The sequence below is a fragment of the Canis lupus genome, chromosome 22 (assembly GCF_003254725.2).
Source record: "Canis lupus dingo isolate Sandy chromosome 22, ASM325472v2, whole genome shotgun sequence".
NCBI lineage: Eukaryota > Metazoa > Chordata > Mammalia > Carnivora > Canidae > Canis > Canis lupus.
Genome location: NC_064264.1, coordinates 13,795,913 through 13,940,091, shown reverse-complemented (window position 1 = coordinate 13,940,091; position 144,179 = coordinate 13,795,913). Strand labels below are relative to the sequence as shown.

Genomic DNA, 144,179 nt, shown 5'->3' with positions numbered 1-144,179 from the left:
CCTTTGCTCTAAATATTTCTCTATTCTGCTTTCTATCTAGCCATGAATATCTAGCTTCTACATATCCAGCTTCAACAGGATTTAAGTCAGATGGAATACTGTAATATTTCCCTTATGTATAGGTGTGTGCATCAGAACACCTGGCTGTTCCCTTATGAATGCTTTGTGGGAACCAATTCAAGAACCTTTGAAGATAACAACTGGAAATAAGCCACATTCTTTTTTTCTGTATGAAGTTTTTGTTTAATATTGGACATTATGTGTGAGTTTTCCATTAGAGGAATTAAGAATACATGGGTGAAACCAAAATTGCAGTATTTGCTAATTATTGCTACAAGGTCTTAAATTTCCAATACAGCGTCCAGTGGTTTGAATCACATTACAAGTCCAGGATTTCCTGATTGAAAAGTGACCCTATGTCACTGCCCCATTACTTATAACTGAAAGAAAGAGGTCATTGGTTAAAACTATCTTCCACACATCCTGGCAATGTTTGTTTGTTCTTCCTGCCAGTTCTCAACCCAGATTCCATCAAAATATTTCTATGCAATTTATGCCATAATTTTTAAGATCATACAAGAGGTGACAGCAGTGTTATTCAATATATTGATACCACTCTATGTAAAGATGAACATAAAAATGTAAAAATCAAAGTATATTTTGATCTGGGTTTTTGGCACAATTAATGGTACCAACTTTTTTTTTTTAGGTTTTAAAATTTTTAATTCTAGAATTTTTCTTCATATTCTGTTACTCTATTGCAACCCTGGTCAGCCAGTTCTCTGAACTGACCCTGGATAGATATTCTTTGAAAACTGAGAGATTTAAAGAAAGGTCAAAGACTAGAATTTCAAAAAGACGTCAGAGAAATGACATGCTTCTAAGTAGTGTTGAATCTCATGCTTGCATTTCTCCTGGCCCTTTATACTAGTTTTTTATTCCTTGACTTTTGATGCAGTCTCCTCTCTCTCTTCTCTATTTCTCTCTTACCTGCTATCAGTCCATATTGATTACAGATGTAAGTTTCAATCCATTTTCCTGGTGTTGACATTTCTCATGGTGAATCATGTTAAGCTTCCTACTGACCAGTCTTCTGCTACAGGACCCTTCTCTCCTCTGTACACACGCCAGTCATCTGTTCTGATCTAAGAGGACCCAAAAGAGAATATTCAGGAATGGCTACAAGAAAGGAGCAGGAAAGTATCTTGTGTATGGTTGTGATACACAGGCACAATATACATCTTGCTCATGTCTTGACTTTGTTCATGTTTCCACATCTTTACAAAAACGTTAGGATCCATTAAAAGCAAGAGGGAAGAAGTGAGACCATTAGGATGAACCTAATGTCACATAGATGTCACATAGGTGACAGCAATCTTCAACTTTGAATTATTTTATAGCTAAAACTTCAATGAAAACCTAGGATGACATCAAAAGACTGCCTAGAATGTCAGTTGAGTGTTTTACTGTACATTGATGTTTGGGGACTTTATACCATTTAATAGATATAAACCCAAAACAGCCTTTGGCTAGAAAAGAAATTAAATGTGAAAAATTGTATTTGCAAGCTGAAAAAAAAATTAAATATTCTTTCTTCTTTATTTGCAGAGAAACCCTGGTATAAATATATACTAGAGATTACCTTCTGTTTTGTATTTTTTCTTACATGATCTTTCAGCCTCGGTTGTATAATGTGGTAATTTTTACTAAGGTAATTCAACTGTTGGAATGTGCAATCTGGGGGCTTGTTTGTTTTTCTTTCAGTGGTTTAAATAACCCTATGTAGGCAATAGAATTACCTTCACCATCTCCTTACTAGTTTGAAACCAAAAAAAAAAAAAAAAAAGGAATTTTAAGCCATAATGGTAAAATGTGGTAAAGAAACCGAAGCAAAAAGCCAAATAAGTTCTAACATGTGCCAAAAATACAAAAATATAATATTTTTCAAGCCAATGCAACCCAAGCAGACCATAATAACCTGTTGGGGTTAGAAAAGTTCATGCCAAAAACGGATGATTTCCCTAGAGCCAATCAAAATGATGGAAACATTGGTGCAAAATCACAGCTGAGCAGGTTTAGTCCTCTCTTCACTAGCTACAGATGGCATGTAATTTAGGAATGCCCATTTGGTGAAATTTACCAGTTCCTCTAGAGATCACACATATGGGTTTGCATTTAAAAAGCAATTGCACCACGAATAGCTTTTTAAACAACAGATGTAAGTATTGACAGTAAAAGGATGTCCAAAAAGCAAAGTATGTCCACATAAGAAAAAAGAGAGCTTATGTTATACTTTACAGCACTTTAAACTTTAGTTTAGAAAAACTGTAAGTGGCCTTTTAACTTAAAAAAAAAACAGATAGAAAATAATTATGAAATCAATGCATATAATGTTTGCCAACCCATGAATTAGATATGAGACTCTGTCTTCACACTATGTTACTTTCTGGTGCTTTATTTTTTTTTTTTCTACCTTCAGATATTACAATCCACTCTTAAATCTCCAATGAATACACAAGTACTTTCAGAGGAGTTTGAAACCTCTGAGTCAGTCTGAGCTCTCCGCTTTTCACAACACTATTTTATTGTTTCTGTTGCTTGTTTATGTGTTTGTTTTCTGGGAAGTTCACAATGAATCTTTGAAAACCCCATCGTCATTCAAAAATTGAATGGAGGAGTGTAAGCATACAGAAAGAAGGGTATTTGCATTTGCAGATGTGAACACTAGTTAGGAAAGGATGCTCATTATAAGTTGTAGGGTTTCCAATTGCCTGTCCTTTATAGCTTCCTTTAAAGAAAGAAATTAATTGTGTGAAATTGCCTTGCTGGTAAAGTGATAGCAGATTGCAATGGCAGCATTGACCTAATCTAGCAGTAAAGCAGGCAATCACATCCTCAGTGAACACTCATAGAAATATTTGATTTCCGGAGTGTGCAGGACCAAAGCTTCCCTGGAGAAACACTCACATAATTTCTTTTCTTGTATTCAAAGGTGGTTCTGTTGTGGATTTCTCCTGTACAGTGCAAGGTCTCTTTGTTTTTATTGAAGGATAAGCTTTTGTACCTCACAGTACAATCCCAAATGGAAGAAAGCCATAATTAAAAGGTTAGGTTTGGACATCAGGTTTTTGACACTGATTGTTTCTTGATTGAATAAAATATGATGTTACTTTTTCTCTCATCCTGTGATGCAATGGTGCAGTGGAATACTAATAGCTATGCAAATGGTGACATTAACAGGAAGGTTTCATTTTTCTGGCTGCTTCTGACTAGCATCAGGTGAAAAATTGTGGGAGATTGGATTGGTTTGTTTGGAGGTGCAAAGATGGGCAATTGGTACTATCCCAGGAAGCAAAGGAAAATGAAATTGATTATACGAAGGGATGAACACATTCAGAGTAGTACTCAAATATTTATGACAATGGGTACAGTGAGAATGCGGGAATGGAATGCCCATAAAGCACATATTCAAATAAGAGAACTGCTGTCACCATGTATCTTCCTCCATATTTAGCTTCATATTTGTACTGGACACTTACAAAGTAACTACAACATTGCCCAAGCTGTATTAAATTTGCATATTAAATTAATTCAAGTGTTTTCATATTTCACAGAACAAGGATATTAGAAGTATAAATGCTTCTATCTATTACACATGTAACCATAAAGGCAATTGATTACTGTATTCTCACAGCGTGCTAACTGCTACTGTGTAGTTGGATAAAGAGCTCTGATTTTAGAAATTTACTATTTGAAAAGAAACAAACTTCATGGGACTTTCACTTCAAATGGAAAATTATCATTTGTTTTCATTAGATATGAAATAATCTACGTGCAATTTCTTACATATAAGAATATACATTAAAGTCAATTTTGAAGGGAGAAAGAAACACTAATAGTTTCAGGTATACAGAAGATTCCAAAGGTAAAACACAGAAACCAATTGCATGAATAATCGGGGAGGAGGAATGGTGGTGGGAGTGGCTATAATCGAGTTTCTTTATTATGCTGCATTGGCTACAAGGGACGACCTGGAATATCTGAAGATTGGATTTTCCCATGCTTCTGATTACTCTGGGCTCTATCCATTGCTTGGAGGCAAGCTGTTGAAGCAGACCCCAAAGTAAATATATACATTTTTGGACTTTAGGCTCAAAAGTGGCACTTCAGGGGTGCCTGGATGGCTCAGTGGTTGAGTATCTGCCTTTAGCTCAGGTCGTGATCCTGGGGACTTGGGATCAAGTCCTGCCTCCGGCTCCTTGCAGAGAGCCTGCTTCTCCCTCTGCCTATGTCTCTGCCTTCTTCTATGTCTCTCATGAATAAATAAATAAAGTATATATTTTTTAAAAAGTGACACTTCAGATGTAGAAAAAGACTAGGAAATAGGCAGCACAAATTTTTGCTGTCAATCCTCTATCTGCCCCCCAGCCCTTACCTCCCGCCTCAGACACATAAGACACATATAGGACATTTGAAAATCACTTCAAATAGAATGAGAATTCGAGGGGAAAGTAAAATGACATGAGTAGGTGCTGGGGAGTGTCCCTGAGAAGAGAGCATGTGCCCACCCACCCACTGGAGAAGGGTCAACCATGGCACAGGTAAGTAGAGTTTAAGAGAAGGTGGGTATAGGGCAGCTTCAAGCAATCTCTCTGCTCTTTTTTTTTTTTTAAGATTTTATTTATTTATTCATGAGAGACACACAGATAGAGAGGCAGAGACACAGGCAGAGGGAGAAGCAGGCTCCATGCAGGGAGCCCGATGTGGGACTTGATCCTGGGTCTCCAGGATCATGCCCTGAGCCAAAGGCAGGCGCTCAACCCCTGAGCCACCCAGGTGTCCCAATCTCTCTGCTCTTCGATGGGGAACAAGGAGAGCCCTCTCCTGCTTATGTCTGAATGTGACCTGAACTAGAAGACTATGTCTTTTCAGCTGAGATAAAGAAGCCATGAGATGATCAGACAACTACCCCCCAGGTCACATAAATATCCCAGAATCTCCATCACTTCTTAGGGACAGGCTGAACAGGTGTGAGGCTGCCATTGAGCAAATTTTATCCTGACACAACTAGAGAAACTCTCCAGCAATTCAAATTACCCTGAGTGAGTGACATTAATTTTATTCATTACCAAATAAAATGGTAAATTATAAATTTTACTTCCGTTGGAGGAAAAAAAAACATTTTTGCACATCTAAGTGCATGAATGGAGGATTTATATTTACCATGTGAATTAATCAGTAAATAGGGATTTTGAAAAATAGCTGTGATTCCTAGTTAAGATTTTTTTTTTTTTTTTTTTTTTTTTTAGAGGTAAAATGTGCGTGTATCACACAGTGAGAACAACCCACCGCGGGGGATGAGTAGAAACTGAAATGTGTGTATCACATATCACACACAAGCCAGTAGTGCCATGGACGGCTGGAGGGAAGAATGTTAGTGAGGATTGCTGAGGGCTTTCTGGAAGTTCTGAAAAGATGGCTCTAGTCTGACAGAACTTGAGGGTGGAAGATGGACAGAAAAAAAAAAAAAAAAAAAGAACAAAGAAACTAAACTGTGGAAAAGGGCCTTGCCTTCTAGTAAACACTTTATTGCCAATACTCATCTGACGTGTGGTAGACAATAAACATTGAATTACTGATTGTTGATAAACACGATCATTACAAATTCCAAGGACAATGGGATTGGCCCAGGGTTTCTTGATGTCCGGACTATGGACAGTTTGGCCACGGTAATTATTTGCTGTGTGCAATGGTCCTGTGCAGCATAGTTCGAATTATCTCAGGCCTCCAGCCACTAGATGCAAGTAGCAACCCCTTTCCTCACATCATGACAATCCAAAATGTCACTGCCAAATGTCCATTGGGAGGCAAAATTGTCCCCCATTGAGAACTACTAGATTGGCTGGACTACACTCCGACAAGAAAATGAGGAATTGAAGTGTGATAGGTAGAGTAACCGAATATATTTAATAGATACAGGTTGCGTATTTTATTTGGCTGAGTCACTGCTTTATTTTCTTAATGTGGCACCGTTTATGGAGTTCATTGTCTCTTTGAATGTTATATTGAGTGCTTTACAGTAATCCTTTAGGCCCTGAAATAGGTATCACCATTTTATTTTGCAGACAATGAATTGCCAGAAAGTCACACAGTTAAGATTTGAACCCAAATCTATCTGACTCAAAAGCCATATTCAACATTATGCCACGCTATTCTTCTGTAGTATTATATGCCCATGGTGTAGTCAGATTCTTAGATAATGTATCTATGCTCATAGGTATGCTTATCTGTAGAGATAGAGATATACATTCGTGTATGTAAACAGAAACATAATTTGATCGCCATGTCTTAGGACATAGAAAACATTGATTACTTTGAAGATGAGATTATCTGGAGTGAGATGTGTATTTCAATTATTACCTGAGCCATATTAATCTTGCTTTATTCAATTTGAGTACAGTGTTGACTAACACTTCAATTAGTTCCAGTTTGCTTGATTTCACACCCCATAAAAGTTAATGCTGGCTGTGTCTACACAGGCAAACTGGGGATGAAGTGATTATTGCAAAATCGTAAGTAGTAAACACACATTCTGTTATTGAAGAAAGGTAGCTGATAATCCTCAGCTACTCAGATTTGCTTTTTACATTCAAGACATAATATTAAAAGACAGATAAATGTCAACTGACCCCATTACAAATTTTATTATGTGTTATACTTAGCAAAAGGAAGGAGGAAGCCGTGAAGGGTATTTCTAACCCTACTTCCTAATTAATCTTAAAGTACCAGCACAACACTAAATCTCAACTTCAAATGCAAAATACAGTGGTTGGGAGGGATAAAAATTTTTAGAACTCTCCCTGAACTGTAAAATCCTGTTCTCTAAAATCTACATTAAGCAAGATGACACACCATCTCCTGTGCTCACTCTCAAGACTGCCATCAAGGTCCTGAGGCCCCCAAGGTCAGACAAATGTAGTCTTCTGATGAGGAGTGACCACATCACCCTCTTTGTGTACACAGCACTATGGTCCATCGCATTAGTAAGTAACAAAATGGCCCTGGGCATGGTAGCTCTCCACCTTGAGTTCTGAGGGCTCACTTACGTTGACCTTGGGTTTTTCTCCTTAATTCTACAGTTTTGTCCCTTCAAGCAGAGAATCTGATCACAATCTGTCCCAAATCCAAGCCTGCCATCTTATTTACCATTTTTCCTTTTATTGGCTTGTTAGTGGAAACTGGTTATCATAAGGCTAATCCTATACTGCCTCTCCTTCCATAAAGGTAGTAAAACAGAGCCATTCAGGGTGTGGCCTTCTCAGTTTTACTGGTTAGATTCAGATTGAGGTTTCACCCTCACTATTTTATATATCCTTGAAGATGGAATATATATATATATATATATATATATATATATGTATATATATATGTATGTATATATATTCAAACTTCCATTCTACTCATTGATACAGTTAAGGTAACAATAATACATAACCACATAGGAGCATTGTAAGGAAAAAAAATGGCTGAAAAGTGATAAAGCAGTTACAATAGTGTCCAGTACATAGGAAATCTTCACTTAGCATTTGCTGTTTTATATGATAACATTAGATAAATAGAAGGTTTAGGAAAGAGATGAATGGACAGCTGGAGGGTTATGGGAACAAACATTTCTTATTCTAAGATTATTAGGTTTTAAGCATATGCATCACCATGTCTGTTCTTTCTATTCCAACAAATATGTTTGTGCAGAACCATTTTATAGAACTTTAAATGCTATAAAGATTTATTTAAAAACACCAATTATTTTCAATACTCTGGAAAGCGTTAACACTTACCGTAATGTTCATTTTTAAAGTCACTACTTTAGTGGTATAAATAGATCTCCTTCATATTGTTCTGCATTCCTTCAAAAGATTTATTTATTTTTTTAGGGAAAGTGAATAATATAGGTATTTTGTTAAATAATAACCCGTTTTTATTTACCAGGTTGTTGTCTTACTCAATACACTGTTTCTCTAAAATCCATTTCTGAGGCAGAAATTATAGCCCTTTTTGTCTTTGTATGAAAGTTCCCAAGGTTAATGGTTACTATAAGGAAAAAGGAGAAGCATTTTTGTACTCATGAAATAATATACGAGAGGAGCTTTCCCAGTGCATGGAAAGTCAGGTACTAAGTTGGTTACTCCAAGTCATGGCTTGCTTATTGTTTGACCACTCTTATATCTCCAGGTTTCTCACTGTCTGCCATTTTACCTACCACTTGCAATCTTAAAATTTTTGAAACAGAAAAAAATTCAAAGAATAGTGTATTATGCACCATATCTTTAGATTTAGTAATTAACATTTTATATTATTTCATTAATATCTATCATCTATCTACCATCTATCATCTGTCTTCAATCTTTTAAAAATAAACTGCAGACATCTTAACATTTAATTCTAAGTATACATTAAATCTGAAACATAATCACACTGCATTTGATTATTTTGTCTCTTTGGCCTCTCTTTGACAGAAAATCTCACTAAAATTTTTTAAGCGGGGTATTGAATTTTAAAGAGATTAAGCTAGTTACCTTTAAATATCCCACATGCTGAATTTATCTGAAAAATTTTTATGGCTTCATTGAATCTGTTTCTCTATCCCTGGTATTTTTTATAAAGTGAATGTTAATTCTGAGATCTTATTTAAATCCAAATAAAAAATTGAGGTAAGAATATATCTTGCATAATTCTAGACAATTTATATTGTATGTGTCGGGAGGGACATGACATCAGGTTGTCTCACTAAGTGATGCTAAGTTTGATCACTCAGTTAATGCTGTGACCAGAAGATCTCTGTTCCCCCCTTTGCAAGTAGCAACTAATCTGTGAGATGGCATTTTTCATTGTAGAAATATATTTTAATGATTCTCACTTGAATAAATCATTTCATTGCAGATTGTGAAGTTATTTTCATCAATTTTATCCTTTCTTCTATATCTGTTAGTATTCGTCTGTAGATAAATGCTTCTCTGATACCTTGAGGATACACTAAGGTTACTCATAAAAAAAAAAAAAAAAAAAGACAGGTCTGGGTAAATGCTTAATTCTAACATAATTACTAATTTTCAAAGTTCCTGTGACAGTTACACCTCCAATGGTAACTCTTTACTTCTTTCTCTTATTTCTTTACTTTTTTTGCAATCACCATGGTCCCATGGACTTTGTTTATTCAACATGTTGACATTAATTACTGGAATCCGTGATTCTTTCTGGAAGTCAGATTGCCCTGAAATTAGCCAACAGGAATCTACTGGGTCTACAGGGGTCTAAATCTTTCGTCAGGAACCCCTGATTCCTTTAGTTAGGAGTGGTGATCTGAAACCAAGATCGAAGATGTAGAGAGGTCAATGCACCCAGTGTGTAGTATCATTGCTTCTAGACTCTTTCAATCCTCAGAGTTAAGAAGAAATAACTTCTTTTCCATTTGGACTATAGAGTTAATGGCTTACATCTAAAAAAAATTAAAATATTGGTATTGGATTAAGTTTCATATTAACTTGGTAGAATGGACATTTTTATGAAGCTGAGTGGTCCCATGAAAGCATGATATGTCCTTTCCATTTGTTCAAGTCTACTTTTATATCTTTCAGAAGTATTCCAAGGTTTTCCCCCTCCTTGGAATTCCAAGGATTCTAAGTATTTTACTCTCCTAGAATTTTCCTACATTTCCTAAGTTTATTTCAAAATATTCTGTCTTATTTTAAAATATTTTATTTATTTGAAAGAGAGAGAGAGAGAGAGAGAGAGAGAGAGAAAACATGAGCAGGAGGAGGGGCAGAGGCAGAGAGAGAAGGAGAAGGAGAAGCAGACTCCCTGCTGAGCTGAGTGCAGCACCTGCCATGCTGCAGGTGCTCCATCGATCCCAGGACCCTGAGATCATGCTTGAGCTGAAGTCAAACGCTTCAGGGACTGAGCAACCCAGGTGCCCTTCAAAGTACTCTTTTTTTTTTCTTTTTGCATTTATAAATGAGTCCTCCCACTATATCTCCTGATTCTTATTTATTTTATATTATGTATATTTACTAAATGAATTTATTCAGTATATTAATTTTGTTTTTGGTTTTGATATTTTCTTTCCTCTTCTAGCATTTCTAGGTTAGGTATTATCCCCTCTGCAAACACAAAGAATTTACCTTTTTCCTTTCACTACTTATATGCCTAAATGATTATTTTTCTGATTGCATTTGATCATACATCAAATATAATTTTAAATAGGAATGGACATACTGGGATCCTATTTCGTTCTTGACTTTAGTAGGAAAGCTTTCATGGTTCAACATTTTATAATATTAAGGGTTATCCATCAATCATATTAACATTAACATTTTAAAAATTTGGAATGGATACTGAATTTTGTTGAATATATTTTCAGTTCTTAAGGAGATGACACTCTTCTCCGTATCTATTATGATAATAGATTACAATAAAGGATGTTCTAATATTGAGCCATCCTTGCAATCCTTGAATAAAAACCGCTTTAGCATGACATTATATTTTGCTTAATTGTTTTCCAAAATTTTCTTTAGAATTTCTTTACATGGATATTTGTGAATAAAATATATACAGCCTTTTGGGGGCTAGGCAATTTAGTATCAGTTTGAATTAGATACTTTTACAATGCTTCAGAAAAGGTTAAATAACATTCATAAGTGTAAAGTTTTGTACAGTTTGAAAAGTAACGAGAAATTTGAAGTTTTTGTTCCATATAAATCTGTTGCTTTTTTGGGTGAGGGTAGCACTTTGGTACCATTCTTTACTTCATTACTGGAAATTGGTCTGTTTAAACTGTCTCTACTGGGCTGAATTTAATAATTCAATGTAGAATTCAAAAGTAACATGTTGAAAACTCTTACTACCTATGACCCAATCCTGGTCTTACCTTATTATCCCTGCTGCAAAAAACACCACACTATACTCAGTTATTCAACTAAAAACCTGAAAAATTATCTTTGAATCTTTTCATTTTATTTGCTTCATGATTTTCTCATCCTTTCATCCAATCCATCAATCAGTTATTGGTTCAAAACAGATTTCAAATATGTCCAGGTCTCTCAGTCTATCAATACTCCTCTAATCTGGGCCATGATCATTTCTCCCATGGATCCCCAATAGCCTATAGAGTAATGTCCCTGTTTATACTCTCAAGGCCAAACAAATCATTCATCTAATAGCAGAATGATCTTTTTATAATTTTAAAAAATATTTGTTTATTTATTTTAGATGGGGTAGGATGGGGGGGAAGAGAAGGAATCTCAAGCAGAATCCTCACTGAGCACGGAGCCCAAAGTGGGGCTCAATCTCCTGAACCTGTGATCATGACCTGAGATGAAACCAGGAGTCAAAGGCTTAACCTACTGCACCACTCTGGCATCCTTATCTTTTTAGAATTTAATTAAATTAAAATAAAATCATTTTTAAGATTTTGACCCTTTGTTACTGTTTTGCTTCTCCAATTATGTCTTTTATCAGTTGCCTCCTTGTTCACTAACTTCCAATTCATTGACTTATTTTGTTTTTCTCTAACTTTGCCAACACTGTTCTCACTTCGAAAAACACATTCTTGTCATGGATTATCTGTTTTGTGTTTTTTTCTCTCCCTTTTAATAATAGTTCAAATACTGCCTTCTCTGAGATGCTGACTTCATTAGCTTTCTAATATGGTAATCCCATTCCCCAAATTATTCTTCTTTACATCACCCGTTTTATTATCTTCATCACATGTATCACCATCTGGATGTATCTTTGCTGTTTACTTGATTATTATCTGGACATACTAAAATCTAAACTCCATGAAGAAGGGCTTTGTGTTGTTCACAGTTTTATCCCCAAGGCCTAGAACAGTGTCTGACTATTAGTCGGCCTAATGTAAACAGTGACTGAATAAATGCATGACCTTCTGAATGAAGAAATCAATAAAACTGTACAAAAGATTGAAACCTGAAATGAGGAAGGGCCGAAACCAGGACCTAAAAAAACAAGAGTAGAGCACAGTAATTCCTGAGAATTTCTGCTGAAAAAGTATTTTAATTCTAGGCAAGTAAACACTGAGACTTTTTATGTATTACATCACCTTCCTCTCTATGAGTAATCTTTCTTAGTTTTAAAAATTAAGAAAAATAATATTATTACAGAATGAATCTTAAATATATATGTTCTGCTTATTTGCTTCTAGCCCAAATGATGGACCTGATGAAATAAATTTAGAGAGCTATTCATGTTGTTCAATATACATAGTAATACAAGCTCAATATTTCTAAACTAATTCTCTGCAAGATAAACAAAATGTTAAATGTGTAGGGCAAAGAGACAACTAGATAACATCTAAAATTCTGTCTCATGAATGGGATCCAAGGGCATCAGGCCCAAAATGGCAAGGGTTATAATTTTGATAACTCACAAATATTTGGTAGAAACCCTCACTCAGTGTAACACAATGCACTAGTTTGGTATAAATATTTTTTTCCCCTAAAATGTTCCCTTAGGGACGACCAGATCTGTTGTTCAAACACTGCCACCCACATCCATATGTATCATCTTCCCTGCCAATGTTTTTTAGTTAGTTTTTGCTTTGTTTTGTTGTTTTGCTTTTGGCCACCATGTAGACCTTAAACAACCAATACATGTACACACACACATGCATACATATTATGAAGTATATATGGCACATATGATATAACTTCAAAAAATGTAATGTCAGTCAAAGTATATTAGGGAATGCTTGCCATAATCAGGACATTTGAATTCTTCACTAGTTACGAAGTTTCTTAGCAATGTGAAGAAAGACCTTCTAGAATCTAGATAATTAATACAAATAACACATTTGGAAGCATACCGAACTATCACTTCCTTTTGAAGGAAATCACTTATTTTCCTTGGGAAAATATCTGTCTTCTTGGAATAAAATTTTTCATTCTGGTTTTAGCACATTGTTTTGGCAGTTTATTAAAACTTCACGTGGGAGTCATACAGATTAGTCTAAATATCTTATTTTGCTTAACACTAGATTTTTGTTAAAACAGAACAGATCATTACATTCATTCATCATCATTTGACTGTTAGGCTGCTGTAAGCCAAAAATAGTCAACACTTGTGGAATATATAGTAATTGAGAGCAACAGTAAATTACATTTTAAGGGCTCATCAAGGTGAGAATGAAACACTTCAATGCCACTTCTTGCTTCCTTCTTAGGAACTTTGCCAAAATGGAGAAATGTAAAGATTTGTTAAGCAATGCCTTATCTCATTGACCTTCCTTCATTTGGAAGATTATCACTTCACCTATACTCGTTGCCATGTTGGGGAGGTTCCCTGGATGGCAATGATAGCTTCTTATAACTGAGTTATGGATAAAGGCATAAACTCTACTTATATTCATGAAACCAAATACAATTAATAATGTTGGATCATGTATATCATTATGTTTATATGGCACATCCTTTTACCATCTCACCATTTAATGCTTATTCTGAAGAAAAAAAAAGATTAGGAGTGGGATAAAGAGAACAAAATGAATCTAACCTTAAGAAGTCTTAGGATAATAAATAATGACTATAAAAAATCTTTCTGTAAGAGTTTCTCTTAATCAGGTCCCATATGTTCTCTGTGATATGCAGACAAATCCTTGAGTGTCAGAATATTTCTATGAGAGCTTTCAAAGTGTAGGTTTTCATTTTTTAAGTCGTAAGAAATTTTAGTTATTAAGACCTATACAACACTAGGTTGCAGTAGGCTAAAGACAACAGAATAGAGACAATTAATATGTAAATAAAGCATTCATTAAAAAGACATCAGGGTGTGTGTACTAATGAATGTTTTACAATAGGTTTAAAAGAGGAAAGTGGTAGGAGATTTATGTCATTATAAGACGGAATTTAGCGATACCTAACTCAAAACCACCTGCAATCAGTCCCTAAACAGAGCATTATGCCATAATCCTGTTCATGTTTCAAATGGCAATTTAGCTTCAACAAAACACATTCACCTTAAATTAATTGTGGTTAATTTGAATTTTATTAGATTTGTATTCCTGTTTGTATATGATTTTAGATTTCTTCTGTTCTTTTTTCAGTCAAGAACTCTCAATGAGTGAAATTCATATTTAGTTTTGCTTCTATTCTTGTACACAACTAATATAATAATGCAAATAATTTGTTAATAATTGAAGACTTTTAGATATATTCTACTTTAAGGAAATAGAGAAGTTCCAAGGAAATATTGAGAAGTCTTCCTCTATTTGCCACGAAATCACTCAATGGGCTGGAACGTTTTGACAGCTACCAATCATTGTAGCGTAGTTTCCTACTAATAAAATTTTGTAAACAAGTTATGATCTTTCAGGCATCCTGGTTTTGTATGTGCTGCTTCCGTTTTCTAGAATTCCCTTCTTTCCACCAGTTTCTCTATCCCTCCATTCACTACAGACTTATTTTTTTTTTAAGATTTTATTTATTTATTCATGAGAGACACACAGAGAGAGGCAGACACATAGGCAGAGGGAGAAGCAGGCTCTCCACAGGGAGCCTGATCTAGGACTCCATTCCAGAACCACAGGATCACGACCTGAGCCAAAGGCAATAACTCAACCACTGGGCCACCCAGGCGTCCCTCACTATAGACTTCTACTTAACCTTTAAGCAGCTAAGTAGTTACTTCCTGTGGCCACTCTTTCGATGAAGATGTTTGGGAGAATCAACTTATACATGCATTTGATGCAAAATTAATTCAGGTTCCACTTCCCAGTGTGGTCCTCAACTGTCCTAAACCAAAGCTACCATTAAACAGATCCGTCTTAAACACTAATAATATGGCATACCACTTGCATTAGTTAGAGTTCTCTAGAGAAACAGAACCAATAGGATGTAGATAGATAGATGATATAAATGATAGATTGATATTACATGGAATTGACACATAAAATTAAACCCTGCACTCTGTATGGAATTCAAAATAAAAGTGTTATGAATATAAAACACATTTGTGAGAAGCTTCAATAATTGTCTTATTGTCCTCATAATCAATTTGAGCCTTTAAAAAATGTCAAATATAAAAATCACTTTAAAACCTTTTCTTTATTTTCATACCTTTGTTTTACTGTGTTCTTAACATATACCTAATCTAATTACTGGGAGATCCAGCATTGAATTTACATTCACACCTTCAACTAATCTCCCAAAGGTGAATACAGTAAGTTCTCAAGTATTTAATATTAAGTTATGAACTGCATGTCAAATTTAGTTATTATTTCTTGAGATCTCTGAAATGAAACAGTAATGAGCACTTGAACAGGCATAGTTTCCTGAGAAAAGCCTAAGCAAAGAAACCAAAATGGAATAAAGAAATACAACAAAAATCTAATGTTCAGTGAGATAGAGAATATGAGCTTTGTAGTAAATGGCTCTTATGTCACCAGAGCATTCGGTAGAGTCTATCCGTGGATATTTAAAAGTGCAATAACATGCAGGGCCTATTTTTGTGAGATAAGATGTGGGAGCTCTGATTTTACTCTGTGACACAACCCTCTCTCCCCCTCCCCCAGGGTTCAGTAATGTTTTTCTGTTGGCAGCGATGACAACATTGTACAAATTAAAGGGGAATATTTCCAGGAATATTAGTTTTCTCAAGTGGTCATTTAAAAAAAATTAACCTTGGGATTGGCCTTGCAGGCACATATACATTGAGACATTTTTTAAAGGGTAATTTGATCTTAAAAGAAATTAAAAGGACTATTTTTATTGAGTAGGAGTATTATTAAAAATCTGTATCTCTTAAACCTAAGTTATATTTCACATTTTCTGAGGCTTGCATTTGATGCTTGATATACTTTTACAAAATACTATTGAAAGTGCATGGTTATATTAAATGTTATGTCCGGATTAAAGAATCTTTCATTAACTTTTCATTTTTATTTAAAATGAGTCACATATAAATTGCTCCAATGTGGGCTATTACCAAGATTTCTTCTTGTGGAATCCTAAAAGTTCAGATGTGCTAAAAATACAAGAAATTTCTCATGGGAATTTTGCTCTTTCTGGATAACAGTAGAAGAATATTTTACTTCTCTTTGAAAAACACAATGGAACAGGTGTTAGGTTTCAAGATTCGGAAGAGATCAGAAATTAAATTGCTTTTTCCTGATTAGAAACTGATATTTTTTTTTTAAATAATGCTGACTCTGCATATGGAAATTTAACTTAATCCTATGCCATTGCTTTCTATAGGCATTTAAAGCTGTTTTCATGAGCTTGGAGAGAAAAGGAAACTAAACACTTGCAATTTTTTCCTTGAGTTTTCTCTCCCTTGGCATTATTTCTACTTATTTAAAAATAATTTTCTTAACCGCTGAGAAAAGTTACAAAGCTCTTTCTTTAAAGTTATTTTCTTTAATATAAAATAAAAGATGCTTCCTTTTTCTTCTATTGTCTCTTAAGTGTTTTCACTCTCTCCTATCTTCAATTCTAAGCAAGTCTTTTCAAGATTTTCTCACATTTGCCACCTCATTCATTTGTGATCCTCTTGTAATTTCCTCATGCTCGGTTTCGTGGGTTGCATATGCCACACAAAGCTGAAATCATGTATAATCAAGGACTTAACATAGAACTTTCACAGTAACACAACTATAAATGATTCTGAGCATAATCTGAGAAAAGGTCAATTCACTATTTTAAGTCAGAAATAGTTGCAGTGGTGATGCATATTTTTCTGAAATTTCAATAAAACAATATTCTTGTCTGCCTGTTGATTTGACTGAAAAAAAAAAAAAAGCCTCTGTAGTTTTAACAACCATCTGAGTTACATAACAAGACTCAATTACACCAGGTGGTATTGACTGATGTATTTAATAATGTAATAAAGATGCCAACCATGACAGAATTGGTTAGTTTGATATTAGGGCAAAATGCCATTTCTTCCACAAAGTTGGCTAATAAAAAATATTGCTTCCAATGTGATGAGACCTGTCAAGTAAATTTATGGTATGCAAAATTCATAAGCTCTCAAGTATTTCTTTGGACTTTGGCAGTACAGGCAGCCTGTGGTGTGCTCTCTGTTTGTGTAAGAAACAAACAAATTGAATGGAGGGTGAGCTGGCTAGTAAGCAGTCCACATTACAATTGATTAATTGGAAATATTTCATGTTCTGTATCCATCTTTTATCTAGAATGTTCTTCTTTGGAGAGTTCTATATTTCACATTCAATTTTTATGTTCACTTGCAAGTTTCTCTGGTCCCACAATTCAAAGAGAGTCTGTTGAAGGGGAAATTAGAGGCTGTGATTCAGAATTCAGTGAGTCTAGTCTCTGCAGAAACTTGGCAGAGGATAGAATCAGTTCTTGGGATGCCAAATTTAGTGGCCCTGGGCCAGATGCTAATTTTGAATGCATGGCACACATCACTTTGTGTCTCGATTAAGCCATGTCTGTGAATCCCATGCAAGCCCGGCAACAGATTTTATGCAATGCATGTATTAGTGTTCAGCACATCATAGATTGAATTCTGGCCTTAAACATGTGACAGAAATTGCCTCTTTTACATTATAAATTCCATCTCTTTGAAAAAAAATAATAAGGCATGTTAAACGACTTTCCGTCCATGATTATTTAAAATTTTAATAATATCAATTTTGGTCATTTCTTATAAAGGTGTATTCAAGAAGAAATACCCAATCTTACATAAATATAAAAGTATGGTGAGAATAACATAAGATTATTTTCCCCTTCTACTTACTTGTTCTTTAGTATATATTGGATAATGCATTTGGATTTGTTCATTAAGCTAATTCAGAAGTCTTAGAGAAAGACTAATAAAAATTATGGAGCAAAGAAAACTAAATGTCAATGTATGAAACTAGATTAAGAGATTTTATTTTATTATAATATTGTCACATTTATGTGAATCACACGGCTATTTATTCACCTGGCTACCTTACCAGAATGTTTCCCCTTGTGTTTTCTATACTAGGAAGTTAACACTTGCAGTGTCTGTGAACCTGCAGAAACTCCACCCTTGGCATAGAAGTACGTCTGGCATTGTTCCTATTTGAATCAGTTGTGAATATATATACGAATGTATTTTTAAATGTAAACATTTTTTAAAGTTTTAATGTAGGTTTTTAAAAATTGTATTTAAATTTTACAGTATATAGTATAACACCCAGTGCTTATCTCATCATGTGAGATTTTTTTGTTTTTAATGGGAATTGGAGCCACCGATAGGTTTGATGTACTGTCTTAATGTGCTGACCTTGATCTGTGCCAACTTGCTCTGTTTTCAGCCCAGATTGAAAAGACCAGGATGAATCAGATACAGCTGGCTCTGTGAGTTACAATAAAACATAAGATTCTTGTAAATCTATTGTGTGAGGGCGATACACAAGAGTCTTCTATCTATACTAATAATTAAAAAAAAAAACAAAACACACCCAATGTATGAGAAATCCTGACCTTTCATTCAGGGGGAAAAGTCCATTAGTTAAATGATTGATTTTGTGCTGATTTTTTTTCTACAGTATTTTATTTTGTTTCTGTTTCTTTTTAGTGTGCTTTATGCAACTCTGAGTCTTTAGTCACCATTGGATACTTAAAAGAGAAAGGAGAAGAAAGACAAGGACTAAATTAGAAGCTCCTTTTGAATCGTTGGCTTTTATTCTAGCCATTTTCTTCTGAGTCAGAAATAATGTTACTGGGTTTTGTTTTGTTTTTTTTGTTTTTTTGGTTTTTTTTTTTTTTTTTTTGGAATCAAGAGGAAAAAAAAATTTCAATGTAAATTATATTGTTATTTTACAACATGCTTGCTTGGCCACAGGGAAACACTAATTGAAACCGAAGAAACTTTGGAAGCACAGTATGAAAAAAATCTTATTTGCATCCAACACTGGTTTGACTTTGAGTGGATCTGGTCTAAATTGGGGGTACCATGGTCATATATAATGGAGATGAGATTGGGGAGGCCTGACATCTCTTAATTTATTTATTTTACCAGTGTAATGCTAGCCACCTCCTGTTTTTATTATACCAATTTAATGCCAGCCATTTCCTGTTTTCATTAGACCATTGTAATGCTAGCCTCCCACTGTTCTCATTAGTGCAGGACTGTGTAATGGCAGCCACCTCATGTTTTCATTATAACAGAGCTGTATGGTGCCAGCTGCCACTTGTTTAACTTTACTGAGAAGCATTTGACCATGGACTACATACTTCTAAAAGCTAGTAGCAAACAAGGTAAAGGAGTCCAGGGTTCCGGTGAAATAGTGGTAAGTGGGTAAGTGACTTCTTGGCTATTAATGTGCAAGAAATTCAATTGCTGGTAATGACTAGGAAACTCCAATAAACTGAGTAAAGCCTTGAACCGTTCTGTTATTATTGTTTTGTTGTGTTTTTAGACTAATTCATCTGACAAGGACTGTCAACAAGAGTTTGAGACTCTGTTATTGTGCTTGTGTGCGGATGGATTTATTCACCAGAATGAGTCCATTGCAACAATGGATGGTATTCTTTGAAAGTTTACTACGTGTCCAAAGTGCTTCTACACTTTCTATGTAGTATCTCATTTATTTCTTACAATGTATTTATGATTGCCTCATTTATTCCCATTCATAGATGGAGAGGTGAAATATGCAGTAGTTACATAATGCAGGGGCTGGCCAGTTTCCTCCTTAAGACCAGATAGTAAAGACTTTCTGCTTTGTGGGGCATCCAGTTTTGTCCTAACTACTCAACTCTGCTGTTGTACTGGAAAACAGCCACAAACAGTACAGAAATGAATCAGTATGCCTGGCTTCCAATAAATCTTTATTTACGAAAATCAGCTAGAGAGATGGATTTGGCCCAAAGGCTATAGTTTGTCCACTCCTGATAGAAGGTCACATAGTTAGAGCGGTGGAGACAGTTATGGCTCTAATTGAGGCAATTCAGCTGCTCACTCTATGACTTTAAACTAGCATCCTAAAAAATTAAAAATAAAAAAAAATAAACTAGCATCCTCTATTCCTCTCTGTAACTTTGTAACTGGAAATACTTCCAATTCCATTCATGGGGGAATCTTTATTATGCAATGATTAAAGTTTTCGAAGAGAAAAACAACTTTGCATAATTACGTGCTTTAAAATATTTTTTGTTTTACTCTTTACATGTTCATTGTTTTCTACCTAATGCTTTTATGTACGAAGGACTTAAGGATTCTTTTGAATAATAACCTACATAGGAAATGTATAATGGAAAATAAAAGCAGTCTTATCCTACAAAAAAAAAATTAATAAGCTACCAAATGTATTTTGACCTACATTTTATTTTCTTTATGTAAAAATGTTATGGAATAATTTCTTTTTTTGAATCCAGCACTTTGTCACCCTCAGACTGCTGTATTATTAACATTACCAAATAGGGTAATTGACAGATGTGTATAGTTTGTTGAAATGATTAAAAGCTGTTGAGAATTGTAACCTGTCAGTGTTCCCTGGGAAACAAAGTCCTATCCATCTGTTAGGGGACTCTCTCAATGACTGTAATGAGTCACCTTTAAAATGGCAGCTGTCACCCTACGATATGAACCTTGAAGCATGAAAAAAAAGAGAACATATTTATATATACAAAGATGCATGTCATTGAACGAAAAAGGAAAATATATTCCCAAATTTCATGCTCTTGATCACAGAAGGGGGTCAGAAGGCAGTGCTTTGTTATATTAGGCTGTGATGTACAGTTTGCATCTCCCGTCTGTCTGAGGCCAATAAGAGTCAGGCGAGCAGGAGTGATGTCGAAGTTTGGTAAGACATTCGATGTCTGCTTGTAACTCCTCACTTGTCTTTAACATTTCTCAAAATGAATATACCCTCACAATGAACTTTGCCTGGCTCAGCATCACCTGTGGAAATTACCTTTATTGAACTGCAACAGCAAAGACACAGAGAGAAGATTGCAACAGAAAGCCAGTACACTAGCTGTGAGGGTAGAAAATACCAGGATTCTTCATGTCCCCTCCCTGGGTTCAGTGCTGCCAAGCAAGGATGGATGAGTGAGACTGTTTGTATATTCATTCTCTTCTTTAACTGTTTCGATTTTCTCTCTTAGTTTTGGTGTTTTATCTAAAATAGGGCAGGTGGAGTTATAACATTTGCTGTGAAATAAAATGCAAATTCCACTATGCAAATAGACCATTAGGAAGTAAATTAGCTTGAACAGTAGTGGTATTTCAGCAATTATATTGCTTTTTAATATGGAGAGACTTCAGCATAAATAAAACCCAGCAAGTTTGTATAGGAGCTGGGTGGGTGACTGAGCCTTCACTGGAAAGAGGCCTCTGGAGGCAGCAACTGTGATTTGGAACATGTTCCCGGTCCATGGCTAACACCAGCACTCACTACAGTGTATAATCACCTTATTTTTTTTAACATGCTTAATGCCCATCTAGCCAAGTCATACCAAATAAAATCTCAAATGTGGATTGGCTATGGTAATTACTATTTGTATTAATTGGCCTGTCAGTGTGCAGACTTTCAACTTTGCCACTGGAGTTCCTGTCACCCTTTTAACACATTATCATTATTATTTTTAAACCAGAGTCATTTCAAGTTCAAATTCATAAAATGTGCATTGGAACCGCCCACCCTGCATTACAGATGGGTAAAACAGAATGTGTCAAGAGAAATAAAACTTTTAAGGAACCATTTGCACTAACCTTCCCCTCACCTCATTTAGAAAGTCAATCTGACATTTTTTGGCATTCCACATATTACTTTGAAAGAATTAAAATCAGTATTTATGGTAGGAAGATACCTAAGAGATCAATGGAGGCATTCATTCTACAGCATCTGGGCACATTTATGGTCATCTAGCTTCTGCTCGAACATTGCCATTTCTTGATCCACCAGTTCTCAGTGTCATCACCTTTTCTAAAATCTGGTTCCCCCAAACTCCCAGGGTCACGGTAGAGACAGATTCTACATACACATTAAGTACAGATGACTTCAGTTGGGAGGCAAGTTGATCATGCCAATTGACCTACAAGGCAACAGTAGACTAGACCCTCAAGATGGTCCCAGGGGCGGAATCTTTTCCTTCCCTTTAAGTTGGGGTTTTTGTTTTACCTGACCTTCTTAAGAAATCAGTTTCAGACTGTTTCAGGAGAACTAAAGCAAACAGTCATCCCAAGTAGCACCTTTCCTTTTCTTTCCTTTCTTTCTTTCTTTTCTTTTCTTTCTTTCTCGCTTTCTTGCTTTCTTGCTTTCTTTCCTTCTTTTTCTCACACCTTTCCTTTTCATTCTTTGAGTTTCTTCCAACTACCTGTGTTACTGGTATTGATTAGAGTCTGTGATATTTGCAGCTGCAGAAAGACACTGGCCCTTCCCACCTCCCGAGCAGACTATACCCTCAAGAAGCTGAACAAGAGCCCTATGCTAAGTAACTCAGAAGATTTTCCAGGACTTTTATCAAAACTATGGAAGAAGACAGACATGCCAATCCATTTAGGATTCAGTACCCATTATCCAAAGCCCAACATTGTTCACCCCTCTTTTCTTAACTCATTCTTTCTCTCCAAGGCAGGATTTCTCAACCTGGGCATTGCCAACATTTTTGATGGGGTAAATCTTTGTTGTGGAGGTCCGTACTATGCATCACAGGGTGTTTAGTAGCTGTTAGGTACCGGTAGCAACCCAACTCCCTTACCTGCTGACAACCAAAGTTGTCCCTAGATACTGCCGAATAATCCTTGGGGGCAAAACTGCCCCCAGTTGGGGATCACTAAACTAAGTCATTATTCCCTATCTCAGTTTCTAAATCATCAATAATTATAAGCTCTTCTACTACTATGCATAGAACCTTATGGAAGCAATAAGATAGGGGTGGATAGGGATATGGAACCCCTCTATCAGCCTGGGGGTTCCTGGGACAGGAGACATAGACAAAAATTCTTAGGAATAGAATTAATCTGCCTGACAAAATTTACACAGCAGATACCCAGGACATGCTTGAAGAATAGGGAAATGCTGAAAAACCACTTTTCCAGGGATGAAAATCATCCATGATTTGATCTTTGTCTTTCTCTGCTATCTCTCTTTGCTTCCCAAACCTTCCAACATGATTACAGATTTCAAAGGAAGAATTATTTCTGGGAAGTTGGAAATATACACATAAATACTCTGCCGAGGGCTTGAAGCTGAGGATTGCAAGATTCAGCAAAGTTGGCATTGCCTCTCGATAGTTGGATCTGCCCCAAGAACAAGGTGCTATTAGGCAGCATCTTATAAAGAATGGATCACCAGGCAGCAGCAAGCTGTCTCAGAATTATTTTCCTAAATTCGCATTCCACTTGGCAAACCTTTCACAGAGCTCTCCCAGCTGGTGAACCTAATTCAGGTGTCCTCGGGCCTCCTCTTCCTTGGTCTAAGCATTCGAGTGATATCATCCAAGCTCAGAATTCACTACAATTCCCAGTTTGACCTAACCCACTTTTCTAACCCTTTATAACTTTCTAATTAAAAAATATTCTGACTTCATTTAAATCTTTTTGCACACACTGCCTCTGTCTTCTTCCAGAATGCGTTTCCTGTACATCTCCACTGCAATCCTGCCCCATCTTGCATGCTCAATCTAAATGCTGCTCTCTCCAAGAAGCTGCAAAGATTTCCTCCCCCACCTTTCTTTTCCTCAGCTGAAAGTACTTGTTCTCTCTCTCTCTGTCTCTCTCTGTCTCTCTCTGTCTCTCTCTCTCTCTGGTCCACTGCAACTTGCACTTCTCTCATAGTGCCAACTACAATCTGTATTTGGGTAAATATCTTCATTTCCCAGTACATTTTAAATTCTATAGAGACAGAGACAGTATTTTATTAATATCTGTATGCTCCATTGTATTCAGAAACATGATACATGCTCCACACATTAGTGGTGAATTGAATTGGGATGTCATATTCTAAGGAGGAAAACCACCAGAGAAGCCACATTTGACCCACTCATTTATTTCTTTTCCTCCTCTGGACTATGAACAGAAAGTAAATTTTAGTAGTTATCCAAAATGAAAGAAATGATGAAATATGTATAGTAGTTGAATTTCAAAGGTGTTTGGGGAATAGATGCAGATTGAGAAATTATAAGCATATAATCTCAGAGGTAAGGGTCTTTTCTTATCCTCAATCAAAGCCAAACATTTCACATGAGATATTAAAATGAGGATTTCCTCACATATAGGAATTAGTAATAATAGAGTGAGATGATTCACTTTCTCTTTTTCAACCTTTCAATAAAATAGCTAGGCAGTCTCACATAAAGATTTGTAGCTAAGATCCTGTATCCTAACCTATTTATTACTTCACATACACCTGTTATATGTGACTACACATTTTGTCCATTTTAACACTCCGTGTAAGTTACATCTAAAAAGTATTATCAGTTTTCTTATAGTTTGATAAAAGCAGTTTGGACAATTTCCACGTTGATATAATTATTGGAAGACACATCACTACCTCCATAATTGATCCATAAGCATGAAAACATAAGGATATTTATGGACCTTTTTAATGGGAAAATAGAACAAGAAAATAGAACAAGAAAGACTAAATAATAGATGATTTTGAGAGAAAATTATGAAATAAGGATGAAAATATGAGAACAGCCACATGCACGACAGCTATTTGATACTACAGTGCTTGATACTATGAATGTAGACAAAAATCTAATTTTAAAAAAGGATTACATATTAAAAGTGTTATCACAAAGCAAATTATTATATTGAAGACAGTCTCTCAACTGCAATGTAGGAAAGAATAATATCAAAATACCATTTAATATTGCTAAAGAAGTAATACTGAGATATTCAGCAGATCAATAAAACAAATGCATATTTGTTCATCCCACCTATTTGAATTTAGATTTTCAAAACATAAACTAGTTGGTTGATGTAAAGGGCTATTAATATTTATTTCTAGACCTCTGGAAACAAAGTTGGTTTTCTATAAATCGTAGAGAAATATTAAACAATTTATAAGTTAAATTCAGGCATAATCAGAACAATTTCACTTTTGACTAACCAGCTTGAAAATGACTCTGACAACAATTGCAATCTCTCTTTTTCATCTGATCATTGAAGAAGGCAATGATAAAGTATTTTATCCAATGTGGATGTGGCAAGTCAAAGATTTCTTAAAAACTGTCTTGTTCATCACTTAGCCATACTGCTACTGCTTAAATTCCCTCTCACCTTTATTTTGTGATTTTGGTTTTTGAAATCAGTCAACTCTCATGCCTTTATATGTGTATATTAATCCATACATATAGGTGTAGGATTTTAAATATCTCTTCAGTATTATCAGAGTTTATGTAATTACTTAAAAGAAGCCAGTTATTTATCTTATTAGTTCAGTATATGTCAAACTTCATGATATAAAGGGATTCACTACAGTCTGTATGATTGTTTCTATACACCAAGTTCACAGAAAAACTAATATCTGATAATAGTCATTTAGAATATTTTGGAGAATATACTACCAATGTTGCGAAACATTTTTACAGATAGCAACAAAACATGACAGAAATCTTAAGAGAGGCATGATTCTAATGATGTCTTCATTTTCTTGGAGACTACAATCCCTACTCTGCTTCTCAAGTTACTTAATACTGTTATGAACTATTAACATAGAAACTATCTAAATTTTATGATTGTCAACTTAAAGGGGAAGGTATATTACAGAGTTTAATTTTTTCAGATAATAAATTTAATATACTAAAGACGAAAGATATTAAATAGGGCAAGATTAGAGAATTCACAAAATCTGGAACAAGCAGAAGAGCTGAACTTTTGGTTCAATTGTGGGCTTAAGGCTTCCTAGCTAATTGCCCTTGGATAAATCCTTTTACCATTTTGAGTTTCAGAATTCTTAATGCTTTAATGTCTTGTAAATTTGTGAAAATGCTCTGTGAATTGGAAAGTTTCTACAAACAGAACTTATCAGTATCAATTTTCACAAATTTGGTTTTGTGATTAGCGATCTTTGAAAAATATTATGAAATAATCTGAGTAACGTAACTTCAGGAAAGTAGGCTTTAAAATATAAATCACAACCAAAACTTAGTTTATAAAAATGCTATAGATAATGTAATATGTATAAGAAAAAAGGGAGTGAAACAAATAATAAGTTGTTCCTCTCAAAATAAAATGTTTCTCTTGTAAGACAAAAACTGGAATACCCATCTTCACCTAATGGGTGGTAAGTCAACCTCTGTGAAACAAAATTTGTAAAAGCTCACTGGAATCTTCCCTCTCTCAATCAACCCTTGTAAGAGACTCATTATCATTAAAGCAATTTTAAAAAATAAAGTTATTTTTTGATAACTCTTTCCGAAATATCTTATTACTCTTTTTGAAACAATAAAAGAAGCTCCACCCTCTTTTAAGAATACTGAGAATTTAATCCCTGGTGTACGGTAGATTGTTTCCTAATTCTGGGATCAGAAATGAAGAGAAAATGATATATTCCTTGGTGAACCATGTGCAACCATCTCCAAAAGCATGTAATAAAGAGTTTGGGGATGGTCCATTAACTTGCTGATCGATTTCTCTGTGCTGTATGGATGCTATAGTGACCTTTAAGAATTCATTCTCTTCCTATCCTACCAAGAATTGTTCTTTACAATTGTCAAAAATTATATTTTGTGGGCATATCTATTTAAAAAAGCTTAATTTGAGGGACATAATAGCTTATTGACATGGTATAAGCCTGTGATATATGTTGCATTCATGGCTTCCTTCTAATTGCAGCATTGCCAGATAAGGGTCTTCATTTGAATGACCAGTGCTCCCTCAACCCTGGTCAGATGTATCAGGAGAGACCATTAACAGCTTGCTCTACTTGCTCTACTCTCACACTTGAAAGTGATGAATGGTAAGCATATGATTTTTGCTATTCTTAAAATTTTCCTTATGAAAAGAGAATAGTGTCAAGAGAACATAAGGTCCATTCCTATGTTAGTATATATCACCTGGGCACAAACTACTGAGGGCAACATAATTATAATTGTCTTAGTTCTTTGTAACTTAAGGTCCTTGTATAGCCCCTAAGTGGTGTTCAATGAAAAAGAAACAGAGAATTCAACAAATAAATGAGCAAAAGAATGATTATATAAGCCATTTAGTCTATCCCAATAAGCTTAAACCATAAAGGTCTTCTGAAATGTGGAAAAGCTGTGTATGCTTCTTGATATATATTGTGCTTCAGGAGAAAATTAAAAGAAAAATCCAAATGGGCAGATTGTTATGTTTTTAATTTAGGAGATGCCATTCACTAAGAGTGAGAAATAAGGGATACATGGAGAAACTGAGGAAAAATGCAAACAACCAAACCCAATTTATAAAGAGCAAGTGTATTAGAACTTACCTATCTGTTTCTCCCACAAGACTGTGATCCAGGGACCACTGCTTTGTTTACAGTCTACTTCTGGGTCATAGTAGCCAATGCCAAACACAAAGTAGCAATTCAGTAGATGTTTGTTGAATGAGTAGAAAAAGCAGCTTATTATTTTAAGATGCCATGATAAGTATGTATTTACTTTAAAATGCTCTTTATAAATATGTGTTTTCCTCAATCATGTAAGATTATGAGAAAGCTTTAAAAAAAGACTTTTCTGAAGTCCTTTGGGTTCTTGTACTAAATTATTTTAAAACCAACTGTAGCTATAAAAAGCTGTAAACGCTTAGGCCATGACTCCATAGTGATTATTTGACTAGCCAACTTGTCGAAGCTGTCCGAGAGATTGTCAACCCATTCTTATTGAGAACCTAGTGACATTATTGTTAAATAAAGTTTTAAGAAATCTTACTTTACTGGTAAACAAATAACTTGCAAAATAGTCGTGATACCATAGTTGCTTTCCAAAATAATTATGATGAGGACACAGAGTATAACACACCATTTCTGCGTTAATGAATTCAAAGGAAGCAACGCCACTATTAGTAATAGCTTTTTATTCGGAGTCCTCATTTTCCAGATAGGTCACATTAAACACAGCCATTAAACAATAGCGTTGAGATAAATCCATACAATGTATGCTGCTTTTGTTGTTGTCCTTGTTCACCAATTGCTTGGTGCAGCTAAGAACTTTATGGAGTGATGGGGCTGATACATGGGAATAGCCAACCTGCAAAACACTGAGGCCAGGAAAGTCAGACTTTAATCAGGTCTCATTCAATTATGTTTCAAATCAACACATCTTGATAGCCAAAACTCTCATTTGAATTAATGCTGTGATAAATGCTGCCTGTTGTCAAAAGAATATAATTAGACAATAACGAGTGGGCATATATTATGCCAGACCTCAGTCTACTTGTTGACCTCAGCAACTTCTACTCCATTAGGCAACAAACAGCTTTTAACCTAGTTCTAATAAAGCATATACTGCTCTATCGCTACATGACTTTTTTTTTCTTATGGTGTCATTTTTTTTAAATTGAGCACTGCCTAGATCCTTTAAAGGGAAGTCATGTTTTACAAGATCTCGGGAAAATGAAACAAAGTCAATTTCCCAACCAGGGATTCAATTAATTCATGGAGTAGTGAGCCAATCCTTGTATATTGCCTGTAATAAGGATAAGTATGTAAGGTTAAGAAATAATATGAAAGTATTCTTTAAAATTGCATGATATGTCTCTTTAATGTTTACTTTGGTATAGGTATAACTAACACTGATTCTCACTACTTTTAACTTTGATGAAAAGATCTTTTATTAACATTTAATGAAAAGATTGTTGTGTTACTGATTTTTTTTTAAGTTCACCAGTGAACAATTTGAGAACTTTTGACTTTCTTACAAAAATTTCTATAAATTCTTTTTCTGTGCTTGACTTCAGTTATGAAGGACCTAAAAGACAAAGTATTATCAAGTTATTCATTTTTGAACGTGTGGGATTTTTTTGAGGGGTTAGTTTTGGAGGACGTGACTTTTTCCACATTCTGAATTATGCTGAAACCCCTTGAAATATCACTGTTTGATCATATATCACCCCCCCAGAGCAAGTTGCTCCTTAGGGGGGTGATTTTGGCATCTCATAGACTTCCTTGGAAGCCAAGCACCAGAGGTCTGTGATAAAGGCAGTCGCCAGCCAAATGAACAAAGGCGAGATTCCCTCAACTCAACTACAAAACCTCAGAGTCCTGACTGCTGAATTACCATCAACTTGTAAATAAATAATCACTACTAAATACAGATAATGTGTTAAACAGCTAACACTAGTAAATCACCGGTGACAGAGAGCCTAAAGGTAAATCCCTCACACATTGGCACAACCAATTCTTAAAATCTTATAGTGTTTTAATGTCTTCAGACACATATAATAAATTGAACAATTGGTTACTCAGCGTTAAGAATGTTTTAAAAATAAAGCCTACTCTCTGTTGATTTCATTTACATACTGCCTTAGATTGTACTACGTGGCTATCTGTCTAATAAGAGAGAGGCAACACTTGGTAAGACTAAATGGAAATTAGTTTTCCATCAAATTTCAGCTATCAAGCTAAATCAACCTGTAGTCTCCTGGCAAAAAATAACATCATATAACAGAGACAACACATTTCAGATACATAAATTGTCCAAAATATAGAGAGTCAATTAGGTTTCACGTGTACAAGATCCCTTCTTTTCTAATTTAAACATTTATGAGTAATAAAAACCAAGAGTAGCGCTTTGGAAAGGCTGTTACTAGGAACCAAATACAGTTCTCGAGAGAATAAGGCTGATGGGAGTTGTCCACTCTTCCCTTTCAAAGCAGTTTTGCAAACGAGGTACAGTCTAAATTCTTGACGGCATTTGACGGAAATATTTTCAGCTGAATTTTTCGAGGTTTAAAATTACAAAACTTAATTCAGTTCAATGTTTGTTTTTGCTTTTGCTTTTGTTTTAAATCTAATGATTTTATGACATTTATGCTGTTTCTACACTGGCTTGGTGGCCAGAAAAGAAGGCACAGAATTCTCCACCAGTTTGCAAATAACGCATTTTTCTGCTCCAGTGCACAAACAGCCTTTATTTAACTCAGCACCACATTTTCTAAGGTATGGGCTGGAAACTGTTTGTCATGAAGCTGTAAAATGCCAAAAATTTTAAATGCTGAAGGAAAATGTCAATCAAGGCATTTTCCCATCTGCTGCTACTTCTGCAAGTGCTAATTTTGTTTTTCCCAATTCCTGAAATTTGAGGTTTCCTAGCCTCACATGGAAGTAAGTTTGAAACTTGCTAAATGTCACAAGAGAAGGTGTAAGCAAATGAAGGAATAGAAGGTGTATTGTTCTCAAAGGACACCAATAAAAAGAGGCTGAAGAGCATTGAGAAAAAGGAAAAACATTTTGTTAAGACCCAGACCTCTTGAGAAACACTACACAATGCAAGTAACCGGTTCTGGTGTCACACATGCATTAAAGCATTTTTTCATGGTTTTGAAATATAATGGGAACACACATCTTGAACCACTTAAGATACTTTTGAGAAACCAATCAACGTTATGATATCTACATAGGCAGAAGCTGGATGTTATTGAAAAAACGTGAAGAAGTTTCAGGTATCAGTACAAATGTAATTCTTGTGATTTAGCGTGACTTTAATAAAAGCTTCTACAAGGACTTGCACATAACCATGACTGACGGATGTATTTTTTGACCTTTCAGTTAGCTCCATCAGCTCACTCAAACACATTTTGAACAGATTATGTACTGTAGTACTTGGTAGACTATACATTAAACGAGAGACTTTGCTCTGAGGCACTGCTTCCCACACTCCATGGGGAAAAGGAAGCAGGAAAAAACAAAACTCATAGAGTTCGACAGCTACCGAGGCAACACTTGCCATTTACAATATAAGCCCAAATATTTTTGCAACACAACTATATATTAATTTAATAAAATACACAATATAGCTCTTATACACTCAACAATTTGGCTCATATGCACTGAATCTGCAATAAATCAATAAAAATATGTCATTTGATGTAAACACATTGAATCTTCTTACATTTGCACATTTAAATGGTCATATGATTTGTGTATGTCTAAGACATTTTCACTTTCCTGAGCTATTTTAGTGTCCACAAATGAATAAAACCTATCAATCATGTTAATTTCCTCTGAATATTAATCATTCCACGGTCACTATTTTTTTCAGGTCAAATTTAAAACATATCCATCATTATTTATACAGTTTGTTGGACACTAAAAAGCTGAAGAGGCATTTTAAACCTTTTAAAATTTCTTCTCCTTTAATGAAGTGAATTAGTCTATGTGTGTGCAGGACAAAATGGACTATATCTTTTTACATTTAACTTTTATACGACATGAAGTGTCTTACAAATGACCAAGTTTTTTTCTTTTTTTAAACTTTTTTCCGACTAATGATATGGAATGTTCTTTGTGTTTATATGTGTGGCAGGTAACTTTATACAGAAATGTTTACCACAAATATGTGTTAATGTTTGGTGTAGCTTGGACTACTGCAAGGTCTTTTCGGGATTTTAAGTAGAAGCCTGTGATGACTGCTAGAAATCCACCACAGATCACAAATTATGACCCTGCTTTGTATGGGGTTTATAGGTAAACAGTTAAGTCAGCATAAATCACGGAGGACAGTCTTAAGAGTGATCAGAAATACTTCTATTCTCACACTGCATACCTTCCTAACAGATTGTCAAAAGGTAACTCGCCTCCTCATCCTCCTTTTTCTTCTTTCTTTTCTCTTCTCTCTTTTTCTTTTCTCTTTCAGCATCATTAATTCTGTCCTAATATAAGTTTGGTCAAAACAAAACCATTGTTATCTCTGGAAAAGAAACAGCAGTGAAAAGAACATACTTGTGGGCACTTCAGATGTTCACTAAAAGCCTTAAAGCAGCATTGGTCTTTCTTCATCCCTGTAAAACGGGTTGTTCACCAGGAGGGATCATTTTTAAATCAACAGAAGAGACAAGAAAATGCCAATGCTTTTTTTTTTTTTTTTTTTTTTTTTTCACTTTCTCACAGCCACAGGGTCATTTCCCCGGCAGTCCTGCAAAAGCTTATCAATTTCTCTCACGACTTCCTCTGCATCCACAGATTCTCTGCCCAGATCCCTGTTGGGGTGATCAAGCTGCTCAAGAACAGCGCCCATCTCACTGGAATCCCGGCTGGCTCTAGAATGCACATCTGCAAAGACCCTTGCCATCTGATCAGAAGCCATGAACGGAGGGTCTCTTGGTTGCTTACTGGGTGACAGATACTGACTGTCAGTGGGCAAGTACTGGCTGCTTGCTTCGGCCAGGGCTCCTGGTTTTGCTTCGCAACCATCCAGAGAGCCTTTTGTTGAGGTGCAAGGCTCGATGCATGCCTTGGTGGGGCTGCTTGATGCTGAGGGGACCTCCTGGAGGAGAGGGCTCAGGGCACGTTTGGCTTTTAAATAAGGTTTAACATTGGCAATGAGAATAGTGTGCTCTCGCTTGTCTTTTCCAAATGTACAAAAAGTCTTTTTCCCAGTGGGGTTCACAGTTTCGTAAGTCTCAGTCTCAACATTAGCTTCAACTGTGGGTACAAAGAGATTTGTGCGGTAATCTGCATTTTCAGCCTGATTGGCTGCAGGGAACTGTGGCATCCAACACCTGTCAGAATGACCAAGCACTCGGCATTCATCTGTGCAATTAACACACTCTTCTGGTTCTGCAAAACAAAAGAGAAAACAGCAAATCCAATCATTAGGGTTGCTTTTAAATTTCTACTGAGGCTGCGATCAGCTCTCAGTGGGCTTGTTTGACCTCTGGTCTCTTAATTAAAAAGGAAAAGAAAACAATAATTAAAACATTTCAGGATGGTTGCATAAACCTGCTGGTTGAGACAATGGTTTTATTTAAGTCTATTCTCTAGATATTAATGAATTCCCATAGCCTGGGAAGAAGTAAAAAGTGGCCATTGGAGAATCATTCTCAGTGGAATAGAACATCACTGTAAACTAATCTCCTGGAGTATCAGTTAGTCTTTGTTCTGTATAACCCATCCTAGAAACAGTGAACTTCAAAAAGGATTACCAGGATTAATTTTTCAAATCAAATAATGGGGTAAAAACTAGATCACATACTTCCATAACAAGTCCTAAGCTGCTTTTTTTTTTTCATGTTTCATCCCTATTTTGCTTGTAATTGTTATTTTGGTGACAGTCATGAAATAAAAGGTTTCCTTAAAAAGCCTACTTTTCCTACTGAGAGGAACAAATGGAATTTTCAATCAGAATGTGTTATGAATAAACTTGTCAAAAAGTGTACATTCCTATTTTATTAGATATGGGCATAGATCATCAATCAGTTTTCTTCACTTCAGCTTTTTGTTTTTGGTGTAAGTAGGTGAAAATGGATTTAGTCAACAGATATAGTTCAGATGAATGACAACTCATGATTTCCTATTTTAAATGATAATGTTTTCTGTGAGAATGTTTGCTTCTCTCTTTTGCCAATAGGCATACAGAGAATCTAAATAAAGCCTTCTTTAATGATCCCTATTTCAAAGATGCTGAACAGAAAATAAGAAAGAAAATTCCTGCATTATGACAACAGCTGCATAATTCCACCACCCCAATATTTTAAACAATAACTTTGAACTACATCTTCCTAGTTGTCCCTTTCACCTACAAATGATTGTTTCCCTTTATGTTTAATGGTTCTTTTTAAATCAGAACTTTCTTTTTCCAGGAGAGGATATTTACAATTTACCTTTGTGTGATGGGAATAGAATTCCCTACACATTTAGAGACCTTTGGGATAGTCATTTAATTGATGTGAGAGGATCCCTACAAATTCATAGTATCCTGTGCAAGGAAAAAATAGTCTATATGAAAGATATTTAAAATAGAAAGCACCAAATTTAAAACCACTGATAAATTTATACAGTTACTTTCTAAAGTCATATATAAAACCTGAGTTCATATTTAAAACACATAAATAATTCCTTATCCTAAAATAAAATAAAATAAACCACAACTTTATTTATCTCAAAAGGTAAAAGAATTTCTTATGAGATTAATTATTTTTTAGAAAGATATCAAAATGGTGTCTTGATAGAACCAAAGTACTATGGTATTTCATAGCATGTGTCATTCATATTTGTGAAATGTTAAAAATGTATTCAGGTATCTTGCCTCTATTTTAATTTTTCATGTTTTCAAAAAACATATTTACAGACGAATGAATGAAATATGTTGTTTATTATGTAATGGTGGCAGGAATGGTGAAAGATAGCCTCAAACTGAACTCAAATACTACCTGTCTTGGAAGATTATTAGGCAGATGGACACGAACAGCAGCAGAAAACTCTAGACATAGAAATTTGCTAGGAAGCCTTCCTATGTGGATTTAAAGTCGAGCAGAATTTTTTTAAAAAATGGATATCAGAAAATTTTAATATCAGGTATTTTTTTCTACGTATTGTGAATGAGAACCATAAATATAACCTCTACATGAGTGTTAGTCTGTGTTAGAAAATAAATATGTATCATTTCATTCAACCAATTTTATCCTCCAAAAATACAGTAGAAAACTTACTATCTATTTCATTACTTTTGTGTCTTTTAGAGCCATGACTTTTAAAAAATTCATTTACAACTCGTACATTCTCTTTGAAATATGCTAACATAGTTTTATATCTCAATATTGACTGGACTTCAATTTCAGCAACTTGGATAGCCTGGCACTGCATGAATTCAATATGAATTTAAGAAGAGACTGAAAGAGATAGAATAATGCAGATGTATGAAAGTATAAATCGACCTTGAATTTGAAACCATCAACATGAAATGATTGTTTGCATTTCACAGCTGAAAATCTGCAGCTTTTTACTTGACTCCTTTATGTCACGACCTAGGGAGCAAATTCTAAGTATTGATTATGATACATTATAAGCTCTTCACCTTCTGATTAGACTGTAATTTTGACGGTAGCAGTTCCCAGACAGAGAAGAAAATCTAATGGATACTCTTGTACAAGCAGCAGAAACTATGAGCAAAAAGTGAACTATTACTGCCAAGGGTCAAATAAGAATTTATGAGAAAGTGAAATTATTTCTGAAAGAACATAAATAAATAGATGAATAGGTAGGCACAAAAAAGAGACATAGGTAGTATGTAACGAATGACTACCCAGACATAAAAATAGACAAAATGAAAAACAGAAGAAAAAAAGAGGGAAGAAGGAAAGCTAAGTGAAGGGAAGGACAGAGGGGGAAGGGGCAGTTGTGCAGGAGGATTTCTGTCACATGTACCTTCTATTATGTATTTTTAAGATCCCCTCAATAAACCTCTCAATAAACCAAGTATGTATAATAAAAATAAAAATATCAGTGTGGAGTATTTTCTCAAGACCTAGAGCTACAAGGTAAATAATCTAACTTTTTCCTATACCTTAGGGAAAATGCATCTTGGAATAAGTAGGTTGAATTATATACCACACAAATGAAAAAGAAGCAAATTATATAGATTGCCGTTATTAGCATAGATTAGATATTTGTATTAGAAAACAAATTCAGAGGCTCCGGATAGAAGAAATCAAGGTAAACATAATTGATCCAAGATTCAGTTTCTTCCTCTGGACCAATCTGGATTTACAAAGAAATTATTTATCTGCATTTTCACCCTTTCCTCAATAAAACATGATTACCTTTTCACAGAAGGCACCCTTTGCCAAAATGATGGCATAACGCAAATGGTATGCAGATGAGAAACTAAGAGATAAGCATGCTTATATTGCAAAGAGAAAAACTGTTCTGAAGGCCAACAGCTGGAATTCTGGGCAGTTCTGCCTATAGGGAAAGTTTAGTGTCTCATTTTTAAAATGCATGATTCTTTGAAGGATCATGGAATAATATGATAAATTTGTATACTTGTTTAGTATTAGGAATTTTCTATACTCCTGGGCACCTGGGTGGCTCACTGGTTGAGTATGTACCTTTGGCTCAGGTCATGATCCCGGGGTCCTAGGTTCAAGTCCTGTATGGGGCTCCCTGCAAGGAGCCTGCTTCTCTCTCTGCCTGTGTCTCTGCTCCTCATGAATAAATAATTAAAATCTTAAAAAAAAAAGAATTTTCTATACTCCTATAGCTACATCTATAGCCACTATTACACAAGCTCTCAAAAAGAGGGATCTAAACACAGTCATATTATTTTAACTTTTCATCTTAATTATATAATATTTTTTCAAAAGATATAAAGTCACTCAAATGACTATAGTACTTGCAATTCAGTTGTACAATAAACCACACATGCAGACACACATATAGATCTTTATTTGCATGTGTGTGCACGTGTGTGTGTTTTTACACATGTGTAAAAAATTGAACTTTCTCTGGGATATAGTCCAAACAAAATCTTAAATGTATAACCAATGTATTCCTGAAAATTTACTATCTGTAGTTGTCTTAAGAGAAATACAGATGAATCAATAAAATGCACAAGAAAGTTCTATACTCATAGTTTAGGAGATAACATGAATACATATAAAACACACACACAGACACATATATATACACACATTTTTAAATATAAAACATTACAAACATAATGTATACATATAGGTATTTATATTTTTATTTAAAATCTCCAAAATTTTAATTTCTCTTTGCCCTACAACTGTAGGTATGAAATCCATGATTGGACTAACAACTTGGCTACCCCTGATTTTAGAATATTATGTAATTCAAATTGTTTTAGGCATAAATGCCTGAAATCTACGTATTCATATTTGCTGACATATCTGGAAGCTCTCTCTCTTTTTAACCTAGACTAGCATTTTACTAACTTAATCTTAGCGATATTCTGCAAGCAACTGTTGGGTGCCAAACTACACCTTCAAAGGAACTGTCATTGCGGAAGTTACATCTCTGTGAGGAAAGAAAATATTTAGGTAAAACATCAAACTACCTGCTCTTAAATTATTGGGTTTTAGCAATCTTCCACAAAGGTGTCCATAGCTTAATGTTCCCACTGTGATTCTCACGTTGTAACTAAGGTCCCTGTATCGCTAGGGGTGCATAGCCATCTCAGCAGTGGGTAAAAGGTGCCAAAGATTACTATGTATAAGATTAAAATTTGAAGCCAAGACACCATTTAAACTAGAAAGGACTAATAAAGATTCAGGGAGCCTTTGGTAAACATGATTATTTTGGGAAAAGTCAAGGGAACCAATCCTTGTGTGTTATGGCTTTAGTGGTGCTCACTGCAAAGGGAACATGTCAAGGAGTCAGTCTCCATAAAATGTCTTGGTCCTGAGTAGATCTATATATTTATTCTAGTCTCTCTCACTCTCAAGCAGGAATTTATCACAAATCAGAAATTAAGCTTATTTTCCCAGTCTTCAAAGCACTATGCCACATTACCCAAACAGAGATACTTGGCAACTAATTTGTTACTACTTAGGGAGATATTAGAAAACATAAAAGGATTTCCTCCCCTAGTTTCAACTAGCTTGCTGCCTCGGGAGCCCACATATTTGTACAAAAACATGCATATAGTTTCTCGCATAAGAGTTTCACATATGCGTCTGATTTATTTATTTTTTTTATGATACAGAAATAAATGTCTGTGTCATAAAAATCCAGAAACCAAAATCCCCTGAGTCAAGGTATCAATGAGAAGGTTCTAAAATGCTGTGGCCATGGGGTAAGGGCATTTGAGAGAGAGAGAGAGAGAGAGAGAGAGAGAGTTTTCTTTGCTTTTTGACTGTCAACAAAATGGTTTTATTTCTGCTTTGTAAACAGCTTTAAATAGGAAGAGTTTTTATTCTCTTAGTGTGGTGGTTGCTACTGTTTCTAACAGCATCTTAAAATTAGAGTTGTTTCCAAGTAGACAACTCTATAAATGGAAGTCCATTTTTTATTTGTTCTCATTTTTCTTTTTTATTTCTAATTTACCTTCTTTCACCAACGTAAGCTTTCATAACACCTAATTAGCTGTCTGGAAAAGCAGAGACCAGGCACCCATCTCTATTTATGGCTGGCACTGGGGTTTTGGAGATTAACTCTACAGAATCTAAACTAGGTACCCATCACAGACCAGCAAAAATGACAAGCCAAGACCTTCGACTGGCAGTTTCTGTGTATCAGTTTTCTCCTGAAGGGTTTCACTGTTTAAGAACAGCTTGTTTTCGCTGTCTTTTTCTGTTCTTCAGCACACACACTCAGTTTCACACATGCACACACACTCCCTTATGAGTGCGACAAATTACAATTTAATCCAAATATATTCTAACATATCAGATACAAAGGATCGATGCTAAAATAGAAATCTCATCAGAATACAGTCCAACGGATCCCTAATAAAATGTTCCTTTCAGTGGGTTGACATGATTCACAAAGTCCTGTGAGCTGACACTTTTCTAACATAAACAATCCTTTCTTTTTTTTGGCGGTGGGTTATTATTCACTTACTTTCCTTTACCATCCTGTAAACTCCCTATACTTGTTGGGGTGATGGGGTGAATTATTCCGCATACATGGCATCTTAATCTACATTCATTCAAATTATTTTCATTTATGATTTCTATGTCCCATTTACTAGCCTCTTAGTTAAAAATAAACCTTCTGATTTTGCTCTGACTATGAGAGGGGTAAAAATTTCACTTTCAATCTTATTTCTAGAGACAGCTTTGGAAAGTTGTCTCCAAATTTTTTTTTTCCCTGTGTCAGAACAAGAAAGAAAAGAATACATTACAATTTTATCACATGCTTTTCTTTTTTTTTTTTTTCTGCTACTGTTCACATGACTGCCAGGCTTAATTTTAGTACAATTTTTAATAAGCTTGGTGCATCCCTCGTGCTCGGAAGAAAAGGAAAAGGTTAGGGAAAATGTGGTATCAGAAAACTAACCACTTTGACTGAGTGATCTTTCATCTATTGCATTGTATTTCCCCTGCTTCTTGTGCACAGGAACATACTGTTTTACGAATCGAGGAACATACACAAATACATACAGGCAGGATGTGTTTTTGCCTCTTTTACTTTTTTAATGTAAGGGGGACCATGAATCTCATTATAATATGCCAATGCTCATTTTATGAAGATGCCTGTTTACGTGTTGGCAGCAATACCTGATTAAACCCTGGGTATACAACTCCAGAAACTTAAATACTTCCTGATAATTGGCTGTAAGGAATCAGAAGGTGGAAACATAGTTCACATAATAAAAAACCTCTGAGACAAACACATATAGTTTTAGGTTGATCCACTGGCAATAGGGCTTCTAGACTGTGCCTCAGTTGTGCAATACCACTCTGCCTGCTTTTGATAGGTGGAGAGCATATTTTGAAGAGGAAGTTATTATAACACCATCAAATAGTCAAACCGTGGCAGCTTTGAAGTAGCAATCCTCTAGCGTGCACCTGCATTGCACAATGCCTCCCAATGTACTGCCACGGTTGCATTCAGACACCAGAAACCACTGGCCTATATCATATTCAACTGCATCCAATTGCAGCTGGGTATCTGGAGCACTTGGAGCCCCTGCACTTATTATTCAGTGCACCTGCACGCCTTCAGGGATGGTTTTAAGTGTTTGTGACCCCTTGGACATAATAGCACGTCTACCAGAGTGAATTTTCTGGCATATATACTGACAACACACAGATAACGCTCCGAGATGAAGAAGACTTACATTAAATGGAGACTTCAGTTAAGGAATGAAAGCAAAAGGATATAAGGAGATTTGCTATGCAAGCATCAAAAATATTTTAAAAACGAGACTTCAGAGCATGCATTGGGAATCCATAGCACAAACCTAATTGTGTGCCCTGGTACACTGCTCTGGGATTAGCCTTCAGTTTTTAGCTACCCCCTTCCCCCCAATCCCATAGTGTAGGTGCAGCCATCACCTGGGGGAGCAGCAGATGCTTGGAAGCGAAGGCACGGATAAATGTGGGCCATCTCTGTCTTAACTTAGGCTGAGGAGAACTGGCTCTGAAGCTGGATACTATACTATACTAATGAAACAAACTTTGTTTTTTGTTTTTGTTTTTTGAGAAAAGGACCCTGACAGAGTCTCTTAAGGAGAAACAATACGACACTAATGTGCCAGCAGAGAAAAGACAGCTCAAATTCAGTGACAATTTTAGATGTGTACAGTTCAGTAGTTAGTTTAAAGAAGTTATACTTAAGCATTCACAAGAATGAATAAAACACCAACTTTGTGCTTCGAAGGCATTGGAGATTTTCAAGCAAAGGCATCTTGAATAGAATGTTGTAGAACAGTAAGGTTGTGTCCAGAAAAGGTTGGTAGTACGTAAAACTATGTCTCTCCACTTGTAAAATTCTTCCATCTGTAGGAATTTTTTTAGAAAAGATTTTATTTATTGAGACACAGAGAGAGAGAGAGGCAGAGACATAGGCAGAGGGAGAAGCAGGCTCCATGCAGGGAGCCTGATGTGGGACTAGATCTTGGGGTTCCAGGATCATGCCCTAGGCCAAAGGTAGGCGCTCCACCACTGAGCCACCCAGGCATCCTCCATCTGTAAAATTTTATCTCTTCATTAAGGCATTTACACTTTGACTAGAAATTAGAAAGTAGGTTTAAAACCAACTACGGGAAATAATTCAGGATCAATAACATTTTGAACTATGTCATAGGAGTGTCAGGCGACAGAAATACAGGGAAAAGTGTAGACTATGATATTGTGAAAGGCTTTGTACAAGGAGTGGTGCTTCATCTGCAATTCAGTGGATGATCCAGGGTTTCAATAAATAGTGGCGAGCAGGAAAAGGATGATCTAGGGAAAGGGATGAGAAAGTGAAATAACCACACAGGACTGTGCATTTCACAGGGTAGTAAAAGATCAGCTTAATAAGTCAAAGGACATATGTTGCAATGCCAAAAATGTAAAATAATAACGTACAGAAAATTTGCTAGGATTTAAAAGAGAATGGAAAAGCTCTGAATAAAAACAAATGTAATGAAGCAGGCTATGGGCACTGTGATAGGTATCTGAGCAGTGTATTGTATGTCTCAGACAATTTTTGAAATATTTAGGTGCTTGACTGAAAAAGTATTAGACAACACTTATTAACATACAACACTTTGATGCATTCAAATCAGCATTATTTCTGGAAACAGATAGCTGGAGCTTTGGTCCCAACCAGGATTATCTCCAGTGGAGCACAACAGGACATGACATGATTCACTGGCATAGTTATTCCAACTTCATCGTGACCCCATTCTGCTCGTGTCTCATCCTACTCCTTCTAAACTAAAGAAAGTCTTAATGTATGTTGATTCAACTGGTACTTTATATTAACTATATAAATCCTACAATTTATAATTCTTCATTAGAAAAAAATATTTCCTCTTCTTACATCTATTTCTCTCTTTTCACTCTTTCTCTAATTCGCTATTATTAATCAACTATAAAATTGATCACATATTTGAAAGATTAAATGATTCTTTGAGAAGGCCAGAAGAGGAAAGGTTTGGAAGAAAGAAGACCCTTTAGGTAACTAGGAGAGAGGTAATAAATACTTCTCAAGGCGAGGCAGAAAGCCACAAATAGGTAGATGTTGAATCTCAGAAACTTTTCCAAGTTGTTTCTGGATATCATAAAGAATAAATTACTACAGGAAATTCCTGAAAATGTTGTCTAAAATAAGCACTCTATTTTGGATGAAGATAGTGCCACCATTTCCCCACTGAATTATGGATTCTAGCATTAGCTCCCTAACTCTTATTTTTCAATCTGTCTGCCTCCATGAGATCTTTATATCTCTTGAGGATCAAGACACTGATATCATTATATATGCTTTCATGCTCCATTCCTTGAACACACAGAACTCATTATTCACACCTGAATGTTATCATTGATGTAAAGGAAGACTACACCAAGAAGATATCAAATACTATTGATAATCTATGATGAGAAAGACCACTCCTTACAAATTACTTATTTCAAAACCATTCAGACTGGAATAGAAATAAAAACTTGAAACCAAACACCCAAAACAAACCAAACAATAAAAATCCCATTCATTTTTGAGGCTGTGATGCTGGCATTCAGAATGATCCCAGGACCTAAACAGTTATGCATAATGGCTCTCGTTTGCTATAAGGTATAGAGGATTTAAGGTAACACCAGGTCTGGGGTACCTGGCCAGCTCAGTTGGTAGAGCATCTGACTCTAGATCTCAGGGTCATGAGTTCAAGTTTCACATTAGGCCTAGAGCTTATTTAAAAAATAAATAAAGTAACATCACGTCTGTATGTTAAGTACCATGTTTACATAAAAATCCAAAGTCCTCTAGTAATTATTGAGAACTTATAAAATTCAACATTTATGATTTATTTATTATAATTTCAAATAAGATAAACAAACCTGCCTGGCATATATCCACGGAAGCACAAAGGCCAGAATATTTTCCCCTCAGGGACTTTTAAAAATCAGTGACACCTCTATTGAAATTAAAGTCTACATTTAAATAATCACCTCTTTATACTTTTAAATTACAGAAAACAGCGAGTGTCCTTAAAACCCACACCTCAGCATCTATAGGTTTCTTTCTTCACGCCTACGTTTCTCCCTTTGTCCTTTTTTGACTCTACTGCATTGTGTCAAGTGTGCCAGTTTCTCCCTTTTATTTTAAGTTAGCTGCATCTGTATCTTACCCTTTATCTGATAGCTATCATCACATATGAATTAATTAATAAATCCTTGTAATTTTAGAGTCCTAAAAGGGTTAATGCAGCTTCCAAAAGAACCTGATTTATATGCAGCGATAAACTTATGCTCTGGCATGCAATAGTTAGTAAAAGCTGTTTGGTTTACAGGGGCAAATTCGAAAGTATAGCAACTTAGAAAATAGTCTGATTTTCAGACCCACGACTGTTTAAATATGCGACTATTCTTCATCTTTAAAAAGGATATTTTCTTATGCTTTTATTGCCTGTGTTAGCTAACCCCATCTCAGATAATGACACCATTTTTGATGACACAGATGAATACATCTAAAATTCAAGTCATCCTCCCAGCAAAGTGGTAATCCTGTAAGGAAGGTCAATAAAAACATGCCTATTAAGCCGAACCCTTTGCAAGAAGCAGGCAAGATAGTCTTATTAGCGTTTTTCTCCCAGGCTTGCTATCTGATTTCTTTTGGGATGTGTATCTATTTACCAGTTTAAATTTCATTGTTCATCTTATTTCTAGCACTTGTTTGTTTTCAATTGCTAGAGACAAGTACGCAGAATCGGGTGTCATTTTTAACAGTCTCAGAAAATAGAGTTAATTCAGATGCAACTAATCCTCTCCTGCTTATTATTTAGTAATCAACACCTGCCAATAGGATTTGGGAGTCCCAAAAGATAGATTTTTCAGAAAGATTTTTATATGTTTTGTATTTTCAAAGACATTCTAGTCTCCAAAAGCTTTTCATTAAATTCATAGAACTCCACTCTAGAGACAGATCTAAAGTTTCAATTCAGTTACCTTAAGTGAGATGGATATAGTTCTGAAAAAAATAGAGGGGTACCTTGCTCAGATCAGTATTTTTAAAAATACAATTTAAAAAAAAAAGATTTTATTTATCCATTCATGATAGACACACACACACAGAGAGAGAGAGAGAGAGAGAGAGAGAGCAAGAGAGAGGCAGAGACACAGCAAAGGGAGAAGCAGGCTCCATGCAGGGAGCCCGACATGGGACTCCATCCCGGGTCTCCAGGATCACGCCCTGGGCTGAAGGCGGTGCTAAACCGCTGAGCCACCTGGGCTGCCTAAATACAATGTTTATAAAGAAAGAAGCAATACAAAATACATTTATGTAAATATATGAGTGGGGAATATATATGAAACTATACTTCTCTGTAAGTGTGATTCCTACAAAAACTATTTTTATTGTGATTTAAATATAAACAAAAGCTGAATGTCCTTAATGCACATGCATACACATACGCAGATGACAATAAATATGTATTTTAAGCAAAAATGCCTTCTGTGAAATGAAGTTTGTCTGAAAGAACTATTAAAATTGATAGTGTTGGGATGCCTGGGTTGAGCGTCTGCCTTCAGCCCAGGGCGTGATCCTGGAGTATGGGGATCGAGTCCCTCATCAGGCTCCCTGCATGGAGCCTGCTTCTCCCTCTGCTGGTGTCTTTGCCTCTCTCTCTCTGTGTGTGTCTCATGAAAAAATAAATAAAATTAAAATAAAATAAAATAAAATAAAATAAAATAAAATAAAATAAAATTGATAGTGTCCCAAAGGTAACTTTAGAATAATATACAGATAGTTTGAACCTAAACAATTTGGCCTTGATCTTACTAAACAACTCCTACCTTCAAGCTGCTAATACTGCAACAATTGTTGCTACTATTATTATGGATAGTTTTAAAATACATTAAGAGTAGGAAAGGAAGGATAACTGACATTTTAAATAAAGCCTGTTCTTGGAATTATTTCTCTGAAACCATTCTGTTCTTATTACCTTTGGTGTTCTGTAAGTTTATTGGAAGCTGATGTTTTTTATCCTGTATGATTGGGTCATCCCAAGAATGAAAATTTAAGCAAAATCAATACACTCAATAGCATGTTCTAGAGTAAATATACAGAAGTGTTTCTTGTAATGGATTTTACTGGCAATGACAAGCCATTTTTCTGTAACAGCTTTAATATTTTGTAATCATGAAAGCACACTGAAGCAATGGAGAAACTGGGAAAAGAGGTCAGGAAATTCATATATAGGAAGATAGGAGATGTGTCCCTATATATCACCCTGCTATGTAATCAAACCGAGAGTCAAAAAGCTATTGGAGGATGCTACCCTTGAATCAGAGCAAAAATAAAAATGTGTTTTTAAAGGATATGAAAGCTTATCCATACATAATGCAGTATGAACATCAAAAGGTGTCTACAGTGATGTTTTAAATACTTTCTTATCTTGGAGAGTACTTTCTGTGATTTAATTGATAATCAACCATACCTGGAGCAAAGAACAGATGATAAAAGTGAAGTGTATTTCCCATGAGTAATATTAACAGGGAAATAAATATAAATACATGAGAGCTCATTTTATTTTCAGACTTGTAATCTAAATCCAATCTAAAAAGAAATTCATATTGACATCACAAGGAGAATTCGTTGAGACAGTCTTTTTTAATTTCAGGCATGCTATATTTGAATTTTTCCCCCTAAAAATATGTATGCTCAGTCTTAGGAGAAGTGATCCTTTGTGCTGCCAAAACTATTTTTGAATAGCTGCCTAACAATTTCCATGGTCATTACCGAAAAAGGTTATACAGTAGTCCTCCCTTCTCTATGGGGATATGTTCTACACCCCCAGTGGATGCCTGAAACCATGGAATGTACCAAACCTTATATAAGCTATATTTTTGCCTGTATATACATACCTACAATAAAGTTTATTTTTCAAATTTATTTTAAAAATTAGGTACACTAAGAGATTAACAATATCTAATGATAATATAATGCAATTATAACAATATACTCTAATAAAAATTATATGAATGTGATCTCTCTCAAAATATCTTATTGTATTGTACACACCCTTCTTGTGATAATGTGAGATGATAAAATACCTATGTGATGAGATGAAGTGAAGTGAACAAGTCAAATTTGAATACTTTATTTCACAATGAATCCCTTTGCAATCTTTAGGAAAATGTCAGAAACCTTCACACTGAACCCTAAAATACCTTTAGAATGTTGTAATTATTTGAGACAATTGGAGAATGTGGAACCTGCTAGTGGACACATATTTGGGATCACAAAGTATCTGCCCAAAGAGAGACCAACTTGAATTTGAGAGAGTGTCACCTAACCTTAAATTTTTAGGTGACTTATTTTAAATTTACTAGTTCAGGTGAGTATGTTCCTTGACCTATAATTATCTAGTATTAAAACTCAACCCCCCCCCCCACCAAATAAAATGGAGTGAAATCTAACTATTTGATTTGGCAAATTTCTTTTTTTTAAAGATTTTATTTATTATTTATTCATGAGAGAGAGAGAGAGAGAGAGAGGCAAAGACACAGGCAGAGGGAGAAGCAGGCTCCATGCCAAGAGCCTGATGCTGGACTCGACCCCGGGACTCCAGGATCACGCCCTGGGCCAAAGGCAGACGCTGAACCGCTGAGCCACCCAGGGATGCCCTGATTTGGCAAATTTCTAATAAAAGATATATTTTAGTATTTTATTCACTGAATTGATAAAAACATACATGATCACAAAAGAAAATTACCTAATTATTACTGTAAATAAGGTCATGGTGATAAGTATAATAGCAAAATAGAAAAATTATTAAGTTAGAAGTACTTGGCAAATAAAAACTTCTTATCTATTGGGAATGATGCTTTATGATTAAAAACATATATCTGCACATAATTTTGCATAAAATTCCAAATATGAATGATTCATTGTAAGATCAACCATTTATTTTAAAAGTTCACAGTCTAACATATAACTATTGAACTACTTATTATCCATACACATAAAGATTGTCTATGTAAACCGTATATTTGAGAGATAACCATGATTTAAACAAAAATATAGTTATGATTACTTTATAACACACAGATAAAATGATTATATGTGATATAATCATTCTAGTATGTTAAAAATCAAAGAAATATATATGTGCAAAAATAGGAAAAGATTATAGTCAGTGAAACTTCAGTAAGTGAGTTGTAAATTGTAGAGTTTTATTGTAGCATATATGTTGATGGAAAAAATTCACAAGCTTCACCATCTTAATACTTTAAGTGAAGGAAATAGAAGTTTTGAAATGATAAGATAACTTCCAATGCACCAGAAAACTATCAATAAAGGACTACAACTAAAAGGCAAGCATGCATATCCTTATCTATGCACCCTTTGTACCCATGATGAAAGAACATATTCCCATACCAAATGGAAATGAATGGAAGGAGCCTTGCCTAAGGACAAAAATCTTCTGGAACTATTTAGTGGATGTAAAAATAAAGGCCTAATCTACCTTGCAAAGGCCTTTGGGTTTCCTGAGGCTCAGTTCCAACTCCCAGATGACTCTGTTTCACATTAGTAGATAGTGATGGTGAAGCATAGGTGAGTACATGCACCTGTGTGTGTGCAGGAAGCATGCACGTGCTCACCAGCAGAGAGTCTATGTCAAGAGGGAGAGATTTTTAAGAACACATAGAATAATGTTCAGAAATTTAAATTCTAAAAGCCAAAATGTTTTTTTCAGTATAAATGTTATCCTTAAATTTAATTTCAATTTTTACAGAATTGAAAAAATAAAACTTTTTTCCCAATTGATTTTAATGAATGTGAAGTCACAACTATTTAAGGATAACAGGGATGATTTTACATAGATGTGTCAGTATATGTGTAGGTACATGCACTCATGTTGTCAAACTTTCCCCCTCACTCCCCCGAATCAGACATAAATAAAACTTTCCTCACTGTAACACTATCTGTTTAAGGACTTTACTTGAATTTTCTCTCCAATTTCCATTCATTTCCATACAGAAATAATGTAACCTCTTCTCTTTTTCTGGCATGAGTAAAGCAATACAAATGAATATAACAGTAATTGTTAGATTGGTTTAACACACATGTATATTTTTCAAGCACCACAAAAACCTGATATAAAAATTTTCTCCACTGGCTCGTTTGCCTTGTGTAGAGGTTAAACTGCTCAGAAACCAATCTAATCTCTCAAAAGCATTCAAATGACTCAGGCTTGGACTACATACAATCCAGACATAGAAAAATATAATGTGATGAACTAAAATTTCACCTGAGATACTTATTTCTTTTACTTAATCCATTCAGTCATGTCAAATTTCAATGTATTTTCCCAGAGTCTCTGAGTCCCATTCTGAACATACTTCGAAATTAAAATATATTGACAAAATTTATCAAGTTCAGAGGATTTTAATTTTGAGCTTCACTAGCTGTTGCAATTGATAGGAACTTTTTTCTGCCCTGCCTTTAGGAATCTGTAATAGGGTGATGTGTACAGATTTTACAGTCATGCGTGAAGTAGTCTTTGATACATATCCATAAAATAACACTTCTAATATGGAGTGCAATTGCCTGTCCAAAGTGGAAGAAGAATTTGTGGACTCAATTTCTTAGGTGAAACAGTTTCTTCTTCAGGCTGCAACAGTCATGTAACTTGCTCTATACCCACAACTAACACCAGAGGAAAATAATCAACCTCCTTTCCTATATCAACTCACAGTCCAGACTACCAATTTCCTCCCTAGTATATTCTACACTAACTCCAAAGTGAAATTTGTATAAGAGGTGATTTTCTTTTTACATTAAATAACTAAAGAATTGAACTACTTCAACTCACTTAAGAACAATAAATGTAAAAAAAAACTCTGATGTAAATGAATATTTAGATTCTCTTTTCAATCCTTAATGCCACACAGCTTTTCCTGAGATACTAATAGTACTGATGCAGATATAATAGAATAGAATTACTTATTTACTATACCACTTTCTCTTAAAGAAATCAAGTCTACAAGTTCTGCATTTATGTGTGTATAGTCTTACGAGTGCCATCATCTAACAAGTAAAATTCGGATCACAGAGAAGAAAGCTAGCAGATGAAGAAATTGCTCACCTGGAGGAAGCAGATCAACAGACTGAAGTCTAGTTGTGATGGTGTGTAGGGTGAGGATAGCAAAGGAAAGCAAAGTCGGGAATGCTTGAAAAATAAAATATTTTTAGTTAACAACTAGAAAAACCAAGTGGGAAAAAAGGGCCAATTGAATCATGAATCCCTCTCTACTGATTGCAATTTTTATATTAAAATCCTTTAGATTGTTCAGTCCTTAAAAGATACGGTCATTGGTATTTCCCCAGATATGTACAACTTAGTGTGATTGGAAGAAAATTACTTTGGGGGAGTATTTCAGTTTAGATGAGATAGAAACAATGCAAAATAGCTATATGAATGCCTAGGTCAATGGGAAAAATACTCTTGTGATGATGGATTCATTTATCCTAGATAAAACAAAAACCTTTCTGTAATAGCGGGTAGAAGATAAATAAGCAGGCCACCAAGTCAGTTGCAGACTGTTCTTTAATATCCCTAGAGAACAAGGCTTAATAGAAATGTTCACTGCTAGTGAAATTTCGATGTGTATTGTCTGGAACTTGAAACAACAGACTATTTGAAACTTAGCTCTTGACTCAGTCACTTAGAAACTCTTAATTTTTAGAAGCATACTGACTTTAATAATGAGAAATATGCATATTTCTGTAACAAATCCAACTTTTGTACATGTTATTTTTTATAAAATTAAAGAGATGCTACATTTTGTTTTTGTTTTGCCTTTTAAGCACCTCTAACTTAGCCATATATGGATGTACAACTGGTCAGTTTCTTACACATGAAAAACAGAGAACGCTTTCTTTGGATCTAAATGCACAGTGAATATATGAAATCAATTGCTATCTGAAAGTCCTGCCCCCCGCCCCCCAAAAATGCCTGTTGGTACGCAAAGTAGCTTTATTTTTTAAATAGTCTCATTTTCTTATTTTCAACCTTTATTCAACATCTGTTGCTTGCCCCTCCCCTGTAATGTAATTATGCAGGATTCCAATGTAAAACAGGTTGAGTAGTTAATAACAGGCAGCTCAAACATTTTTCCACACTGTTGCCCTGCAGATGTTTTCTTTCATTTTTTTTTCCTCTTTTCCCTGGCTTTGTGTTTAATTTGTGTATGTTTCTTTCCTATTCTTAGAGTATATTCCCATAACAGATGGAAACACCTGAAAATAAGTCTGCCTCATACACATGCTTAAGTGATGCCTATTGTGATATTTAACTCAGAATAGAGAATACAGAATATTGGTTAACAGAAAAAAAAATAATTAATCTGTAAGTCACCTTGTTACTACGTTCAATTTAAAATTCTGAAGAGACATTCTGGTTTTTGCCAAAGTAATTTGAGGGAAAGTTTATAGTCTACAACCTTCATTTATTCTTATTTTGTTACCAGACTCATTTGTCATTTTTGCATTTGACACAATTCTCTTAAGTTTTCATTCCCCAGAAATTGGATTTTTTTTCTATCCATGGATCATTTTACTATGTAAAAGGCACTTTACATTCATCTGATAATAATCCAAATTCAGTAACCAAAATCTAACATATTTCAGGTATATTCAAAATATAGCATATATTTTGAAAATAATAAAAGAATCATATAAGGTATAGAACTGTTTTGTTCAGAAAAATATATTTTATCAAAATTGGAGGAATAAAAAAAGGTATAAGCTATGTGCTGGGTTGGATACTGTCCCCCAGTAGTCCTGTGCACCAGGAACATTAGAATATGACCTTATTCAGAAAGAGGGTCCTTGCAAATGTAATTACTTAAAATGAAGTCATACTGGATTGGAGTGGGCCTTAATCCAAAGTATGATGCTCTTATAAGAAAACTGAGACACAGAAACAGTCACACCGAGAAAATGCCATGTTAGGATGGAAATAATCATTGGAGTATTGTGTCTAGCTTTGCTGCAACCATCAGAAGTCACTAGAGGCAAGAAAGGATCCTCCTCTGGAGTCATTTGAGAGCTTAGCCCTGATGATACCTTGATTTTGGACTTCTGGCCTCCGGAATAGGGAGAGAATAAATTTCTGTTATTTTCAGCCACCCAGTATATTTTGTCGTGGCAGCCCTCTAAAACTGATTTTGGTTTCTGGAAGTGATCTGCTGTTACACACCTAAAAATGTGGAAGTGACTTTGGAACTGGGAATGGTAATAAGCTGGAAGAATTTTGAGGTTCATGAGTTTTAAAAGCCTCGTTTGCCTTGAGGGGCCTGTTGCAAGAAATACAGACATCAAAAAACTTATGATTCTGCTCAGAGCTCAGTAAGAAGTAAGGAGAGCTTGAGAGAAAGTTTCTATCATCTTTGAGGATATATATATGTGGCTTTATCATCAAGCACAGAAAGTACATAAAAATATGAATGGTAAAGGTGTTTCTCATAAAGTCTCAGATGGAAATGTTATTGGGCAGTGGAAGGCAGGAAACTTGGCCAATCTTGAATGAAAAGTAGAAATTGTAATTGACGAATTTGGATACTTAGCTAGAGAGCTTTCTGAGCAAAGTATAGGAGGTATGGTCTTGGTTTCTCCTTTCTGGCTATAGTAAAATGTGAGGGCAAAGAGGTCAACTGAGGAATGAACTTTTAGGCAAAAAAGAAACCAACACCTGATTTGGAAAATCATCCGCCTATCCAGATAACATGCTCTGGAAACAAGGATGAGTGTGTAGCTAGACAGCCATTTGCTATAGAGATTAGGGTGTGATTTATGGATCCAATCAACCATCATTAGAGAAGTCAGAATTAGAGATAAGACTACTAAGGATGGATCTATGGAGAACATGTTTGTTTAAGGGTGTGGATCCCCTCAACATCCACAGAAGACAAACAGTTACCAAGAATTTTATGTAACACTGCTAACATGGACCGAAGAGGACAGAGGTGAGACAAAATGAAGGAAAAATTACTCTCAAGTGCAGCCAGAGATACAGGGACCAGGAAGAGTAGGCTACTGCCGCAGAGGGTCAAGAGGGCTTAGAGCATAGAGCACCAGGACACAGAGAATTATTCTCAGGCCCTAAAAATCTAATGGAATTTGCCCTGCTGTGCTCAACTTCCTTTAGACCAGTAACCCTTTTATTCCTTCCATTTTCTTCCATTTAGAAAGAGAGTGTCTATCCTATGGTTGTTCCACCGCTGCATTTTGGAAACAGGTAATTTCTTTTCTAGTTTGAGAGGTCTGTGGAAGGAGAGGAATGATGCCCTGGGGGGACCATACCCAGAGTCTCACCTATACCTGATTTAGATGCTGAAATGTGAGACTTTTTTAGTTGATATTTAGATGAGATATGGGACTTAGAGTTATGCTATAAAGAGTTAAGATGTTTGGGTGATATTGGGAGGGGAGATGGATTTTTTAAATGGGACAGATATGAATTTGGGGGTCCAGAGGGTAGACTGGGTTGGATACTGCTCCTCCAAAATTCATGTCCACCTAGAAAATAAAAATGTGACCTTATTTGGAAATAGGGTTTTTGCAGACATAATCACTTAAGATGAAGTCAGTTAAGTTAATACTAGAATGAATCTAAATCCTATGACTGCTATCCTTACACGAAGAGAAACAAGGGACACAGAGACAGTCATACAAGGAGAATACCATATAACTATGGGAGTAGAAACGGGAGTGATTTGTCTACAATCGCTGGCAACTACCAAAAGCTGGGAACAGGCAAGGAAGAACTTAGTCTAGAGCTGTGAGAGTATGGCCCTGCTAATACTTTAATTTTGGACTTCTGGTCTCTAGAACTGCCAGAGAATAAATTTCTGTTTTTTTAAGCCACCCAATTACTGGCATTTTGTTACAGCAGCCCTAGGAAACTAGTACAGATTGTCAAAAACAAAACAAAACAAAACAAAACCCTTCAAAATATAAAATACCCAGATGGTAAAAAAAAAAAAAAAAAAAATCGCTGTGGAGAATGACAATAGGGCAAATTAAAAAGTAGATACCAGGAAAAGCAAAATAAGATTAATATGAATGAATTAACATGTTGTCTTCTATACTATGGTTCATAAATAAACTAAATTTGGCATAAGAGATAGATGCATATGCCAGTAAAATTGATGCTGTTGAGTATAAGGCTTAAGTGAAATCATACAGGAAAAATATGTGTGTGTGTGTGTGTGTGTGTGCGTGTTTGTGTGAGATTATTCAAATTTTATGAAGTATTTTGAAATAGAATATTTTCTTAAAATTCCTGCAAATTAATAGCTCTCTGTGCTTATTTTCTAAGATTGCTAAGACTTCTCACTTCAGTGTCTATTACTTTTGATTTGTGTGTATATTAATCACATTTTTGGTACCATGTGTATGGCAGCTTTGCTTAAAATTTTCATGCAAATAAATGGGGTTTTAAACAAAATGTGACTGTAGGTATGTACACATAGGTGCATGAGTATTTAGATTAACAATAAAAGAAGTCTCTTGTAAGGAGAAAGCATATCTTCACATATGTAAATATGGCTTCGAATACATGCTTGTTTTTAGTCAGAAATTTACTTAGCATTATCTGAAGGCATATATTAATAAATTTTTCCACTTTTTTAAGAAAATGAACTCATAAAAATCAAAATAGTTTTTATACTTATATGGGTGACATTTGACTTAATTTTTCATTTAAGGGGAAAAAATAAGGCAGAAATATATTTCCCTTAAGAAATACAATATTGAAAAAAAAAAAAAAAGAAAAAAAAGAAATACAATATTGGGCAGCCCGGGTGGCTCAGCTGGTTAGCGCCGCCTTCGGCCCAGGGCGTGATCCTGGAGACCTGGGATCAAGTCCCATGTTAGGCTCCCTCTGCCTGTATCTCTGCTTCTCTCTCTACCTGTTTCTCGAATAAATAAATAAAATCCTTAAAGAAAAAAAAAAAAAGAAATACGATATTTGAGGCTTGCCTGGGTGGCTCAGTTGGTTAAGTGGCTGCCTTCGGCTCAGATCATGATCTCAGGGTCCTGGGATAGAGCCTCATGTCAGGCTCCCTGCTTAGTGGGGAATCTGCTTCTCCCTCCCACTCATGCTCTCTCTCTCTCACAAATAAATAAATAAAAATTTTTAAAAAAGAAATATAATACATTTCACCAAGAGATTCTGCACATTAGCAAAAGTTACATGAATTATTAGCAAAGTATTTCTTTTTAATAATTGAGTACACACATGCACAAAAACATAGTTTCCCTTGGGGTTTTATGTCCCAGCATATTAATAAGTCATCTTTTTTTTTTGGTAAACACTTACCTTAGTCCTTTTGGGGTATTATAACAAACTACCATAGACCAATGATTATAAACAACAGAAATTTATTTTCACAGTCCTGTTAGCTAAAAGTCCAAAACTCAGCCACCTGCAGACTCGGTATTTGGAGAAGACCTACTTATTGGTTCATGGAAAGCTGTCTTTTCTCTATGTCCTCACATGGGAGAAGGGGGGCTATTATAAGGCCATGAATCCCATTCTTGAGGGCCCCACCCTCATGACCTAATCTTCTCTCAAAAGCATCATACTAAACATTAGGTTTCAGTATATAAAATTTGGAAGGACACAAACATTCAGTCTATAGCCACACTCTTCTTCATGAAAGGAAACAAATGCTGTGAGAGGGGAAAAATTAAATATCAAAGAGTTCTACAAAGAAATGGAACCAAATCTCATACCTGGTGTTTTGGAACCACCTAAAAATGAATTATATATTATTATATATATATAATATACATATATTATATCTCAGTGTATGTTAGTTATTGGGTATTCATGTGCGCTTTGCAAGTGAACAGTCTAAGAATGGATCTAAGTTACAGATCTCTCAAAGTGGTTGAACCTAATGGTGTATAAAAACTGACATTAGTATCTTACACATAAATGCAAGAAATTTATCTTTCACTGTTTTGTTATACTGTTCCAAAGTAGAATATTTCTGTCATTTTATTTCAGTTTCTTTAAATGAAAAATCAATGCATGCTTTATTGCGGCATAGCAAATTACCCCCTGTCACTTTATCTCAAATAATGTCTTCTAAGTACCATACCTACATCTTAGGTTTCAGTGGCTTCTTGGTAGGGATTTGAGTCACCGAGCTGAGCTTTACAATAGCAAAGAGCTATTAAATTAATTTTTCTTTGCTATTTGGCTCTCAATCATTATGCTGACCCAGAAAAAGAATGCAAAATTAAATTTTCAAAACTGATTTATAATATCAGAACTATAATCAAAGGGAAACAATACTTGGTACACTTTGGGTTTTCTACAAAAGTTCAGCTGACTATTAGACTGCTTTAGTGAGCAGATTTTATAATCTGTAATTCTCACCAAAAAGCCATGAAGGCATAATAGGCCATGTAATCATCATTATCTTTGACGATGGCTACAGAGAAGAGGGAAATCATTTAATCCATGTGACTTTGATGTCAAAACAAAATGGCACACTGACAGGTACAGGCTAGGTTATGATTAAATTTCAGAAATTACAAACCTATGTAGCTGAATTCTCATTCATTTTAGTCTTGTAATCAGAGGACAGGTATTTAAGAATATTAAAATACCCAACTAGGTCAGAAGAAAGTCTTATCTGAAAATTCTCTGTGAATTTTCTTAATTCAACAACAATAACAATGACAGTAAAAAAGAAAAAAGGTAAGTCAACATTCTTATTACAACAGAAAGCAAACATCACTAGAGCGCTGTGCAAGCAAAAAATGCATGAGCTTACATATATGCCACAAGCACAGATGAGTTATATTGTGAAACTTTATTCCTTATTCTGACTTTGGACTTCAAAATGTATTTCATTACATAAAAAAGCCATAGTAAAATAGATTCTGAGTTTAGTTTACAAAAACTTGCTTAACTCGTAGGGTGGCTGACTATAGTACTGAGAATACTAATTCTGGCTTTAATTTGAAGTCCTAGCAACAAGGAACAGTAAAACATAATAGGAAGTGGAGAAGGAACAGAGCTGGTTCCCTCCAGTCCAGACACTGGAGTGATTCTATGAGAATATATGAGTAAGAGTTTGTCTTCTTCCAGTCTCCTTTGTTCTCTCCTGTATTTTCCCTCCATTTAACACACTTTCTCCCACTTTTGAATTTATTAGACTTCCCTTACTTTCCCAATCAAGAAATACCATATTGGTTTATTTACTTCCTCAGTAAGTTTGCTATGCTCCCAAACTGCTTAAAGATTTCTTCCTTCCTCAAGAAAACTCTCCTTCAGGCCACGCAGTTCATATCTGGTATATGTTACGCATACAAACATGAAAGCAACCCGATTAACTTTATCCAAATTCAGGCGACTTAATAAACCCCTAATTCCCTCAATATTTAGAGAAAAATAAGGCACCTTTTGTGACCTTTTTAATGAATTTCTTGGCCAAAGAGTCCATGTCTTTACAAAAAATGGTAACATTTACAAAACTAGTTAACTGTCTGGTCTGTGAAAATTGATCAAAGTAAGCTGGGGGCATGAAAACACGAGCAAAGCAGAACACACAAATGCACACGTGCACCTGCATTCACACAGATGCATACACACTTTTATAGAGAGACAGAAAGGCCAGTGTCACATGGGAGCCTGCCAGCATCCCTGGCTGGGCCTGCTTCTAATAGCTATTTCCTTTTCCCACTTTTTGAAGGCACAGTCAGCAGCAGGGGTTCAGAATGTGGCAAAGACAATGAGGAAGGGAGAGTGTTCTGTGTATGTGGGTCATTTATAAATCAGGCACTGCCTGTCTTGCTACATGCAGCTGCATATGACACTGCTGAGTTCTTTCACTACTCAGAGAGCACAATGCAGGCAATGAGAGAGCAGTCCTACCATCTTCGTCTCCAGCTATCTGCTCTGTGTGAGAAGTTGAAAATTTCAACCTTTAAAACTGCATTCTTACAAATATAAATAATATTTGGCGGTTAAGAATAGGGAGGAAGGGCAGAGATTGAATTTGGCAAACCCCATAGCTGGATCTGAAGTCTCACTGCACTTATTCTGGATCAAATCACTGAACTTCAACGTTCCTTCATTCTTCATCTGCAAAATGGGGATATCCTCATTGGGCCGTTTTGAAGATTAAAGGAGCACATGCATGCAAAGCACTTAGAACAGTTCACAAAAACAACTCAGTGGACGATGCCAGGAAGTTATAATGCCAGGGCAGTGCTGGCAAGTCAAAGAAAGTACAATAAAATTTGTACACAGACTCAGTGTGAATGAGGAGCTTGCTGGAAGTGAAAGCCACTCATCTTGGGGCTCAATGTTTTAATATTACAGAGCAAAACATACATTACTGTTGTCACTTTTATTTTTAATATGGTCAATATAATACATCTCACCCTAAATTCAAGCATAGAACGAGTAATACACATAATCTTTTTGGAGTGGTATTAATTTATACTGTTGCAGTGGAAAGGTCAAAAATATATGATTTTTTCCCTCTAGTGCATTTTGGGAATGAATGGAATCAGAATGTCTGAAACAATGATGTCTGTGCTTCTCTAAGAGGAAAGTACATTCAGGATACACAAGGTAATTTGATAAACTATGAAAGATGATGCTAGTTTTGGTTTTTCTTTGGTTTTTTTAATTAATCAAATACCAGTTTGAACAATTATTTCCACTACATCTTAATGTTGGGAAAAAATAATGAAGAAGGTTTATTTTTTGTTTGGCCTTTTTTTTTAAGAGTTTTTTTTTTAAGTAATCTCTATACTCTCTGTAGAATTTGAACTCAGAACCTCAACCAAGATCAAGAGCCTACTGTACCTACTGAACCAGCTAGGAGCCCTTGTTTGGCCTTCTATTCATTATTCACATATGGTTTATTAACATTCAAAGAAATAGTGACTAAAAAATACATCTTATTTAACTCTTAATTGAACATTGTGGAAAGAACTTTATTTTCAGAGTTGCTTGCCTGAAATTTTCTTAAGATCTATTTCACGTTTTCACGTGTATGACTTACTTCTCACATACAGAATAAGTTACATTGATACACTTGTTTTATATTTTTCCAAAGGTATTTGGACAATATCAATATACCTTTAAACAAAGCAAGTATTCACTCCCACAATCAAGCCATCTTTTAAGTCAAGCATACTCATCCAAACTCTTTTCCTTTTTTTTTTTTTAAGATTTTATTTATTCATGAGAGAGAGAGGGAGAGAGAGAGAGAATGGCAGAGACACAGGCAGAGGGAGAAGCAGGCTCCATGCAGGGAGCCCGATGTGACACTGGATCCTGGCTCTCCAGGATCATGCCCTGGGCCTAAGGCAGGCGCTAAACCCCTGAGCCACCCAGGGATCCCTCCAAATTTCTTTCCTAGCAACTATTGTTTATATGCATACACAGTCTTTGTGTAGTTTGAATCTCAAAGGAAATGTAATTATGTGTGGTAATTTATATTTTAGGGATGAGAGGCTTAGAGATTGTGCAATAAAATGTCCTTATTTTCCAGGTAAGAAAACTAAATTCAGAACAGTTAGTAGCAAAATAAAAATTACTCTCCTAATCCCAAGTACAGTTCTTTTCCCTCAATCTATGTATTTATACATTTTTCTTTTTATGTTGTGTTTTTGTAGTAGTCACCCATAAAAAACAGATGACCACATAACATGTCCAAGCAAGGGTATTTCTGAAAGTGACAGAGACCACTATTAATGATTATGTCTGGACAACAGGTGTATACAGAGATTTTTTCTGGGTAAATAATGACAAATGATAATCTATCTATAAAGAAAGACTAAGTTTAGCATCCTCTGATATGTTTCTGAAAAGGTCATTTAAATAATAAAACAAATAAAAACCTTCTTTGGGATCAGTAATATTAACATTTATTCTAGATACTAATATGAATTTTTATTATTTAAAACTGGAAAACGATAGCATATTTATTGACTGTATTAAAAGATGTTTCATCTACATACATAGAAAAGTGCAGTAGAAAATCCTTACGGCATGGGGTGCCTGGCTCAGTTGTTTGGGCATTCAACTCTTGATTTTATTTCAGGTCATGATCTCAGGGTCGTGAGATCAAGCCTGGTGTTGGGATCCATGTAGGGTACGGAGCTTACTTAAGATTCTTCCTCTCCTTCTCCTTCTGCCCCCACCCCTTACTCGGAAAGAAAGAAGAAGAAAGAAAGAAAGAAAGAAAGAAAGAAAGAAAGAAAGAAAGAAAGAAAGAAAGAAAGAAAGAAAGAAGGAAGGAAGGAAGGAAGGAAGGAAGGAAGGAAGGAAGGAAGGAAGGAAGGAAGAAAGAAAGAAAGAAAGAAAGAAAGAAAGAAAGAAAGAAAGAAAGAGAAAGAAAGAAAGAAAGAAAAAAAGAAAGAAAAAGAAAAAGAAAGAAAGAAAGAAAGAAAAGGAAGAAAGAGAAAAAAAGAAAATCTTTGCTGGTTTGTGAGAAAAATCCTTAATACCACAAACAAAAATAAGGGAATGTTAGGGAAATCCACACAAAATAAGAGCTAATCAAAAACCTTTAAACCAAATTAAGAGTTCTAAAAAAGACTAGTGATAAAAACATGCCTTAAAAAAATCAAATAAATAAAACAGCTAGTAAAAAACAACATATAAAAAAAGAGGAGGAGGGATCCCTGGGTGGCTCGGTGGTTTAGCACCTGCCTTTGGCCCAGGGCGTGGTCCTGGAGTCCTGGGATCGAGTCCCGGGTCGGGTTCCCTGCATGGAACCTGCTTCTCCCTCCTCCTGTGTCTCTGCCTCTCTCTCTCTCTCTCTCTCTCTCTCTCTCTCGAATAAATAAATAAAATCTTAAAAAAAAAAAGAGAGAGAAGGATAAAAAGGCACTAGATCCAGAATGAAAATGCAAGTATGCAAAGAGACTGTATGAATTAATCATACAAAACAGAAGGGAGAAATATAATGTGCAAATTTGATGAAGCGATTCTGGTGGTGCTCACTTGAGTAATCAAAGAATGACAGATCAATAATTAAAATTAGAAAGAACTGAAAGAATAGTTTCTTTAAAATTCAGGAAATTAATAGAAAGGAAACCTCACCCCTTTTTTTTTAATTTGGGGAAGAAACAAACCAGAAATATGAATAATTTCACACACACACAAACTTTAAAAACACAAATCAATGAAACATAACTAAATATAGACTCTCTAATATCTCTTTTGACACAACATCAATGCCTACAAGGGAATGCACACATTACAATAATACACACTGAAACCATTCAAATGTACCATGGCTAGTAATTATCTAGGACACTAAAAGATCCTGGCAAAAGTTAATCTAATAAATCTGCCATTATCTTTAATACTTCAAATCTGTGCCTTGAGCTAAACAGTTGTCAGAACGGAGCTCTGTTTACATAGAACTGAATCAGAGTGGGGAAATAAAGATGTCAAGGCTTTTCCATTTTTTTTTTCCCTTTCGGTTGTTGACATGAAATGATTAGCTGGTACATTTTATTCTGACTTTCCACACGGTGCCAAAGATCGCTTTTTCCCCCCTCCTAAATATGCTACATAACGTGAAGGTGACTGCTCATTTGAGTTCTTCAGCTCTGAAAACTGGCTTTGGCAGTATTCAAGGCCATTCTACACGGCAACATTTCTGATCATTATATCTCCATGACCTGAATCAATCAGCTTCAGGATGAGAAGCAGTATGTTGGAATATTTTTCGAAAGGATCATATTATTTAATGATTTCTGTAAAACAGGTGATTTCATTTCACTAGATAATACTCAAAATTAGTACTGTAAATTGTTCAAAACACAATACAGTGCTCTTTGGTGTTTTCAGGAACATAAGCAGAAATAATTGCCTGCTGTTTCCTGGAAGATTAAGAGAAAGTAGTATGAACTTTATAAAACATGAAACACCGATGTTGGAACCTTGATTTTCCTTCAAAACTGTTTGACTCTGTGCAGGCAAATGTTCTATAATCTCGATTTCTCTATCAGGTCAACAAGAAAAGTTCCTCTGAGTATGTCTCAGTAATGGTAGCTAATATGAATGATTATATGTTGTTAAAGAAAAACTAAGCAAAACAAACAAAAACCACAAAACCCTCTCCTCTTTCTATATGTATCTTCTCATATTTATACATTCTTTACATATTTATACATACATACAGAAATGAAACCAATCAATTCGGAACATTTTATTAGGTCAACGATGCCACAAAATACATCAGGTTAAGGTAAAAATCCACTTAATGAAATTTCTGTGTACACTCTTAACATCATAATTACATTTTACTGCTTTATCAAGATTATGGGTGTTCACCTTCATGGAATTTAGATGCTCCACTGTTATGACTTGATTATGCATGGAAAGAACTGGAGAATACCTGAAATACTGAAGCATATTTTCATGTATTTGAAGGAATGATGGAAAGATAAGTGGGATTATGATCTATTTGATTTCATATAACAAAGAAAACTTAAATTCATTTAATGTGAAATACCAACGACTTGTAGTATCAGTTCTGTTTTGTTTCTGACCCCCTTTTCAACTTTCTTTGTAGTCTTAAAAAAATTCAGTTTTGTTTTGAGCTGTAGGATGAGGATGCTAAATATATAGACCCTGTGTTTTATTTCGTTATTAGTATTCTATGATCTTAAAAAAAATTTAGAATACTTGACTTTTGATTCTATATAGAGAATATATAAAGATGGTCATTCTTATCCAAGCAGTGTGATTTGGTAACAAGTGGTTCATTGCACTTCTGGTAGAAATGCATTTATAATAAACCTAAGTAGCAGATAATGTGGTAACAGAGCTATTCATGTTGGATATGAGGCAGTTGGCTTCTTAACAACATTTTCCATATTCTGCTTATTTGGCAAAATCTCTGCATTTTTTTCTGTATGAGTTGTATAAAGTACATGTTACATTAACATAAATCTGAAAAGATAGCTTGTAAAACTAATATCCTGTCAGGAATAAAGAGAATCATCTTAGATTTCTAGCATGAAACACTCATGCAAAAATTTGCTAAACTGCTATTCTGTAACATGGCTAATATACATAAAATAATTTTATTTTATGAATAAATAAGAACTACTCTGTATAGGCATGAGGTGTAGAAAGAGTGGAAAGCCAACCTGAATTCATCGGTTTTCAACTTAATGAAAACAAGTGCATGTAGCTCAATGGAGAGGGGGCACCTGAAAATGTAAGCAGGTACCTAAATGAATGGAAGATTGTCTCTATAAAAAAATGGATCCTCTACCATAAGGAAAGCAAATGACTCCTCTAAAAAAGTAAAGTTTTAATAATGAATAAAAACAAATAAAGGATAAAAGTTAAAGCCACACAAATGATTACACTTGATGCAAGTATTTCCTAATGATTTAAGTCTACTTAAAAATCCAAAAAAAAAAAAATGAGAATTATTTAAAACAAATCAAGTGGGCAATTATTAGTTTGTTGAGAGTGTCAATCAACTCTGGACGTGGGAGGAATTTGAGTAGATGAAAGCACCGCCAACCTTCATATTTGACTCCTTTCTTCTATTAACATAGATAAAAACTTAAGCAGTTTCACTGTCATTTAGAAGAAAAATGTTTTTTACCTCAATGTGAATTTCAATGTATAATTCTTCTAATCTCTATTGTTAACACTCAAAATGTGTGAAATCTTATACCTTGCTTAAAAAAGAGAACCACTAACTTCATTATTCAATATAAATGATAAAAATAAATTTAAATCTCACTATTAATGCTTTGAAATATGTAATATATTTTGCTCAATACTCTTTAAGACTGAGTGCAAAGAATTAACTTTAAGACATTTAAAAATAGCCAAATTATTTCCCTTATTTTTTTGTCTGCAAAAAAGTATATATCTTTATTTTCTTCTGTTAAAATAATCTATCTGAAGTAACATTGACATTTTCTAATTGTATTCTAATACAATTTTCTATTCACATAATATGATTTTTCTTTCTTAAAGTGTTAGGACTAAATAAATTAATTTATAGGAAATTATAAACCCATTCTTGAAAATTTACAAAATAAGAATTTGGTCCTTGAAAACTGAGGACTCAAACAATTTTATGCCATCTGCAGTTTTCTTTTTGTGTTCTAGAATCAAATTGTATTTTCATAAAATGTTGTCTGTTAAAAGTTAAAGGTAACTGGTTTAGAAAACCAAGGTAATAGTTAAAAATAAAATATAAAGATCAACCATCTATTCTTGTGTCTTGGTAAGAACAACTCTTATAATATCATATATGTATGTATAGAGCTTACAAACTGTGTTCACATTTATCGGTACGCTTGAACTTCATCTCTAAAGAAGATGGGGGCATTGCTATTCTTTCAAGAGGATCCTGAAATCCAGCCTTAAAAGAACAAATGGCAAAAATAATCCAGAATCCAGGTTTTCTTCCTCACTATTTACTTCTACATGAACCAAGATATCCTGAGCAGACTTAAAGTACAAGAATAATTGCAAAGCCATAATCCCTCTTTTAGTAAAGTGGAAATAACATCTAAATTACAGAAGTTTTATCTGTGAGGACAGTGATGATATTTGTAAAGTGTTTAATACAAAGTAGAGATGTGATAAATGGCAAAGAGGTAGTCTACTGCTTTGTTCCAAATTTTCCCATCCAAAATTAACTTTATTTCAGAAAAGCTTAGTCGGGGAAGGGGAATGATAACCAGCAGGCTATATCTTTAAAATGAGTTGATTTTTACTGAAATAGTTGTAGTAAATACAATTTCCCCTGAAGACATAATTTATCTTTGGAAACCAGTCTTTTCCTTTCCTTCTTGCCCTCCCTCTTTCATCCTTTCTCCCTTCCTTCCTTTTCTTTTCCCTTTCCTTTCTTTCTTCCTTTCCTTCTTCCTTCCTTCTTTCTTTCTCATTTGTAATCTTACTTTTATCTTGTATGTTTTTATATGACATATTTTTTTTTTCTATCAGCATCTCAAAACCAAGGAGCTGGAGCTAGTATTGATAATAAAAGGCAGATTTTCATTAACTAAACGTGATCATGCCCCTCCTTTTTGAGAACTACTTAATTTCTTAAGATGTAAATTATTATTATATTTGGAGCCATTTTTTTTAAGACTTAGTATTTTGAAAGAGAGAGAGTGAGCGTGTGCATGCACACCAGAGAATGAAAGGAGGGGCAAAGGGAGAGAGAATCTTAAGCAGGTTCTGGGTTGAGTGTAGAGCCCAATCTCAAGAAAGTCACCTGAACTGAAAGCAACAGTCTGCTGCTTAACCGACTTTGCTACCGAGTGTGCCTGGAGCCACTGTTTTATACCAGGTAGCTCACAACAGAGAAAAAGCAATTCAACTTCTCCGTCCGCATACACTCAGTTTTAACTTATTTGGAAAAGAAAAACAGAGTTGATTTCATTTCTTGCAGACAGAAAGAAACTGTTTTCAAAATTATATTCAATTGAATAATTGAAGTTTTCACTTACTGGAACAAAAGTGTGTCCTACTTAGCAGGTATGCTGAGCAGGAATCAACTAGTTAATAACATATAAAACACTAAAGTCTATATAGCTCAAAGGCCAATATCTTTCTACTCCTCATCAGGGAATTACAGAAACATCCTGACCCAGCTCTCTGGACACACAGGAGTTCCATCCTGATTCAGATCCTTGATTAATATACTCTAGAATGATACATCTGGCAATGGCCTACATAGGATCTCTCTGAGGACTAGGGAAAAAATAGATTCTATTAAAATAGAACAATTATACTACCATATATTGTGACTGTATTTCGGTTTGCAGCAAAACAAAATGAAAAAAAAAAGGTTAAAAATTTTAAAATAATCAAATGCTGATCTCAGGAGACTTCAGGATAACATTAAAAAATGATAAAATTTACCTTCATATTGCTTATTTTAGAGACTAAAACTACTACTTCGTGTATTTATTCAACAATCAATAAAAACTTCATTTTGAAGGTTAAAATTTTGCTTCTAACTTCTGAATTAGCTAATGCTTCATGACACTTTTCTTAATACTGAACATTCAGTTCTAGAGGAAATCCCTGCATGTAAGAGGAAGACTGACACCAGGATTGCCCTTCATCCTCATTGATTACTTTACACATTCATTACTTTCCAAATTCTAACAATTGCTTTGTATGATGGTAAATCTGCAAGGCATTGCTGAACATAATTTTATACACAAAAAAGTAGCTATTATAATGTAGGAATTGTATTGCGCTCCAAAAATATTGCAGAAAGAACCCTCCTCCAACAGCCATTTTTAGTAATAAACACCTGTGGCTGAGAAAATATAGCATGAGGAGTCAGTTGACCTGGTCTACCTACTTCTAGCATTTACATCTAAATAACTAGCATCAGAGTAGGACCAGTTTTATTTGCATCTAACTTGACCATAAAATATCCAGGACGTGTTGCCATCAATTATCTGCACATTCCTGATATGCCATTCTTTAAGCACATGGACTAAAAAATATACCTCACTGAGTATTGCAATATGGCTTCTAAAATGTATGCGTCTATGATCTATAAATTGGAAGTATTCTTACAAACTATTTTGATTTTAGTCTCTGAAAACACAGCTTAAATTATTATAAAAGAATATAGAATATGAAACTATAAAAATGTAATAAGTTTTTAGATTTTCTTCTTAAATAGGGGATTTATAAACTGTGTTCTTTTTTTCTTCTTAAATAAGGGATTTATAAACTGTGTTCTTTTTTTTTCACAATACTTATATCCTAAAAAGACAGTAAAAGATTACAAAATGTGAGAAAGTAGTATAAAAGACTTATATAATTAAGAAAACGCTTTTTTGACTGAAGTGAAGAGCTATGTAATAATTTAATCTTTCTTATAAAAGATATTTCTGAGCTTGGGTGGCTCAGCGGTTTAGTGCACCTTCAGTCCAGGTTGTGATCCTGGAGTCCCGGGATCGAGTCCTGCATCGGGCTCCCTGCATAGAGCCTGCTTCTCCCTCTGCCTGTGTCTCTGCCTCTCTCTCTTTGTGTCTCTCAAGAATAAATAAATAAATAAATAAATAAATAAATAAATAAATAAATAAATAAATAAAATCTTAAAAAAAAAGATATTTCTGAGTAATTGAAAATTAAATAAAGCAATCATCAATGCTAAATTATTGTATCACCACCATGATATTTGAGATAGTAAGATCCAGATGATTTCAAGCAATTTAATTCACCATTAAAGTATGGTGAATTAAAGTATATAGGTATACTTTAGTATACCATATAAAGTATATAGGATCCATCTCTACTCTGATCAACCTGTAATTCCTCTAATAATATGCTCAAACTTTAAAAAGAGAAAACATGAAAGACCAATGCAAAAATTTTTAGTAGGCCTGAATTTGAAAATTTGAGTATTATTTGAGAAAATGTTTTCTGTGTCCTAACTCCTTGATATATTTATGAAAGTAAATGAACATATCAGTTTCCTTTAAAATAATTTTTCCCCTCACATAATATTTTAATTCACAGGAGCTTATAACACTTAAACAGGAAAAAATGTTGATTTGTATTTCAAATGTTCTCTTTTCTTGTTTTAACAGCAGTAATTTCCTTGGTATTCGAAAATTGTGAACATACCTTAAAATGGAAGTATTGACAAGAGTCACATCCCTTGAAATGAGGAGTCAGGAACTATACCCTCCAATCTAATCTGTGCCATGGATTTCTTTTGGGTATGGTGAAGCTGAGAAATTCTACTGTTTCTATTTCTTTAACTGAAGAAATTCCTAAGCCTCTTAAGAGTTTATTTATTAGAGAAATGGATATAAAATTCTTTAATTATAAAACAAGTTCAAATAAAGATAAAATCAGATATTGTATCACATAGATTATCTTCCCGCTGAATATATATGTTTAAATACACATAATATTTGTTTTTTTAATTGGAATGCTAACTTGGAAAATGAGATTTTCTTTTATGGAATGAGCTAGAAAAATTAAATAAGCATTTTTTTCCTCCCCTTTAGAAGGAACAGTATGAACAGGAGATTAAAAGAAGAAGAGAAACAAAGCAATAAAAGTACTAATCTAGAGTAAGTGAATGTGAAAATACAAGTTAATTTGTGTTCTTCCCTTCTATTATAAATTATATTAATTCATCGAGCATTGCCATTTTTAGAGATGCCTTCCAATAAATGGATATGAAATACATACAGCATTTTAGAATTCCCAGATGTAACTATTTTACATTAAGTAAAATATTTAAATTACTATAGAAGAAACTAGCTGTACTAGTTTATGGCACATCTTAATTCATTTTAATAAAAGGCTTTTAAAGTTTTATTTCATTGTAAGACTGCCAAATATCACCCTAGTTAACTTCAAAACATTAATAATATTACAAAAGTAAAAAGTAAACTAATACAGATAAAATTAACTGTTGATAAATGAAGAAGGCAGCTAGTTAAAGAAACATTCAGTTCTTGTATAGAAATGAAAGCTGGCAGTATGCTTCCTGGGCATGGCTGAGAAATGGAGGATTTCTCATTATTTATCCATAAAATTACAGACAATTTAATAATAAGCATAGAACTGTTATTCAAAGCATGAAAATGCTAAATATCAATGTCTGGATACCAGAAAATAGAGGATGAAAAGAAATAGTAACAGAAATTTTTATCAGTCTGCAGCATGAAATATTATCAAGTTGAAATTATCTTCCTGAATTTTATAAGCCTTTTAACTTCCTGTTCTCACTGGCATTTATTAAACCATAAGTCACCTTAAATTGGTTTAGTTGTATTAAAATTTAATAAGCTCCAGTATATATTCAAAATAAAAAGTCATAGTCTGATATGCATTCAAATATAGGTTTGCCTTTAATTTAAAAATAAATACCTTTGTTAGTTGGCATAATATTAACATGTTTATTGATTTAGGAAAAGGTAAAATATATAAGGATAATATATTTTACTTTGGAGAAACTAAAATAATTCTAGATCAGCTGTTTCTATGAATTACATTTTAAATAATTTTCTTTCTCATGGATTCTCTTTCTAACTAAACATTTCCACTTGTAAATACACAAGGGAGATGAGTAAAGCTATTTGTAAAGCTATTAAACATTTAATTGATGTGTATACACACTACATCTCTAAGTAAAAAAATAGCTTGTATTCTTTTTAAAAATTAATATGCAAATGTTAAAAGCTTTAACATTAAAAAATAATCACCAAGGAGCCAAAAAGAACAATATTAATTTTTATGTTTCACTTTTTATCTCTCCATTGGTCTTATATTTCAATTTTCCTGCACAATCACTGTTTATCTTATTATATTAAAAACCCCGATACAATAAACTAACTATTGGTTGATCTGCTGTGCAAAATCAGTCTCAGAGAAAGTACTAAAAGTGCCCCTTTTTCCCTAAAAAATGAGCCACTATGGATAATAAATCATAGTCATCCCACTAACTTCTGTTACTAAGTGGTATTAAGATGGTTATAAGTTAATGGGTGAATGAAGTTAATTTATTTTATTTTTTCACATGAATTTAATTTAAAATGAACACAAAATTTGTTTCATTACTCTCTATTTTTTTATTTAATAGAATTTTGGCTAAAATGATTCAATGTCTATAATTTCTTCATACTCAATTTTGTGAAACACTTTTGACAAGTGAATTGATAAACAGTCACCCAAGAATTAATAAGTTAAACTTCCAATAAGCTGGAGTAGATGAAAAAAGTATATTACAGACATTTTTCAGAAGATATGATTTTTTAACAATTTCTTTTTTTTTTTATTTATGATAGTCACACAGAGAGAGAGAGAGAGAGAGAGAGGCAGAGACACAGGCAGAGGGAGAAGCAGGCTCCATGCACCGGGAGCCTGACGTGGGATTCGATCCCGGGTCTCCAGGATCGCGCCCTGGGCCAAAGGCAGGCGCCAAACCGCTGCGCCACCCAGGGATCCCAGAAGATATGATTTTAATTCAAATCCATGTAACTTAAATGCCTGCAAAATGATTCTGCCAAAATATTGATGCTGGATTTAAAAATCACAAGGGATACCATTTTCAAAGGTTATATAGTTATACCGTCAAATGAAGGGCATACAATATAGCTAGTTAGAGTAATGCAATTAGTGAACATGCTGTGGTTAGATTATTTTGAAAATTGTACCTGGCACAAAGTAAAGACTACACAATTTACACATCACACATCATCAAACACAAATGATACCATAAAGGGTTTGTAAGGCTCATGCATTGAATCCTTTTTTTTCTTTTTTTAACCCAGGAGAATTTTCAGTTTTATTCAGAAGTCATATTCTCTGATCATAGCTACATACTAAATATATTATTTCACCTACTAAAAATTCATGATTTTGCACATTTTTGTCTTTTCCATTCAATTTCAGGTACCTAATTTGATAAAACAAAGTATATTCCTGTGTGCATATTATGGCAATAACTTGAGGTTTTTTAAACTGCTGTATCTAACATCTGAACTCTTTTACTTCATTAAACAATCTCTTTAAATTCTAATTGGACAAAGAACCTTTGAGCACAATCACCTAAACTCTTTATTACATTAAACTGACATTATAGTCATTCTTGAAGCTATTTGTGAAAACATTTTTGCTCAAATAATGCCAATAATATGAATATGGTTAGAGTGCTGATCTAAAAATTAAAAATATTGTTTTCGTATATGATTTCTAGAACCTAGTATGAGATATGAAAAATTAATTATATTTCTTTCTTAAGAATATTCCCTTTAAGAAAACTGGGCTAGTTTTCCACGTAAAAACTTTGAGGAATCCATAGCCTATTAATTTTTTTTTAAAATTCCTATGGGGATCTGTTTGTCTCCTTTGGAAAATTGTCTATTTGCAAGACATGGATGAAGCTAGAGAGTTTTATGCTAAACGAAATAAGTCCGTCACAAAAAGACAAACACCATATTATTTCACTCATATACGTAGAATTTAAGAAACAAAACAGATGAGCAAAAGGAAAAAAGAGAGAGAAAAATAAGCCAAGAAGCAGACTCTTAACTATAGAGAACAAATTGATGGTTAACAGAAGGGAGGCAGGTGGGGCATAGGTTAAATGGGTGATGGGGATTAAGAAGGGCACTTGTGAGGAGCACCCGGTGCTTCACGAAATGTTGAATCACCATATTGTACACCTGAAACTAATATTACACTGTATGTTAACTAACTGGAATTTAAATAGAAACTTAAAAAAAACTTCCTATGGAGTTTTAGTTTTTATCAGGAACCTTAAAAACCATTCATGTTCTTTGAAACATTAGTAATTTTGCTTCTAGGATAAATTCCTAAAGAAATAATAAGATATATTAATGCAAATTCCCCCTTATATATAAAAGTAATTATAAAGTATATGTATATGACATATAAATAACTTTCCCCAAATGGAAGCATGCATCAATAAAGACTTGTTCAACCACAATTTTGAATAGTGAGATTAAATATTGAGTTGAATATAACTAATGCTTTTGAAGATTTACAAATTGGGGATTTGCCCAAGATATAATGCTAAGTGGCAAGGAAATACACAAATTATATATTTGGGATGAATCCAATTGCAATACATATGTGTGTATATACACACATACACACACACACACACAATACATACACACACGGATACATTCGAAGGCACTAAGGAAACATATAAACGGGTTTACAAAGATTGTCTCTAGGGAAGTTTTATTATAATTTAGAATCCCCACAAAGTTGGATATTTTAATGTAAGAGAACTCAAATTAGATGATTCTTTCAATAAACAGATCACAAGCATCATCAGTAAGATAATTAACCAGAAATTGTGTCCTTTTCCATTTTCTATGACTATATGGTGCTATACCATCTCTCTACCCCTTCTCTCTTCCCTAATGCCTCCTTCTACCTCAAACTCCCCTCCTCTGCCCCAGTCATCCTGGACTTTGTGCTTTTCAATCAATATGCCAGATAAGCAGGGACTGCACTGGTCCTTCACTGCTTGAAACTTTCTTCGCCAGAGAGCAATCTGGTTGCACTTCCTCAGGACCTTCATGGCTCTCCTCCCTGCTGACTTGCATATGTTGACTAGAATGCATATTCTCCATGAGGTCTCCTGTCTCACCTTTCCACAATATATCTGGCTTAGTGTAGATAGTGAAAAAGTGTTAAGTGAATGAACATTATTGCCCAGAAATATTTTTAATTATTAATACACTATCATCCATCCTCATTATTAGCAACAACAGGACCGCTGAAAATTTGGGACAGCACAAATGAATTCCCTCTCAATGACCTTTTAGTTATTGATATTATATGTGTAGAATTAATCATATTTCTATACTGAGGAAATAATTGGTAGAATTTGAATAGAGGCTGCAAAATCAATCTTACAGTGGCAAAACATTTCAGAGTCCATACATCAGTATATATATACAGCATTACAAGTAGTGAGGCATGATAGAGATAACCTAGTTTGTTCCTTTCATTTAAAGGTAAGACCCAGTCAGTTAAGGTCCTAGTGAAAGACAGAGATAAGCAACTGATATTATTACTAAGCCAATACCAGGAATGAATCTACTAATTCCAAAGCTGACATTCATTACAATGATGTAAAAAGTTTCATAATGTATAGCATTTCTACAAATATTCATGCAACCACCTCTGATACTTAAATGTCAGAAAGTGTTTACAAAACAACAAAAACAAAAACAAATCTTATATTAAAGAGACAGATCAGCTTAGATATAACAGTTACTAATCTAGCTTTTTATCTGACCAAAAAAATAAAATAAAAAATGCATTAGTATGTGTTGATTTGTATAAAATAGAAGTGTTGTTATACACAAATACAACTTTTTGTAAATAATTTTTAAATGCACTATCTAATGATCCAAAGAGAAAAAACCATGACCTCTAAAGATTTCAGAGAAAATGGACTGAAGGTGGGGGACGATTGTATCAAGCTTTTCTCAGCAGAGAAAAAAATTCCCAAAGATGTTTGTAGCTCATTGCAGTATGGGTAATCTCAATGAATAGTCACTCTCTCTGCACGGTTTATCCTACCAATATACTCTCACAGGATTCCAACCATCCTGAAAATACTGTACCTGATGGGGAAAAAAAAATACTTCTATCATGTTCTAGGGCTTCATTTCCCCGAGGGAGCTCCCTCCTCAGCTTCAGCCTTATACAACAATGACAGTGGGATTTGAGAGAATAGTTCATTACAGGAGACTTCGTGGTATCTGTCCTCTTGTGTGACAAAACTCCATTATTATTTTCTGGTATTCATGGCAAATTGGTGGTCAATATGTACATCTTTATCTATTTTAATCACAAAATTGTAAGGCACACTTTACTAAATCCAATAAAAAGTAATGTACAAATCAACAATGAATGTGAGTTCCCTCACCCCTACCCAGAGAACTACTTCATAACTGTTCTTTTGATGATGCAATGTTAGATTCTTTTTTTAATGAAAAGGTGGTTTCTTTAATAAGAATGACCCTAAAGAGCTGGTCACATCTATAAAATGAAAATTTAAATCCAATTGAGATTGTGTTTAAACTAATAGTTATTTCTAACTTAAATACCTCAAATTACCTACAAAATCGTTCTTACGAACCTCCATTGACATCAAGGGGACTGTTCCACACAATGGGAACAAATTCAGCTCTCTTTCTCTCATTACTCGTGTTTTGTGGGTCACTTTCAAATTTCATCATTTCAACCATTTGCCCCTCTTTAAAAGTTTCAGAAGTAATTTATTTTGCACTTGTGAGATAGGGAACATAAAATTGCTTTTAATAAGCAAAAGTAGAAATGTAAATGGTAATAAAATAAAAGTTAACTACCTAAAATTTCATTTTATCAAGTGACTTTGGAATTGTAGCCATGTGCCATTTTTAGACTTCTATTAAAACCATTAATTAATATTCTGAATACATATTAGAGATTACTGATTAAGTGATAGTCTGGCAGCTAGAAATTTTCCTATTTTACTTCTAATTCTTAGTTTATGCATTGAGAGTATGACTCACTGTGTGCACTTATAAGAAAATATTAATATTTCAAATAAGAATACATTCGTTATTGCAAAGACTATGAAACAGTCCACAGTGACATTCTAGGCTCAGAAATTCCAAACATTCCTTGTTCACTGTTCAAGAGGATTCAAAGTATTTAAACACAGGACATTCCTGGAGGAAATGATTAAACTTTCATTCAGCCTTGGGAGCTGAAATATATCTTCTTTTACCCTACCTAACCACAACTGTAGTTTCTAAGTCTAAAATGATATGTTACTTTCCTATGTTATATCCTGTTTATATTATAAATCACTGTTCCTGTTTATATTATAAATCACTGTTCAAAATCACCCAGACTGTGTTTCTCTGATAGACTTTATATCTCATAAATTGCCAAATAGTGTTAATTATTTTATTTGTACTGAGTCAAACCTTTGCTTTTCTATTCGTACTGACCACCACATGAATGCTGATCTTTATCACTTTGTATGAAAGTTCCCAGCCCAACTGGTCTCAATGCCACCTTTCTCTTTCTATATTTTGTGCAGTCACAGAGAAAGTTTCCCTATGTAGCTGCATTACTTTTGTTATGCTCCTACCAACACATTTTTAATGGCTTCCTACTCATCATTAAAAATGCCCAAATTCTTAGGTTAACATCTAACAACTGGCACAATTTTGTCTCCTCAATTTTTTCTACCAAAGTTAATAATGTTTTAAATAAACTTTTAAATTCTAGAATAATTTTGGAAAAATTGGTAATACAGAGAACTCCATATACCTCACACCTAACTGGCCCTATTATTATTATCTTATATTCATATGGTACATTTGTCACAATTAATGAACCAATATTGATGCATTATTGTTAACTGAAGTCCATATTATACTGAAATTTCCTTAGTTTTCACTGTATATTTTTGTTCTGTTCAAGAATTCCACACAGGATATTGCTCCTCAATATTTTTATCTGCAGAAGAGATGAAAATACCATCCTACAGATTTCACAGCTGCAGGTATGATAAAATTTTCCCTCTCCCCCATTTTTAAAGTCAACACTCACATATTTGTTGATTTCACATGCATGGTAGGTAGATCTAAGTAAGATGTGCTTTTCAGACTTGCATGTTTCAATAACAAAAACTCAAGCTAGATGTTGTTTCAAGAGCTTCAAATGGCATAAATATTTACTGGGGCAAACTACCAGATATCAGGACTTAGGTTTGTTTTGTGCATAATTTTATTCCTTATTGCCTAATACATTGTCTGGCACACATAAATGTTGAATCATCTATTGCAAAATATTTTTGAAAAGATAAAAGAATAATGTATGCCACTTTGAAATATCAGTAATGCTTTAGACATCAGTATAATTATTACAGCATGGATTTTTTATTTTTTCCAAAATTTTAACAGATACTATACATTAGGAGCACAGACATAATTATAAGGGGATACTTACAGCACCAAAGGAACAAACTACTTTTAGTCTCCCTCAAATAAATTAGAAGTAAATTATAGATAACATACTAATTACTATCTATAATATCTATTCATCATTGAAGATTTCAATAAGGATTTATATGGCAACATACTCAATTGAGTCAATATTGACTCAATTTGAATTTCAGTTGTCTTTGGATCAAAGCAAAATAGAAATCTGACTTCTTTTTAAAGTAATTTATGATGCAGATGGGTTCCCCCAGATAGAATTAATGACTGTTGCTATATTATTAAAGTGAATTTGAGCAGTTTAGCATTATTAAACTGATATCACTGAAAGACTGGTTACATCTGAAGAAAATGATAGCGTATCACTCAAATATTGATAGTATTAATAAATGAACTGAGGACATGTAAGTAATACATATACTGAAGTGAATGTACATATTTATATTCATGTCACTACAGTCCCAAAAAACAAATTAGACAAAATGTGTAACCTCTGTTTATAAAACATATTGCTCATAATCTAAAAAAAATACTTTTTCTTATAGCTTTTACAAAGCTGTTTCTTTCACTCTTTTCAACAATCTGCAAAAAAATCTGCAAATGATTATTAATAAGATATTGTCATGTGAACATGAAAATAATTATATTGTTAATGGGTTTTGAATATTCTTATGCTAATAAATCTATGTGAAAGTGTATTATTATATATTGTTTAAATATTTTTGTAATTTCAAGTTAAAGTGTCTAATAACCTCATAGAATTTCCAGGCACAATTATAATACATTTCAGGAGTTAATGATATTCTGATGGATGTAGGCTAAGTGTAAAATTAAAAACAAATTAAAAAGCTTTCTCCATTCAAATTTTGAAGATAAATAATATATATACATGTATATATATCTCATATATGTTTTCATACACACTTATGGGTATAAAACAGAAAATGAGTTTAGCAATCAAATGTATAGATAATCAAAATACCTAATTAAAGCAAGTCTAGGAGATGCATTTTCTGAACTGAAATTCTATGTAGCCTAGTTTTAAAATCTCAATATTTTATAGGAGGAAAGGGGAGCAGAAAGAGTGTTGGTATTCTCGGTATAATGCAAGGAAGAAATCCAGAAAACTCTTGCCTCTAGAGGGTTGTTTCTCTAGTCTTTTCCATTTTATTTTGTTTATATATTTTATTTATTTGAGAGAGAGAGAGGGTGTGCCCACGCGTGGGCAAGAGCACACGCAGGGGGAGGGGTAAGGGAGAGGGAGAAGCAGGTTTCTCACTGAACAGACAGATGCTTAAGCTTAACCAGCTGAACCACCCAGGCACCCCTAATCTTTACTATTTTAAAAATATGTTCCTATTAAAGTATAAACTCCAGAGGATTTTACATCATGTTCTGACGAGGTACACTTACACTTCTCTTTGGATATTCTTCAGTATAGGAGGACTTTCCTGCTCTTCCTTTTCTTAGTGTTGTCTCCTTTTCCTTCTGACAAATCTTTCATTTTCACCATTATTTTCCCACTCTTCTTTCACTCTAAATAGACTTATCTAATTATTGATGTATTTTTAAATCAGTACATGGATATGGCCAACTGTAATAGTATTCTCACAAATAAAGGAACACCACTTTCCTGGTGTTCAAATATAATGACTTTATTGCAAATATGGCTTCTGGGTCTAGTAATATGAAGGACTGCTTCTGAGCTCTGTCTCAGCTAAGAATCAAGATGAGTCTTCATTTTACTAATTTGTCTCCTGTGTTTCATAGTGACAATTCATTTTACTCTTTTCCCGAACATGTCGATTTATCCACACACTCTAATTTTTGTATATACTTTATAGTCCAATATTAGTAACAGACACTCAAAAAGATAACCCAAATTTATCCATCTTTCCCTCAATATTACAGAATAATCTAAAAGTCTGCAGTCAGATATTTCAAGGGGAGTATCATATATTTCAAATGGATTGTATTTTCTTTTTACATCATCTCATTTTTCTTGTACTCAGTCCTGCTGCACCACTTGCTTTCTCTGCACATTGCTTTAACCAGCCAATACTATTCAATAACCAACAATATTATTACAACCTGATGGAAGTTTTTAATTTTGAAATCTTGATGACCCTGTCTTACTCCTTACCAAGATGTTGAGGCTTTTAGTCTCAAAATATTGGCACCCCCATGACTCCCTCTTATTTTCAATATCACCTAGACTACCGAAAACTTCATTACTTCTCACATACGCAATTGCCACTGTGAGATAATGAACAGACCCATGAAATTGTTATCAGATAGCCTAGGCTAAAGTTTTGGTTCAGCCACACAAAAGCTTGATGACCTTAGTTAGACTGGTTGTTTCATCTATTTAAAATGGAAAAGGCAATTATAACTTATAAAATTATCTTATAACTATCTTATAAAATTATTCAAAATTGTGTATGGTAAATGAGAAAATTTAAGTAAATGTGCATAATTCAGTTCTTTGAAGTCATTAAACGTTTGTTGGATCTGTTTCTAACTGCAACAGACCTGACTACCCTGAAGATTAATATACTACCATGTCATTTACCAGAATCAAGATCCAATAATATTTACCCTGAGACTTCAAGTTCTTTAAAATCTTCTCCTTGATCTTGTTTTAATCCTCCATAACTTTTTTTTTTTTTTTTTTTGTAAATAAACATTGGGGATATACTGAAAGTACATCAAGAATAAGAGAGGTATCTCTTTTGCAACACAAAGCTTGCAGACTACTAGGGGAGACAAATTAGTGCAAAAAAGGTCTCAGCACCAGAAGCCACTTTCTTGAGAAATGAAAGAAGAAATTGGAAGAAGACCTCCCTGGCTGGTGTAGAGTAAGCTAGCAGGAGGATGACACAAGGGCAAGGTTTATAGGCCAAGGTTAAAACTGAAGATTTCTTTCCCCAGTACTCCATGGAAATCACTGCAGGGTTGTAATTGGGGGAGTGCAATGATCAAATTTACATCTCAAGGACAACACTGTCTTGCTAATGGATGGTATTTAACTACCAGACAACAAAAGAAGCAAGTGAGCACTTGCCAGGGAGGGTATTCTGATAAAGGGAGGCAACCTGGGAAGGGGAAATACCCTGGAAGGAGGGGAACTGAAGAAATTTCAAATTGAAATGGGTGGTGTAACAACAAGACTTAATGATACCTACTGAGACAATGGAGAGAAAGAAAAGGAGTCCCATTCCTTGTTTCTGACTTGGGTGAGTAAGTGGATGGTAATAACCCTTACTGGGATTAGAATGGAGCTGGCTGGGGAGACATAATGAAAATAGAAAATACTGGCAGGTTTGGGATGGAGAAAAAAAAATGAGGTAAATGGAATTTATCCAAGCTTTTTTTGTTCCGTTTTAATTGTGCAAAACCTTTGATCAAATACCTAGAGAACTGTGAAATGCCTTAATACATAGAGACTACAGTGTTTTACAAATTGTAGATCATTAATAAAGTGGAATTAAATGTGTGTATGTAACTTCGATATCTCTGAGTCGTCTGTCATAGTTCTAAAAGTAACACGGATGCTTGAGTATAATATATGCAGCATAACTGCCTTGGGGATTTCTCTTTGCACACGATTATTGAAGACTAAATAAGCAGAAGGGACTAGAGTGGAAAGAGCACAGACGTGACGTCAAGCGGACAACTGTTACACTGCTAAAGGCCTCAACTGTGGGCAACTTCTTTCAGTGCTCTGATGCAAAGGCTTTTCATTGATTACAGGAGATAAGAGCATCTTATCAGCTGGCCATTAGGACAAATTTGTTTAAAAGTACTTGGAGCAGGAGCACCTGGGTGGCTGAGTGGGTTAAGCATCCAACTCTTGATTTTGGCTCAGGTCATGATCTCAGGGTTGCGGGGATCTAGCCCAGGTGGGGCTCTGTGTTGGGCTATAGAGCCTGCTTAAGATCTTTCTCCTCGATCAGTCCCTTCCCCTGCTCCCTCTCTCTCTCTTAAAAAAAAAAAAGTTCTTGGTGCAGTGCTTGCCATATATAGGTATTCAATATTTTTTTTTCTTTTTAATTCTTTATTGCTAGTAGCTGATGTTCTGTTATCTGAGTAAGTTCACACAGTCAGTCCAGTGTTTATAATCGTTTAATGATTTTGCTAGGATTTATATTTAAGATACGGTTGCCAGCTCTGACAACTTTGCTAATTATCAACAAATATAGATAATACTTTGAACTGAGTAATTTTCCTTTTGAATTATATTGCTCAGAATGATTTCAATGAAATTTTATGGGCAAAGTAATTAAATTGCATGGCTTGATATACAAAAACTAGAAAATATTAACCATGCCCCTGCTTTTTTGAAATTTGATGATTGATCAGTTTGGCCATTGCGCTCCTTTCATTTCCAACTCTCCTCTGGTCTATTATTAATTAATCACTCTAAAAAAAAGTGATAGATAACTCCACTCAAAATAAAGTTTTCAATTGCTTGTAGAATATGATTCAAACTCGTTAGTATGACATTCAAGGTCTTTCATAATCTGACCCTAACCTATTCATTTGGTCCAATTTCTTTCCATTATAACTCTACACCCCATATTCCAATAAGAATATTTCTACTTTGTTTTTTTCTATACCTGGATTATGGTGTCACCTGCCACATCTCTCAATCTTTGATCATGTTATTATCCCAGTTTCAAATATTTGATTTACCCTGTGTCTTATAGTCTTACTCCACTTTTAAGAAGCATGTCTAATATATGAAGTTATTCCCTATTCATTTCTCACCAGAATTAATTTTATTTACTAATTAACGAACAAAATTATAGCTAGTTGGATAGAGAGGATTGACATCTTCAAAGACTAAACAACTTGAATGCAGAGTGTCATATACATGAGTGTTAAAATAATATTTATTGAATTAATGTATTTATGTTTTAATTAATGGTTATGAGCAACAGTTACAATACAACTCTATGAATTAAAAAAATGATCAGATACATTTACTTAAGATTTATTATCTATCATTTTTCAGCAGTGTGAAGCAATGCTTATCTACGTATGTATGTATGTATCAGTTTTCTTTTGATGTATCAAAAGTTCTCTTTGCATGTATCAAAGTTTTCTTGCCATCATTCTCTTAAATATCTTAAAAAATGTTAATTTGTAGGGGCAAAAATCATATGTCTATATAAAGGATATTATGTAATAAACACAGTAATTAATATTACGAAGGAAATGACTCAGGACAAAAACAAAACAAAATAATTTCATTCCTCAATATGAATTTTCAAAACCTCAAAGAAACTAAAATCCGGGGCAGACAAATCAATCTCCATGAAATATGTATTTTGCTTCAAAAATACACCCTGTATCAGAAGTGGGGGTGTATTTGTTATCAGTCTGCAGATTCGGAAAGTAGTACTCAAAAGGATCTTATGAAGTAATTAAACATTTACATGTTCCCAGGTTACATTTTAGCTTCCAAAGGTAAATATTTATCATATCAAAATTATTACAGAGGTGATAGACCTTTTTTTTTCCTATATTTGGTCTGAAGCAAGACCTGAAGTGCACATTTCTATTATGATTTAATAGGAAACTGGATAAATAATTTCTCTGAGTGGTAGAATTTTTTTTCATTATGTTACTACTTGAATCACAGTATAAATGGTTGTTAATAAGGAAGCAAAAGCCTCAAAATACAAATTAAGTACAATTCCTTGTCCATAATTTTAAAATCCAAAAATATTTTATTTATTTACTTAAAGATTTTATTTTTTATTCATAAGAGACACACACACAGAGAGAGGCAGAGATACAGGCAGAGGGAGAAGCAGGCTCCATCCATGGAGCCTGACATGGGACTCGATCCCAGGTCTCCAGGATCACGCCCTGGGCTGAAGGCGACGTTAAACTACTGAGCCACCCGGGCTGCCCTCAAAAATATTTTAGATCTGGAAATGATGGTTACTCATAGAGTGGTAAAAACTGACTTGAACTGATATAAGCTATTTATAGTAATCATTTAGTCCATTTAGCATAAACATTCGGCCTTTTTTACTACAAAATTTAATGTGTTTGATTGTGAATACAGCCCCACAATCCAGTGGGGATGTTATACAACATATAATTTACGTATTATATCACCTTTCCAAAATCTGAAAAATTCTTAATTCTGGAAAGCATCTTGTTCTAAGAATTTTAAGCATATATAACAAAACATCAGCTTTCAAACATTTATTCAGACTGTGAAACTGGAAAGTACGTGAGGAACAAATTTGAATATGTTAATGTATTTGGCTATATAGTTATCAAATATACACAGTTTGCTATATGACCTATTCCTATTTCTTGTTTTTTTTTAAATAATTATAAATATAAAATAAATGCCATATCTGTTTTTGACAGGTGTGTACCTTGGCATAGAATATTTTGGTGATTTCTGGATCTCCCTTGGCTTTTCACAAAAGTGAGGCCAATTATATAATATAAATGCTTATGTAAAATAATAAGATTAAAGATCTTTGCCTTGTACTTTATAGAGAAGATTGGGCCCACCTATTATGAACTCTATAATTATTTTCCCTTTACCTCTACATTGCTGTTTATCTTTTTAATTTATTTCTCCTTTCTTTCCTTCACAGAAAAAGAGTTGATTTTTACTTTAAAGCTAGCATCTCCATTACATGCTCCAATGAATATCCTCTATCTGGCCCAATCCTTCAATATTTCCTTCTAATGGGATCCTCTGCCCTAGTATATTAATAATTAGTTACCCTAAATAATTACAGCATTTTTCACTCATAATATTATCTTCCTTAGCTACTATTTTCCTTTTCTTTCCCTCATTCCATTATTTGCTGGTCTCTTTGAAATAACAGAAATTACTATCTCCAATTCCTGAAGGTCCTGAAGACCTTACTTCATGGTCTATCTTTTTGAAATTCTTTTTTTTTTTTTTCATCACTCCATTATAACTCCTCTCATGGAAATCAAGAGTGATCTGTCGGTTATCAGATTGCATAGCTGTTCCTTGAGCCTCATTTTCTTGGATTCTCTAAAGAATCAAAATGTTTGTTCCTGCCTATCTCTGGCTACTGCAATGTTATGGCTTTCCTATTTCCTTCCTCCCTTACCTACCACCTCTTTCCCATTTTCATCGGCATTTCTTCTTTGTCCCTTCTCCTCTGGACACACTGGACTATTCATTATCCTCCAAATATTATATACACTTTCCATATCCCATGACTGCATTTATGTATTTGTTGTATTTCTTCCACCTCTCAAAGTAAAACCTTCTTTGTCCCTTAGGTCTTAGCTCAAATTTCATCTTTTGTAAGAAGTCTTCATTGAATAATTATCAGTATTCTATTCTTTTGAAACTCTCAGACCCTTTTATAGGCACATAATCAATAGCACATTATTTTCTACATTTCATTATTTTTTGGCATATGTTTTACTTCCATTACAAGACAATCAGTTCTGTGAAAATGGGTTTTGGAAATTTCAAAAGAGTTCATTTAAGAATTTTATCATCATTTGAATGTAAGCTCAATGTGAACAGGGATATTTGTTTTGCTTACTATTCAATCCTCAACACTTGGGGGAGTGCTTGGCACATACCAGAAACCCAACGAATATTTGTTGAATAAATACACAACATAGCACCTAAGATATATGATGTGTGTATATGATACTATACAGAGTGTTACTGAATTACATTAAAAATTCAAAACATTTGATTCCAAATGAATGTCCTTCCTTCAAAGCAAGTGAACTCTGGAATTTATATATTTATGCTCACGATGCCAGGTCACATATATGGGCCTTTACTCCAAACTAGTTCATTGAATTGCAAAATAGAACTCAGTATCGCCCTGTTTTTAATATAACAGCATTATCCAATTTTACTTAATGTATCGATTTAATTTGGCTCTCAAGTATACGTGGCTGGAAATGAAATCTAAAAATTCTAGATTTTAGTCACATAACTCATCTATGAGGTCTCTGGATTTTGGATTGTCACAGAACATACTGAATATGTTCCCTGGCGGGTTGAACAATTATTGAACTTTCTCCCTTCCCAACTTCGAAATCCTGCAGGATTCCACCCTGGATCCTTCCCTTACAATACTCATGGATTCTAATCTCCTGGATTCTTTTCTCTCAATGGCCTTTCTCATTGATATACATACTTTGAATATCATCCTATGTCAATGGTTTCCAAATTTATACCTCCTAACTTCTACTCTATCAAACTATAATTTCCAGTTGCCTCTTCTGATATTCATCTGAAGTATTTTTATTTCCCAAATATTTTCCCAGTGATGACCTCAACCTGTCTTTGCCACGTTGGTAAACTGAACTCAGTTGCTCAAGTAATAATGCTAAGATTCATTATGACCCATGTCCCATACTACCTCATTGTTTTTTAAAAGTTCTCTCAAAGATCTGGTTAACTGATTTTTTGCTTTGTTTTTTCCTATCATCTTTCAGTGGTGAAGTTTCTTTAGTAAGTCAGTTCCAGCATACAAATAAGCATTGTTCATTTGGAGAAAATGCTGCAAGTTTCTAATATTTATGTGTTGATTTAACCTATGTGGTATAAATTACACTAAATTGTACTTAAATAATTCAAGTTATAGTCCATTTATTTGGGTATAAAATGATTTCTTTCCTTTAGAAACTTTTATCCTAAAGTCAATTTCAAATGAATGCTAAGCAATTTATTTTAGTCGTAAAAGTAGTGTCATATACTAAAAAGGAATTTTTAATCTTTCACTTAGTTCCATTCCTGCTACTTCTTTACTACTTTGAGCCTCATTTCACCTTGCTTTGGACTACTTTCTCAGCTTCCTAGAGTATCCCTGTCTCCCCAGACATTGACAAAAATAATCTCTTTAAAATGAAACTTTGAACTGTTACCTCCTGAACCTCTAATGGCTCCCCGTCAGCTGTCCCATTACTGGGCTTGTCATCTCTGTGTCATACACCTCTTTCTAAATCTCACACCTTCCTACTCACATGTGTTCATACGTTGCTTTACTTCACTTGTGTTTCTGAGAGTGCCCTGTCATCCTCTCTCCCCAACATCTCTAGGCCAGGTGAGATAAACATTTTCTGAAGGAAGTCAGCTCACAAGTCTCCTCCAGGAATTTTCTTTGATCTGCCCAAACGTTGGCTGGGTTTTCTTTCTCATGACTCCATGTATACCTGGGGTCTATCTCTCACTGCACCAACCTCATATTTTATATGTCAAATATCTTACTACAGTGTGAGCTCCTTGAGAACCCAGCCTGTGCATTAGTTCATCATTGCATCCTTGGCACAGTTGTTCATTAAAAGAAAAAAGTGATTATATAAATGAGTGGATGAAAATCTCTCCTGGAGTCATTATTCCTTGGTGCACTAAGAAAATATCAGGGACCTACAATTAGAAGTGTAGATCTTATGCCCAGAGAAGAAATACATGCATCCTTGTACTTGGTGACAAATAACAGTAGTGTCAATGTTACATCTGGTATGATAGTTTTTTTGTTGTTGTTGTTGTTTGTTTTTACCTTTTGGAGCTTCTATTTAATATATTTATTATATATATAATATATAAGCATACTAAATATTTATTCAAAATATATGAATCAAGAATTAAGCTCTCAATCATAACTGCTTACATATTTAGATTAATAAAGAAATGAAATGTGATGACAAATCTGAAGTACCTGCTTAGAGGCACAGAAGTTTCTTTATCAAGTGTTATAGGAATGGAAAGACATGAAGAGCTCCAGACCAACAAATTATAAACCTGGAATTAGTACTGTCTCTGCCTCTAACTGAAGATTCTATTAAAGTCATTGAACCTGTTTGCTTTCTTACTTACAAAACAGGGAAATTATACTTCAAAAATCTTTCTACTCTAATATTTCATAACATGGCTTTCAAAAGAACAGAGAACTTGCAATAGTAGTAGCTTATATGTTTCAAGTGAAATAATGGAAAATTTTTGAAAGAAGCTTAAGACCTATTAACATTATTTTCTCAGTTAACAGATGAACTGAAAACCTTTCTAGATTGTCATAGTTTACAGGCATACTCCAATATTCATAAAGGTCTACATAATATTAATATAGAATTTTACTTGTAAAAATGAAAAAAAATGTCATTCTAAAAAACTATTATAGGAAAATCCTCTGGTTGTATTGGAGTATTTGAAAGATAAAATAATTCTAAGGCTGGGAGGGGTGTCCCTCCCCCAAGGCAAAATGAGTTTTTAAAAGTTTGAGAAATACTGTCCCAACATCCAAATTGGAGTGTTTTAGCAAAAGTCATTGCTGTGCTTACTAAAAGCAAGAGAATCTCAAAAACACATTGAGTCTATAGTAAATCATGCAACACTTGTTAAGGAGGCTTTACGATGAGAACAAATGTGAGGGTGATAAAATCTCTCTATTTTCATGATACCAGCTGCTGGATTCTAGAAGCAGATGTTTGCACATGAGTAAAAGAGATGTCATTGAAACTTTTAAAGTTAGGTGAACTATGGGACTATTTGCAAGTTTGGTAATCAAAAATAAGCTGAAACTGCTCACAGTTTGGGGAATATTTTATTCAGTAAAATGTAAAGCCAGATGAATTCTGCAAGTCCTAAAAGACAGCACAAGAGAGTGAAAATGTGGATATTAAGGTCCTCTTCAATAAGTGCAGTCCAATGAAAACTTATTGGGCTTGAAAATAATAATTCTTGGCAAATAATACAATTTCTTAAATGCCACATATTGGAATCATAAAGCAGCAGTGCCTTTAAAAATTCGTAAATGATTTCTTCCTGACATTAAATACTCAACAGTTCCTTATCGTCCCCCGTATATGGCAGTAATTTTCTATTTTCTTCCAAAGACAAATTGACTATTAGTAAGTTTACAGCAGCATTTCTTTTTAAGATTATTCTCAGAGATTGTGAGATGGCTGCTGAGAGGATGGACATTGCCATCACCTCCTTGTCCTTATGTATGTAGAAGCAATTTGCTGTTGTCCATTTTAGAAAGGTCTGGGGAAAAACACCGATGGATTGGAAGGGTCAGAGCTGCAGTAACCATAGTGCAGCACAGAACACAGAATGGAAGTTTGAGAATGAATATAAAAGTACTATGCTGGTACTTTCCCATTATGGGTCAGTTCTAGAGGAAATTGCAAAGTAGGTCAAAATTGTGTTCAGGGTCCTAATCCTGTCTAATAACTCCCTCCAAAATCCTATATATATGGCCCCACCCCTATTTTGGTAGACAAAAGCTTCACGTTCTATTCTTCTATTTCCTATTACTTCATTTTTTAAATCATTCCTTCATGGTAAAGTATAGGTTGTGGAAACTTTAAACATTTCCTTTCCAAACATAACTAGAAATATGGTGAAACTGAAGTCATTATGCAGTAAATTAGGGAGGCAGATTTGAAGGAGTGGGACTCAGAGGCTCCCCAAACTCTGAAATCACATAACCAATATGCAGTCCTTTAAAGTAGCCTAATCTTGTTTTGAATATGGGGCCCACAAGCAAAATTCAAGCACTATCTTAAAAAACAAAACAAAAAAAAAAGGGGGCCCACAAGCAAAATTCAAGCACTATCTTAAAAAACAAAACAAAAAAAAAGGGGCCCACAAGCAAAATTCAAGCACTATCTTAAAAAACAAAACAAAAAAAAAAAGGAATAACAACAACAAAAATCCATTAACTTTAGTTTTTGTAGTTTTCCAGAATGTCCTCTGGGAAGAAGGAAGGCAACCCTTAAGAATGTAATTTTGTTTTAAAACTGAATTCACTGAAGCAAATCTGGTTTATTTGGTATTTCTATCATTCTCAACTTTCTATTGATTTTATTTGTATTAGATTTTAATCAGGGATTCCATTGTGAAATGTTTTGAATCCAGAATGTAATTTAGGAAGTCAGATTTTCTAGCAGAAGAGGGAGGACAGGGGAGGCACAGAATTGAATAGAAAGAAGAAGAAGAAGAAGAAGAAGAAGAAGAAGAAGAAGAAGAAGAAGGAGAAGAAGAAATTAAACGGCAATTAATTAAAAGGAGAATTGAGAAAGAATTTGAGTGAAGCAACTTATGAGGATCAGAAAAGTACTGGAATCCAGTTATAGAGGAAGGGACCAACAGCTGGTCACCTAGCAGGGATTTTAGATTCTCCCATGGTGATGTTCCACTGCCATCCCTAGCAAAGGCTGTCAACACTTACCATGTGCGATGCTATTCTACTAGCTTGTGGCTTCAATTCAAGCAGTTGGTTTCGATAGCAGAAGACTGACTATCCTTGAAAAACTGAGAATGGTCCTAAGCTATTGATAAGGAGCTCAGAGAAATTATCAGCATTCATGAATTCTACACATTTATTATATGGGAATCAATATAGACTACTGAATTTTAGGGAAGGCTTACTAAATCTTTTCAAAGAAGGAAAATGTCATTGCTAACAAACAAAATACTTGACCAGGATTCTGTAGTCTGTACCAGACTTTCTGTAGGACAGAAATTCAAAGGTATAGGCACTTCTTTAAAGTGGTCAAATTGGATTGCTTTATCTACCTACTTACCTACCTACCTACCCACCTATAATATTTGGCAAAGGGAGTATGCAGAAAATCTAATCGACAAATAGAAAAGCAAGGTAAAAAATGCAATCAAATATAAAGAAACTAAAAGGCATTCTTTGAGAATTTTTAAAATCCCACTAAAAGAAACTAAAATAACCTCTTTCTATTAGAGGATTTATTAATATAAAATCCTTACACCTATCCCTAGCTGTAGTGCTGTTCATCACCCATTCAATTAACTACTGAACCCTTTCAAATATTTTTGCTAAAATAATGAGTAACATATACTAGTGCTGTATATTTGGGGTGATTAAACTGATGGTAGCAAAAAACACAATTATCAAGAGTAGAATAAATGGGAAAAATCTGCACAAAAGGGAAGAAAAAAGTAATATTTGAACTAGTAATATGAAATCTCAAAGGCCTAAGTCATTTGCAAAGGAAAACCATGATTAGCATAGAATTTTACACTGAAAATGTAAAGATTATTTTTGGAATTGATTCTAATTTCTAAGTTAAAGAAATATTTTGATTCAGAAACAGAACATTGTTTTTCTTAATAGAAAAAAGTTTAAACAAGGAAAGAAGCCAACTAAATTAATATAAAAATATAAAATATAATATGCTACTGATTTTTTAATTGAAATGTTAAGGCACTATTACAAAATTTTTGGAAGAGAAAAAACTCATAAACAATTTTCTTTTTGTTTAATTTTTGGTTTCTTTCCCCTAAGAGGAAATTTACTTTTGTTTTTTAAGAGATTTTTAAAAGTATTAAAAATTGGGTTTAATATTTGAAATCTGACATAATTGCTTAAATACAGCTGTCATCATCTTTCATCTGTAAAGAAAATTATCCTTTATAGGTGTGCATTGAATCAATTTGGCATTGCTTCTCATGATGCTTTTCAAATAAATTAACAAGAGTACATTGACCAAGACAATGGCTGATTGCTTCTTCAAACATTTTAAAATTATTTCTGAGTAAACTGTTCATTATGTGAATAGTATAAAGCACTGGGTAAGAGGGTGGGTTCTGAAGGCGTGTCATTTTATTTCTAATGCTAACTTCACTATTTACAGCTATAGAATATTGAGAAAATTTCTTAATACACACTAAATGTGAGAGTAACAGTACTTACCTATTTATAAATGCAATGAAAACGAAATAGGATAATAAGTTTTAAGTACTGAATGATTCATTCAATGCATATGAACGATTTTAATGTTCTCCCCTAAGGTTTGCCTACATGAACTCAGGTTTTAACTTATTCTTAAATTTTGTTTGATATCTAGTCATAGCAGTGAATCAGATTGTCTATTTGAGCAAATTCTCCCATTTGGAGACAAAGTTGTGTATCAAAGACACAAGTTTTGGCTATATCTAGACCTAGGATAAAACTCCAAACTTGAAATGCAACTAGCAGTGTTTATAGAAAATTGTAAAAGCTCAGTAAATGCTAGTCTCCTCCTTGAACCTAGATAGGTAGATCGAAGGTATAAACATCGATACATGGAAGAAAGAAAGAAAATAAAGAGAGAGAAAGAGAGAAAGAGAGGAAGGAAGGAAGGAAGGAAGGAAGGAAGGAAGGAAGGAAGGAAGGAAGGAAGGAAGGAAGGGAGAAAGGAAGGGAGAAAGGAAGGGAGAAAGGGAGAGAGCATAAGGGAGGGAGGGAGAGGGAAGGAAGAAGAGAAAGGGAGGAAAAAGATCATACAGATAATGGAGATAGATAGGGAGATAGGTAAGATGACAGAGGCAAATGACAAAGAGAGATGGAGGGGGAGAGAGAGAGTGAGAGAAGGAGAAAGTGAGAGAGAGATCTCCCATCTCTACTAGTTACATACAGTTTCTTGAAGGCAGGCTCCAAGTCAAATTTATTTTTGATGTTCCTAAAGAATCTAACCTTCCTCACGTATTGAAAAGATGTATAGATATTTATTAAAAAATGAGTTTATAAACAGTCAACGAATCAATGAAATACTATTTTAACTAATCCTCCGAAATCATGCTTTAAAGTAGAGGTCAGTATCTCTCCTATAATTCATAGATTATCTAAGTGTGGCTTTCAGATTCATTATAACTTTCCCATATTTATTAATAAGGATGTGTGGAAACTCTTGTTTTAGAGGAGACATTTGCATTAGCATTCTCAATCTTAGACTAGCAATTTTTTTTATGTGTAGTATTAGCTAAAATATATGCCCAATATATATTCTTCTAAGAACAATAGCCACCTTTCTAAGGTATTATTTTCTAATATCAAAATTGAAAAAATAGATTTTTAGTATAAACTACATCTTCAGACATAAATAAAACCACTTCCTTTTTCCATAGGGGTCCTTACCCCTTCTCATCAAATACATTGCTCACTTGGTTGATGAAAAAAATTTAAAGAGTTAATGTGAACAGCAATCAACTTTTTGATTAATACAGTTTCTCATGAAGATATAATAAATGCAAACTCTTTACTTTATGCAGCCTTACAAAAAGTAGCCAATGCATTATCTGTCAATCACTTTATTATACACATAGACGAGTCTACGTTAGGTTCTGTATTCACGTATTAAGATCCAACAACCCATTATTTAAAATTTGTCTAAAAAATTAACATACTATAATACGCTATAGTCAAAACCCATCAATATCATTTAAGCCACTTCAAGTAAACATTCAAATCTGTAGGCATTATGAATATTCCATAAGCATTCAAATACTTTTTACTGAAAATAATTTAAAATGGAATATTGCATTGTTAGACAAAAAATTGCTATGGTATATCTGGCAGTTATTACTTATAAAAAGAAGACTTTTGGAGAGGCCAACCTTAAAATAAATCCAGAATAATTATATTCAGTGCAGAAATATAAATATATATTATACTGAACATATGTATTTATTTCTGTATTGAATTTATATATGTGTGAATGTGTATATTAACATTTCAACATGATTAGAGAAAGTAATAAACATCATATCTGTTGAAATATGTGTGACATGACAGATTGCACTACAGGAAAAAAATTATTTTCTATGAATTGTCAATCAATAAATGACTTACAAGAATAAGTGACTATGTCGCATAGTATAAATGTAGCTTCTCATTAAAAAAATGAAATAATAAATATTAGATATTTTAAATGCCATTAGTTTTTGAAAACTAATATTAACAAATATAACATGCATTTGTAATTCTGAAATACCATTTATACAACAGTCCTTTTCATTTTTTATAACGAGACGTAAAAACCTATTCATTGCATCTAAGTTTTACACATGAGTTGCTTACTTCTCTTTGGGTGAATCAGTAGCAAATAGTTCGTTGTGTTTGAAATGATAAAAACATCAAAACTAATAAAAAGGAGGCATATCAAACATCGAAGATAGACTTTCAGGAAAAAAATATGTGTATTTAATAAGAAGTGTTTCTTTTTTATGTCTCTATCAGGGTAAACAAATACATGTCTATTTGACATCCATGCAGATTTAGATGTAAATCAAAAAAAGTAGCCAAAAGTGTTGCTTCGCTATAATTTGACTCATGAAAAACCACATTGAAGCTACAATCCGTGCTAAAAATAAACCCTGCTAAGAGTTATAAAATCCCAGTCAGGTTTTCTTTTTACCTAAAAGTGGTGCATTTACTAAATTTAATCTTGTAAGTTAGTATATTAAGATGTGCAAATCTAGCTAACATATGCCCTATTTTCCTTGCTAATAAAACACAAAATGGGAAGGGTTAAGAAATGCCCATAAAGATAAGAACAATCTAGTGACTTAGGTCAAGTTCTCATTTTAAGAAGATTATAGACTAATATCCATGCCCTTCCTCTTCCTGTTGTTAACTGAGGTATTGAATAAGGTGCTTTCTATCTGGGACAAGCTGAGGATTTGCTGTTTCTTTTGATATATTATCAATGGTCCATTCCACCGTGATAAACTGCAACTCTCGTACTAATAGGTTTATAATGATTGCTTAAGCTTTACACTTTGTAAGCATTGGAAGGCTTCACTCACCTTGTTCAAGTGGTTGGCTTTTAGTTGAAGTAGTTTTCATCTTGAGTGCCTCCCTAACAGACATGTCACAGCAGGAGCCTTTGTTAGTGTCTTGGTCACTGTCAGCCTGATCACTGTCCCCGTGCCCACTGTCTCTCAGGCTGGCTCTTTCTGGGTCCTTAAACGTGGAGCTACTGAAATACATATAAAGAAAAAGAAGAGAAAGTGTTGTCTCTACGAGTCCGAATCTGAAGTGTAGTCTCTTGCAAAGCAATTTTGACACGAATGCAAATGGGGAAGCCGAGAAAGTTATTTAATAGGCCTTACCTTTGAACAAACTGCTGCCTGCTGCCCATGTAATTGGGCTCTGCGGGAAAATTGTCTGTCTGCGAAAGAGAAGGAAAAAAATACGTATAGTTGTACACTGGACAAATCTCCTGCAGAGCAACAAGATTTCCTAGTGGAAAAATGATTAATAATTCAAAAATTCCCTTAATCTTCAGATTTGGACATTTTAATTAAATTGGAAATTGCTGACATGTAATTATGTACTCAGAACAATTAAATGATTCCGGTCCACAAATTACCTGTTAGTAAGTAAACAATGAGCCTGTCATAACTGGCATTCTCTGCTACTACCGGGATGGATAACACTGTCTGTGTTGTTTCATGACTTAGATATTAAGATTGAACATTTGTGGGAGGAGTGGAAAAATGACCTAATTTCTCCATATTAAAAGTGTGAATTATTTAATAATACTCATTTTTAAACATAATTACATCATCTGCTGGGACTCTATGCCCTCCTTGATGTAATATCACTTAAAGTCATCCACTCCTCAATTAAGAGAGACAGGGCCTTTACTTCAAATTTTGCCAATAACAATTACAAGCATGGCACATATGGCTGAACTCATCTCTATAATTCATTCTCATCTACATTCCGACTATGGCATTGAACTCAAACTATACAGAATAAAAGGGTATTACTTCTGGTTATTCAGAGTGAAGTAAAATTAAAAAAAAAAGAAATAAAATGTTACTTAAAATATTGAGAGTAACGACATTGAGAAACCAGGCTTGTTTTTGTGGTTGTTTTACTGCTTCCAAACTGATGTGGAGGTCTGCCAAAAAGAACTGAATTCTCCTTGTATCATGGAACAGAGTCTTTTGGGAGAAAGATACTAGATCTTTCATAGATCTCCCTATACTGTACATTCATACACATCACTTCTTCTTGCAGCTGACTCAGCAACAAAGGTTCTCCTGTTTTCTGCATCACTTCATATCACACCATTGTGCTCTGAAGCAGCTATGGATTCATACAAGATCACCCAGCATGCAAGAATCAGGGACACCGGAGCATACAATTCATGAAGAAGAGGGCCCAAGGTAAGGCTTAATGTAATACAATATGTGTTTTCCTTATAAAAAGTTAATTTAAACAACTAGTACTCTTTTTTCATGTTATAATTTTATTTTTGTGTGTGTGGGTTTTTTGAACTATTACTGGAAAAAAAAAGACATGTTCAGACTAATAGCCTAATGTACTAAGTTTCACTGTCTGTTAAAAGTTTGGGGACAGGAAATACTCTCATAAATTTCTTAATCTATAGTCCTTTGTTATTGTTCAAATGAACTTTATCAAAGTGCAAAGACCAAGGTAAACAAGGTCAAAACATTTTTCACTTCTAATCCACTTTAATTAGTAGTTGGTACAGACATTTTTCATTAACATGTTTTACTAGATTTTAGATTCTGTGAAGCACCTTAGTGTTTATTTCTATAATGGTAAACTATCCATTCTTAAGGATAACAATGTAGTAAAAATATTAGGGAGGGAGGCAGTGCCTGGGTGGCTCAGCTAGTTAAGCATCAGACTCTTAACATCAGTTCAGGTCCTGAACTCAGGGTCATGAGTTCAAGCCCCACACTGGGCTCCATGATGGGAGTGGAGCCTTCATAAAAAAATAAAATAAAGTAAAATAAAATAAAATAAAAAGTAGGTGGAAAACAACACTGAGGCAAAATGTTTGCAAAAGAATTTTGCCAATTTTTGGGCAGCTCTGGTGGCTTAGCGGTTTAGCTCCACCTTCAGCCTGGGGTGTGATCCTGGAGATCTGGGATCGAGTCCCATGTCCGGCTTCCTGCATGGAGCCTGCTTTTCTCTCTGCCTGTGTCTCTGCCCCTCTCTCCCTCTCTCTGTGTCTCTCATGAATAAATAAATAAAATCTTTAAAAAAAAGAATGTTGCCAATTTTTAAAACTTCAATTACTTAAAATTCCACATTTTAACTTAATAAAATCTGTTGACTTGGTCAAAAACATGTATGTAACCCATTTTTGTTGTCAGTTAAAGACTAAGCCATGGATATCTTAGAACACTTCAGAAAAACAGAATCCTGGGGAGAGAATAAAATGTAAAGTGGAAGTAGAAACTCTAGTTATCATAAATACAAGTTACCTTGTGATTTTAATGCTTTAATTAGGTGGAGCATCACAGGATATGGATTCCTATTCAGTTAGACACAGACAGACTGGGAAACTTTTCCTTTCTCCGCTCTAACAGGGACAGTATCTGAAAGTGTTTGCCTATTAGTAAACTTCTAAACAGCTCTGATAAAATACAGAACTTAAATTGAGAATTAGAATACATTTCCCCACCGAATGAAGAGCTATTTTGTGTGCATGTGCACGTGTGTGTATGTTTGCAGGTACGCATCAGAGTGTTTGATGAACACTGAGCAATAGCATTGTTACCAAATGTTATTCTGATGAAAATAGAAACATAAGAGGAAGAGATTTTAGAAGAGAAAGGTGAGAAAAATAAAAGTAAGGAGAAAGGCAAGAGAAAAACAGGAGACAGAGACAAACAGGTATACATATGCAGGAGGAGGAATGAGAGTAGAAAGAGATAAAAAAAAAGATGTAAAAAAGAAAGAAAGAAAGGTTGGTTTATTATTGTAGAATTTCACAAAATACAACTTTAAAAAATGTACAACTTAATCAGCAGCAGAGTATCAGAAGTTTACTAATATGGCTTGCATTTACCCACTAAAATAGGTAGAAACGTGAGAAATTGTGTGTGTGCTTATAATTACCATAATGAAATAGCCATTTGGCCTTTAACAAACATATAACTAACTCACCATAAAAACCACACTGGCTTTAATATAGAAAATAACATTTTCATTATCCAGGCTCCAAGGGTGTCAGAAAACTCATTTAAAATAATCTGAATATAAAATAACTGTATTTGCATAGAAAAATGAAAATAGACCCAAAACAAAAGCCATATGTACCACAGCATCATTTAATTCAGAAATAAAAGGGCCTTAAGATATTTTCCAATAATGTACTCTAAAAATTTAGTTCTACCTTGCATATCTCTAAATCTTAACTTTTAAGTCTAAGAAAAAAGTAAAATCTGAGGTCAGACACTTGCAGCTTGTTAGGTTTCAGCAAAGTAATTAAATATGAATATTTATAACTCTTGAAAATTTTATCCTCTTCCGTTCAAACTAATCTTAAAACTAATGTTTTCTCTTAAAACTCAACTCGAATGCAGTGACTTTTACTTTTAAAACATAAAATTTGTTTATTATTTTTTAAAGTACCTGGAATTAATAGGTAGTTACAGAAAAGTCCCAAAATAAACATTTTAAAAACTTTAGAATATGAGGATCTTTTTATTCTTTTTCAGTCGAGATACAAAGACAAAAGTTTGGGGATTTTTTAGAGATTATTTGCTCATGACAGACTGAGCCGCCCCCTCCTTGTCTAATTTTTTTTGTTTCTTGTTATTTTGTTTGCTGAACATGAAAACTTAGATATTCTTTACTTTCCTCTGCACTGAAAACACAGAGATATAAACAAGTAATCACTTAAACACACAAAGCGGATAAGTCTGCATGATATGAAACATTTATTTGATTATTTGCCTCTATGTATTTCTCTTTGTATTTCTCCTCTATGTATTACTCAGCAAACTGTAGTCAATTTATAAATGATATTCAAAATCAGAATTTTTTTCAGCAATAGTCAATAAACTATTCCTGAAGTATATCAGACTATATATTTACATATTCTACAATTTGCTCATCCTATTACAACTCTAGAAAACAAATCATGATTTTAAAAATATGCATCCATGAGGAAAACCAAAAGGAAACACCTATTGAAACTGAACTATGTTGGCTGAAATTGGGTAAGTTCTACTAAAAGACCCAGTAAGCTCAATAAGGCAAGAAAAATAAATAAAGGGTAAATTAAAAAGAGAGGGGGGAAATTTAAATATTTTGAAATAACAAGTATAGAATCTGTACCCTGAACATGACAAAAATTGATGAAATAAATCAAAGAAGACCTAAATAGATGAAGAGATATATTGTGTTAATGTAGTGGAAGACTCAATATGGTAAAGACATCAATGTTCCTCAAATAATCTATACATGTAACATAATAACATTCATGTTTACAGCATTATTTCCTGTAAATACCTATAGAGGATACTAAAATTTGTAACGAGAAGCAAAGTGACTATAATAGGCAAAATAGTTTTGAGAAAGAATAAAGTTGAAGAACTCACACTATTTTCAGAGTTACTGTGAAGCTACACTAATCAAGACAGTGTAGTACTGTAGACAGCAAAGACACATAGACCAATAGAACAGAGAGACTGTCTATAAGTAGCCCACAGAAATACGGCCAATTGATATTTGACAAAGTTGCAGAGGCAATTCAATAGATAATTCAGTAGAAATGAACCTTAACATGTGTATGTATGTGTACATATATGTATATATACATACATATGTATATATATCTACATGTCAAAGTGTATTATATGTCTAAATGTAAATATAAAACTTCAGGTAAAACCTAGAAGAAAATCTTTGTGACCTGACATTTGGCAGTTCTTAGACATGATGTTAATAAAGCATAATCCGTAGAGAAAAAAAAAAAAAGAGAGAGAGAGACCCAGACTGACACAGCAATTTGGTATTTACCTTAAGGAAATGTAAACTAGGCTCACACAAAAGATCTGTACATAAATATTTACAGGAGCTCTCTTTTCAAAACTGGAGTCAATCCAAATATCTTTCAATAGGTGAACAGATAGACTGTGGAGCATGGATGCAATGGAAAACAATTTAGCCATAAAAAAACAAACTGGTGATGTAACAACTTGCATGAATCTCAACAGCATTTTGGTGAGTGAAAGACGCCATCTCAAAAATTTGCATACAGTATGATTCCATTTATAAAAGTTCTCAAAAAAGCAAAAAGCAAAAACTGTTATGACAAAGAACAGGTCAGTGGATGCCAAGGTTTAAGGTTGACTAGAGAGATATAACGTAAAGAAGTTTAAAAAAAAAGATTTTTATTTATTTATTCATGAGAGAGACACAGAGAGAGAGAGAGGCAGAGACATAGGCAGAGGGAGGAGCAGGCTCCCTGCAGGGAGCCTTATATGGGATCCAGTCCATGAAAACCCCGGATCGCATCCTGGGCCGAAGGCAGATGCTCAACCACTGAGCCACCTAGGCATCCTCATAAAGAAGCTTTTTAGGGTGATCGAATGTTTAGTATCCTGACTGTGATGGTGGTTTCATGAAGTTTTTATATGTATATGATTAAAAATACATAGAACTCTACACTCAAAAAAAGGTTCATTACTGTATGCTAATAAAAGGTAATTCTGAATTAAATCTAAGGTGATATCTGCATATCACATGTGCTGAAGATCCTTCCATCTCACAGAAGATTATAAAACTACAAGCTCTTTTATTAAAATATCTTCAATAAAGACTGTTTCTGAACTTTGTCTTTTAAAATTACACAGAGCCAACTATTAAAATCTATGTAGAAGTTCCATATTCATTTGGACAGACTACAAATGGATTCAAGATATAAAGATCTATTTAGCCACACTAGCAAACCCAAGCAACAGTTCTATAAGATAGCCACCTTAGTATGAATTATTTAGCTAAATTTTCACTTATTTCAAAGATGTTTTTCTTGTGCACAGTTCCCATTTACCCAGCCATAACATAAATACTTCAAACGAAGTTTGCAGACTGCATTTATTGCAAAGGAACAGCTTTTTTTTTTTTTTTTTCTTTTTTCAAATAGGCTCCAAGCCCAACTTGGAACTTGAACTCGTGACCCTGAAATCCTGAAATCAGGAGTTGCATGCTCTATGGACAGAGCCAGCCAAGCACTCCAACAAAGGAACAGCTTTCTTATTTCAATGCAGAAAACAAACATGGCTATATTGTGAAGAACTGGGATCCGTCCTCAGAAACAGTGAGTTTTTACATTTAGAAAATGTCTTGTAAATTGATTCTACAATTGGAAGTGAATAGAATATCTTTGTAAGGACTCTAAAGGCATTTATTTATTTATTTTTAAAGATTGTATTTATTTATTCATGAGAGACACAGAGAGAGAGCGAGAGAGAGAGAGGCAGAGACACAGGCAGAGGGAGAAGCAGGCTCCATGCAGGAGCCGAAGGTGGGACTTGATCCATGGTCTCCAGGATCATGCCCTGGGCCGAAGGTGGTGCTAAACTGAGCCACCCAGGCTGCCCTCTAAAGGCATTTAATATAAAATGATTAGTATCTAAGATGTACCAAAGTGTATGCAAAATATCTTCAAAACAATTTTGCAACTTTGGTGGTAAAATTAGGATATACTGTTTAAAATGTGTAGTTTTATATTTTATATGAGATAATATATGAATATTTCTTAGTTACCGAAGACAATTCTTGTTATAACTTTACACTTAAATCCTACATTCAGCACTGTAATAATCATGGAATAATGATAAGCGAATGAAAGTCTGAGCAATTTTAAAACAATATTTAGATTACTAGAAAATGAGACAACTGTGGGATAAGAAAAATAAAGACCTCATCGTTCTGAGTCCCATTTCTAATTAATTTCTAAGGAAAAAAAAATTCAGAATACTATTTTCCAAAAGTATTCCTGCAAAAGGAAGAGAAAAAAATAATTCAATCATTAGAAAGATCGATTGTATGGTTAGTTTTCACCATCATAGATGCAATTTCAGCAAATGCTAGAATTCAATCTGTGATTAGTGCTATATATATATATATATATATATATATATATACACAATACCTTGGTGCTAATTTGCCAATATTCTCTTATATTTCCCGTGACAGAGTCACGGAATGTTAACAGACTCATGGGGCAGTCAGGAAATTTCCTATGGAGAGAACAATTTTTGACAAACCAAAGGGCTCTGGCATTTCCAGAATCCTTGGTGTGGAAACATAGGCGGCAGTGGTTTCTAAACTGCTGGTATCCTAGACATTCTTTTGATTTTCTGTCTGTTTTTTTTTTTTAATTTTATTATTATTATTTTTTTAACCTTTGAGACGGAGGCTCAGTGGGTAAATTCATTCCACAAACATACACTTAGCTCGGACTCCAGGCAATATTTTAAATATCCAGCATTCAACAATGTAAAATTAGCAGTATCTGAGATCTGATCAGGAATTATAACGTATGCAATAAACTACAAAAATATAATCCATAGCTAAGAGAAAAGGGTTGCTGGAGGGGAGGTGGGTAGGGGGATGGGGTAACTCGGTGATGGGCATTAAGGAAGGCACATGATGTAATGAGCACTGAGGATAATACATAACTGAGAATGTCTAAATTCTGCTGAAACTAATAATACACTGTATGTTAATTAATTAAATATAAATAAAAGACAAAAAGAAGGACCTCCCAAATGTTTCAATACAAATATGAAGAAAGTTTTAATTCTAAAGGTATTGATTTAGAATGGGAATTATTAAAGAAGAATGAAGGTATGTCTTTTTTTTTTTTTTTTTAAGCCTAAATGCTATTTATTGAAAAGAGCAGAGAAGAGAGAGTACAGGCTCCCTAGGCACAGGATGGAATAAAACAAGCAGATCAAGTCCACCTCCTGCTTAGCATATTCTCTTGTTGCCCCACAGGGCCATCTTGTTGTTGATGGACATCTTCAGGAAGTGGTCAGACTGCATGTAGTTATAGCTATCTTCTCCAAAGCCTCAAAACGGCACATGAAAGCCTTCAGATTTGGAAATTCATCCAGGCACTTGGGCTCAAACATACGGTTCTGATCCAAGACATCATAAGTGAGGAAATCCACAAAGGTGAGCTTTGACGCCCTCAGAAAGAACTTGTGACAAATGAATTTGGGGTTGGATGTGTAGTAATAGTGTTAAATCTTATCATTATAGCTTCAGCTACACTAAGATAGCCAGTGTTTTCATACCCAAAGGGTACAGAGGAGTGGAATTTTGAAAATTCTTTTGAATTAGGGACATAAGTTTGACTAAGTATATTGATGCCATTGGGTTGAAAACAAAGCCAAACAAGTTGAACTTTTCCCTTACTTCAAAGGCACTGCTTTAACATTGATAGTGAGCATTCTCTTTGCAGCAGACTGAACACAAGGGAGTGTTAAGAGGTGAATAATTCACTTTAAGCCTTTTCATACTGACATTGCTTCTGATAGCTTTGCCTTCAACAGAATATATGGTGTGGTTCTTTCTACATTGCTGAAGTAGGCAACAGCATTTTAAGCCACCACTTATAAAGTTATCTGACAGCACCCTATGGCTTTGGAATTTTCAAAGTGCATGAGGTATGGCAATAACTATATTTATCAATGATTTTCAAAATAATACATTTTATACAAGTATAGCGTGGTCGACATTTGTGTTTTGCAACTAAAGGCATAACAAAAATATAAGAAATTCTTACCACATTTAGCAAAAACTAGCATTACTTTAAATTAAAAATGAGAGGACCAGAACAGCCACATCCTGTAAGCGAGCATTTTAAGTCTACTGCTCAATTAGGATGACTGAGATGATTTTTTTAAAGTAATGTGGCTGTATATTAGAACATTTTTGCAAATGTTAACTCTTTTATAAACGACACCGATAACTTTAATAATAACCTGTATGCCAGAATTTAATTATGTAACTTATCAATCTTAAAGAAAATCATCTTGGACAAGAAAGAAGAAAATTGAGATAATCAAAAGTTAAGAGGAGTGCTATTTGTTATCTATAAAAGCACACATTCTCTTTTTATATTTGCTGAAGCATGGGGCCCATAGGCCACCAAGGTGCCACTGAATGTTAGATGTGCTTTCTCACTGCCAATTGCATAGAGTTATACCATGAGTTGCTGTCTTGGGGAAAAAGATCCAAAATTCAAGTTGCTAACTTCAACATCTCCAATTAACCCTTTCTCTTCAGTATAGTTAGCCTCTCCATCTGAATCCTAGCTCATAACTAGTCTTTTCTTTTTCTTCCAGTTATGGCAGTGGTCACGGTGATGGTGGAGGAGAGGAGGAGTTCTATTCCTTTCTGCTTTTTGTTTGTTTGGTTGGTTTTTGCTATCTCTTGTCTTTGAAGACTCCCCTATGCTTTCCTCCTATCGTGCTCTTTTTCTGTCTCTATTGAGTATGGAAGGATTACCCCACTGGAGGGAATGCCTAAAATTGGATTCTCTGCAATTGGACCTCCAAACTCAGCAGTCAAAGTTATATGCAGCCAATGCAATTCATTAGAAGTCTGAACTTCTAGAATTCTGACATTGGAGAGAAGGAGAAAAAAAAGGGAGGGACACAAATTGGTGACTCATAATTTTACTTATTATCCCTATGAATGCCGAGTCTTCTGCAGGATACATTTTCTTAAAATCTTAATTTATTAGGGTTAAAGAACTTGCTAACAAGTTAGTAAAAAAAAGTTTTTATAAATTGATTTACTTAGATTAATTTAGCTAATATGGATCTGTCTTGAAACCATACTGTGTGAATCTAAATTTATGTAAATCCTATCATTGTGCTCTTTCTGTGGTAGGAGGTTTGGAGTGTGCGGTCCTATTTTGGGATCTACAAAACAGCATTATTGATATTTATTATCATCCTTCTCAATTGCCCTAGAAGACATAGTAGTGTTACTGTCTACATGTTTTGTTTTTTAACAGAGAAACTACAGCTAACTAACTTTCAAAAAGTCAACCCATCATATAACCAATTCATTGCAGAAAGATAACTCTTGCTGGTGACTGCCAGGACCCAGTCAGTTGCTGCACCGCCTTTCTGAGGAATAGAGAAAAATAAGGCTCCACCAAGATATGTTCAGAAGTTAATGAGAAATTCAGGCATCTTGCCTAGAAGTGTTTTTAAAAATTACTGTTACACACTAAGAAAAAAAGAGTACTATCACCCCTAATGAGAAGACAACCCATTGAAAAAGTTTGCACTTTTACCTTTCTATACTTGCATGTTAAATTATTTAAATATGCTGAACATTATATATAACTCCAATAACTAGATTTTCTTTCCTTTGGCCAATAACATAAAAAGGCAATAATGGCCATTTATTATCAAATGTTCTAATGCATGCAGTAGGCTTAACTGTATGATTACTTACCATCATGATAGTCATATAAATTATCAAAATAGGCACTTCTGAAAACTTACCTTTTAAAGTGCAAAAGAAATTCAAGGCATTATATTTAATCAATCATTATGTAAAATTCCTCAAAAACAAATATCTAATTTAAAAGGTGAACCAAAGTGTATGTCTGTTATCCATTTCATCAGTTTGTTTTTTCAAAATACATTCAAATTAAAAACATGAATGTGATGATTGCGGTACACACAGTTCACCAATCTTGCCCCCCAAATATTAAATTGTTAATTATAAGATAAAGTCAATTATTATTCAGATAATTCAATTTGTAAGTGAAAAAAATCATGAACAATATCAGGTTCCTGTCTGATTTTGAAACTGCCTTTCAAATTGTCACCTGTAAAGGTATATTCGAGTTCCAATGGGATTAAAAAAATAGAAGGAATTCAAGGTGAAATTGAATGATGCAACACCTTTCTCATTTTTTTTCCTTCCTCCAACACTTGATAATTTTTAAATCTTCAGAAGCAACAATTCAGGCAATCAGCTAACCAACCAATATATTTAACAATAATTAGTAAATACTTTGGGGGAATTTTGAAGTCCCTAGTCTTTTGCATTGGCTTCAAAGATAACTTATTACTACCCTTTCCAAAACAACAAAAATCATATGCAAATTTAAATTGTCCAAAAAAATTATCCATTGTATTTGAATTTCTGGTTTGAAAAACAAGAATAATGTGAGAATATAGTTATGAAAATTTAGGAGATAATATACAAGGAATTTGGAAGGCCTGTCCTCAGAAATGACTATTACAAAGTAAAAGGCATTCCTAAATTTGAAGAGAAAATATTAATTATTGATCAAATTTATGAGTATTATATTACTAGAATATTTATCATTATCCCTCTGAAATACAGGAATAAGTATCACATTCAAAATGTATGATTCAATGGCAAGAGTCTATTTTAGGTTGGCATTCATACCTGAAATTAAAATAAAGCTAAGTGTCTTTACTAATGTTAACAGATTTTTAATTAAACATTAGCACAAAATGAAATGAAATATCTCTACTCTTTATCAGACTGACACTTAATACCTAATTCAAGTATCTCTGGCTTTCTTTGCTTGGAGACTTCATTCAAAGAATTTTTATCCTATAGTAAAAGTATCAGTCTTACCTACACAACAAATTCATGAGATAATAGGCCTGCATTCTTCCATAACTAATTTTGAAATAACAGACAAATACCTTGATCTTGTTAGAGACTATTTATAATTTGCATGGTACGTTTTTTTTTTTTTTTTCTTTTTTATACACAAATGGAAAGAAATTAAGAAATGTTAACAGTGATGCCTTGCAAAAACAGTTGGTCGACCCTGGCTGGTGGCTCACTATCTGCTTTTGAAAATCAAATTTTATTGGAATTCAGCTGGGCTCTTTCATTTATATGTTGTCTATGGCCGCTTTCATGCTTCAATGGCAGAGTTGAGTAGTTGTGACAGAGACCGTATGGCCCATAAACCTGAAGATATTTACTATCTGACCCTTAACAGAAAAAGTTGCAGGATCCTGGCTGAGCAAACCTAAGTCTCCGTTCTTAACCTTATAATTAAAATTTTCACTCCACTCATTCCTGTAGATAAAATACTAATGAGGCATTTTCACATATACACTATCTTTAATTAGGTTACAGTCAAGAAACACACACACACACACATGCCGTTTTCATCTTCTGTGTGACACAGACTTCTCTTACAGAGTTTGCATTTGGAAGGTGCCTGATTAAAAAAACTTTTCATATTTTTTAAGCGAATTTCAGTGTTAGGTGATTTGTAGCATGTTTATATTCAATTCCAAACTACTTAAAACTGTGGAAACAGTACCATCATGGGAACACCTGAAAACAAAATGCACTTAGACACATTAAGTTTCCTGAAGTGTATTACAAGTTCCTCTAGAGTGTACTTAGAATAAGAGTAAGTAACCTGTTCTTTCCCAGAGAAAAGAACTCTTCTGTTCTTGGTCCTTTGTCTCCTTTGCTTCCTTACGCGTATTACAGGGTGTTTTTGTCATTGTTTCTCAACCTCTCCAAAACTATTCCTCCCTTTCAACCTCACCAGCTGGAACCATTATAGTTATTTCTATTTTATGCATGGAGAAACTGAGGCCTGTGGAATTCATGAAAGGCTAGCTGGAGGTCCCAATAAGAGTAAGTAAGAGGAACAAGGTTTCATTGACTCAAAATGTTGCACTCCTTCAAATAAAAAACCTGCAAGTCCTGTATGATCCATCTTCCTTTTGTGTGTACTGTACTATGCTTTCTAATCTATTTATTATTGTCTGATGTATTTTACAGATTTATTACTTTCATTCTAATAATGCCTGTTAATCAATGCTCCCTAAAGAGTTCTGATACCAGGTCACACCCTCTTGAATGGCTTTGTTCCTATAATTGTTCAGCTCTGAATCATATTAAACACAGATAAAAGCAATGAGGTCTATTGGACGACTTTGATTCAAATAAGAGAATCAAAGCCGGTTCTATGATCAAATCTGACTATCCTGGGTTTCTTCTGGAGTCTCCGAAATTTGGAAATATTTTCACTATAAAGGACCAAATTACAGAACCTCTTGAAACTACTGCTGGTTATCAGTTTGAAAGACCTTGTGGCAATGTGTTATACGTACATAGGTCCCAGCAGAGTTTCTGAAGTGTAATATATAGAAGCCTTAAAGAATTATTTTCCAAATTGACCTGCATTCTAGGAACTAAGTTGCAGTAACTCCTACTAGCAATTATTCATGCTATAAAATGTTTGTTATATAGATAACTCAACATAAATGCATATCAAACATGATATCCCAACTGGTATAGGAACAGAAACCCTAAACTGAATCAGATGACATTAATTCTCTATTCCTAGCTATATATATATATATGAGTAACGTTTTTATGCTTCAATTTTCTTACATGAAAAGAGGGGTAAATGAAATCAGATGTTATCATATGTCTCTAACTTTCTGGTATTCATTGCCCTTTTGTGGAAACTTCTCTTCAGTTTCTACCTGGTGTGAGGTTTTCTTCCCACAAGTTCTCCCTGCATGAAAAGCACAGTTCTTAAGGAAGATTTAATAACATCTTACCACTTCGGAGTTTGCTTCAGTAGTGTAAGAAATTTAAAATATCTGGAAATTTTTTTTTGGAAGACGTTCTATCAAAAATTGGTCACTTTTTAAAATGTCTATTTAACATTAAAATAAAAGTGACCAATCCTGGTTTAGAAAGGTCAAAATGGAAATGTATGATAAAATAAATTAACATTCCAGTAAAATTACTTTTTTATAATCATAAACATTCTGGAATAAAATTGTACTCTTATACAACTGCTAACATTCGGGCCAACTGAAATATTGTTTTTATGGAGAATAAGCCTGCATATCAGTACCCTAACTGCTTCAATGTTTTATGTCATTTGCTGTTAACAACAATAATCATATGTGTTAACATTTATTCAACATTTAGTATTGATCATATCCTTTATATGCATAATTGTATTTCATCTTGAATTCCTATGAGAGTTCTATGAGTAGCAAATATTATTACATCTAATAAGAGAACAGAAAAAAAAGTCAAGCAATTTTCTCTGGACCAAAAAGCTAATTTTTTTTTTTTTTTTGAAATCAAGAACCTTAGGAATTGAATCTCAGTGTAAAGGATCAAACTGTCAGAGAGTAACTGATTAAATTAATGATCCATTAATTGGCCCAGAATTCCAGCATTGTTAAGATAATATGAATAAACATCACTGATATGGAATGATGTGTACCTATGATAAATTATATCATTTTAGGGAAAAAGCAGCTTAGGGTATTATGTTTAGTATATATCTGTAAAAAAAAATCTAGTTGTGTGTCATGCACGTGTGTGCATATAACAGCATGGGAAGATAGACAAGTTTACAAACCCTTATTCAAAACCCTTGCACTCAAATGTGTCTTGTAATCCCTAACTCTTTCATATTTCAGAATAATGTTTTGTTGTACATGTACCCATCCCAGCAGGGACTAGTACAATACCTCAAATTTAAACATGTTACTACTTCTTCAGTAAAAAATGTTCATATTAACACTAAATGGAACATGTAAAGATTAAAAATTGTCTTAAATCAGTTCAAGTCCTAGTCCTTTGGATTTGTACTTAGTGAAGGGATTGTGGATCTCAACAACAACGGTTAGCAATAGCTAGCTATCTCTGAGTACTAAATTACAAGCAATTAAAACTTTTTAATTACAAATTTATTTTCAGCCTACAAATACATAATGAGTTCGTACTATACACCAGGTGCTATTTTAGGTATGATTTTTTAGTAGAAGTTTTGCAGTAAAAATTCCTCTTAAAATATAAAATGATGATAAATATAATGACTATCACTAAAATGACTATATATTAATGACTATAATGATTAAATAAGAGTACAATCATTTAATTTTGGAAAAAACAAAAAAGAAAGAAACTCAAAGACACATTTCCTGGACAAAAAAAAAAATCTGAAATTACTTTTAATGCAAAAACTTGGATTTTTTGCATATAAAAATTTTATAATAGTTGTTATTCCTGAGAGTAAAATCTCTTCTAGGGAAACTATTGACTTGGCGAAAATCAAATAGGAAAGAAGTAACTGGCCCTGCAGTCAAATGTAGCCAATTCATCCCTGGAGGCTGACTACAAATTCCCAGGTTCAATGTTAGAGTAGTTGAAATCCAAAAGGCAATAGACTAGCAGTGCCTGAATCTCAACTATACAGGTCTAGAAGCGCAGTCTCAGTGGAGTAGCTTCATCTTTAGAATATCTGTCATGGAGCACAAAAACCAACGGCCCCAAAATCTCATATATTTATCTTTCAATTGTCCTTGAAAAATTCTTCCTTATATATTACTTAATTCTATGTTTTTTTAAAAAAAACGTTATGTGCTCTGCTTATATGTGCATTAGACACATTTTTGTATGAATATAAAACACAAAGTAGATACTTTTTCCCAAAAAGAAGTGAAAAAAATGGAAGAATTTTTCTCTTTTTTGATAGCCTGCTTTCTCCTTTCTTCTTTTGAAAACAGAATCAGGTTGTCATACATAGTTTGAAAAATAGGTTTTTCCTGTCTCTGAAGGGAGCATGAGTTTATTCAAGCAGAGTTACGTAGTTTATAAAAGCTATACACTTAATATAAAAAAGACAAAGTGTAAAACTCTTCCTGTAATCTAATTTGATTTAAATTTCCTGATACCCCTTTTCTTAAGAGGACAGAACATCACAATATGAAATGGTGCCCCTAGTAGCACAGTGCATAAATAGCTCAGGCTGAAAGCCTAACAATAAGCTCTCCGTCTATTATTGTAGAACCAATAAATAAGCATAATGAAAATCATGACACATTATTACATTACTCCGGATTGCCTCTATTCATTAAAAAAAAAAAAAAGATGAGTGCATTTAAAATAATTTCACATGTCAAATGACAGTAAGCCTTCTAATTGAGATGATGTTGAAAGGAATATTTGTAAAGGGCAGATGCACAGTCTTATGTGGCTTATATCAAGATTACAATAGAAGCATGAAGAATCTGAGCTATAACTATTTCTTTCCAAACTGAAGATAGCATAGTATCCCAAACAGTCACATTGTTCACCTGCGCTATGTGTGTTCTGACAGTATGAAGTCAATAAAAAACACATTAAAAAGCTTTAGAAAAGACATCCCTGTCAATTAGCCCTTGGATGGATTCTATGTTTTCAGTTTCCCTGTTGATTTAATATACTAGATTATATTAGTAGCACTGGCTTGTAAACAAGGAAGCGCTGAATCCTATTAATGGAGCTATGCTGCCAAAATAATAAGCTTCCTACTTATCAAGTTTCCAAGTATTTGGAAAAGCTGTGAAATGGGATTATAAGGTTAAGCTGTGTACATCTGGCTCATCACTATATAAATATTTCAGAAATTTGATCTCATAGACTGAAAAAACACCTGTCTAATCATGACTCTTTTCCAAGTTACATGAACTTCAGTGAGCAGAGCAGTACGCAGATGCTGACGAGAAATGATGATCCATTTACATAATGAATTTCGTGTTAGGCATATAATTTTATCATATATCACTCTTCCGAGTGAAAACATAAGAACTACTTTGAGAAGTTATGTGGTATCATACTTATTTTGGCAAAAGGTATTGAGAGAGGTGCAAAATTTTTAAATTCAGGTTAATCTCCTGAAATACTAAATATTGTTTTTTTTCTTGTGGCGTGGTATATAATTTTAGAGGAATTGGATGTCGTAAGTATAAAGTAGTATAACATGGACCCAAAGAATAATTAATGAGAGGCAGGAGTTTGTGCATAAAATAACAGTAAAAAGTTCAGCAGTCCCTCTAGTTAATTGAAAGCTTAATGAATTTGAACATCAGTTGCTTTAACTAGATCCAGGATTAAACAACTACTCTGACTCCGTCAAATATACACCAGCCCATTAGGTCTGATTTTATTTTTTTCAAATTTTGTTCAAAAAGGTAATTGTGTTAAAAGTGTACTGACTATGGCTCTTACCGAATTAACTTCAAATGTCCAACTTGAAAACATAGATTTTGAAATTGTGGCCCAAAATGGCAGCTAAAGGTCAATGAATCAAATTTCCAATTATATTTCCTGGGAGCAGATGGGTGCAATGAAACCTAATGATTGAATTTTAAATGCTTTCATGCACCTTTTATCTGTTTCCCAACATGTTGATTCTACCTTAATGCTCTAACAAGATAATAGGTTTATTACAATTAACCAACTGAAATGATATCTCCATTTTCCAATTATTTATATCATATTACCTCGGGATACTGAATCAGAGCTCCTTTCCTCTCCCACCCGTAGTGCCTTTCCATCACCATCCTATACTGACACCAAACAAAACCCAAACTCTAATATCATTAAATAACAGATGTGCCCTGGGAGATTTGATTTCTCTAGTTAAATGATGAATACTTAAAATGAAGCCCAACTTCACTGAAGCTCATTGGGAGATCTGTAATGAAAATAGTTGGAAGGTATTTGTTGAATAAGTTTAACTATAAATTCCCTTTCCTTATGTTATGAACTGATATGTCAGTCTATTTCACTGGACTGTGTAAGCTTAATATATAAAGAAGGTTTATTAAGTGGTTAAAAAATTGTATGTTCTAGGGGCACCTAGCTGGCTCAGTTAGCACAACATTAAACTCTTGATCCTGGGGTTTGTGAGTTTAAGCCCCAAGTTGGGCATAGAGTTTACTTAAAAAAATTAAATGTTCTATTTTCAGGAGTGGCAGATGAAGGATTTTATCTCTACTATATCTCAGTAGAGCACATTCTTGCCCAAGGAACAAAAGGAAGGAATTATGGAAAGACTTATTTTATTGCTTTTAAGTAACAGAAATCAATATTTTATCTCTTAAAAGTCTAGATGAAAGGAAATCCAAAAAGATTTTTAACTAATAAACAAAAGCTTACCTAATAAACAAATATATCAAATGCATTTTAATAATGCTAAACATAACATTAGTTCATCCAACCCATCTCAAATTCAACCCACTGCTCTATTGCTCCACTATAGGAATCGACCATAGGCATCTGAGGTCCGAATGTACATATAGTTAAACAGCTTAAGGTGAGAAACACCACCATGGTCTCATCAATGAATGTATCGGAGTTCTTTAAAAATATTTACATTAGATGTAAATGTGCAGTGTTCTTAAGGTATCCCTGTAAAATATATATTTTCTGAATAGATATCACAGAAAAGAGACCAGATGAAAAGAAGAAAAGAATCAGAACAAGTCAGTATAAGTCATAAATAATAATTCCCTTCCTTTAGCTTCAAATTTTGTATTTTGATGGTAATTTTCAAATATCTAAACAACTTTTTGAAATTTCTAAACAAATAATATGTATTCAGATTATATGGTTTCATGTAAAGACTAATGTGCGAAACTTGGTATATCTTCAGGACATTCACATTTTTACCAATATTACTTAGAAGTCACATTTCCAGTAGATTTCTAAGCTGTATTCTTTAAGATAAAGTATGCATGATAGCTCAAGAAAAAGCACAGTCAGAGAAATGAGTAAAATTCAGACCGATTATGGATGATTACAGGCCCAGTTTCTGATCTACTGAGGGGGTATCTGCTCCCAGTACTCAAGCTTCTTAGTGACAGAAAAGCAAGACCCAGCCTGGCATCCTCTCCAGAGAGAGCAGCACCATTGGTGCTATGCCTCTCTTCCCAAAATACCAAATATTCCAGAGTAAATTTACAGATGGGCTCAAACTATAATGTTTGGATAATTGCGGATATAAACGTCCCCTCTGAGAACTTGCAATTTGTCAGTTTATCTTACACAATATTTAACACTATAATCTTTCAGAAAGTCTTTCTCTTGCTTTTGAATGTTAATTGACAATGAATTCTAAACTTCTTAAATTTGCATTTCTATGCTCCTATTATTTTTTCTTTGATTTTGTATCCCAACTATCTGGCAAGTGGAGATAAATTTTTAATATGGCTTGAAAGTTCATTCTGCTTTAAGACTTTATTCTATCAAACTTCCTTATTGTTTGATATGCATTTTTACAGTTAAAGTTTAAAATTCAGAAAAATAGTAATTAAGTCCTAAAATAGCTTAAAAATAGTAAATTATTTCAATTAAGAGCTTTAATTTTTTTTTTTGCTATTTATTACTTGAATTGATGACTATGGATTGAACAACTCTGCAGGTTGTAGATGTATTTTAAATAACAATACTGTAATGGGCAACATACTGTTTGTATAAAAGCTTAGATTATGTTTCCTCAATATGTGCATAAAAATTTCATACCACCTACATAAAATAGATTTTGAAATTTTGAGAAAAATTTTGTTAGGTTGGGTTATTATTATTATACACTTTGATAATTGCCCACAGTGATATTCTTTCCCCATTATCAGATGGCAAATGGTTGGTACTAAAGTGATTAAGTCATGAAATTATATATTAACAAATACAAATAAATGCAATCCTAAAATTACTATTTATGGTTTATCTATAATTTCATTTCATTAAAAAAGTCATATAGGAAAAATAACATTACTTTCTTAATAATTTACTAGAGCTGTGTGATTCTTAAGCCTTAACAAAGAGACATAATATTTGGATTGTGCAGTTTTAATACTTCGTAAAGCATATCAAGGAATAGGACAAAAGATAAAAGATATACTCTTACTTAACACTATTTGCTCTTGATATACAGTATATATATATATATTAATGTATAAACCTATATATGTGTGTGTATAAATATAAACAAATTCATTGAAAGCTTGATGCTCATGATCATGAACTTTGGTCATTTTTTTTTCCAGGAACTTGTAATAGTACCAATAGACTTGTATAGGAATTTTTCATTGTAGTTATTAAGAAGGTAACAATTAAAAATTATCAAAATATACCACCTTCAAATAAACTGTTTGCCAGTATGTTTATATAAATAATATCTTAGACTTTGGCCTCTGTAATTTCTAGGTTTGAATCTAAATTCTAGCTCATATCTGATCAGATCACAGACTTACAAAAGGATCCATATTTTCAAGTGCTTACTATGTATTAGAAACCTTGTTACTTTCTCCCAACGACAGAGACAAGCAAATTGTATATGGTCCCTGTCTTCCAATATTCAGCGATTTAAGCTGCTTTGTGACAAATTAGCTTTGCCAACAGTTATAACACTGATCCAGAGTTTTAAAGCTGTTGAGATTTAACAATATTCATGTTTTTGTGTGTGTAGATGAATTAGATCTCTATAAAAACAAAGCCTACATACCACAATCAAAGAAAGAATGAATGGAAATAGGTAGGGTATTAAATCTCCTGTTAGTCATCCAGTCTCATTATCTTTATTATGGCTCTTTAAAATTCTTATGCATTAAGTAGCTTTAGGATCAAGCATAGAAGAAAAATACTTGCATTGACTTCTGTTGATTAAATATCATTTTCTAGTTCAAAAGACTGCACTTTTCTTTTTTACCTCCCAGTCTGTCCTGCTTTCTCCAACACTGTCAAATGGTCCTACCACCATGTACTTCAAACTTAACCAGGCAAAAGAGGAGCATGATGGAAAATATTATCTACTCCTTTGCGAAAGCTGCTAAAGCGTTACATGTCAACTTTTCGCCTGAGGCAAAATTTAATGGCTGACTTGTGGATCTTTATTTCTAGAGATTTACTATGGAAACACTGACATAACCTTTAACCAGAGCAAACAGAGCCACTCTAATAAGCAGGCAACACCAAACCTAAAAACGCACGAGGAACAGAAAGATCCTGGCAGGAATTAATCTGCCATTTTCACACATCTGCCCCAGGGAGGTATTGTAATTGCAAAAATTTACTCTAAGACTGCTGAGACTCATAGTAATTATGTTTCTTTTTTTTAATAGAAATAGCCACAGGTGGTAACAAATTGGGTTTTGAGATGGGGAACTGGGCATGCATTCTAACCCAAATTACTATGTAATTGTCTTGATTATAAAAAAAAAAAAATCGTAGAAAGTCTATTGCTCAAAATCAGAAAAAAGAAATTCTCCTTAAATGTATTCCTTGTCTTTCAGTTCTTTTAGTTTCTCTCCACTTAGGCATATAGCTTCATTTGTTGGTATTGGCACATCTGATAGCAGGGCCACACTGTAGAATAGGCTTTTGCCAATAACCCTTAGAAATTCCTCTGAGTGGGATTGGTTTAATAGGATAGTTCACTTATTTCCTGCCTTATTATCATCTAGAGATAAGTAGTAGCTTTCCTAGAAGGTCAGGATCTGGAAATGTAGCTAATAATTATTCTTATCCATGCCAATGCTAAAAGTGCAAGGTTATAGACTTTTTATTTCAATCTATGTGTTGTATTAAAATGTTTGCTATTTTTCACACACACATGCATACACACACACATGCTCTCAATAATCCTCTATCTTACTCTACACTTAGATTCATGCATTAGCACCAACATATTATCATTGTTTTTTGTTTTTTTTTGTTTTTTTTAAACAGCAAACATATTCCAGGCATACAAAGCCAAATAAGATTCAATAGTCAAGTGTACCACCAAACTTTCTTAACTAGGAAATTCTGGTTTACTCAACCAAGATTAAAATAAGAAATTAGGCACTGGCCTAAAACAAAACAAAATTCATTAATGTAACACGAGGTCACACAAAACTTAAAATAATAATAAAAATAAAGCAATCAAGTGTCTTGCCTTGAAATTATATGAAGGTAAGTTTTTATAAAATCTATAATTCCATCTTAATTATAATGATCATAAAGATAAATCATTTCTTTTTTTCTTTTTCTTTTTTTTAAGATTTTATTTACTTATTCATGAGAGACAGAGAGAGGCAGAGACACAGGCAGAGGGAGAAGCAGGCTCCATGCAAGGAACCGGATGCGGGACTCGATTCTGGGACCCCAGGATCACACCCTGAGCTGAAGGCAGACACATAACCACTAAGTCACCCAGGCGTCCCATTTCTCTTTTATTTTTCTCGACTTATAACTCCCCTTATTCACATTCTCAGTGCAATAAGTTAATTGGGGCAAACTATTTTATAATAGATGCAAAACTGCAAAAACAAAATAGAAAGCAAGGCTTGTGTGCCTCAAGAAGTCACCACAACAAAATTCACCAATATTTAGACAATATTCCACTATTTGCTGACAGAACCATGGAAATAAGCAAATTATTTTTAAGGTTGTTTGGAAAGTTTTTATGACAAATGTTTATCAGAGATGTATTATTAAGTGATTATCGTTTTGAGCTGGAAAACATTTCCTTTTGGAGCTAATTCCCTCCCACCCCCCAGAATGCTAAATTATGATGTTTTTCCTTAGTAAGTTTTGCTGAAATTTTAAGTATATATCTCAAACATTCTGATTTCTTATTGTCATGTCATATACTGAAATGGAGATATTAGCAAAAAAGCACAGATTGGCCACCTTATACTCTGGTAAGATAATGCTTCTCATTGTAATCATAGGTGAATTTCTTTTATAAATATCAGTTCTGCATATTGGAATTGCTCTGGTGAAATACCAAAAAGTTATTGAATATTCAGTCATAAAATAATCTCAGCTTACTCTGATAAGTTATATCGTGTGAAAAATAAAATAAACAGCTTTAAGCAAAGGCATTTATATTGGGGTCTATGATTTGAAAAAAATATATATATCTTGAAGATAAAAACTATCATTTTAGTTTTCAAAACTGATGGAAGTGTTCATACTGCAAGCAAATATTTAGAAACTTATCCAAGACACTGATAGTGTAAAATTGGGTTATAGAAATAAGAAAGATATTTAAGCCACTGTGACATTTCTGCCTATAATAAAATACCTGTTGCATTGCTTTATAAAAGTAAGCTATTGGAATTTAGGAAATATGTGTATATTTCCACTTGAATGTTATTGAATTGGAGGGCATGAAAATTCTAGGTATAATTATAATCCAATCATTGCTCAGCAATGATTATTAGTGACTCAGACAGAAATGCTGCAAAGAGGTATTTCAATTGCTGACTTATGCTTAAATTACATTTTTTAAAAGTAATCAACAGAAGAAGCTGAAGAAAATATATCTAAAGAGCCATACTTGTTAGAAAGAAATTATTTAGTCACATTTTAAGTTAAATCTGTTATTTAAAAAATATTTTTTGCCACCAAAATAGCACTGGAATTTTTCTGAATATAAAGTCATTCTCTACATGATGTATTAGTATAATTTACAAACAAGCACGCAGTGTCTTAAAAACAAGACATATCTACAAAACAATTATAAAGGTATAGCTTTGAAAGCTTGAAATAGAGTTTTAATACTCTCACTTTCAAATTCTACAAAGGCTGCTTTTAGCTGATAAAGAGAGTAAACAAGAAATTGTCCTTTATATGGTCCCTTTAATGTGTTCCACTAATTAAAAATCAATCAAAAACATTATAAGTTTAAAAAATAATAAATATTGTTCAGAGAGGGTGTATTCCAGAGCCAAACAAGCTTACATGATTATACTTATCTGTACCTTGCCCATTTTGCCTCCAATATAAATATGGTTCTTAACTGTATTACTGAGTAGAAATGTAAAGAAAATAACACAAGTCTTTAAATATTTCAAAATGACTAAAACAAAATGCATTTCTAATACCATTAAATTATTTTAATATATTCCATTCCTCTAATCAAACCAAAGTCTATTTATGTAGATTAGTTACATCTAAAGTCTCATTTACCCAACCTGTATTTATCCTTTGATCACAAAGCTTGTTAACTTAAATGGTCTTTTATTGTTATGATTCATTTTCCCATAATTATGCTGTTTAACTGCCTTATTTTTTGAATAAATATATGCAAACGCGCCAATCATATTCAGTACAGTTATGCTAGATGCTCAATGAACTGTAAGAGCCATTTCACTACAATAAAACTGCCTGGATTAGATCCAGGGCAAGGCCTACAGATACCAGTAATCACAATGCCACTAGGACCAGAACAGATAGAAGTGTGTCACATGTATATCAATAGATTCTCTCAAACACTGTCGGAAACCAATTTTACAGTCTGTCACTGGAAGAACTTTGTGCATACAAGTGAAGGATGCCACCCACACAGAAACAGTTTTGCATCTGTATTTTTGCCTTTTTTTTCGTCTTTCTTTGCTTTACCTAAAAAATATTGAACTTGTACTTCTGCAGTAGCAAGGAAGTACAAGCAAACTTCTGCTTAGTCACAGCAGGGAATGTTGATGTTATTAAGGACTTCTTTATTATAGATAATTTATTTCAGGCGACCAAAGGATAGCAATATATCACTGTCAAAGCTGGTGGTGAAAGCTATGACTAACCGTAAAATACTGTGTGCCACTGAAGGAAACTCTTGTCAACGTCTCCTTTACTAAAATAGGTTGACAATAGATTAGTGTAGGTCTGATGAACTTTAAAAGTGTTTTGTAGGTGGGTGGCAAAAGTCAGTCTTCAAATTGATAGGCAAAATGAACTTTATGCCATTCTCTAACAAATATACAGTCATTGGTTAAAGGAATTCAGTACAGGGGAAAAAAAAAAAAAAACCTTCCCTCATGACTTTACTAAAATACGACTTTAAGATAATGCCCTGTGGGATTTATTAAACAGAAGTATCACTGAGGGGAATACATTCTGGAGCAATGACTAATATCATAATTAGCAGGTGCATTTGTAAGAATTTACCCACTATTGAGTGTATTGCAAGACTTCTCAGCATAAGGGAGTTAAGTTTTACTTCCTAACTGGCATAAGGGCAGCTCTAGCGGCTTTATCCTCCTCCTGTCGTTGTTTCATCATCAGGATTAAGGCATATATTTTCACAATGCCTCTAGCCATCCTACCAGCCTCCTGAAACAATCAGAAACTTGGATGAAAACTTTTTTTTTTTTCTTAATCTACCTAAACTCCAACCTATTGTTCACTGAAGGCCAGTAGTTCCTCAAATTCTCTGCTCTAGAGCGACTGGCTCTACTTTAAGGAACTTCAAAATGTGTGAAGTTTGAAAACAGTGCAATCATCAAGTTTTAAAATATTTTCAAAGAAAAAATAAAGATTTGAATACATCCATTAAAAAGAGAAGAGCTGCCTTTGAACTAAAAAAGCATATAATAGGCTAATATTTATTCTTGAGTATTTGTATACATTTTATGGGAAATATAAAGACATATATACATATATACACACATTTTAACTTTGCTGAGTTTTATGATTCACATTTTCATAAATATAGGCAGAGCCAACCTTCACTGCAGCAAGTGCATGTAACCCTTTATTAATCTAAACATGAAATATTTTCTTAAAGATATATTTTTATTCGTATAGATCTATTTCTATTGCATTGTATTACACAAGCAGCACTCACAGTAAAAAAATTGAAACCTGATAGTGGTAGCGAAACATAAGAAAAGAGTAAAATCATATTTGTAAATAGTTTTAAATACCTATCTGGAGATTTTTAAGTTTTTTTTTTTATTTTAAAATATGTATATTTCTTAATCCTTTGCTAAAAAATATTTGAGATTATTTTAAGAGTAACCAATTTTTTAACCTCACATGTAAATCTATTTTCACTGTAAAAAAGTAAATAATATACAACTTTAACTTTACTATGAGAGGTTTCTAGAAATTATGTTTTTTTATTTATTAAATTTCTTTAATGCGGCTTGAACAATATAGTCACAGGTGATGTTTTAGTACATGGAAACTTTTTTCTTGACTAAGAAATATGTTCAAGCAACTGAGACTGGAATTCTAGGAAATACTTTTCTATTATATAGCTTTCATGATCACACACAGCCTTAAATAACATGAAGATGTCAAGAATCAAATTCCAAAACCCTCCATGTAGACTTAGATATGATAATATTTATTGAAATTATAAAATTCACTCATAGAACTTAAAATTATAAACTCACTCATGCACTCATAAAAATTTAAAAGTATCCTACTTCTTTATTTTTAAAAGATGGATGAATTATCATCTCAGCAAAATAATGATGAAGTATTTTACCTAGCTGACATTTTGGAAATTTTATTGAAAACTAACAACTAATAGATGAAGAGGGGTTATTACCTATAAGTAGTTATATCAATTAAATGTAAAAATAAGGATCTGGGGTTTCTAGTTCATATAGTTTTAAAAACTATACTTTTGTGTTTTCTTTCAAAATAAAGAAATGCACCCAAATTTACATTGGAGTGGAGATTTTCATGGATTCACACAAAACTAAGGATAAAAGTAATAATGTATCAAAAATGATAATAATCTGAATTTTAAACTCTTCTTTGAAGAAATTCAAAACACCTTGATGGTGTTTTTTTGGTGTGTTATTTATATTATTTTTAGTATATGATAGAATAAAAAAAATGCCTTTTGATTGTGTACTTATATTGACTTAGAGTAGGAATTAATCCTTTCATCTTTTAAAAATTAAAAAAAGTAAAGACACTCTTGGAGGCATCCTATAGGAAAGACACATTCTTTTTTTGTTTAGCCCACCATTACCCTTAGAAATACAGGTGTATATAATTATGGAAATGAGTGCGTGTCACTAATCAAACCGTGCCATCTTAGAACAACACTGCAGAAAAATATCCCCAAAATTATATATGAAGAAAGAAATTGTTCACATGTTTTATGCTTGTTATTGAGATCGCTGATATACTAGAATATGAAGTTTTAAAGATCATGATCTTGGGAGCTCATCAGAGTCCCTATAGTCAAAAGTCTCTTGTATTAGAGAAGTGAGACTAAAGGCAGACAATGTATAATGTTGCTAGTAAAGATATACTTTTCGTTTCACCTTTTCCTTCTAAAATACTGATTTATCATCTATGCTATGTTACTTTAGTCCTCTATGCTCCAATCTCATTTTTATATATTTGGATTGACTGTATTTACCATGTGTTTAATTCCTTTTTATTGAAAAGGCCATGCACATATATCAAAAGGATTTTCTCTTCCTAGCATAAAAAGTCTAAAGTCAATCCTAATGTGAATCTTTTGAAATTGAACTATAAAATACTACATGAGAATGTATTCTTTTTAAAAATTTATTTTAGTAGATCTTATTCTGCAGGCTGAATGTATTTTCTTCTATGAGATCATACTGAAATGACTTGCAGTAGTGCTACAAAAAAAATCTGAAAACACAGATGTTCAAACAAAACTGGAAATTCTCCCAACAGTGAAGAAGTCCCCAGCCTCTTCTCAGTCAGGCCTTCGTTGAAAACACCTGTTGAGAAGTTACCATGAGGCTGAACAAATAATTCTTGATAAGCCTCGATATGCAGTTACTCGTGACAATTAGTAATGATCTCTACTTGATTTTAGATTCTCATATTAACATATGAAATAAGTCACATAAAATGACTAAGAAAAGTGCTTTTATAAATTTGTCTGACAATCTCTTTTCCTTACCTAGCACAAAATCTGTGCTCCTATTTTTCAAAATCAGTGTTATAGCTTTAAAATGAATAAAATATTTCATTGTAACAATGTTGTATTATGACTCACATTATTGAGCATATTTTAATCACTAGTCTATTATTTAAACACTTCACAGACTGACTCTACTTCATCTGAGAAACTTGAAGAAATCCTGAAATAAAATCCTCTTCTCACAAACCACTGTTTCTACATAGTGGTTATTTGTGTAAATCAGCTTACATGATTGTTCTGCATTCATTTTCAATAAAAACTACTCTCATGCCCAAGAACCTACAGACCTTAACCTTAGAAACTGGACTCACATAATGTCATTTGATACTCAGAAACATCTTAATGTAAGCTTTAATATGAGTCTTACACATCCTGAAATCCTTAAATTTCATATACCACTCTGTACCAGTGTATTTCAAAACAATTACAAAGTACGTTTCATTCCATCAGTAGAAGTACACCCCGTGCCCCTTCTAAACAGCACAAACATGCTGGAAAATAAAGCTAATGCAGACCTAGTAGCTGCTAGTCCCAGGGTACTCTGTGGATTAAAATACTACCTTCAGAAATACTTGTGAGGTTAGTCGTGTGTTTCCTAGCAGGCTGTGTTAAATATGCACATTAATAAATGCACTCGGAAACAAGGTTATGGATACCTGAGCCCTTGAATTTAAGCGTGTCACTTCAGCACAAAGTGTTTGCAGCATGCTAGTTTAAACAGAAAGAGAAGGAGGGTCACCATAGTTACTCTGTTCTCAACAATAGGTACTGAGAAAAACCTGATAATATTTAAGAGGAAAGTAACATATTAGGAATTTACAAAGCATTCTCTAGAAAACTGTAAAAACTCAGAAGGAACAAAAAAGAGAAAGAAAGAGTGCCTATTTTAACGGTTTATATCGAGGATATTTCCAGGGCAGGAGCAATATGCCACATTGAGTCACCTTGGAGAAAATTTCCAGAACTTAAAACTGAAACTTTTTCTGTGTTTTTATGGCATGGATTAAGATTCTAGAAGAAAGAGAACAGCAAGGAAGTTTGTTCCTTTGTTTTCTTTTTAAATTACCTCTTTCCCTGCATGTGTGAGATTTGCTTTGGCTTAAGATTTACTGCTGAGAGAAATCGTCATCATCATCATCATCATCACCACCACCGCCATCATCATCATCATCACCATCATCCATTCCTCAAGCAATGAACAGCTTAAAGAACAGCATGGTGTGAATACAGTATAGCCCCCCCCCCCCGGCCCCTCACAACCCTCTGGATCCCTCCATCCGAATATGTTCCTCACTAATCTGACCAAGTAATCAGGCTTTCTGATATTCTACTGCGCCCACTTCATTTTTACTGGAACCTAAATAAGAATTCATCTAACAGCATTTGAAATGGAAGAAGAGGCATGAACTCTCTGTGATATCTTTGTAATTGTCAATGCTAAAAATAGAGGAAAGGTATTTAACATATGTGTCTAATAAAATGACTGCAAAAGATCTATAAATACATATTTTAACATATCTCCCTAAAGGGATTATCATAAATACCAGTTTTACACAGTCACAGAAAGACTTTCATAGAAACCACAATATTTTTTAAAGGATATATTTCTTGTTCAGCCTTTTATAGACATCAAAATATCGTGATTACTGGTATACAGTAGACATCATAAAAAGTGGGATTCAATACTAGAATTGATACTTTAGTATTCAGCAGCATCAAGTACAAGAGTGTTTTATAAGGACATTAAACTATCTTAAGAAAATATGTTTTGCTTTTAGCATTTGTCACACTCATGTTGGAAAGGATAAGGTTACGGAATGTACCTATTCATTTTAATAATAAAAACATTACTGAATCAAGTGTCATTAAAAGGTATTTGCTTTTCAAAGCATACAATTAAGAACAAATCAACTTCATTTGCCCCAAACTAATCTTCCTCCCAAAGTGTCACTTTTAGTTAAACTCAATTTTGAGTTTCAAGTAGTGCTCATCCAGGGTAATTTGTAGCAACATGCATCTATAATAAGCAAGAATTAAGTTTTTCTGTGACACAACTTAATAATGGATAAAAGAAGCTAGGCAGCGACCAGACAAAGTCCAGTCACCTGCTATTGTTGTAATCTATGTCCATGATGGGTCAGTCATTTAGGTTTTTTAAAAAAAAATATATATCAATAACTTTGGATTACACTATCTAAAATATATTAAATTCTCACTTAGCTATACTGGAAATATACAGTATGCAAACTAAATGCATCCTGAAATTCTTTTTGGTGCATCAAGTGCCTTTCAGGCCAACTTTGCCTCCTGTTTTCAACCATATAAAACGACTCTGTGTACACTCTATTCCCTCCTCAATGACTCCAAGAAACAGCTCTGGAAAACTACAGGACAAAATAGACATAAACTTTTCTTGGACAGTTAATGGTCATTATGCAGAGCCCACATTTATTCAAACTTTTGTAAGAGCTTCAGAACATAATTCACATATTAAAAGTTTAAACTACCCTAAGCCATTAGGATGCAGTTTCTGCTGAGAAGAAGAAATAAAACTCGTGTTCTTTAACACACTGTCTAAAATCTAAAAGGGACTTTTGGTGGGGGTGGGGGGAGGAGTGAAAACTTAGCTCATACTCAGGATCTGAAATTCAGGCTAGCTGCTATCTTGTACTTGAAGAAGAAGTTAACTTCTGAATATTTGAGTATACACTTCTTTCATTTCCGGCATCAGATTTAAAAAAAAAAAAAGCACACACACACAGAATTAAAAAGCAAATCTAATTAAAACTTTGTTTCCCCCCCTACTCTGGGTATCCTCTGTAATGGAGAGAAATGTCGACCAACAAGTAAAATGAACTCTAAATACTGAAGGCTGCCAACATTTTTAAACCTACAAAAATAAACTTTAAAATACAACAGAAGTACAAACATTCACATCCTTTAGATCTCAGGCTATTTACAAGGGAGGGGTCACGTATAGACAGGTACAGGTAGTGGCAAAAGTGTAAAGCGATTTTCATTGGAAAAAAAAAAATTCTTTTTTTTTTCCCCCCCTCTCACTGCTGCTGGCAAGGCGGCTGGTCCTGGTCCGAAGGTGTCAGGACCGCTCCAGACGCCAGCAATGAAGTCAAGTCCCAGTTAGGCTACAAGTCTCTTACCTGAATTATGGACATCCGAGTGGCAGGGGTCTCGCTTGCGTTAGTGCCTTGTCCGGTGAAGCTGGTGTGGCAGCCCGCGTGGCCCTGGGGCACAGTCAGGTTGTTGGAGGCCGGTTTGAGGTACATCACCTCGGAGCGGGGCGAGCTGAGGGGCAGGCGGGTCTGGTAGTCGAAGTACATGGGGGAGGTGGCCAGGGAGGGGCTGCTCACCACGTTCATGACGTTCATGGCGTTCCTCTCCTCCACCTCGCTCTGCACCAGCATGATATCGTTTTTGTTGATCTTCTTCTTCTTGCCCTTGCCGCCGCCCAGCTGCGGGTGGCTGTACTCGGCGATGCGGCAGTTGTAGGTGCGAATCTCCTTGTTCTCGCGCTTGCACTTGACGGCGATGGTGATCATGGCCGCGAGGAGGATGATGGAGATGGTGCTCAGGGTCACGATGAGCGGCAGCGACATGTCCCAGTGGTGCTGCTCGCCGTTCACGCGCGGGACCCCCTCGGGCAGGGAGCCGCTCACCGAGCGGATGATGAGCTTGGCCACGGCCGACAGCGTGGGCTTCCCGTGGTCAGTCACCTTCACGACCAGCTCCACCACCGGGGTCACGTCCTCCCAGAAGGGGTGCAGCGTGCGGATCTCGCCGCTGGAGGGATCGATCTCAAACAGGTGGTCGTCGTTCCCGTCCACGATCTCGTAGGTGAGGCGCCCGCTCTCGCCGAAGTCGCTGTCGAGGGCGCGCACGGTGCTCACCAGGTAGCCCAGGCCGGCGTTGCGGGGCACCTGCAGCTCGGCCGTGTCGTTCTGCAGCGTGGGCAGCACGATCACCGGCGCGTTGTCGTTCACGTCCAGCACGGTCACCCTCACGGTCGCGTTGCTCTCCAGGTGTGCGGGCGCCCCCGAGTCCTTGGCGAGCACCTTGAACTCAAACGCCTTGGTCTGCTCGTAGTTGAAGGAGCGCAGGGCGTAGATGGCCCCGTTGGTGGGGTTCACGCTCACGTAGGTGTAGATGGACACGTCGCCGATGTGCGAGGGCAGGATGGAGTAGGACACGGTGCCGTTCTGGCCCAGGTCGGGGTCCTGCGCGAGCACCGAGCCCAGGTACTCCCCGGGGATGTTGTTTTCGTGCACCTGCAGCACGTAGAGCCCCTTGGTGAAACGAGGGGGGTTGTCGTTCTCGTCCAGGATCTTGACGGCGAACGACTTGGTGGAGTTGAGCGGGGGCGAGCCCCCGTCCCGCGCCACGATCGTCACGTTGTACTCGTCCTGCGTCTCGCGGTCCAGCGGGCGGTCGGTCACCACGGTGTAGAAGTTGTCGTAGTTCTCCTCCAGCTTGAAGGGCACGGCCCCCCCGGGCCCGCCCAGGCCGCCGCCGCCGCCGCCGCCGCCGCCGCCGCCGGCCGTGCCCCCCCCGCCCAGGACCCTGCACTGCAGCTGCCCGTTCTTGCCGGAGTCGCGGTCAGTGACCCGCACCAGGGCGATGACGGTGCCGGGCGGGGCGGCCTCGCTCAGCGCCCCCTGGCGCACGGAGACGAAACCGATGGACGGCGCGTTGTCGTTGCGGTCGATGAGCTTGACGGTGACCTTGCAGTGGGCCGGGATGGGGTTGGGCCCCAGGTCCCGGGCCTGCACGTCGATCTCCAGCATCCCGTTCTCCTCATAGTCCAGGTTGCCCTTGACGCGGATCAGGCCGGTCTTGGGGTCGATGGAGAAGAGCTCTCGCACGCGGTCAGGCACGTAGCTGCTGAAGGAGTAGAGCACCTCGCCGTTGGGGCCCTCGTCGGCGTCGGTGGCGTTCAGATCGATGACCACGGTGCCCAGCGGGGCGTTCTCGGGCAGCTCCACCAGGTAGGAGGGCGCCTCGAAGACGGGGCTGTTGTCGTTGGAGTCGATCACCTTCACGTTGATTTGCACAGTGGCCGACCTGGGCGGCTCGCCGCCGTCCAGGGCGGTCAGCACCAGCGTGTGGTGGTTCTGCTGCTCGCGGTCCAGGGCCTTCTGGATGACCAGCTCCGGGAACTTGGTGCCGTCGCCGCGGGACTTGACGTCCAGCGCGAAGAGCCCGTGGTCGTCGCGCGTGAGCAGGTAGGTGCGGAGCCCGTTGTCGCCGGCGTCGGGGTCGTGCGCGCTCGTGAGCGGGAAGCGGGTGCCGGGCGCCGCGTTCTCCGAGATGTCCATCTCGATCTGGTCCGAGGGGAAGGAGGGCGCGTTGTCGTTGATGTCCTGGACCTCCACCTTGATCATGCAGATCTCCTTGTCGTTGGCGAACACCTCGAGGGACAGCTGGCACTTGGCGTTGTGGCGGCACAGGGACTCGCGGTCGATGCGCTGCTTGGTGTAGAGGAGCCCGCTGTCGGCGTCCACGTCCAGCAGGTGCGGCGCGGAGTTCTCCAGCACCCGGTAGCTCCCGGACTTGCTGCGCCCGCCGCCGCCGCCGCCGCCGCCGCCGCCGCCGCCGCGCTCTGCGGGCGGAAGCCCCGGCTGCAGTCGAGCATCCTTGCCGATGTTGCCGATCACGGTGCCGGCCCCTTGCTCCTCCGGCACCGAGTAGTTGAGGTTTTTGAGCGTCAGGGCAGGGGCCCACAGGAGGAAACAGCAACAGATGGACAGGTACATCCCAGACCGGAGCGGTGGGGGCGGGAGCAGCCGCACCGGAGGGGCGAGCGAGTGGGTGCGCGCCAGCCTGGGGCCCCGGCGCAGCGCGCGCGCGCGACGCGAGCCCCGAGTCCGTGGGTCCTTCCTTCCCCGCGCTCGGGGGCTGCGGCACCCCCCCGGGGCCGGTCTCCGTATTCCGCTCAAGTTCCCCGAACCTGTTGATCTACAGCATCCGCACTGGGCGCGAAGCGGCGGCGGCGGCGGCGGCGGCGGCGCGGCGAGGCTGCAGGGGCGCGGAGCAAGGCGGCGGCTCCCTGCGGCTGGGGGCGAGCCCCGCGCTTTGTCTCCGCCGCCGGGACTTGGGGACACTCAAAGTTGAGCGACGAGGCCGGCGAGGGGATGGCAACCGCGTCTCGAAGGGCCGGCCACTGGCTTCGCGGGTGTCCCCGGCTCCCGCTAGGGCGCTGCACCTCCACTCCCGCGGCGGGCGCCCGGGTCCTCCTCACATCGGGTGGGGGAGGGAGCGGGGAGGTGTGTCTTCGGGCAGATGGGAAAGTGCAATCCTTACTTGTGTCTCGCCTCCCGTGATGAAATTGCTGGGGGTGAGGAGCAACGGGGAGACGGCAGAGAGGAGACCGAGCCGGGTGTATTCTGAAGCTTCGCCGGAGCCCTGGGAAACGTCTGCTGGCTTCGCGGGCCGTTCGGTTTTCAGGCTGTGTTTTGCTGCATTTAGAGATCTAATCTCGCATTGCTGGCTGAGGCAGAGGCGGCGGCGGACTGCATCTCCCAGCCAAGCGTATTCTTTTTCTTTCTTTTTTTTTTTTCCTCTTTTCCCTCCTCCTCTCGCTCTCGCTCTCTCCTTTCCGAGCAGCCAAAGGGAGGGGAGGAAATGCAGCGCAAAGAACTAGTGTCCCGATTTGTAGTTTCCTCCCTCCAGCAGGCTCCTCCCTCTCTTCCTCGGAAAAGGCTGTCCCCCGAAGTCAGGAAAGCCACCGCCAGATCAGCGTTTGCGGTGTGAGTCTGTGGAGAGGAGGCGGGGGGCGGTGGTGGAGGGTGGTGGTGGTGGGGGGCGGTGGCGGTGGAGGGGAGGGGGGGTCTATAGCTCTATCCCCGCCTCTGTTCGGAGAACACACACGCTGTGATTCCTCGGTGCCAAGCCAGTAGCCGCCGCTACCATCCCATTCTCTCCCCGAGAGAGCAAGGACTCCTCTCGATGCAGTTTAATTCCAGTTTGCTTTTCTTCCCAGGCGAGAGGAAATCAACAGGCAACTCATGGTTGGAGGTGCAGATCTGAAGGGGGAGGGGGAGGCGGAATAAAAAGGAAGGGGGAGCCACCCTCCCAAGTCCTCGCACACACACACACTCTCCCTGTGTCTCTCGCTAGAAGGGAAACAGTCTCTGCATTCACAGGGCTGGGCTGTCAAGTGCCTCTCTTTTCTTTCTATTCAGCATCTCCTTCCAATGGCCCTGCCTCCCAGTCCTCTTCATCTAGAAAAGGAAAACCTTGGCGAGGAATAAAAGTGGTGAATATTGGAAGCTAATAAAGTGCGGGGTGTTCCCCTCCCCCCGTCAATTTCTTTCCTTTTTTCTTTCTCTCTCTCTTTTTTTTCTTTCTCTCTCTCTCTTTTTTTTTAATGGTAGGAGTGGGCTGGATGGAAGAAACACATCAAGGTTTGGCGTGATGCATTCTGCAGTCTGGCTCTCAGTCTGGCTCTGGGCGACTCGAGGAGGGCAGGGGGTGAGGAGCTGCGGCCGCCGCGGTCCAGCGGGGGGGGTGGTGCCCAACCCCCGAGAGCTCCCTCCGAGGGGCTGTCAGGCACAGGTCTGGCCGCACATCATTTCGGGTTCTCGAGGCACCTCGACATACGGGAATGACACATCCAGAAATGCAGGTGTTCCGATCCGCCCGATGAGTCAGAAGCGGTGGAACGAATCGGATTCACTCTGGCCTCATGGTCCTTCCTTCACAGACATTAGTTGCGGCTTCTTCCTAACGCTTTCTCTGACTCACTCTAGAGAAAGAAAAGCCAGATTCATGTTTTGGAGGAAAAGAAAAAAAAAAGGGGGGGGGGAGATAAAAAAGGGAGGGAGGGAAGGAAGGAAGGTGTAGCTGAATCCAGCAGCACTTTTACTCTACCTCTTTCTGCCGGGGTCCGAGGGTCTGGAAAACAAGGCGTCTGTTTTTGCTAGGTGTAATTTATTTGTTTGTTTTGTTTATTTTTTAAACCTTTCCTTGGGGAACCCCCAAATCTTTCAGTCTTGGGGAAAAAAAAGAGAGAGAGAGAGAGAGAAAAAAAAAATATCAGGATTCCAATGACTGTTCACAGCTTAGCCCCGCATCATAGTTCACGATTTTCCTCTCAATGTTCTCTATTCACAAAGTCCAGCACCGGTGTGCATAGTTAATTGTGCAGTCCGTAGTGGAGGGCTTTTTTTTTTTAATTTTTTCTTTCTTTCTTTTTTTTTTTTTTCTTTCTTTCTTTTCCTCCTCTTCTATCACGGGTGGTCTCTTTTAATCTGGTGCCCGTCAGGATCAGCTCATAGCCTGCAAAAGACGTGCGGATTTCAAGGCAAATAAATCCATCTCCGCAGAGCAAAGCACCGGAGGAAACGAAAGGTGAAAATTCAACAGTTGGAGCGGCGTCTCCCCAGCCGCCCTCCGCCGCTGCCGCATCCGCCGGGCTCGCGGTCCCCGCTCTCTCCCCAGCGCCTCTGGCTCACTGACTCTATGCACCTCACGCCGCCGCTTAAACATTGATACTGATTCCCTGCCAGCCAATCCGCGCGAGGAACGAGGCCCCGCCCCCTCGGCCCACGCCCAATAGGAGGCGGAGGAGACACTGGCGGGGGCGGAGCCAGGAGCCCCAGCTCCTCGGAGTCATTGATTAGATCAGTTAGATGGGAGACCGGCTGGGCTGCCCGGGGCCCCGCGCTCCGCCTCGGCAGCGGCGCCCAGGGCCTCGCCGCCGGCTCTCCAGAGTCTCCAGCTACCGGGGGGAGAAGCTCCTCCACCGTCTTCCTCCAGAAGCAGGAGATTTAAAAGAAAAAAAAAAAAAGTTTGACAGCGATTTAATTTTTTTTTTTTTTTGGTTCCATGTACACAGGAACCGGAATCGCAGCGTGCTTGCAGAATAAGGTAGCTGCGGTCTTCCCGATGGGTTTCTGTACACACACACACACACACACACACACACATCCTGGCACCAAACGCACACCTAGAGAGGCTCAGATGCAGAGAGAGGCTCAGATCTTCTGGCCGCGTGTCGATCCGTCTGCATGTGGTGCAGAGGGATGTGTGTGCGTGGAGTGCGTGCGTGTGTGTGTGTGTGCGCGTGTGCGTGTGTGTCTAGGGGTGTTATGTGTATTTCAGGGAGTGTGTGTGTGTGTGTGTGTGTGTGAATGCGAGGGCGCTCGCGCGCCCGCTTCTGCCAGAGCTGGTGCAAACCCCGAGCAACAGCAATCGATATGTAACTTTCTTTATCCTCGGAGAAAAATCAACCGTCCCCAGGCACCCATGCAAGGAAAGTCACTTGATTATGAAAGTGTTTCAGAAGAAAAGCAGAAAGCCCGGTGAAAGAGAGGCGGTGTCTCCCCAGAGGAAAAACTCTCCTTTAAGGGAAAAGGCTCACTGTCAATTCCAGCTTTGTAGTTTGGGGAAGCTCAAATTTGGATATGTAATACTTAGGACACTAGCCTTTGAGGTCACCCTCAGCTCAGTCCAGATTTAAGGTGAAGCGGACACCTCTCCGTGGACACACACAGTAGTTTTCAGGCTTTGTTACTGGATCTTGTTATTGAAGTTCTAAGTGGCATCTGAATTTTATCTCAAGACCGAATGAGTGTTGATAACCACGTTTGCCAAAGCTCCTATGCATAACAGCTGAGCCTTTAGCGCAAAGCAGATCAGTGGGGGATCTGTTAAGATTCATGTTGTGTAAGTAACACCACCACCACCACCACCACCACCACCACACACACACACACACACACACACACACAGAGGCTCCTGATTCATTTACTTTGTCAAGTTCAGTTTCCAATTCAGAGATCCTTTCTTCCCAAACTATTATCACAGACATCCACAAGTGAAGACTGATTTGCTTCTGAGCCTGTGGTTCTGGGAAAGAGTTAAGAAGGAAAAAGAAAACAAGTATTGAAATAGAAAAGGTGAGTGTTTTGATTGCTAGCGTATTGATCGCAATTCATAAATACTAAAGTTAAGTTGCCATTTATAAATTGTGAATGACTAACGTACAAGTCTGTTACATGAATCATTCAGGATTCGGAGAAAATCAAATCCAGACCAGTTACAGAAAGTTCTGATGATTGTTGTTGGGATAATTGCTTAAAGATTCAAGTAAAGGAGCTATTTATTTCCTGGAGGATTCAATGAGATAACCTATAGTCTGAGTTTACAGTCTGATTTGGATCCAAAATTCACCACTCCCTTGAGAGATTATCTTCAACAATTTAAAAATTCAAAGAGGAGCTCTTTATAGCCAGACCTTCAAATCCTAAAATGTCTTTGTATTTTCTCAGTAAGTAGTTTAGGCATATACCTTCAATAAACGGGGAGGCTAGAGCTTTGTAGAAATCTGGGATGTTTTGCTGAGTGGGTGCCTAACCATCCTGCTTTGTGAAATTTTACCTTTCTATCTCTTTAGGCTTGGTACATCTGTCCCAACACATGTGCCTTGGAAACTGGGGCTTTGATGCTTTAAAAGCAACAGCTACCCTAAATAAAGAGTAATAGTTACGCACTCATTTATTAATCATTACTTTTTAAAAATATGACAAACATGGCTTTTATGCATTATATGCTAATTCTAGCTAAGTCATAAAGTATCCCTGAGGTTTACAATAAGGCAAAAACAAGAAAATGAAAAAATTTCAAGGGTAGGGGAATATGGCTTATTGACTGGCTCTGATTAAGTGTGCTGTTACACAAATGAGGGGGGAAAGAATGTTTAGGAAGAGACCTGTGAAAGGAAAATACATCCTCATAGACAATTTGCTCACCACCCTTCCAGAGTAATTATGTCACACTTCCCCCTAGTGTATAGAAAGAGAATAACATGCCACAGGGCATTTGCCAAAGGGAGCAAAATGGACCTATGTCAGATATCTATTTATATTTTAAGTTGTAGTAAGGAGTTCTGTTATTAAAAACTGACATGTATTCAAACTAATTGATTTTTATCCTTATGTCTCATCCCTACATTATTCTTAAAGGATAGAGAATCAACTGATATTTTCAATTCTTCTGCTTCTTCTTAACCAGATACAATTTTAAGCTATTATCACCACTAATTTTTTATCATTTATATCACTACATGTATTTTATCATTATAAGTTCTATCTTGCTTCCCAAATATTTTTGTTTGATAGTTCTTAGGTAATTTATTTGTAACTATGCTTAAAATATTAAGTTCATTTTAAAAATTGATATACATATGGTTAAATAGTTCAAAGATTTTATTGTATTCTATACCATAGTAGGCTATGGACATATGAGATCTGGTTGAGGAATCTACAAGAATGTAGTGTTATGTATAACTAACAGTACCCACGATCTCACATTTCTCAAAAAGAGACTGGTTGATAATCATGATTTACAATCATAGTTGGTAGTCTCAGCCTTAAACCAAAATTGTGTTAATACTTTTTTGTTAAACATATATGGAACATCCAAAGATTTCGTCGATTTAATCAAAATACAATGTGTATGTACTCTTATTGAGAAAAGGTACTTGAAAAGACATATAAATATAAAAGTATTTAGTTAATAAGATATGCTAGTCCAAGTAAGATTTAAAACAAATTGATTGTTAGGTTAGTCTAGCTACCGACAGGGGCACCTGGATGGCTCACTCAGTTAAGCATTTACCTTCTGCTCAGGTCATGATCTCAGGGTCCTGGTATCAAGCCCAGTAGGGAACTCCCTGCTCAGTGGGGCACCTGCTTCTCCCTCTCCCTCTGCCACTCTCCCCGCGTATCCTCTGTCTCAGGTAAAATCCTTAACCCAAACAAACAAAAATGAATAGCTACCAACAGAAGCATCATGGTCTATATTATAGACTAAGAAATATTTATTAATACTTCTACATTAAATCAATAATTTAATTCTTAACACATAATCTTAAAGATGCTTTTTAATGAAATCTCATGTTATTTAAGTTACTTAATTTTGTCTCTGAGAGACTGTTTTTCACTACTTACTGGTTGTAGTTGTAGTTCTGAGAATTTATGCATGCAGCCCTAAAGGCAGCACTTACAGCATTCTTCAAAAACTTGTCCTATTTGCTGTATTCTTGAGCTCAATAAAATATAGCTCTTAAAAGAAATTTTGATGCTGATATTTTCAGCACAATCACTGTTTATATGAATGAAAAATCCCCTCTCTACTATTTCTTTTCGGTCCTAATGTTTACCTTCATTTCACTACCAGGTTACATATATTTCTATTTGTTAATAGAGAATCTTCAAAAATAATTTTAACAGCCAAACTGTTTTAGATAGAATAAGTATCAAAAGTTGCCATATTATATTTGGATACTAAAATGAGTAATAGTATTTCATTCATAGATAGTTCTCTTAGTTCATTGCCTTTTAGAGAGATATTTGTGACATTCCTCTAAACACAGCTATTGGCCATTTGCTAACTTTTTAACAAAGCTTTCTCTTTTAACGAATGACGAATTTACATTACTGATAGGAAAATCACTAGAACATCTTTCTCTGTTATAATAAATATAAATTATAATAAAAATGTGAGTTAAGTATAATTTTTTAGGCTTTTTCCTCAATTTTAAGGGGAAATATTTTATGATTTAAAAAAGCTTTTGACAACTCAATCTCTCCTATACAGCAAAATAAGAAAAAAATCTAAAATATCTTCATAAATTAACAGTATTTTAAATTGAATATTTTTTTCTAATTTTTATTAAAACTACAGAATCTTGCTATTAGAAAATATTTGTTAGGAAATAATATATTTTACTTTTCTTCTTTATTGTATATATATGTTGTTATAAAATGATAATATATACATATATATGTGACCTCCTCCCACACATGTGAAGTATCTTCCTAGTGAAAGTCATAAATAAAGTTACAGGATTAACTCTCCAAAAACATACAAGTTCTATTAATTTGAAATTCACATAAGAAATGAATTAAATTTCCAACCAGTATTCATGTATTTTACATTTCTAAGTATGTTAGTCAGAAGGACATACTCATAAATTAGTAACGAATGATCAATTTTTGAACAGTGATACATATTTCAGGACTTTTATTTTTAAGTATCTACCGAGACAAATTTAAAAGTTAATTAACACTTTTATATTTAAATTTGACAATTTAAGCTCATTTGGTATGGTGTAAATAATTTGTGTGTGCAGTTGTGTGTAGAGTACTTGAGAGAGAGACCACACAGAAACAAGATTGTCAGATGAAAAAAAGTTACATCTAATGTATTAGTTAACATATAATTAAAACGGGGAGTTGGATTACATTGTGCAATATGTAATTCTGAGAAAGCTTCATGAATTCCAAATGTTATATTCATGTCTTCTCCTGACTTAGCCAGAAATTAAAGGATTCAATTAATTGTGAAACCTCAACGTTCCTGCCCCAGGAGAAGTTACATGCTGGCTCCCCCTTGTGGGCACTGCAACAATAAAGAGAGACATCCAGGCATTTGTTTTGAAAATTTTCTTCATTAAGAAAGTTAGGCTTGTTCAATCTTTGTATAAAAGTTTTTTTTTAAAGAAATGAAAAGTTTATGAATGAAATAGTTAACTTATATATGCACCTGCTGGATGGTTAAAATAAAATAGCTCAGGCGAGTAACAAAGATAGTATTTCATGTATGGTGCAGCAATCCCATTGTTTCTTATAGCTAAGGGCAAGTTAGGACAGTTCTAAAGCTGTGTAAGGCCAGCCCTTGGAGGGAACCTGGGCCACTTGATTCAGTAGGTGGCACTCTTTGCTCAGAGTCAGTTTTGCTGCGATGACCCGAAATGTTTCAAAAAGCTTTGTCACTGGAGGTCCTGCCTTTCAGGTGAGGCAAAACCCAAAAGCTTATAATCACTTATTGGTATAACAGGTCACACATTTTTGTCTATTATTCTGAGATATTTAAATGTCCCGTTATATAGTTATCACATAGAGAAGTATGAGAAGGATATACGAGAAGTACACTGAGCTCTTCAGAAAGCAAGTAAGTGTTCTACAAATCCCCTGCATTTTAATTATCATCATAATCATTAACCCTCCCAAGTCTCAGCGACAAGGTCTTACTTGGATAATTATGTTCTACTTATGTAAATTCCTCTTTTCAGTGAGCTAAGCATATTATTACCTCTTATCTTTAAAAATTTGGAGCAGTTCAATTGAAAACCAAGAGCTATTAAATAGCTATCGTCCATCACCGTGGAAGCAGCACACTTTTGTTTTAGGTAAAGCACCTTTGTTTAGTCTCCTCTATTCCAGAACTGCATAAACAAGTGTATACCCAATAAAATTATTTCTGTTCTTACTCAAGGGATGTTTTAAAAGGCATGCTAAAAGTTAAGTAAAAGGAATCGCTGGATTGAATCATTCTTAAAATTACCATGGCTGGTTTGATTCATGGAGCTATGAAACCTCAGTTCTAACCTCAGATTCTTAGAGAGTCCACAGATTTCTGAGTCAGAGTCATCTGTTTCTCGAAAAGAGGACAGCAAAATATGCAGCAAAAAGGCCATGGTCATTTACAAGTTACCAGTACTAAAGGAAATATAATAATTTTCGATATTTTAAAGTAAACATTGAAGAACTTGAGTCTAACTTTGGTAGTAAAAAGAGTGAGGTATCTTTATCAACAAGACTAGTTATTATAGTATAAGCTTGCTATGTGACAACAACAAATATACTATGAAAACAAAAATTACTTAGATACTCGAGTACTTATTAAATGTTGGCCAGCTTTTGGGCAGCTGGGTGGTGCAGCCAGTTTAAACAACCAACTCTTGGTTTCAGGTCAGGTCATGATCTCAGGGTCCTGGGATGGAGGCCCGCTCAGCGCCAAGTCGGCTTGAGATTCTCTCTACCTCTCTCTCTCTACCCTTCCAGCTCCTTCTCTCTCTCTCTTTCTCTCTCTCCCACTCTCTCTCTCTCTCTCAAATAAATCTTAAAAATAAATTAGTAAATGTTGGCCAGCTCAGCTTAGAAAACACAAATAAATTCTAAAATATATTGGCTATAATAATTAGATTAGTTGGGATGATCTATTTTCCCCTTCTATATGATTTGATTGGCATATAGGAATCAGAGAAAAGCCTAAAAAAAAGAAAGTCTTTAAAATTTACTGTACTACTCAGCCATTTATATAAATAGAAATATAAATTAACAATACTCTGAAGGTATATCAATAACGAACAGTGGTAATTAAAATCTTTTGTGACAGGGATCCTTCCAAGAATCTGCTGAGTGTTACAGAATGTCTTTCCAATAAATGTGATGGTAATCTATAAATTCAGTCTGTATAAATATTTTCTTGAACACTTGTAAGAATTGTGTGCACTTTATTAGCATACTCAGGTACAAACACTAAAGTAACTTTTAGAAAATTATCAAAAAGTAGCTTTGTCTACTGATAGTAAATTTTTAAGAGAGGTGAGATGAGTTTGTGTGATGCACTGCACAGTATGAGATATATTTTAATAATTAAAAAATCCATTTTTTAAAAGAAAAAGCTTCCTGTGCTGTGATCAGAAGCTTCATTTGCAGTGGAAGCTCAATTGACTATAACTATTGTGATACAAGTGAATCTCACAATCAGCAGAGAAGGAAAAAGATTGCTCAGGGGGCAGCCCTTTCACTTTACTATTCATGTTTAGTAGCAACAGGTCTGTTGAGATTAGAGATCTTTCTCACTCTGGTAAACAATGGACTTATAATTCTCTCTGGTTAGAGGTAAAGGGCACTGCTCATATGAACAGGCAAGAGCAATCAGAGAAGGGCATAAAAATGGTGAGGATTTAAATACAATTTTATTTTGTGGCTCATCCATTTCAACAAGTATAAATTGATAATATTCCAAAAATGGTAGCTAGACTCTTTTTGAAAAGATTATTTATTTATTTATTTATTTATTTGTTTGTTTATTTATTTATTTATTTTTTATTTATTTTAGAGAGAGTATGAGGGCAGGGGCTGAGAGAGGGAGAGAATCTCAAGCAGACGCTGTGCTAAGCAAGGAGCCCAACATGGGGCTCCATTCCAGGACCCTGAGATCATGACCTGAGTTGAAATCAAGAGCTGGACATTCAACCAACTGAGCCACCCTGGCACCCCATGGTAGCTAGATTATTGAGTCATGTACCTTTCCAGGTGTCTGCTGAATGCTTAGAACTCATTTTCAAGACATTTGTATATAAAAATACAGATTTAAAACATTGCATTAAAAAAAAAAGATTTTATATATTTATTCATGAGTGACACAGAGAGAGGGGCAAAGACACACACACACACACACACACACACACACACAGAAGCAGGTCCTCCATGGGGAACCTGATGTGGGATTCAATCCCAGGACTCCGGGATTATGCCCTAAACCAAAGGCAGATGCTCAGCCATTGAGCTACCCAGGGATCCCAAAGTGTTGCATATTTTTAAGGGAGCATTTGTGAAGAAGCAACCCAAGGAACTCCTTGTGCCCCATGGACTCCTGATTAGAGAAATCTCCAGCCCTGTTATTAGATTAAGGTATCACTCCAAGTAGTTTATGTTAAGAATAAAACATTTAAGGAAAGAACACCAAACTACTTGGTTTTAAATAGGTACATGCTTCAAAAGAAATACTTATGATTAGTCAAAGTCTAAAATCTTGTCCTAGCGTCAAAGTGAATTGGTGACATGTAGATGTCACTAATTCCTGTCTTGCCTCAAACCTTGCTAAATTTCCATTGAAAATATCATTAGAAAAATAAAGGGAAAATAGAGAAAATTGTGTATCATTGTGGAAAGGACAATAATGACATATTTAAATCACTGAAGATGTTTTTTACACACAATTGAGATTGGACTAGACTGAAGGAAACTTCTCAAATTTTTAACTCCCCAGAGTCACTTTTCTGGGAAAAAGAGGAAAAGACCTGGGAAAATGTAAATATGTGCCCTAGAGAAGAAGCCAAAAACATAGGTCATGGAAAATTATACGAAAAAGTTCAGCTATTTTCCTATAACTCAGAAGAAGGGGCCAATGAAGAAAGAAATAAAATCAGAGAAAAATGAACATAGTGACAAATGCAGGCCATCCATTAACAGAACACAATAATAAATAGTAGAAATTATAAAAGAGAAAATAGAATGGAAAAAATGAGGAAATTCTATTACCATAAAAATATGAAAGGAATGAGTTTTGGGATGGAAAAGGCCAGATTTGTTAATTAAAATAGCTCATTGACTACCAGGCAAAACATAAAAACCAACACAGAAATAGTCTCTTGATTTTTGAACTGCAAGGATAATGAAAAAAAATATGTATTGTTAATTCTGAGTTATGCTCCTAGTGCTGTTTTGCCTGGGCTCCACCCCGTGGGCAGAAAGCATAGGATGAGTAGCAGCCGGCTATATTGGTTCATGACCCAAACCCACAGGTCAACGCAGAGTGGGGTTTCGACCATTTCCAGGACAAGTGACATTTCAGGGAAAAAGCTGAAGGGAAAATGAGCAAGACAACGTGCCTTGCAGGCACTCCGTTGTAGCTAAGCCATGGAAGAAACCACAGTGCTGCAGGACACCAGGAGCTCCTTAACATTTGGGCTTGGTTTACGATTGTTATAAATAATATATATTTTCCCCTTCATGACTTCATTTATTTTTAAAATTTTTTTCATTTGTTTTTATTGAAGTTCGATTTGCCAACATATAGTATAATACCCAGTGCTCATCCCATCAAGTGCCCTCCTCAGGGCCCATCACCCAGTTACCCCAACCGCCTGCCCACCTCCCCTTCTGCAACCCTTTGTTCATTCCCCAGAGTTAGGAGCCTCTCATGGTTTGTCTCCCCCACTCAGTTCCCCTCCTTTCCCTTATAATCCCTTTAACTAGTTCTTATATTCCCCATAGGAGTGAAATCATATGATGATTGTCCTTCTCTGATTACTTACTTCACTCAGCATAATACCCTCCAGTTCCATCCACATCGAAGCAAATGGTGAGTATTCTTCCTTTTTGATGGCTGAGTAATATTCCATTGTATGTCTATACCACATCTTCTTTATCCATTCATCTGTCAAAGGGCATCGTGGCTCCTTCCACAGTTTGGCTATTGTGGACATTGCTGCTGCATGACTTCATTTGTTGCACAGACTCATTCTACACTCCCACCTGGAATCAAGAGTGGTGCTTCAGTCTTTTATAAAACCTTGACTCCATATACTCAAAGTCCTACTGCATTCTTGGTTCTTCCCACTCCTATACCAGAGTAATAAGCAATTTCCATGGTTCTGCATATTTCTTCTCCTTACTTTGTTTTTCTTTCTATAAGGTAACTGAACAATATAGTAATTTCCTGATTTTACTGAATTATTTCTATTTCTGGTAACTCCCTTTGGTGCATTTTGTTCCTCCTATAAAATAGAGTCCTCTTCCAACTTTCTCATCCTAACAATACTACAAATGTAATATAGAACTCCTAGTTCCTGCAAATCAAGAAAAATGGAATCATCTCTCAAGTGACCGAGCCCCCCCCCCAAAAAAAACTGGAAAGTGATATTAGCAATCTACAAAAGCAGAACTACAATTCATTCATTCTTGATTTTGCAAATGAGATATATATTTTATGTTCTGGAATTAGGCAGACAAGGAAAGTCCTTTCTCCATGATCCAGAACTGTTGGCTAAATTCAGTTGTGTATGATTGTAGGAATGAGGTCCCCATTTCCTTGTTGGTGGTCAGTCAGGAGATTTTCTCAGCTCCACAAGGCTGTCTGCATTCCTTGTCACATTGCCCTCTCAATTTTCAAACTATCAGAGTCGGCCTCTTTTCAAATTTTGAATCTCTTTGACTTCTGCTTCTGCTGCATCTATTTTGATTCCAGTTGGAGAAAGTTCCCTGGCTTTAAGAGCTCATGTTATTAGATTGGGTCCATTCAGATAGATCTGACAATCTCTCTAAATTAAAGCCTGTAACCTTACTTACATCTGTGAAGTCCCTTCTTCCATGTCCTATACAATTTTCAAATTTCCAGGGATTAGAATGTAGACATCTTTGGAAACAGCATTTTGGCTACCACAATGAGGGAGTGGATAAATATACAACAGCTATCTGTTAGCATCCTACCCAAATGTTAATGTAAGAAAATTAATAAGATGAAACAACACCTAAAATGTTATAGTAGGCAGCATTTAATAAAAGCAGAGTATACTCTACTAGAATTTTCTTATAACTTATGTATACACGTTTGTACATAAAAAATAAGTAGGGACATAAGTCTGAAACATTTATAAGGCTATGTTGTAAGCATTTGTATCTGGTGGTAGGATGGTCGGTGACTTCTTATGTTTGATTTTATAAATTTTCTATTATGAACACATAATAATCTATGTTAAAAATATATAAATAAGCTAATATTACTATTTCCCCTCACTAACACTTTAACTTCAATCACTTTACTATCTCTCATATAGGCAATATTAATTTCCATGTTTGCTTTTGTTCCTCTTCCCACCAGGCAAGTCTTTTTTTTTTTTTCATAGAGATCACTTAGTTTTCTAAAACGTTAGAGTTCCATAAGAAACAATTGATTGTTTATAACTACTCTCTCTTGCTTTTCATTGTTACATTCATTGTAAATAATTTATTCCCCAAGTAAAATAACAATATCTTTGGTGTATGTCCATGACTAGCATTCTTTTTTATTTTGGTGCATTGCTGGAAACCAAACAATGGTAAGGAGAAAAATTAATTTATAGGTAAATGAAATAAGAACCTGTTTGACTTGGTATACCTTAACATAACATTTCAAAGAGAAAAGAGTTTTTAGTACTTCCCACTTTTATTTATGTGACTTTACTCTTAGATAAGGCATACAAAATAGCTATGTTCCAATATTGCAATATCAGATAGATTTCTTTAGTGATTCATGTAGAATAGTTGCATATTAATAAAATACTATTTTTCTTATGGAAGTGTGGATTAATTCTTTGAAACTTATAGTTGCCTTCATTTCTGTCCAAATGAATACATCGATCATTCATCCCAATGGGTTTAAGATATTTATGACATAAAACCAAAGCTAAATGGTTTATGTGGACTTAGCATTTTCAACAAAAGCATCAAAAATAAATTTATTCACAAAGTATCTATAAATATAATTACATCACAAAATACAGTACATAGGATAGTAGTGGTCTAGATTATATCTAAAATTTTCTGAGGGGAGGGGTGGGCTATTCAGGGTAAGATGTCTTATTAATGATGTTGAAAATATTATTGGAAGACTTTGGTTTCATCTGGTCCAGTAGGCAAGTAGGTTAACCTCCCAGAGACTAAATTTTATCATTTCAAAAAGACTAATAAAATATTTGATGTTTCTCTCCCAAATTTGCAGAGAACCACAGGACATTTGGGAAAGATATTGCTTACTCCAAAAAATAGTTGCCACTATTATTATAGTATTAGTTCATTTTGTAGCTAAATTATGACAAAAATGGGCATAAGAAAAATTGAAGAATTATAACTTTGTTTCAAAAAATACAGAACTGCATTTATTTATATCACTAGTCTCTTGGCCATCCTATATATCATTCGTTCTCAAATATTACGAATGTTTAGAGATGTGCTTTCTAGGTTAATATTTTATTTGTTTAATCTAATAAGTATTTTACATATTTGAAATTAACTTGCTTTTGATTTATATGTTTATCTGAAAATAGTTAACTGGGTCATATTTTTACTTTTGTTTACTTTTTCATTTGTTTGCTCCTGAATGTGTGGCAGCATAAACACAACTATAAAGAGCACAGATAAGCTCTCAAAATGTTACATGGCATTTTACCCAAACATCTGTCAAGTAAAAGGTTAGAATTTTCACTTCCAGAAGAAAAACATATACCAATTAGCAGCAATATTCTACTTCGTATTGCATGGTCTGAGGGGGTTGGAAATTGACATGCTGGTTGATTATATGGAGGGTATTTCTACGTGGGGCCTTTTCTGCCAAAAAACTGTAAGTTAATTCAAAGGGTAACCTATACACATTATTTAGATAGTTATTTGATACATAAACATTTAGCTTTAGTGTGTATTTGACTTTATATTGGATATGTTATCAAAAATTATCAGTTAAATTAATTATTAATCAGTTAAATTAATAATCTGACATATTCTAAAACACTAGTGGATACTGCTTTTCTGGATATATAGAAAATTTGCTATTGAAAGTCCCATATTGAAAAAAAATACTTGAGGTTATAATATTTTTAAATGCCATTTAAATTCTTATAGATATCTAATGTCAGAAACCTACTGAAAAGTAAAAATTCTAAAAGTTTTTAAAAGATGGGGTTTTATTTATATGGATTAGTATTAAAATATAATTTGGATGATATTTTAAGTTTGTGTTTGGTATAAAAATAATAGCACAAAGCAAAATTAATATGATGTTCAAAATGCAGTTCAGTCATAGTATTTATAAAAGCAAGCAATACCTACATGCTACGTAAGTAGGGTATGTATGTGATACAATTACTAATCACATCTTTATATAATTTATTTTTTCTCAGTAATGATAAATCAAGCATATCTTTCTATACCAGAACATTATCTTTTTGAATACATATGTAGAATTTTATTGTGTAAACACATAATCATATGTGTAACTAATTTCTTCTCAATAGACATATAGATTGTTTCCAGTGTTTTATTCATAAAATGTTGAAACTGACACAATTATTAGCATATTTATATATATGTGGAAATATTTTTCATATGAAATTACCTTATTAGAAAGTAACTAGCTATGTCAAGAGAAACACATATTTTAATAACAAATGTAGATATATTCTACTAAAAAGTTAGAGGAACTGTATTCTTCAGAAATGTCAATGCCACATGGAAAGACTTTGGAAATACTTCAGATTAAAGGAGACTAAAGAGACATGACAATTGTAATATCTGATGCTAAACAGAATTCTGTACTGAATTTTAAAAATGCTGTAAAGGACATTATTGGATAAAGTGACAAAATTGAAATACACATAGTTGATTAGACAAAAAAACATATATCAGTGTTATATTTTAATGCCAGTAACCCTACTGGGGTTATGCAAGGCAATACTCTTATTTTAAGGAAATATACATAACAGTACCAAAAGGCCATGGCATAGAAACTTACTTTCAAATGATTCTGAAAAAAACATGTGTGTTTCTACAGATCGATGTATATGCATATGTGCTTACATAGACATATGTGCATATGTATATAGACACTATATAGAGAACAGAGAAGAGAGAGATCGAGAAAGCAAATGTGGTAAAGTGTTTGTAAAAGGTAAACCTATTAAGGGATTTATGTGTGTTCTTTGTGCTACCATTACAGTTGCAACTTTTTGGTAATTGTGAAATTATTTCTAGGTAGAAAGTTATAAAAATCAATAGATATTCACAAATTGCTCTCACAGAAACAGGACAGTTTTTCTTCCTCTTTCTTTTCCCCTACTTTTGTTTGTTTTTTAAACAATATTTACAGCTTTTCTTCCTCTATCTTCTGCTCGCCTTTTTCCTTCCTTCCACTGTCAAAAATCCAACCAGCAAACTCAAATGAGGGAAGCAGCCCTGGGTTAGGCAGGCTTAAGTCAGTGTAGGGGCCCTGTGGGGGTGCTGCAAACTAGCAGCCATGGGAGATTGGCTACATGCAAGACAACTGAGGTGATGGGAGCAATATTTCACACTCCACCAAGAGAGGCACAAATTTGGAACTGGGTAGAGGTAGTGTGAACTCTGTAATTTAGTAGTGGAATTGGAAGTACTGGTATATATTCATGGTTATTAACATACGTGCATAAAGGCAGAAATACATAAGGTATGTGTGTGTGTGTTTGTGTGTGCATGTACATACATACATGTCTTTTCTGGCTGTTTCCGCTGAAAGAGCCTGGGACAAGTGACACTCCAGTAGCAATGAACTTATCTGGTCCCCACTTGCTTTTCATATATCATTCTCCAATTAAGGAACTAAGTATCCTTGAATAAATTGTTGCTTCTAGGGCTGAGGTAGAGAAAAGAGTAAAATGAGACTGAAAAAGCATGTTTTATAAGAAGGTAAAAGGATGATGAACAAATGATAGGGATATTGTAGAAAAGACTCCTGAAAAGGTTTCCATGGGCCAAATTGACACAGTAGAGTATCAAAATAATGACAGTGGTAGATTATAACTCATTGAATAAGATAAGAAACTACAAGTACTCAATGATACAAATATATAAGTAAGGAGAAGAGAAAGTGCTACTTAGCAAGCCAAATAATAAATATGGAGGGAATTATAGTGTTGAAGATCATCATTTGGCAATTACCCGAATGATTCAGGCAAGCTACATAAATGAATTTAATCACTACGAAAAGTAGTGAATAAAAGTGGGATGAGGATAGAATATGTACACAATTTCAAGAATCTCACTACAAAAATAGTTATTAATTACAAAGTGGTAATAAGTAACATTACAGTGGAAAAGCCTGCTTGATTATCATCAAATAATTAATGTTACCATCAACAAAGGGACAAATAGACATTGTGTGCTACCCATTGGTATACAATAAAAAGAAACAGCATCTGTGATATTCCTCCTAAAAGTAATTGGGGAAATATTGGAAAAACCCAAAATGAGAGACTGTAGTAATCAGAATAATGGCCACCCCAAAGACTTCCATATTCTAATCCCAGAATCCGTTGCTATGTTCGATTAAATGGCAAGGAAGAATTAAGTTTACAAGTGGAATTAAACCTGTTAATCAACAACAAACCTTGAGATTAGCTCGATTATTTCAGTACCAATGTAATCCTATATGTCCTAGAAGTGGATAAAAGGAGTCAGAAGAGAGAACCAGAGAGGTGGCAGTATGAGATTTAGTACAAGGTTGCTGATTTCAAAGACAGTGGAATGGGAACACAAGCCAAAGAATAAGAGTGGCTTCTAGCTCAAAAAGAAAAGGAAATCGATTTTCTCCTTGGGCTTCTAGGAAGAAACAGAAGATTGGCATTGTGGTTTTAGCCCAGTGAACTCATTTGCTTCTGACCACCAGAACTATAAAATTTGTATTGTTTTAAGCCAGTAAATCTGTGGTAATTTGCGACAGCAGCAAGGAACAGCAGCAAGGATATAAGGGCAATCTTAAAAATGACTGACATATAATACACAAACCTGCCAAATTTGGACAAATCAAAGAGAAACTGACAGACTGTTCCCGATTAAATGACAGCAACACATACTGGGGTCCAATGGTAATTCTGGATTGGATCTTTGACTACAAAGAACTTTACTAAGAAACCTGGGCTTACTGGGTGAAGGTACATGGTAGTTCTTTGCACTAGTCTTGCAATTATTCTTTACATTTGAAACTGTCAAAATAAAATTAATAGAAATAAAGCAGGATCAAATTATAACTTTTCAAGGTATTGAATGTCTATTTCTGCATATTTTCCCATTAGTGGGTATTAGAAAATATTTTTCCTCATTGCCAGACAAATAAAAAATTTATAATTTTATTATTGGCAACTTATATTTTTACATATAATAGCATACATTTCTAAAAATCAATTATATGCTTGATTTTTAAGAAATTTGTTTTAGATTAGTCTATGTAAGACAGAATATTTTGCTAAAGCAGAAAAATATGGCCTAAATCAAATGCTTTGCTTATACACCAATAAATTTATTGAACTAAATCAATAAATTTATTGAGTTTAAACATATGAAATAGGAAAACATTAAAGAGTTCAAGAATGGGTTGTTTAATTTAATTTTAATATATGTTTAAATAGACTTGCTTACTTTTAAAAGCCAAAATGAGATATTTTTCCTCAATAGAAATTTGGGGTTGGGGCATGTAGCTGGCTCAGTCAGAAGACCGTGCAACTCTTGATCTCAGGGTCATGATCTTGAGCCCCACACTGGGTGTGGAGATGACCAAAAATAAACAAACTTAAGGAAAAAAATAATTTTAGGGTTAAGTTGCAATTGTCTGGATCTAGTGGCCCAATTTTTATTTTTTGTTTATATATTTATATTTAGAGGTGAAGAAAAAGACAAACATATTACTAACTAGAATTTACATTCTATCTGGCAGTTTTAAAAACACTTTTATACATATTTTACTCTAATTACACAAAACCTTTCTGAAATAGATATGCCAGAAATTATTTTTCTCATTTTTCAGAGGAAACTGACTTTCTCAGGGTTTCAGAGCTATTAAATGGCAGAGTTAAAACTGTATTCAGTAAATATGGCTAAGTTAATATCACCAAAGGATCCATGTTCCTTTGAGTCTATTTTATTTATCTTGGTATTAATAAAGGAAAACATTTGAATATTCAAATATTTGATAAGACAGCTGAGCTTTGCATTTCAGAGTGAAGGTTACAAAGTTAGATTTCCTCAGTTCAAGTCCTGGTTCCACCATCTACTTGCTGTGTTACTTTACACCATTTAAAAAGTCCTGTCTGTGCCTGTGTATCGTTTATGCAGTTAATTTATATAGCTATAAAAGCCTTCATCCAAGTCTTGACAAATAATAAGTGCCCAGCAGGGGTTTGGCGCCTGCCTTTGGCCCAGGGCGCGATCCTGGAGACCTGGGATCGAATCCCACATCGGACTCCCGGTGCGTGGAGCCTGCTTCTCCCTCTGCCTATGTCTCTGCCTCTCTCTCTCTCTCTCTGTGACTATCATAAATAAATGTTAAAAAAATTTAAATAATAAGTGCCCAAATAAATGTCTTATTATTACTATTGCTATGATTTAAAATAAAAGTAAATGGCATTGATCTAATTAAATAAAACAAATCAACACTATTGGGAAGAAGTAGCTCATGATAGATCAGTGTTAAATCAGCTATTGAATGTAAATCACCTAGCTCAGGATCCAGAGTGGTTTGGTCAGTGTGATTTATCTGCATTTGCTAATTGTCCCTTTTGAAAATTAGGGTCATTTTCATCATCATCATCATCATCATCATCATCATCATCGTCATCATCATCATGTTATCATCTTGTAAGGAAAAGATACATAACATGGCCTAATGCAAAATGTCAAATCAATACAAT

At 35.1% G+C, this 144,179-nt stretch overlaps 1 protein-coding gene and 2 long non-coding RNA genes across 7 annotated transcripts; 1 reads left to right on the top strand and 2 right to left on the bottom strand.

The window, feature by feature from the left end:
• Positions 1-27,973: 27,973 nt before the first annotated feature.
• On the bottom strand, positions 27,974-124,123 carry PCDH17 (protocadherin 17). Of its 5 annotated transcripts, none has more exons than XM_049099265.1 (5): positions 121,489-124,123; positions 90,924-90,982; positions 90,618-90,787; positions 48,612-48,695; positions 27,974-32,692 (listed from the first exon to the last, which is right to left on the bottom strand). In XM_049099265.1, exons 1-5 carry the CDS (start codon positions 123,886-123,888, stop codon positions 32,010-32,012), a joined length of 3,396 nt encoding a protein of 1,131 aa, XP_048955222.1. In that variant the 5' UTR covers positions 123,889-124,123; the 3' UTR covers positions 27,974-32,009. The 5 variants fall into 5 exon arrangements, with proteins under 5 accessions (XP_048955222.1, XP_048955221.1, XP_025333913.1 ...); XM_049099264.1 differs by having other exon boundaries at positions 90,618-90,790; positions 121,489-124,121; XM_025478128.3 differs by having other exon boundaries at positions 121,279-124,118.
• An 866-nt stretch (positions 124,124-124,989) lies between these two features.
• Positions 124,990-126,140, bottom strand: LOC125753318 (uncharacterized). The gene is made up of 2 exons (XR_007404865.1): positions 126,005-126,140; positions 124,990-125,879 (listed from the first exon to the last, which is right to left on the bottom strand). It is a non-coding gene; the product is annotated as an uncharacterized LOC125753318 (long non-coding RNA).
• A 428-nt stretch (positions 126,141-126,568) lies between these two features.
• Positions 126,569-137,969, top strand: LOC125753319 (uncharacterized). The gene is made up of 3 exons (XR_007404866.1): positions 126,569-127,003; positions 127,943-128,034; positions 135,988-137,969. It is a non-coding gene; the product is annotated as an uncharacterized LOC125753319 (long non-coding RNA).
• The last annotated feature ends 6,210 nt before the right edge of the window (positions 137,970-144,179 follow it).

Excerpts from the sequence above, each read along its gene's own strand:
- PCDH17 (XM_025478126.3), bottom strand. The coding sequence starts at position 123,888 with ATGTACCTGTCCATCTGTTGCTGTTTCCTCCTGTGGGCCCCTGCCCTG. Across the intron at positions 90,791-90,923 it reads AGGCAGCAGTTTGTTCAAAG|TAGCTCCACGTTTAAGGACC; the intron begins GTAAGGCCTATT and ends TATGTATTTCAG. Across the intron at positions 32,693-48,611 it reads TGTTGATCTGCTTCCTCCAG|AACCAGAAGAGTGTGTTAAT; the intron begins GTGAGCAATTTC and ends TTTGTTTTGCAG.